This window comes from Arvicanthis niloticus, chromosome 7 (genome assembly GCF_011762505.2).
Source record: "Arvicanthis niloticus isolate mArvNil1 chromosome 7, mArvNil1.pat.X, whole genome shotgun sequence".
Taxonomy (NCBI): Eukaryota; Metazoa; Chordata; class Mammalia; order Rodentia; family Muridae; genus Arvicanthis; species Arvicanthis niloticus.
The window spans coordinates 53,078,048-53,222,226 of NC_047664.1; the positions used below are offsets into that span (position 1 = coordinate 53,078,048).

Here is a 144,179-nt window from a genome sequence, read left to right on the forward strand (position 1 = left end):
AAAATTTTATTACTTAAGACTCCTTACACTGTTGAAGGACCTGCCTAAAGAGCTGAAGAATCCTCTAAAAATACTCTATGACTTTTAAAGATACCTCGGATCTCTGATAAAGGTCTTTAGCATCTTCCCAGACCAGATGGCAGCAGCAGATAATGGATTAACCCAGATGGCAGAGGCAGATGATGGATAAAATGCACACATACACATTCTCTATCACTTTATAAATAGGACACAGCCAGAAGGTCAATCTGTGTCTTGATTCACATGAAGCAAAGTTTTCTTCAATGATGCTGAAGTAATAAGTGGAATTAATGCTAAGCACTCAGCCTTAAGAGAGGGGAGTGGATGGTCACTGGCTATAGAAATGAAAGCTACTTAATACTACTGAGTCCTGTACATTCACGGTCTCTTCCATCTGCAGTGAAAGGAGACCTCATCAAAGCTGCTTAGTCCACTTAGCTGGGACTTAACCTGACTAGATAAAGAATATAGGACAAACAAACAGACACAGAAAAGATAGAATCATAGAGTAGGCCATTCCCTTAGTCTGTTCATATCCTTGAACACAAGAATTCAGCTCCATTTCACTTCCTGGTGCTTTTTTATTACTTGAATCATACATTTTATGTTTTTCCTTTCTAAGCTTGGTATGTTGGATCAAAACACTATTCAAGAGAGTAAATCAGAGGGCAAAGTCTAGGCTGGACTTTTCTGAGACTTCCTTTGTCAATCAAAATCTCTTTACCTTAGCCTCAGGTAGACTCTTCAGACAAGGGCAAAAAGAGAAAAATCTCCAGAGTTCAAATCACCCTCAGTACCAATGTCTTACATATACCTACTAAAATGGCCCATTAAGTCCCACTTAAAGCATTCCATGGCTTCCTGAATCCGAAGTCCCCAAATCCATATTCCTCCAAGCAAAAACATAGTCAGGCCTATCACAGCAATATCCCAGTTCCTGGTACAACTTCTGTCTTAGTTAGGGTTTTACTGCTGTGAACAGACTCCAGGAGCAAGGCAAATTTTATAAAGGACATTTAATTGAAGCATACTTACAAGTTCATAGGTTCAGCCCATTATCATCAAGGAAGGAGCATGGCAGCATCCAGACAGGCATGGCACTGGAGGAGCTAAGAGTTCTACATCTTGTTCCAAAGGCAAACAGGAGAAGACTGACTTCCAGCAGCTAGAAGAAAGGTCTCAAAGACCACTCCTACAGTGGCACATCTCCTCCAACAAGGCCACAGATTAAAAGTGCCACTCCCTGGGCCAAGCACATTCAAAGAACCACATATGCTGTTTCCTTCCTTCTTCCATTTTTTATGTTCTCAACCAACTTCAGTTGGGGCACTATAAGTTCCATTCATGAAACAAAGAAGTCATACTTAACATGCTGTCTCCAGAATGAACCCATCAGCATGAAGACATATCTTGCCTTTTCCATCCACCATTTATATAAACTGAGTATGATTTGCTGTTATGTATATGCAAAATAACATAAATTTGGAAATCAGTTAATCACTAATAACCATCTGAAATATTAAAACATTTACTTCAGTATTTAATTCTAGTGCTCGTATGCAAAAGTACTTATACACAGATCATGTTTCTAGGTACAATGGGTTTACCATTAGGAAAGAGCCACTCATCCGAGAAATGGCGCAACTCAAATCCAAAACCTCAAAAATTTGTAAATCTTGGCTGTCAAATCTTTTTCATGGGAAAACTGAAGTGCTGATCTCTAAGACAGAAATATCTGTTAATAGGTTATAATTCCATGAGAAATACAGAAATCTCGGGCAGCAACAGGCCATTAATTATGAATGAGAAAGGTTGGGATAAAAGAAATGCATTTTTCATACACTGTACGCAAACATCAAATTTTAATTCCATCAAATACAAAAGATGGAGAAAGCCATTACTCATTGAGTTCCATGTCGAAATAACCCTCCCCACTTAGGCTGCCCAGGCTTCACTTAATACTGAAATCTTCCCCAGTAGTTGAGGGAAAGGAGGCAGGAACAGGTTTCCCAGGGTTATCCTTAGCTACATGTAGAATTCAGGGTGAGTCTGAACTGCATGACACCCTGGGTCAAGAAAAAAATAAAAGCAAATCTTTAAAAAGTAGATGCCTCATTTGCCCCAATTGTATGACTTCTTTCATAACCTCTCCTCGGTGTCCTGTACTTCTGGTTGTTTAAATTAGGAACACCGACCAAACAGAACATTTTTGGAAAGTGAGTTTCCTCATGGTTTTTATCAAGTGCTGGGGAAGGACCAACAGTGATGCTCTCTTCAGAAGCAGAGCTAAGCAGCAGCACAGCGAAACAGCCTGAACACTAAACTAATAGACCAAGCTGTATCAGAAAAACAAGACTAGTAATAAGAAAGATGCATTCACTCGGCTCTTTGGCTCCTTCCCTTAGTTTCCAACACTTGGCTGAAAAGTAGACAGAGTGTACCAACGGTGATCTACTGGCTGCTTGCCTTGTTTTTTCCCAAAAAAAAAAAAAAAAAAAAAAAAACCCACCTGTCTCAAAAGCTGGCATCACATGCAATAAAGACTGAAACATAAGTGTCAGGTTTATTATTGCAAACCAAAAACCAGTCGTTTTTCTCTGGAATCACCCCAATGACTGTGATGAATACTGTGGCTCTGAGGAGTTGGTCCAGAATGAGGCTGAATATGTCCACAGGAGTGAGCACTTCACTCTGAGTCTGCCATTTAAGGTAAGCTGCTGACATCTTATATGTACTCTTGAGTCTGACTTGGTTCAAACTTTTCTAAAGCTGTATGGTATTGTTTCCCATAGCACTGTATCTTACAGGAGAGAGACCTTGTAAGACTAGGGATCGGAATGGTTAAGGACTACTGAGCTCTAACTGATGAGGCCTGCTGTATCAGAATTGTTTCCCACTGAGATGGAATATAAAGAAAGGCCAGTGCTATAGAATAAAGTCAAGAACAGTTTCAGTTCAACACAAAGTATAAGGCAACTAACATCAAAACCAATCTAGGAGACTCGGAGTGAATGAGAACTTCATATGTGAACTTCTCTGCTCTGTGTATTAAAAAAAAAAACAAAAAAACAAAAAAAAAAAACCCCAGTACCTGTGCAGGACACCAAGAACAACCACTAAAAAAAGTTAAACTCAAGGCCATGGATGTGACTCGGTTGGTAGAATACCTGACCAGCATGAACAAAGTCCTGAGTTTGAGTCTCAGCACTATATAAAGTGAACCTGATGGTATACATCTGTCATTTCAGCAATGGGGCAGATAAAGAAAGAATGGGAGTTCAAGGTCATCCTCAGGAATACAGAAAGTGGGGGGAGGGGCGGCAGTCTGAGATATATGAGACCGTGTGGAAGAAAGGAAGAAAAGGAGAAACGGGGTAGGAAGGGATAATAAAGAAACTTTAACTCAAATATAAACAATTGAAAAACCATGAAAATATGGAAAATAACATCAATATGATCAAAGTGATGTGGCAAAAATATGCAATTTACACAGCAGGCTCCAATGGTATTTTCATTTTTAAAAATTATTCTATGAGATATTTTAAACCCTTGTAACAATGTACTTATGAAAACATCAACTCGGAAATCCCTTTGACACAAATGTTATAATCAGTACAGTTAAGCCAACAGTACATCTGATAATTTATGTATGCCTGATTCACTTTGAAAAATCCCATTATACAAACTTTATTAAAATGCAGCTAAAATGCTCTCAAAATGCATTTATGTCTGTTTGTCTGTATGTATGTATGTGGAAGCCATATGCAGGCTAGAGAACCACTTATGAGAGGTGTCTCTTTCTATCCTGAGGATGCTAGGTTCACAACGCACAAACCAGGACACTTGGCAGTCAGGACCTTCATCCCATGGAGCCGTCTCACCAGCTCCCAACATGCTTTGCACAGTGTAAACATAAACCACCAGCAAAATGACAAACTTCTATTTATTTTATTAAATACAAGCCTCAAATGTTAAGTAGATATAACAGATTCTAAGAAATTATATTCTCAACTTCCAAAATATCTTATTGGTTCTTTGACAAGTAAAACAATGTTTTAAAACTTTTTTTTTTAACTCTGGGGGGAACAATTTAGGAATATAAAATTAGTAAGTCCCAAAGCTCAGAAGAATATTCAGAACTGTTTTGTATCCCTAAGGTGGCTGTAAACAGTTTGTCTCTAAGAGTTCATAGCTTAAAGGAATGTGAGTATCACAGTTTCGCCTTCTGTCTTGGAAGCCCCTGCAATGCTACACAGTTGTTTCATGTTTCCATAACCCAGTCCTAACATTACCAGTAACATCGGTAGCTAGCAAGGGTCCTTCCTGCCCACTGCTTTTAACCGGTCCATTCTGAACAGCTAAGTTCAGGCCATAAGATTTCTGTTGACTTTCAAGATCGGCTGCAGCTGGCTTCCTTGGTGCATCTTTCTTACTACTTGTTGAAACAGGCTTTTCAACATTTCGGCTACTTTTGGGAAGTGTGCTACAAGCATCACTGCTGTCTTGTTGGGGTGGGTTATACTGTCTCTCTCGATAGGCTAAATAAGCTCTCCTACTCCTCGAATGTCCTTCATTGCAGCCTGGCCGGCTCTTAGGTAGGCCATTCTGTACGCTCCCTTCCACGCTCGTTGGGACATCATAGGCGTACTCTCGCAGTACTGTGAGTCTGCTGGCCCGGTGTCCTTTGCTTCGGTTTTTGTGATGGCGGCTTGGGTGCACGTTTGTTCGAAACTGCACATCTAAAGGAGCCACATGCATTTTAATATCGTTGTCCATTGAGTGTTCTGTCAGACTGTTATCAAGCTGCGGGGTGGCATTCACAGGTAGGGCATTGCTGTGGTACTGTGCCGCAGCAGCCTGCAAGTTTGTTAGCTTGCAGCCCTGGGAAGAGTTTTTGAAGCTCGATGCGCTTTTGTTTGTGCATGAAGATTCTGCGCTGCTATTGGTGCACTTTGGGGCCTCTCCATTAGTTGCACTTGAGTTGGGAGGCTGGACGTTGACTTGCACTGAGTACGAGCTTCGTCCTGGGCAGCACAGCATGATCCATGCCAGTCTCACATCCTCCCTGTTGATGCAATGGTGCACCATGATGAAAGCACTGAAGCTTAAACAAGTGGCTCCAAAGAAGAAGCTAAAAACCAAGTCCAAAGGGTAATACAGAGAAACAGCCATGGCCCCAAACATCCACAAGGTGACATACAAAAGCAAAGTAAGGCTGGCGCCCAAAAGCTGAGACTGAAAACTGTGCTCATTTTCCAATGTGGATGTAGAGATGAGAGACAAAGACATGGAGTCCTGGTGATTTATTTCACCATTTTCATTGGCTGCCAATCTCTGCTGCTCTTCTGTCGGCTCCTTGAGCTCATATTTGCGCTCAGGGTGTCTTTTCAACTGAATAAATATGCTTAGAAAATACATACAGTTTACAAAAGTGATGAAGCTGGCCGGTCCGTAGAAGGCTCCCAAGGACGGTTCCCAGGCCATCCAGCAACTAGGAAAGAACATGGGGAACCAGCTTAGACACTCTGTATTTCAATAAAGCACTTAGGAGATTGCCATCAACTGTGCCCACAAACTGCCCAAGAAGTAGTAGAGTCAGGTGCACAGAGAACATGGGGTACTCACTAGGGTGCACTGGGCCGGCTGCCATAGTTCTTGATGTTTGCTGCTGCAGTGATACCACACACTATGATGGGGATCCCACCACCAATCAGGTAGAACCTAGGAGGGACAAAGGCTCATTATACTGTGTCTACACGACAGGAATACTTATTGCAACATCTCAACACTTTACACATCAGTCTTTGAAGATCAATTACTCTCATCCCAATAACACACTGCTTTTATAAATGACCTGTATGATTTTATAAATGACCTGCATTGTTTTGGTTTGGTTCTTTGGTATGTTTTGTTCTGCTTTGCTTTTCTATTTGTTTCTTTTTCAAAGGATCAGCTCTGAGCTGGGGAAAGCTGGTCAGCTGCTGCCACCCTGTGGTCAGGTGGAAGAACATTTGGGTCTACCAAAGCTTTTAGTGGGTTGTGTTTTCAGGGAAAGTAGTTTCCATTTAATTCAGCTGGTGAGCCAAAAAATGTCAGTCTATTGTTACACAGCAACTTTTGAGATTCACACACATAAAAAGCGGTAGGAGGAACTGTGAAGGATGAGATTTCGCAGACTGCAGCTAGCCAATATTCTTCAGTTCTTTCACACAAGGCACCGGAGCCAATCCTACAGTTTGCCTCTCCAGGCTGGGTGAGCAAACCTATTGAGCATTGGAGATATCCAGTCTATCTGGTGTTCTTTTCATTTCATCCATAGCTCATGTCCTAGAAAGAGATGCTGCCCCAGGATCACTACACTCCTAACTTCTTCCTAGATCTTGCTCAGTAGAAGCACTGCAGTGACAGCAATATGTGGAAATGAATTAGGCTGAGCACTAGTGACCCCCCTGGTGCTTACTATGCATGCTTTTTTCCTGTAGCATTTTTAGCTGATGGAAACAGCAACTGCAGGTGGCCAGCTTACTGTCACCCTGCAGACTTCTTTACCTTTCTGACGCTCACTCTCCAATCCAGCCAATCCCACACACCCTCCTCACACATCCAGCATAGCTCTCCGGATCCAGTCCTCAGGGAAAACCTCACTGGCATTGCTTATTTTCAGGCCTCCCCACTTATCCTCCACACTAAAGCCACACTATCCTAACAAGACACTCTCGAGCCACTCGCTTCCGGAGTTAAAGAGCTTCAGCAGCTATATACAGTTTAACATGGCTATCTGTTGTGCAACTCTGGAAGAGGCGGGCATGAAATGCATAAAACTCTCAAGAAATTTTCAAAACTCATGAAGCTTATGAAACTTAAGAGGCCCTTCCCTGAGACACTGCAGGCAGTAAGTGGAACCAGTTGATGACATTTGTCTGTCTGAGTCACCCACGTTCCTGCAAGTCAATCTAACAAATGTACGAGTTCTCCAAGATGGACTAAAATGGGCTGAATCATTTACTTCATCTGGCACTGACTTTTATCTGGTATGAATAAAAATACACTCCCCAGGAAAATTAACCTCAAAGCCTCTCCACCCCAGCCCCTGGGACCCAGCTCCTTCGGGCCACATACCTGAGGTCAGCAACCTGCACTTCTTAGCTAGCTCTGCTCCTCCTTTATTTGGGGTACATTTCTACCATTCCCCTAACCCAGTGCTCTCCTCTCATGAATGCCTGTTCTTTGTACGTGCAGTTCTGCACTTTCTAGAGGCCTGAACAATAGGTATTCCACAGCCAGTTCTGCAAACTCTGGGGTAGGGGGCCTTTCTGCAAGGCTTCAGTGAACCTACTCACTATTGATAATTTTGCTCATCCACCGCAATCAATCCAATCACAATTCTTTTTATTGTAATGGGCAGGAAGAAGATATAATTCCAAACTCATTTTGTCTTTTGTAGAGAGAAGAAATTAATTCTTGAGATTAAGATCAATGACATGTGACCTCAAAAAACTTCAAGAAGCTGGTATTTCATAGAGAGCTGATTCCTCCTTCTTACTCTGCACATAACCATGAGAGAGACCCTCCCATTCCTTCTGAGCTCTAGGCGCACAGTGGAGATGCTGATGCTCATAACACAGAATCAGTCAGCTTAGAAGTCGTTCCTGTTACCTCTCAACGTCCACACCAATGTTTCTTGTAAGTTACAACTGTGGTTCAACTAAAGCAATCACAATACTTAATGAACACCTACAATACAACAAAGACTCGGGGTACCTCAGCATAGGCCGTGGTGGAGCAGGTGGCTCATCAGGATCCTGGCATCTCTTGGCTTTCTTAGTGACTTGTTTATAGATATTTCTAGCAGTGACTCCAACCCACAATACCGTGGCAAGGGTAGAATAATGAAGAATAATCCCAACCTACAAGGAAGATTGAACAATGTATGACAATTAAAAGAACAAATGTTTCCTCGAGTCTGATTACAATACAGTAGGAAGGCATATTGTGATAACTCCCTCATGTGCTCATGAAGAAATCAAGGTTCTTAACAGAAGACCAACTTATGAGTTAGTTCACCTTCCAACTGCCACTGCAAGGAGTAACGGAGACGGCAAAGAAACAGGACACACCTGGGCTCTGCCTGAGAGTCAACACATTCCAGCAAGAAAGTGATATAACGAGGCAAGGATTAAGCAGGTAAACCCAGAAGTAAAACTTTCCTCAGTTTAAGACTGTACTGGTTTTCTTATCTGACTGTGATTTCAGCAAAATCATGTACCATGTCAAGCACTTAGCTATGGTATGTTACTTCCTAAGAGTACTTATTGTGATTATTGTAAGTGCCATGTTGAAGAAAGCGTGTGAATCCTGAATTTTAGTCTCTTCAATTTAATAGTGGAGACTTTACCAACAGACAGCACTGGGGTTGTGCGGGAACTGAATGGCACAAACTCAGGGGCACACTAGGCACTTGACAGTGTTAACTGCGGTGCAGCACATAACACAGACTGGACTTATTTGCCTCATTTGTCATTTGTGATGACAGGAAGTATGTTGATCACATGACCCCTCTGGCTGAGGTGGCAATTCTGTATGATGATGAAAGGGAACACAAAAGGCTTGGAACTTTAACTTTTTTTTTTTCCCCCATAAGAAAATAAACAGGATTCATCAGCAGAGCAAGGACACAATCTAGAATCCTGTTTTCTTTTATGGGATGGGGGCAGAAGGTCAGACTAAGATGGAATCTATAGCTTAGGGTAACCTGTAATTCCCTCTGTAACCCAGATTGGCTTTGAACTTGCAGCAATCCTCCTGCATCAGCTTCCAAAGTGCTGGATTTATAAGCATGACAGACATCATGGCCAGCTTTCTAAACAAATGACTTGCCACCTTTCCCAACAGTTGTTGTTCTTATCTCTTTGCTTATTTTGGAAACATAATGTCAAGGTCTCCAGGCCGACTTTAATGTCACTATGTAGTGGATGAAGACTGTACTCCTTCTACAAGACCCTCTACCTCCTGGGTACTGAGATACCCAGGGTGCTCCACTGCACATGACTTTACATGGTGCTGGGGACTGAATCGCAGATCAGTACCTTTTCCTCTCACAATTATTACAGGCAAAATTCTAGAAATGAAAAGCACCAAGAACATCTTCTCAGTAAAGGGGTAGCTCTGCATCCTTCAGAAAACTCCTGGCAGAAAACTGCCAAACCAAGGTTGATAACAAAAGAACAAAAGCCAACCTGCAGCTAAAGCCTAGAGCCACAAAAGCCAAGTGGCTCTTAGCCAGGACAGTAACTACCCAGAATAAACCTTGCAGACTGTGGAAGTGCCAGGACAGTGGATCCCACTTATATCAACTAGAAAAGTCAGAAGTCACCATCTCCTAGGGACAGCAGTGGCTCCTTGGTTCACAGCAGTTTTACTGACTTGCTCAGAAAGAAAGGTTCATAGAGGAAAAACATCACAACCCTTTGGCCATCTGAATCATCCTCACCGCCTTACACAAAAGGAGCACATGCAAATTTGTTACACAGACACCAGTAAATTTAAGAGAATCACTACAGGCTCTATTGCTGGCGAATTAGAACCACTAAATATTTTAAGTTATAAATATTTCAAAACAGAGGGGCAAGAGAGGCACTTTTCTAAGGTAAAAAATCCAATAGTTGGCCTCCGACATGTTTTCTATGGCATTTCTAAATTTCTAGAAAAGTGTTCATTCTTCAAAATTTTTCATGAAAAATGGTCATGAAAATAGAAATTTTCAGAGTCAAATAACAAATAACAATCCACAAAACCCAGGAAAATGAAGCTGAGGTCCAGGAGAAAGACTCCTGTAGTGTGGTACTTTCCACCCTACACTTGGATGGTGCATAAACTACAATCAGGTGGCCATACTTCCAAGCTAGTTAGATGGAGTAGCCATGTCAGAGTCTGAAGCTTGCTACCTCGATAAATGAAGTGGAAAGTGATCCAGGAAGACAATCAATGTCATCTTTGGGTCTCAATACATAGGGAGACACATGCCAAATACGTGGACACACACACACACACACACACACACACACACACACACCTCTCAAGAGAGGAGAAGGAAAGGAAGCACAATTACTTCCACACTATATAAAAGGTATAAAAGAAGGAGCCTCAGGGCTGGAAGATGGTGCTAAGGTTACGAGGGTGTACTGTTCCTGCAGAGGAACCAGGTTCTGTTCCCGATATTCATGCTGGAGTAAGCCTCACTTACTTATATGTTACTTACATAGTAATATAAACTCTGATATATTTACATTGCCTTTTTCCAACTAAGCCACCACAGTATGTATACACTGTAGTAGACCTAACAGCTATACCCAAACCAAACCAACCCAACAACAAAACACACCTGTATGATGAATATCATCACATGTGAAAAGGCAACGATTGTGAGAAACAGCTTCCAGAAGTGAGTGATAGTCACATACCCACAAATATATTTCTGTAAGCTACTGACTTAATGCTTTTGGCATCTCCATGAGGTCAGCAGTACTAATCCAGGGCCACAAGACAGAGGCTCCTTGACTCTTCCCACTCAAGTGTGATGGTCGACAAGGCCCCAACCCGCAGCAGTGCACAATAATGGAAGTGGGAGGACCAGATCAAACTCCAGCATTTTAATCATGTCTCTGCTGTGTAACACCACTAGTAACTTGGGGTGCTTTCCTCTACATGATTCAGTTTACATACTTATATAATAGACCAAGTGCCTTCTAGGGTTAATATAAAAGTCAAAGACTCAGCTACAAGTAGATAGCCCTTCCTGTTTACTGATTAGATTTTCCCCACTGGCTCTCCGTGCCAACATAGTAATTCTCTAGATAACAGATACAAAAGGACACCGAGAAGGGCATCTGGCACTCTATTTGTAGATTAAATCACGGGACAGTAGAGCCACAAGCAGAGTTAAATAAGGTGCAGCCGAATCCCTTTATGCACAGCAAAGAAAACCAAGGGCAGAAAATGAACCACTAAGCAATTACTCAGTGGAACGTGATAGAACAGAAACTGCCAGCCCTGGGCCAGGCCTCTTCAACCTCCCAACTCTTCCTCTTTGCTTCCTCCAGCTCCTTCCACAGAAAAACCTGGAACTGATTTAGGAACCTGGCAGCTGACACTTGTAACACTCTCGACCGATCACGATCACCGTGGGGCAGAATGTTTAGTACCACCCTCTGTTGGGAAGTATGAGATTCCTGAAAGAAGGGAGAGACAGCTACATAAATTACACGCACCATGGTAGCTGAAAGTGTGCACATTAGGGCTCAGTGATTACATGACTGGTCTACTTTGAGACTGTCAGGTTCAAAAGAAAATAGCTAAGGGTGGTGCCTACAGCATACCAAGGCAACCTGGCCTGTTGGCTTTCTCAGTACTACAACTACCTGTGGCCCTCCTCACCCCACCTCTACCCTAAACTTCCCCAGCTCACAGGCCTCCCTTCCCCCAGTTTCTCATTTCTACATAAGCCTGCCATTTCTCTCTTTGGCTCCTTTGGTGACACTCTTTCTCTCACTTTCTCTGCCTCACCTTCTTTCCCTCCTCTCTCTCATGTCCAAGTTCAGTCTGGTGGCCATGTTCAGTGTACTACTATCTCCCTGCTCTGGACTCTTCCAGATGCCTCTCGCTATTCTCTACCTCATATCTACAATAAAAACCTTTCTCTCAACCATGACTTAGAATGCTCATGTTCTCAGTTTTATACATCTGGTGTCAAACTCTTCAGTTTACAGAGGTCTCACTGCTAGCCGGGAACTCTCAATGTAGACCAGGCTAGACTTGAACTTATAAAGATCCATACCCTCTACCTCACAAGTGCTTCAACTAAAGGGATACCTTTTACAGCTCAGTTTTAGAGACAGAAGAACATAAAGATCATTCTATTCAACCAGGCTGACAAATATTTTACAGAAGAAATACAGAAGCCTTAACCAGGTAGAATCGTAGAACAAGTGGATGAGGCAGGTACAGAATGACTACTAACCACCAAGACCCGGAATCCTCACCAGATTTCTCCACACACCCCTCCCAGCCCCACCAACTGAATCCTCTTACAATGTGAGATCAGAGCAAGGAGCCTGAGTCATGAACATAAGAACAATGCTGCTATGTCTGTTACATCCTCAAAGAGTCCTTTATAAACCATTAACTGGGGCATTGGTTCTGAGTTCCTGAGGAGCCCATGCAATCCCTCTCCCTTTCATTGTAGAGAGGCTATAACATGTCTGCTTCAGGAAACCAAGGAGCACTTTGGGATAAAAGTGAGGATAGTTGTACCAAAGTGTACTGTAGGCTCTACTAACAGGAACCATGCTCGACAAGGTCTGGGCTTGATATCTATTGACAAATACAGGCTTCTTTTTCTCAGTAACTGCAGAGCACCTATCATAAGTCAGATCTTATGTTGGTTCCTTGATAAATGTGGACAAACCAAACTATACAGTTCTCACCTTGAATTCAATGATACCTTAGAGCCCAGAGACAAGGAAGAGTAATCAGGTATTATGACATTATAGCAAGCCCTGACAGAGGTACATGAGGGACAGGATCTCTAAAACTGTGACTGATAGTACCTTCCACACAAGCCAGAAGCAGAGACATGAACATGAGGGACCAAGAACAAAGCAGCTGCCTTCTGTCTGTGTTGTCTGAAAGTATGGTTTCAAGGGCAGAGGGAAGGCTGATACAACACACCACACAGCTGAGATGTAACTGTCAATTCAGGCGGTACTAGAAAATACTTACTGAGAAGTTAGTATAAGCCAGCTATCACTGAAACTCAGATGCTAAAGCCTCTTGGCAGCTGTTACAAACACACAACTATTTTACGTTAGTTCTTAAGAATACAATGATGACTTTATCACAAATCACAATACAACATGACTGGGCCCAGCATGTCCTATTGTCTGTGATAATAAATTATTATTCATCCACCAGCAAGATAAAATTCCTACCTTGACAATAACCTGTATCTAACTATGTAACCCTGATTCTTACTCTTCAGTTTTGTTGAAACTACCTTTGTTGAAAGTAGGTTACATTACTCATTTTTAACTCAGTAAAAAGATTTCTCAGTGTAAATATAGTTTCTCAGCCTTTTTCTACCTAAGCTTCACTGGTTTTGTTCTTCACTATTCACTATATGCCCAAGTTTTTCATTGTTTGTTTGTGACAGGCATTCCTTTGGTTGCTTCCAGGTTTCTGCTACTGCACATAAGACTACATGAATATTCATACCCACATGCATACGCACACCCACAAGAGCAAGGGCACTAAACCGAAGAGTGAGACTGCAGGCTCCATGGTTTGCAAACCTTTTGCTTTGAGGGAAGCCTCACAGGCTGTCCACTCACATTCCCACCCAGCAGAGGACATGGAAGCCACATGTTCATCAGCACACTTGCGGATCAGATGTGAGCTCTCTATGTGAGGTGCACAGTAAAGAGACCACTAAAACAGAGGCTCCATGATTGGCGGGAGGTTTTTCTTGTGAATAAGAGAGAGAGCATCCAGAGGCATCTGAAAGAGTTCTGAGCAGAGAGAGAAACAACAGACTGGATATGGCCACAGCTATCTGTCTGAGACAGAGAGGAGCAGGAACGGGGGGGAGGGGGGGTGCCATTATAAAGGGAGGAAAGGGATTAAAATAGTCTGGGGGAGATGGGCAGTGCCAGTAGGCTAGAATGGGGGCTTTGAAATGTATAGGGGCACTTATGAAAAGAGCCTGGAGGCCAGCATGGGCTTGGATATGCCACCACAGATATATGTTATTAAAGACTCATAAGTCCTTTCTGCTGGAGGCAAGGGAAAGGACAACTTTTGGTAACCAGGAACCTGTTTCACAAGTTCCTGAAGTATGCTGGCTTTAATATAGCAACCAGAAATCCTTCTAGTCCAGCTTGAGCTGATTTCTGGACATATGCACTTCCTGGGACCTAGCCCACTCATCTCCAGCACCATGCCTGCATACCTGCCTGTTCCCTGCCATGGACCTACCTTCTAAAACAGTGAGTCTTATAGTAAATGCTTTCTATTATAAGTTGTCTTGATCATGGCTTCCTTCCTTCCTTCCTTCCTTCCTTCCTTCCTTCCTTCCTTCCTTCCATTTTGAAGGCTGGCCTTGAACTCATAGATATCTGGCAGTCTCTGCCTCCCATTAGAGAAAGGTGTGAGCTGCTATGTCCAGCTTATCATGCTGTCTTATCATAGTAATCAGAAAATAACTAAGACACCATGTCTGCATACTAGCAGGGGACTGCTGTACATTAAAGTCATATTTAGTCTTTTCTAAACTTTCCTGTCTTTTCTAGTAATATATGTGTGAATTAGTTTCTTAATATATACAATCATATCACCCAACAATTCAATTATCACTTCAATTTGCAGGTCAGAAACTGAGACAGACACCCTGACTATAGGACTCGGGATTTCAAACTGATATTTAGATTTTATTTTCACTGTAGCTTTACTAAAGCCAAGGGGTGGAGATAATTCCTGTTTATAATGAATACACAAAGGCACTAAAATGAAATGGTATTCAATCATTATAAAGAAGGAAATCATGTCATATTCAACAACACAGATAAACTTCAAGGATATTACACAATGGTAGAATGTTACATTGTCCCAGAAGTCCAAGGCAGACAAGCAAGAGAAGGAGGAGATACCACTAAGTGTTAGAGGGCTGGGAACATGGGAGGGGCTGTTTGGTGGGTACAGAGTGGACATTCCCAGAGCTTCATGAACAGGAAGTCTCTGGGATACGATGCATGCAGAGCATCGAACTACAGCTCACCTGTGTACTACCAGCTGAAGGCAGATCTCACCTGCTAGGTTTTAGGTCACAACTACAAAAGAGTTCAACAAATTGCCTCTCAGCCCACTCAGCAAGTGGCAGAACTGAGATGCCAACTCCTCCTTACCGTGTTATACCTCTTATTCCTGGGTAAGCAATGCACAAGTAAGAAAAGAAAACTACGTATCCCCCATTCTTCTACAGAGGAAAATAAGGTATAACAACACTATGCCTGAAGAGTAAAAGTCATAATTTAAAAACAAGAGGTAAATATTTAATTCTCTACACTTAGCAAACCTAAAAGTTTTTTAGTTTCCTCCAATTCCTCTTTTCCATCAGTGGATTAAGTCTTCCTTTATATATAAAAAGAAAATGACATTTCTTTTTCATTCATAGTTGGGATTTTATAAACATTTAAATGAACTGTTAAACACCGTAAAGGGCTTGACAGATAACAGGCAACTGCTAAGGACAGAGACAAGCTTTTAGATCATTAGGCTGGGAATAAATATTCAAACCTTCAAGAACACTGCCAGGCTGCTTGGTGGACAGGCATCAGTCCGGGCTGCAGGCAAAGGGAAGACTCAAGAGAAACAGGTGTTTTTGTTTTACAGTTAAAGAAACACAGAGTTACTTTCTAGTATCATAATTTTTTCCACCCTAAAACCTTTCAAGTTTGACTTACTGCTTGACAGACGCTGGCATTTCTGGTCTGGGTTATTCCTCCTATGAACACCACGCAGGTCAGGAAAATATGAAAGCACAAGTTCACAAGCATGTGCCAGCTCTTGAGACTGATTCGAATCAAGCTGTTGGGGGAAAGAAGAACATGAACAGTCAGTCTGGAACACTGGCAGGGGGCTGCGGTGAGCAGCTCCAGGTTAATTCCAGCTGCACAGAAGATCACACTTATATGCTTAAAGTTTAATCTTATTTAAAGAAGTACTTACTTAAAATGTGGTCTTACTAACTTACCATAAACCACACACACAACTTTACAGTCCATTTAACCTAACATTGTTCCGTGACACTTAGCGTCATATATTCAAAAAACATTATTCACGGACCCACAGCATGCACAAACGCTGCACCCATTCTCCATTGTCAGAACATGGACAACTGTCACCGATGAGGCTGAAGAAGCCGGAATCGCATGCTTGGTTATGTAGAAATGTCTGTAGTGTACCAATGAGCTTCTGTCCTGCCCAAACTAGACAGGACACACGGCCTAAATGCCCAACACATTTCCTCCTGGTCTTTTATAACAAAATGTTGAAGTCTTTCTTTTTCTTTTCCTTTTTTTTTTTTTTTAAATCATCAAAATCACCTTTTGTTTCCGAAGCAAATGTCAAGAAATGCCATACATGTCCGACTTAAATAGGAAAATACGTTCTAGCAGAACCTTTTGTAAGGTAAGTTTCCTGCTTAGCAAATCCTTTTAGTTCATTACTTCCAATCAGAAAATAAAAGTTTTGATAGCTGTGTCTCCAATTAACAGAAACCAAATCTTCTATGGAAATGTCACCAACTTTCTTAAACGTGCTATCTTTAAAGATACTGCAACAGTGAGAAAGCTGTAAGATTCAAACATGGACAGTCTACTACATAGAAATAGCTCTGCAGGGACCCCTACACATGACAACCCCCCCCCTTCAGACCCCTGCTCCTGTGCCCACTACCCCAGCCTCCAGTTCACACTCCCACAGTCTCTTCCAGGCACAACTCCAGCAAACTGGAAATGGAAACATGTCTTCAACAGAGCAGAGAAAGAACAAGAAAATTCCTCAGGGCTGAAATTAGCTCTGGAGTCTCAGATCTTCATATCCCAGGTGGCATGGAATGAAGACTGTGGGCAGTCAACAGTAAGCATCTTTATTTTGTAAGGGTACCACCAGTATCACATTGAAGTTTATCATAACCAATCTCTTACCTGTGGTGGTACATGTAACTGATGATAACGGCCAAGAGACATAAGAGGAGAGTGATGGCGGTGGTATAAACCACAGGATGCAGGAGACTGGCTGTTGGGGTGTACAACTCTGACCCAGTCAGATCCTGAGGGGACAAAACAATGGTCGTGGGCTATTACAAACATTTAGCTACTGGGCATTTGCTGAATGTTTGACATGCTGTTGACCAAAACCGCTGGCCCCAAATGACATCTCTGTGTTCGACATGAACTAATGTCTTCCTACCTTATGTTGTGTTAACTATTGTACAGTTTTGTTTGCTTGCTTAAGAAAGGAAGAGATTACTTTGTCTCACAGTTTCAGAGAAGAGTTCATCACTGCATGCAGTGGTTACAGGAGTGGGTAACCGTCTGACCTCACTTCCTACACACACAGGAAACAGACAGACAGTAGAAAGTGAGATGAGGCTATGAATGCTTAATGCCTCCCCCAGAGATGCAGGTTCTCCACGAAGGCTCTACTGCCTAAAGATTCCATAACTTCCACACCCCACCATCAACAATGAATAAAAGACGACTTAAAAACTGTGGTAATGCCCTTCATACAACACTCTAAATTAGTGTTGGTTGAACAGTGAAACTAAATGTGTTAGAAAAATCATACTGGGATGTCTTGAAGAAAACAAAAATAAAAAAAATAATTTACAAAAAAGGAAAAATTTAAAAGGGAAAAGAGGTAACTAAAAAAACCCTCGTGAACTTGAGATAGACTGGGGTTTCATAAACAGGATATGAAGATCATTGACTGTAAACAACCCTAAGAAGCCAGACACAAAACCTTGAAGGGATCCTGTTCACAACACGGGCAGGAGGAGAAAAGGAGAGGCTGAAAAGACTCTGCAAAACCTATGTGCACAAACAGCTTGTATTCATTCACAGCACACCAGGAAAACAAGCCAGGCACACTTGGGCTAGCCTTTGCCCTCTTACTACACTCTTGTAACACAAGAAACAGACAGTAAAATCACTCTCATCAAACTGATGATTCCAAAGATCCATGAGAATGACAAGCAACTAAGAAACGTCCTAAGAACCAAGACTAAGCTGGTACTAAGTGCAGAGTGTGAGCACAATCACAACTTACCTATAGCACACAGTGCCAGAAAAGAGGTGAAAAAGCATGGGGCTTCTAAGTGCTTCACCAGCAACCATGGTGGTTAGTGGTGGGTATAACATGAAAATAACACTGATCCAAACACCCAGCGTTTATGTACTTTGCCCAGTAATGAAAGTTAATGAAAAAGCAAAGAGCTGGTCCCTCTGATCCTTAGTTTCATCGGCACAAGTTTATCCTGCATGGACATGAAATGTATAATGTGGCACTGTACAAGCAAACTGCTGGAAACAGACCCAATGGAGAAAATCTTAAGGCCATTAAGACAGGGCTAGAAGCCACTCCTCAGAGGGAAGAAGGGAGGAAGGCACGAAGGGAGGGAAGGAGAAAGGAAGGGGGAAAGAGGGAGACAGACACAGAGACAGACAGAGAGACAGACCGACAGTTTGTTTTTCTCCCTGTGACATGTGAGATATGAGATTGAGGTACTGCAGCACAGTTAGAACAGCAATGCTGGATCACACTGCTTGGATTCTAGTCATTGGTCCAAGGCTAAACCTCAGTTCCAGACCTATGGACAAGAGACTGTGACAACTGTCTGTACCATAAAAACCACAGAGTGCACGACACTTGAGTGCCTATTGCAGATCAGCTTCCTCCACCACCCCATCGCCACTGCCTTAGCATCTGCAGCCCCATAGTGTGTCCAGCAGTAGGCAGCAGATGTCTTCTTAAATCACTTTCTATCTTACATTTTGCTTTTAGGTTGTTGTTGTTGTTGTTGTTGAGACAGGGTTTCCCTATGTAACTTAGCTGTCCAAAAACTCACTCTGTAGACCAGGGTGCTCTTGAACTCACAGAGAGCCATCTTACATTTTGAGATGGGTTCTCTCACTGAACTTGGGAGTTCACCAATTTGAATGGACTGGTTGGCCAGGACACTGTGGGTCCTCCTGTGTCTACCTCACAGTGGTACTCCTCCTTAATAGTATCCACAATGACATCTGACTTTTACTCCAGGTCCTTGATTTTCACAGAAAGCACTTTACTAAGCCATCTCTCCATCCTGGAAGCATGAATTAGGACAATGTATACAGCAAGCAAGAATGTGTGAAAAATAGGTGGAAACATATTCATGTTGTCTGAATATAGAAATCTCTTCAATAAGCAAGGAGCTGTAGTTATGTAAAACTGAGAACTGAGGGGTTCCCACTGTGTCTTCACATACAGACATAATTAAAAAACATCTGACGTAAATGAGTGCGCTGTTTACAAGTTTAGGCAGAAACCTTGCTGGCACTCTGGTCAACCATGTACTAACTAGAACTGGCCTGCTCTCACTCAGCACGCTCAGTCTGCATGATTACAGGAATACGGAAGTAGCCACTGGTCTTCACATCTAGACAATTCGAGCAGCAAAGGCAAAGCAGACAGTGAGCACTTCGGCCTTACTGCTGCTGCTGAGTGAGGTATGAAGATCCTATACAGTGTCGACTCCTATTTGCTTCCCTTGCCCAGAGCTCCTTTGATTCTTCTGACCCCCACTGGGTACTTCTGATATCAATGCAGCAATTCCAACTTCTGCTGGTATTTCCCCCTCAGGCACTGGACAACCTCTCTGTACTGACTATAAGGATGAGCAGAACCAACCAGGATATCATCTACTGTAGACACAGCAGCAAAAAGTCGTTGTTTCTCATTCTCAACTAGATCATAAAAGGGACGCACATGTCTTATATTCCTAGACACGGGCATTTAGACTTTGCATAAAGACCTAAGAAGACAGCATGTAAGAAAAGCAGTATTACATTTATAAGTCAATAAAAGGTTAGAAGAAAACAAAGCAACAGTTTCCAATTTTAAAATGACATTACTCCTATCTTAACCTGATATGAGTACTGCAGGATAGATGGAATTTTCTCTTGTAGTCCTGATGATAGACCCCAGGGATCCATGCATGCTACATGGGCACTCAGAGATATGCCTACAATCTTAAGTGGGTTTAATTCTACAAGTCTGTATAAGGAAGAAGCAACTCTAAATTTTCCACACACTCTGGTAACTTTACAACTTTGTCACCAATCCCAGATGTGTTTCAAGCTTCTGCCTCTAGGTGGCAGTTACATCTCAGAAAACAAGATTCTCTGAAAACAGGGGGAAAGATCTTAGCAGTCTTCCAGCTTTGAAAAACTGTGTTTCACATTTTTTAAAAGATTAAAAATCTGAAAGATAAAAGAATAGCTTATTCCTTCTAGAAAAGGATTATACTAATTTAAATAGTTTAGAAGAACTGTTATGAAGTTCAAAAATAGAAGCTTTCAACTAGTATTAAACAAAACCAAGTTTCACATGGTGGGGTATCACAGTGAAGCTGAAAGTGCAGTATTTCTGTGTTTCCTTTATTTTGCTCAACTTCTGATTGGTACTGTATTTATTTCAGACAATCTTGTATTTCCTATTGTTTCTCCTTCAAATGCTACATGGTTTCCAAATATTTTATTCTCAAAATGTGAATGAGAAACATTTTAACCAAAAACCAATCAAAATGCAGAATTGTGGAACCAAGTCTCTACTGAGACATCTACCACATAACTCTTGCTACTAGGGCTTGGGGATCAATGAGGAAGAGGAGGTGGGAAGATCTCAAACTCCCAGAGGAACATGGAATTTCCTGTGGGATCCTGTCTCTTAGGTATGTCAGAAGCTACAAGTCTCACATCATGACTGCCCAGACATGAGCTGGACCAGAACATCATACAAATGTGGAAGGCTGAACTAACTCACAAGGCCTCAACCTTACACACAAAAATCTGCAGGCAACTAATGAAAGCAGAGAGCTGGAGAAACCGTCTTCTCTAGGGAAGACACACCCAATACCCAACGGTCAGCCCTGAAAACATACACAGTAATGACATCATAGACTGAGCAGGTTGTATTTATATATTTAGCAGCTCACACTACCACTACCACCATCATCACCAATAATAGTTAAGGGGGACAAAGTCATGAATTTAAAAGAGAGCAAGGGAAAAGAAGAAATAATGTAACTGTATTAAAAGCTCAAAGGGGGGGGGCTAAAAGAAACGGTTTCAAACTTTAATGCCAACTCAGGGGAAAAAAATCACATTTTACTTATGTATCGTGTGTGTGTGTGTGTGTGTGTGTGTGTGTGTGTGTGTGTGTGTATGTGTGTGTGTGTGTTTGGGGGAAGGAATTGAATGCCATGTGGTCTGGATAGAAGTCAGAGGGTAACTTAAGAAGTCAGTTCTCTTCCTCCACCACGCATGTGGGACCTAGAGATGGAACTCAGACCTTCAGGCTTGAAAAAGAGCACTTGACCTACTCAGCCTGGTCACAGGCCCATCAATGCTTGAATTCAAAGACAGTGTCAAACAGTGAAATGTGAATTTACAGAAACCAGACACCTCAATTAGCTATGAACACTTGTTTAAAGTACAAGACGTAAATAACAGTAGTAGTAATAATAATAATAATAATGTATATGATAATAAAAGTTGGTTCTAGTGGTATGTAGTCCTCCAGCCATCAAAGATCCCAGGAGTGTGCATGCTGAAGTATAGGCTGTTGAATATGGTTCAATGGCACTGCTTACAGCTGTGTGCAAAGATTCATGGTGTTCCTGTCATGACAATCTGATCACCTGCAAAATATCCATTCTCAAGCCTCATCTGCCAAAAGCATTAAAAGACAGAAGCAAAGAAAATGAAGCAAACACTGGGGAAATTATTATAATCCTGGCTTGCCTCAAGATCATTTCTATTGGCAAATGCTATCATATTTAAAAAAAAAAAAACAAGTATGACAATGTTTCAAGATTATTTATACAAGTATAAAGTAAGCATACTTGTATACAATTATATAAGTATAAAGATAAGTATATTTATCCAAATATGAGTATATGCAATAAACATAAGTAATACTGTCTAGATATCAGAGTCACAATTGAAATTAAATAAACAGGGAAGTCTTGGCTATTTCTGGGCAATGTCTCTATACCTCTAGTGCTCTCTCTGTGCTCTATACACACAACCAAGATGGTGGCACCATGTAACAACTGCAAAACAACTGCAAAGTAGCTACAACAGTAAGTAAGGTGGGTAATTTCACTGTGATGTGCTCAGGACAGAAAAGACTGAAACAAGTATCTCAAGACTCAGGCAAGTATTTTAGGAGACCTGACCACATGTATTAATGGAACAGCAATGGTGAGCAAGAGTAGGCAGTGGGGCTGACTGACAACCAAGTGACAATCAAACCATCCATTCCTATGGTCATTGTCAAATCAAAAGGCTAGTATGGGTAGGTGGTCAGAAACCTTTTGTCAACTGCTGTGCATCCTTCAGCAAACAAACACCCCCACACTGAAGGAGTCAAACTGCAGAAACCTAAGCATGTTTTAAGAAACCTCTTCATGTTTTAAGAAGGTCAGAGCCTAGCTGATCTGATTCCCTTAAGGTTCACTGAGCATCCTCTACAAAATACAATTTCATTCATTTTACTTGGTAGTAACTCAATTTCCCTTGAAATCCAGAATCACCTCTTACATAATTAAATGGAGGCAGTTATGTTAAGTTAAAAAGTAAATCCTTCATTTGGGCTTAATTATGCAAAGAGAACCATTAGAATATATAGTATTTATACACCAAGCTAACAACGGCCACACCATTAGCACAGCATAGTTGCCCAGGGAGCCGCACTGAATGGTGGTGATGTTCTCATCCGAGTAGAGTATACAGCACCCATCTGACTTCCAGCCTCCCTGTCCGTTCAGCAAGTCAAAGTCCCACTGCGCAGCGACGGCATCTGCTCCGTGGGCGATCCGTCGCAGCGTCACATTAACAGGGATGTGGTGGGTATCTACGGTCACACCATCTGGAGAAAATGGGAAAGAATGGTATTTCTCAAACAAACTTCATAAACAATTAAATGCCAACTTATACACTGATGGGCACTCTGCAAGATCTTTTTTCACTAGTGACTCATTAAAGCAAACAACAAAAATAAGCATATTTTAGGAAGAGCAACCAATAAAGCCACAGTGCCCAGCAACTGTTGGGTAACATCTGCCACACAAACCTATTTTTGTGAGGATCACAGGAGTCACTACTGTCCGCCGCTTGCCATCATCTGCCAACTTTGTTGAATTTCCAGTGGCTGGAAAAAGCTTTCCGTTACGGAAGGCAATGAGTTGAAGCTTATAGAGGGAGTCATCAGGGGCTCGGACTTCTCGCTTTTGTTTTGGTGAGAAAAGGGAGGAAGGAAGCTGAATAGAGGCCTCCATGATGGTGTTCTGAAAAAAAAAATACATATATATACATACATACATACACACTCACATAAACATATATATATATATATGTATATATATATAATAAAATTCACACTAGTATAAAAAAACTTGAACAATGTCAGAGAGTCATGGAAATGTTCAAATTTTATGCTAAATATGTTTCCAAAAAGTTTATACAAAAAACTTACATTTCAAACAACTGACAAGATCAGAAAAAAAATCTGAGCAGCACAGAATGGCATAGGTCAAAAGTATAAAACAGAAAGAAATGCAAGTTCTTTTTCCAAGAGTTTAAAAATAAAGGAATTGTTAATTTTCCCATGACAACACACACAGCTACAACAGACAGATCAAGAGTCTCATTTATCAGTTTTACAGTTAACAAGAATAAATGGGAGGGGCGAACAGAGTCAGGTTCACACAATAAAAGAGCAGAATTTTAGAGAAAACAGAAGTTTAAACACAGCACACTGCTACTTCGGCATTCATTTCCTCGAGACGATGAAACGGTGGTTGGAAAACTGTAACAAACAGAAGAGAAAGTACTTGATGACCACAGAATGTGTCCTCAGTTCCTCACACTTGACCTCGGCCAAAAGGTCAAGCAGAAATATTTTCTGTATTTACTGTAAATTTTAAGTTACACATTCAACTTTAATAAAACACATTAACAATGTTAAGCATTCGACTTCAATATAAAAACAACTATATGCTCAGGAGATACATATTTCAACTCACCTGAAAATATTCACTAAGGAAAGTCATTTTCCTGGCCACCAACCCCTTTCTCCCCCCTCAGGGAACCAAAAGAATTTCCTCTTGAAAGACAAAGGTGACTATTATTTTACTTTAATAATACTTTGCTTGTGAGACTTTCAGAATACTGCCCCACATCATAAGGCACTATATATATTTTGACTAAAGACTCCTGCTTACATCTACGTCCGAGCTCAGACGTGGCGACAAGAGCTCCACAGCAGGAGCCTCTGCTCTCCGGGCCTCGCCTGGAGAGGGCCCTAGACAGGGCCCTGACAGCAATGCGCCAGCCACTCTTCGGCTGTCCCACAACTCTTGAACCCATCTATTGGACTTGCTATTTAACAAGGTAATTCTGTTTACAACAGAAGAGACAGATCAGAATACATGGCTGTCAGCCGAGAGAAAGACTTTACACAAGTCTGAACACCATGCCCTTCAGTGGAAGTCATTCCAGTGGCTTTCTAGGTGGCTGTCCCCTCTTCTGGACTCTAAACAGTGTGCACATCTGTGTTACACAACCAAGGGCTGCAGCTTCAGCACATGTCTCTCTCTGCTTATTAACTAGACAGGAAGGAATCTGGGCTACAGATAACATTATTCATTTTTTTCTATCTCCTATGCACTACTTCCTGTCATTTATATTTACTAAAAATAGCTCACTGTTAATAAATTTAACCAAGTCAACATGCTTACTGAAAGGAAAAATTAAAAGGTTCTACTGAAGCAAATGATTGACTTTGTAATTATTTAAGTGCTCTGCTTACAATGCAGGCTCAGCAAATAGCTGGCAATAATCTGTTGGGTGTTATTTGAGATATTTACATATTACTTTTAAATTAAAGATGTCATGAAAATATGTGTCAGAATTACTGTCTAAGGAAAACCATGCAAAGGCTCCTATTATTCTTACAAAGATGATGGAAATCCCTCCTCTCAGAGTCATGGAGAGGAGGAAGAAAGTAGAAGAGCCAGATGGGATGGAGAACACTCGGAGACCAAGGGCCTGGAATTAAATGAACAAAGCGTGCATGAATCTGGAGACTGAAGCAGCAAGCACAGGGCCTGATGGGTCTGCTGCAGGTCTTTTGAGTATTCATCATAGCTATTAGATTAGTGGTTTTGTGGCCTCCTGTGAGAACGAGTGGGTCTCTGACTCCTCTGCCTGTTTTTAGGGCTGTTTTCTTTGATATGAAAATATATACATTTCTTTTAAATATATAAGAAGTTACCTAAAGATAAAAACCAAACCATCACTCAATTAATAGTTCATAGTCCTACATAATAGACATCTACTCAAGCCTAAGAACTACAAAATTCATAAAATAGTCTCATCAAAAAACTCAAAATTCTCTAGAGGAGTATCAGTGACAAGAAGCCAAACTGATGTTTGTGATTGAAGAGCGCACAGCAGCCTGATGCAGGCCTGGACTTTCAGGCATACTGGGAGTCCGAGAAAAAAAGAAGAGAGCCTCCAGCCATCCTAACTCAGGCTTAGATGCCAAATGAATTACTAAATGTCAGAACTAAAATTCAACATGCTAAAAAAGGAAATGTAATACTCTGAAATTTAAAAAAAAAAAACAAAAAACCTAATCTTAAGCTTACAAAACTAATCAAAAACAATAAAGAAAAAGCTCATAGCAAGAGCTACAGACTCACAGCCTTTACATAGTCAAAAGCTTCTAAACTTCCTTCAGAGCCCAATAAAGAATATTACCAAATAATAATTACAGGTTCCATGGGATGAGAGAAGGAGCCCCGGGTGCTGAAGAGATGAATTACAGCTGCATCAATAATGTCCACAACTCACAGAAAGAATGCAAAATGTACGTTTCCTTCCTTTAAAAGAAGTGGGCTCACCTTTGATGGGATGGTTATAAATCTAATTTTAGAAATCACTGAAGAACACATAATTTGTTAACATTCCTCATGACTATATCTTTGTCTGCTGGCCTGAAGGCAGGAAACAGTTTATAATTTCAATTAATCACATGTGGGTTTTAAGGCTGTGTGGATTACAGCGATGAGCAAGATACATACACATAGGAATCACAGCTAATAGATGGGGAACTTCTCTTAAGGAGCCTTGAGAAGTGCACCACTGTGGCTTCTCATAATCATTGTTGGAAGATGGCAGACAAACATGTTTTAAGGCTGTGTGGATTACAGCGATGAGCAAGATACATACACATAGGAATCACAGCTAATAGATGGGGAACTTCTCTTAAGGAGCCTTGAGAAGTGCACCACTGTGGCTTCTCATAATCATTGTTGGAAGATGGCAGACAAACATGTTTTGAGTGGCTGTGGCTCCCTCATGCTTGAGAGACAGGGTAACACTGCTCAGTTTCTTTAATGCGTGTCTCTTCCACTGACCTCTGTAACAAAGGATGGAGGGAAGCATGGCCAGGAGAGGCACAGAAGCTGCAGAGCTGTGAAGCCTACGATCACTCGTGCTCTGGCAGTAGGAGGACAGTAGTCGGGGCCCAGGAAGAAAAGAGAGCTGACTTAACAATAAGCCAGAACAGCATGTTCTAACATAGGGAGTTGTGTTTTACTATTAATTTTAATACAAACAGGTAAATCATGAACACATATGAAAGGTATGTTATTATCAGTTCTTCGGTATCATCCATGGCAAATTACTAAAAAGAAGCATGATACATGTTAACTCAAGCCTGAAAGAACTTTGGATAGACGTTAGCATCTTATGAAATAATGTGGTCTTCCTCCATAAGAAATATTCAAATTTTAAACAATACTTTTTAACTTTTATAGAATTCTAACAGTAAAGACAGGATGAGTTAAAAAAAAAAAAAAAAACACTGAATTCAAAACAACAAGATAACAATTTATTCACTCATGCAATTGTAAAAAGATGGCATGTCCTAAGGCATTTTCTTGTCTGTAACTAGACATTTAACTACCTCTTGCTTATCTTCTTGCTATAGCTAATGAGGGTGGGGAGAGTTTAGAATTCATTTTCAACTGATTTTCTTTGTTAAGAACATTTAACTGTTAATTTTATTCAATAGTTTTTAAAGATTAGGTTATTTTGTGTTTGGCCCTGTGTGGTCCCCAAAGACACGATCAAGTCCTTGCTATCAAATATTCATAATGTAGACAAGAGAGAGGTGATGCCCATTGCCACAAAGAATAAAGCTAACCCTGAGGAAACATTGTTGTCAACGTCAACATAGCTTCCTTCTTTCATCTTTTCACAACTGTCTAAGTTTGGTACCATTTCATGAGACCCTGCCAATAGCATGGAACTGAGAGTCTGAGAGGCAGAGACCTTGGTCTCTGCATACACAGCTGGGTAACAGGGAAGGAGAAGACAAGGAATGCAGGCTATGTAGCTGCAGAGACCACAGTCAGTCACATCACATGACCTTGGGGAACCAATGCACCATCAGAAGACTTGCAAGTGTTCTAGCAAATGCACAAAGCACCTTGGGATTAAGAGGGACTAATTCTGTGAAAAAGGAAAAGAAGCGGCAGTTTGCACAGAGCAAGAGTGTCTTACAAGCAGGGAAGAGCTGTGCACTTGAGAAAGGGCAGAAATCAAGGTAGGAAGAGTGAAGGCACTTAATGACTGGCCTGGAAATGATGAGGGCTTCAGCTGGGATAGAGCCCCAGGTGTCGGGGACGAGAGACACGTGGAATGTTCAAGGATAACTCTGCTGTATCATACAACATCAGCAACAGCAAAAGGAATCGTTGGAGAAATAAATATTAGAACAGCTTTGCATGCTGCATACTCATGCACCTGGAACTCTTAACGTGGAGTCTACTGAAGCCAGGCTTCATTCAGTCTGCAGAAGCTGACCTGCTTTAGCCCATAAACATAACCATTGACAACAAACAGTGGGCACTGTCAGCAGAGCATATGAGAAGAAACCAAGGACCGAAGAGCAGGGTATGAGAAGACTGGCCAGACAGTATTAGCTAAGACTTATTGGAAGTGACATTTGCACTGGGTCTTATCACATAATTAAGGAGCTGGGAAAGTGAGGAAAGGTATAGATTCCAGTTAAAGAACTAGCATGTGCTTGGTTTCACAGTGTAGGAGACAAACGAAGGGAAGTTTGTTATCATTAGACAAAGAGGAGAAGCAGTAACAAGGGATGTGGGACAGGAGAGCTGAGGGAAGTTGCCCAAGTCAATGGCAGACTCCTCCAAGAGACTTGCTTCATAAGAGATGTGTAAGGTCAACTTTGCCCCAGGGGATGACACTATGTAGACATCACAGGCATCAACAGTAGTCACTCACCCACCATGGAAAGATCGCATGGTGCTCCCAACAGAAACCCCATAGGGCCAGTTAGCACTCAAGGGCTGAAGCAGCAGCTACATGGCTGGAAGGGATTTCAACAGGCATTCACTAAGAGGTCAATGATAGTTAATGACATGTGTTCAGCAGTCAACAGCCCAGGTAAAAGAAGGACATCATCAAGACACAGAAGCTGAACAGGAATGTACAATGGTTTGGCAAATGCGGGCAGCTCCTAAAACATAGCATGACTTCTTCACTTACAAATTTTGACAATGAGATATACTCAGAAAAAAACAAACAAACAAACAAACATTCTTTGACCTTTGGTCTTCCTAATAATAACTGGTAGCGTCATGCCCTCTTGTAATACTGTGCGGCGGCAGCAAGCACAGGTCCCTACTGGCCTATATCAGGCCACAGAGTGGATGTTAAGACTCCACAGCATCATGAGTTGTTCAGCCAGAGAACACAGGATCTCAAGTACATTCCCTGTATTCTCAACAGCATTACTTTCGACCAAAAATTGTTTTATAAGGATAAGTCTGTACTATAAGCCAGGAAAATCTGCATGGCAAAGTATAAATATAGCTAGGTTGTGAGTATGTAGAGATGCAAAAAAACAAACCCAAATACACAAGAAGCAAACAAGCCAGACGCCTTCTGCTACGTAAAGGCATCCTTTATGAACCTTTATTAAGGTTCAACTCAGGTGTTAATGTGTGTCCACACTGAAGGGGGACACATTAGTTCAAGTACTCCAGTTAGCATATTTTTGAAGCACTTTTGAAAGTGTGCACCAGTTGCCCACCTTCAATTTTTAGGGGTGAGGAAAGTCCTGTTAGACTGACACATCTGAAGTGCATTTTCTACAACTGACATCCAACCATCTAATTCTGCATCATGAAGAACATGTTCCTCCCTTGCCTGTCTCACCATAACCAGCCATGACACAGAGTGTCTTGTTCTCTTGCCACAGGGTGATCTTAAAAGGAGAATAGTCAGTATGATGCAGATCCCCGAGTGTTCACGTGATACCCTCACTGTTAGCTGGAAGTGTTCTCCTGACACAGGGGCAGGCTGTGGAACCCATGAAGTATAGGGTGGCATCACTTCTGTTCCTTTCTATTAACTGTAAGCCTTCAGATCTCAAGTCCTCCTCAGAAACACGTGCTTATCTTGAATGTGCTCTGCATGCTGCTGTCAGGTGCAGGAAGGTAAGTGAGTTGGACTACAGGTGGTGGCCTGTGGTATTGTGTACTCGCACCAGGCCAAGAGTACCAGATCAATCTGGCCAATTTGCCTCTGAGCACAAAGTACTGAGTAAAGGCATCATCAAATGTACTCGGCCACTTCAGACTGTCTTAGTGGCTACAGGAGTTCTACATGCTTAGCTGTCCTTATAAAGGGCATCGGGGTAAACTATGAGGAAACACGTGGTTATTCATTTTCTGTGTGGACACATTAGATACCTTCAGCATATCAGAGCATCTCTGTGAGCAAGTATTTGGCAGGCTCCTTATAGCTAAAAGCCACTGAGACCATGACAGAGCTAAGTGAAATGCAGACAAGTGGATCCATCAAGGGGCTGCCATTCTGTTTCCACTCCTTCACTGTGGCTGAGGCAAACTCTCAAAGTATGCAAATCAGCTTTAAGCTTTTTTTTTCTTTTTTTTTTTAATTGCTCAAAAGACAATAACAACATTGATACTTTAAAAAATACACACTGCAAATTTTGCATTTTTTAAAAAAATACATGTCACATATTGACATCTCTTTTCCAAAAATGTGACATATATCAAGGATGATTTCTCTAGACACTATAGGCACACTGCCAAGAGCCCACAATAATTTTAAGGCTCATGAAAATGCTTTAGTGTCTAAAAGCCAAAAAAAAAAAAAAAAAACACCTTTTATATGAAAGGAAATATTTTGATAAATAATATTAATACATCTGCCTTTATACCATGGCAATGAGAAAACCGGTAGTTTTGGGTATTTTCAAATAGAGAAAGGCAGTATGAAGGCAAACCTGAGTGGTTGTGAAGTCTCCATGTTCTACCTCTGTCAGAGTTTCCTTTAAAACAGTAGTACAATATTCCAAAGCTTCTCCCCAATGACTTTAAAAAGACATACATGTAAAAACAACAGAAGACCCACCCTTTCATGGCACTGTCGAGGAAGAGATCCCCTTCCCTCCCTTTTGCCAGCTGCAGTTGGGAGAGCTGTTCCTGATGAGGTCATAAGAGCAGGAAAGTGGGTCCTGAATATGGGGGTTATAGGTGAGCTGGCCGCAAGCGAATGAGTGTTAGAACCGGTGGGCTGACCAGCTCAGATACCTCTCAGGCCCAGATCCAGGGCTTTGAAATGGCCCACAACAACACCACCTACCCAATTGATTAACTGCTGAAATGCATGAAGGTGCCTATCGTACAGATCCAAAACTACAGGATCTTCATGACACTGGACAACAGCAAGATATCCGAGAGGAGACCCAGTGAGTTTCCAGTATTGATAGAATGGCAGAAGCCAGAGGCTTCAAACCAGACCAGTCACTGCAATGAACATTTGCAAGCAAAGAAGTGTGGACAAAAGGGTGTAAGGGACACACTGTGACACACTTTAGCTTCCACAATGAGTTTTTTTTTTTTTTTTTTTTCCTCTGCTAAGGGGGAGGTTACAGGATATGAGGGAGGAGAGTGAGTACATGGTGAAGGAAGAGAAGTAGGATTGGGGTGCATGATATGACATTCACAAAAAAGCAATATTAAGAGTTTAACAAGATTTCTGTGTAAAGCCACACTGAGTATTCAAATTTAAGCAAAGGTAATTTTAAATGACCAGAGAAGATAGCACACACACCTTCAGGGCCAGGCTTGAGAAGGTGCTGGAAACATTGCATTTGAAGCTCAGCTGCTTGTCCAGGTTTCCATCCGGGTCCCTGCGCCCATAGTCAGAAAGACCTGCGCGGTCGGAGGCAGCCACTTTCTGGAACACGGAGCAGGTCATCCCTGTGAAGCCAGCAGCCTTGATGACATAAGCTTCCAGAGCAATATTGGGCGAATACTGCAAATCAGAAACAGGAGTTAGAATGTGGGGTGAGTGGGGTGTTCCAGGACTTCACACACACACACATACACACACCTTAAAGAAGTGAAGAGGGTTGTGAACATGAAAGGTTTGAGGAGGCAGGCATGGAAGGGGCAGGTGGGAAAGGGGAGGAATGATGTGACAATTACATAAAGAAAGTAAAAGTAATAGGAAGCTGAGGGCAGGCACCATAGCTCAGAATAGAGTGTTTGCTTAGCACACATGAGGCCCCGGGTTTGAACCTTAGCATTACAGATAAAAAGAAATAATAAAAATAATTTGAAAGATACCTTACAGCTAATAAACTAAAATTTGAAGTGTTTTGCTCACACAGTGAGCTGTGAAAAAAAAAATCTGTAGTAACCCCCACAAGCATGGAATGACTACAGAAAGAAGAGGAGGGAATCCTGGTCATGCTCAGAGAGCCCTCGTTGTCTCTTTATGTGGAGAACAAGCAGGCTGCTTGCACTGAATTCACAGGAAGAAAAACAATCTGCAGACTCACTCTAACGCTTATTTTTTCCCCCTAAAAAAAGTAAGGCAGATGCTGATCCAAATGGCAGAAATTAAACCAAGTTAAGTAGTAAATTAGGTCAAGATAATTGCCTAAAACAGATGGCACCTGGCGACCCCCCAGCTTTAAAGGAATTCAAAGGTGAGCTGAACTTAGGGGATCACTAAGATGTACAAGCTGTCAATCCACAAACCATCGTGTCTGTACCCTGGAGGATACCCAGCATGTCTCCTACTCACCACCCACGCCAGGGAAGGCACAGGAAGAAAAAAAGTGACAGTTTCACTTTCAAAGCTGCTAAAGTGGCAGGAGTAACTGTATATCTAGGGGGGCCGTGGTGACCCACCTTGCTATGAGGATGATTACGTATGCATTAGTGTTTGCTTCATGCATTAACCCTGTGAGATCAGTATTAATTACCCACATAAACTAATAACATACAATCTCAATAATTGCTGGATAACAATGCACAAAAATCCAGTAGTTTCTGAAACATCACATCAAGCACAGCTGAATGCATGAAGCTTCCCTGGGGAATTAGAAAGCCATCCTTCCGGAGAAGCCCTCATCTTCATGTTTTTCTTCATAAACCATCTTGACTTACTATACCAACCCCCACCCCTGCCCCTTTCCTGGTTTACTTTCTCCAGGCTCAGATAGCTATGGTCAACCATCATCTTAAAGGACTAAATGGAAATCTCCAGTTATAATACTCATAAATAACGTTCTTCACTGTTATAATCGTTCCATGTTACCATTAGGTGTTATTATCAATCTCTTATTGTGCCTGATTTATAAGCTGAGCTTGGCAGGTGTGAACACAGTGGATGAAATGGCATATGTAGAGTTCTTGACTACCCATGGCTTCTGGCATGCACTGGGGCCTTAGGATATTTTCCCAGGAATAAGGGAGGCAGCTGTGTAAGCAGCTGTGTAAGTCTTGGAGCATGTTTTGCATGCCGAAATGGCCTTCACTCAGGCACCATCACTTTTATTATGCCCTTCTATGGCAGAAGGACCTGGGAGGGCAGCTAAGTAAGGAAGCCGTAAGACAGGAGCAGGTGTGGACAGTTGGGGAGGCTATTGAAAGACAAGTGCGTCTCAAGCCAGGCCATGCATCTAAGAGCGAAACTGCCATGAACTTAGTGGTGAGACAACAGCTACATAATGCCTCTAATTACATAATTATTTGGGGACAGAATTCTAATCTTAATTGAGCTAAAGGTACAAGCACAGGATGATCAAAATGGCCTCAGAAACTGTAGAACACTCAACCTCCTTGTAATAGTCAGGGGCTTAAAACCATCAATCAGATCAGACTATGCTAGCTAAGGGAGGAAGCCATTTATTCATCACAATTTTAGAACCCAAGTAAGCAATACACAAAAAATTTATGAGTTCAACTTAGCATGAACATAATTTAATACTGTTTAACTGAGAGATTATTATATTGTACTAAATGCTTTCCAAATGGTGCGGGGCAGCCCAGTCCTTTAAGATCGAACCCGAGGCGAGCTATCGGACACTTTCCTGAAACATCCTTTAGGGCTCAGAACTGAGAATTACCTTGGATGGACAGTGGGGGGCATGCCGGTAGAGCCATACAAATATTTCTTATTTTTGTTGTAGAATTCATTTCAGTGGATTAGACAGCCATTCAAATTACATAATACAAAAGCATTTTCCAGTTCCTGAGAAAACAGATTACTCAGAAGCAAAATTAACTCCTCAAATGGTTTCAGAGAAAGACATTCTGTGCTATAGCAGGAGACAGCGACACCATGACAGGGTAGAGGTGAGGCCCTCCTAGGTTGGAGTGGCCATACTCAAATCCTCCTGCGGGCCAATGACAACATTGTACTTACTGTGGAGTACACATGCGCCCCACTGGCCAGGCGATGTGTGGCAATGCGCTGCAGGCACTGGACAATCCGACTGCAGGCCTTTGCTTCCCTCTGTGCCAGCCACAGGACCCGCTCATCAGCCAACATGATGTTGCTTGCCACATCAACCATCACATCGCCAAGCTGTGGAGCAGACCAGAGAGAAGAGAGAGATGTTAAAAAAAACAGGGCGAGCTGCTGAACAAATACAAAATAAAAACTTAAAATTAAAAAAACACTGTTTTAAAGGATGAGATTGGCTTCTGTATAAATCTGATGTGAGAAAACTGTACCTGTTTCTCATTAAAGCCCAGAGATAGGAACAGCATGCTCAATTATGGCCATTTGGTAATATTTAGCTCCAAACAGTACTTAAGTAGCCACTACATCACTAGTGACAAGACTGCTGTGCGTCTTCTCAGAGGAAAAGAAAGGCAATTAGATTAATTAAGGAGGAGACTGTGACACGCTGTCAGGACAGACTTCAGCTCATCATCTAGAAAACCATTATGAACACTTTGTGTGTATCAGCTTAAATGTCTATCAATTATACACACTACCTACAGTATCTCTTCCATCTCCTGGCATATTCAAAATACCAATCACCTTCACCACCTCACCCCGAGTACCCAGAGTGTGCCATGTACACATGTGATTTCCCCACTGTGAATGAACTCTCTCCATTCATCTCAAGTCAAAAAACACCAGAGAGCCCAGAGCCATGGAACACTGACCCTAGGAGGCACTCCCCCTGCTGTTCCTTCTACTCACAGCACCTGCACCCACTTGCTCTTATTAGCACAAGTGCACTTTCCAGGCACCAGCAGAAGGCACTAGCAGGAACAGGTCACTTACTTCCTGGGTTACTGCAGTCAAGTTACCCCAGGAAAATGCACTGGGCAGCCTATTTGCTAAGGAGACCCACCCAAGTCAAGGGAATTCTGAACAGCATCTTGAAAGGAGATCTTGGCAGGGGATACGGAAAAGAAACATTCCGGAGGCTGGAGCAGAGCTTTGCAAGCCGGCTGGTCCTCATACCACAAAGCAAGCATCAAAGGAGTTAAGCTGCAATGCCAAGCCAGAAAGCCAGGGCTGCTTTAGCAAAGGGCTTTTGATCATCCCAGAAGATCCCAGCTAAGGCCCTCAACCCTGCTCTGCACCCAATACGCTTCATAAGAAGTATGAATATGATGGCTGTGGAGGTTTAAGAAGAAGTCCAGTCCACCCTAACAGGTCAATGGAAAGCCACCAGATCCTCCTTCTATGACCATGGGCAGAGCAATCTCAGTGCATGTGTGAATACTAGCACTTTGGATGCCTGGCCAGACAGGTACCTCTTCGGCCAAGAAAAGAGGGTACTACAGTCCAGTGCCTTCTAGATGATGAGCACATTTAAGTGCCAGCAAAAAAATATCAGGTTCCTGAAACCAGGCCTCACACATGCTCACATGCACATAGCAAGCACAAAACTGTGTTGGCTTCTTTCATTATTGTATTACTCCTTTTGGGGGAAAAGGTAAAGATAAATCTCAATCTTCAAAGCAGGCCTGCTTTCTTAAAAAAAGCTTTGTGCTAGATAGAGGCATAAGAGGGCACCTTGTTCAAATTTCCTCTCTACAGATTTAACTGGCAGAGTAAATGAATCTGATGAGGACCCCCTAGACAGTATCATTTTGGAGACTCATCTCGAATTTCTTTCAAGGACCACCAACTCTGTAAGATGCTACTACACATATGAGTTCCCCAAACATACACAATCAGCAAATGGCTGTCTGATGGTCTGCATCGCCAAAAATCCATATTGGTAAAGTTTTATGCTGGCCCCTTAATAGACTTTCCTCTGAGGCACTTGACTACTGCCCCTTGACCTTTGCCCCTTTGCCAACTTGAAGCAGCTAAGAGCTGCCTTCACCCCCAAATGTATGAGCAGCAGTGAGGGTGATCTCTGAGATGGGGACTGAGAGACTGGGGGTTAGACAGACTCCCTGTTAGGTAGACAGACAGGGGGAGGGGCCACAGCTAGGTAATAAAGGGGGGTGAATTTCCAAGATGGCCGGCTTCTTCCTCAACCTCCTGACTGATGACAAAAGTCTGGCAACTTAAAGTCCTTGTCTGCTTTTGTGTTCCATCAGCACGCTTCCTGCTGAAGGCCTGGCTCAGCAAGTTCAAGGACTACTCAGGATCTGTCATAAAATAGTTCTGGGTCAATCAGGGTTAACTTTCTTCAAATCCTAAGTTAGGGAAAAACAAACAAACAACCTCTCCAGAGGCTATAAAGCTCCAGCCCTCCAGAAAAGAATGAATTTTTCAGCTTCTGAGTCTGAGCTTTTTCTGTGGGTGCCTGTTACATGTGTGCTTCCTCAACACAATGAAAGACTTCCTTCAAATCGTAAGAAATAAAGTGGGGCCACTTTGGATATCTGTTTTCAGATATCAAGGCTTAATGCCTCAACAGTCAGGGGACTAAAATGTGTTATTTCCACATATACCTTAGTACCTGGGCAAGACTCAGTCGAACTGCCAGTGGTCATTTCATTCACGGTTCAATGTTCATTAGTGGTGCTCACTCACATTATCACTGAATAAACACTGACTGACTGTGACTCACTATCCCGAGCAGGGGAATGGAGCATTGGAGGAAGCACACATGCTTCATGTTCCAGCTTATAGCACAGAAAGAAAATAAGCATAGAATTCTCATTTTAAAATGTGATTCCCACTGAGATCACTGCCATGGCAGACTCGGCAGGGTAAAAATGTGACAGAGAATGATGACATATAATCAAAACATTCCATTTCAACGGACTCCCACATTCTCAAGGAATGTTTCTCCCAAGTATGAAGCGGTACCAGGGTCAACTGACAGAATAGCTTAGAGGAACTGTCAAGCAGTTGTGGTGGTGTCGTTACACGTGGAAAGCAAAGGTGGAGGGTTGTGTCCAAGAGGTGGGAAGACCAACTTGGGCAGCAATGAGGCCTCCTGTCAAAATGAAAAGAAAGAGTAAGAAGAGGAAGTAGAGGAGGGGAGGAAAGAGGAAAAAAAGAACGGGAGGGGAGGATCATGAGGAAGAGGAGTAAGAACAAGAGGAAGATGAGGAACAGGAGAAAAAGAAGGGAGAGGGAAACAGGAAGGAAGAAAGAAAGGAGGGAGGGGAGGGAGAGGCAAAGGACAGAGGGGAAAGGGTAGAGCAGCAGCAGCCACCACCAATCTGCACAATTTCACTCATTTAACGTCGTAGGCAACATGGGAATTCCCACACCCTACCTTTTCCTACTGACAACAGATAGTGCTGGTGAGGACCCTTATTTCTGAGTATATAAGATGGCTACTAACTCCTAGACCATTTTCTGCACCTGCCAATCAAATCAATCAGACATTGACACAAATGAATGCCATCCTTAAATGCAAATTGAGAATGGCTGGAATAATGCTTTTTATTGTCTACTACACTGGTTTGCTTTTACTTCAGGATTTTATCCAAAAATGTAACAGGCACTGTGATGAAGTCCTCAGACATGCTCAGTGACCATCAGAATTGAATAGCTTTTGGCTATGAAAACTTCAGAGGTAAAACACACAAAAGCACTGATTGCACTTAAGGCAAAGCCACAAGTATGAGCTACTACAGAATGGCATGATTTTAATGAAATGTGCTTTGTATTTTTTACAGAATTAAGCACATGAACTTTCTGAGGATCTGCCCGTGAAGCCTGACAGGCCAGACACCCCTCCTGAAGCCCTATGGTTATAAAGTGAACCAATAGCTCTGACTTCCAGGTCATGCCAGGGTCAGAAAGGAGCTTGTGCCAATCACTGTAAAGCAAAGAATGACCCACACAGAAGTCACACACACACACACACTCTTACTCTTTCTCTTTCTCTCTCTCTCTCTCTTTCTCTCTCTCTCTCTCTCTCTCTCTCTCTCTCTCTCTCTCTCTCTCTCCCTCCCTCCCTCTCCTCCCCTCTCTTCCCCTCTCTCTCCCTCCCTCCCTCCCTCCCTCCCTCCCTCCCAGATTCTTCTGATCTTTTCATGACTGGAGTGGCCTACAAGGAACAACCCAAGAAGAAACCCATGCTTAACACAGGCTGTAGTTCCATCCTGCTTTTGTTTCTTATACCTCTATGTGTGCCTTCAGGAATATTTTCTGATCTGCTGGAACTTTCCTTACCACTGTGACAGATTCTGAACTCTTTCCATAACTTTCCACAGAAGCATGGGGTATTTTGTGACTCTCTGCTCTAGGGAATATTCTGGTGACAAATCCTTTACTGAGTTCTTAGCCATTTGGCATGGAATAATAAGAAAAATGGCTCATTCTCAGCTAAAGCTGTCAGTCTTGTGTCTATATCTCCTTGTAGATAGTGTGGTTACAGTATCCAACTTGGGTTTCCAGGCTTAACAACAGGCTCCATCACCCACTGAACCAGCCCTAAAAGTCTTTTTGTTGTAGAAAACTTATGTATAAAACACAGCAAGTAGTCAGCTCTTAGATACTCCATCACTGAGGGAGGGGAGGAGGCTGGAAGGAAAGAACTCAGAGATAAAACCAAATGCACAGGCTATAGAAATAAGATTGATGACTGAAAATCGTCCCAGTTAGGTGAGAAGGCGAGACAGGAGTTAACAATAACATTTTCAACACTCCTGAAAATTTCCAATAAAATGTTCACAGGAGGCTAATCCCAAAGGGGGAAAAATTCAAATGAACAATATAACGTAAAAAATGAAAACTGGGCAGCAGGTCTCTGAGCCTCTGCCGAAGAAGTGCTGCAACAGACTCTCAGAGCCCATCCTAGGATAACAGACTGGAGCACAGGCAGGAACAAGGAGAGCAGTCTGTGTTAGGAGCCCAGCAGGTGACTTCTCCAGGAGGCTCACACTGGCAAGCACTGGGTCTTTGAAAAGCTTAGTGAGCAAAGTCTAACAAGTATGACTAAGCAAAAGAGCTGGGAAATACTGGAAATAAAGATAACCAGAAGCATCAGAATGGAATGGTTATATTAATATATGTGCACAAACACGAATTTGTAAATAGAATGCATAAAAATGTGTTGGGAGCCAACTTGTAGCAGAAAGCAGCTATCAGCTTTGCAGCCATCTCGAGCGCCATATACCCTGACATGAGACTTGTTTTTCAACAGCCTACAACAGCTGAAGCACACTCTGATATCCCACATATCTTGTTTTGCTGTTTAGTGCCCCCAGCTGCAAGGTGCATGTGGTATCCACGCCTGCAAGGCATGAGGTGCACGTGCTATCCATGTCATATATGCCTGTAAGACGCACGTGGTATCCATGCCTGCAAGGCACACGGTGCACGTGCTATCCATGCTATAGACACCTGTAAGGCTTACGTCATATCCACACCTGCAAGGCTCGTGGCAAAAGTGTATAAATACCCCAGATTTCCCTTCAATAAAAGAGACTTGAGACTTGCTCAGAACCTCTGTCTTGTCTCCATTCTTTGCGTCTCTTTCCTTTTATCCCCTCTCTGCACCTACCCCCCCTCCATCTCCCCCTCCCCCCTCCGCTCTCCCCTCTCCCCCCCCCCCCCCCTCTCTCGACCCTGACCCGCAGACTGAAGCAGCAGAGTGGTCCGGGACATTTTGGCCCACAAAGCCAGGCAGTACGGGCCTCAACATTTTTGACCCCCAATGTGGGGCAGAGTGGTCCTCAACATTTTTGGCGCCCAATGTGGGGCAGAGCGGAGCAGGACGCAACAAAAATGTGCTGAGTGAACTCACTGAGGTCTTTTGTTCATAGTCAACTGGAGCACAGGAAAAGACTCTAAGGCAAAACCAATCATGAACCTCCTCGTCATCACACACATAAGTATTGACTTCATAAGAAAAACTCCTCTAGTGAATACAGAGGACACATTTACACCCAGACAGAGAACTTGGGCTGCCTTTTTATGGCCAATAAATACACTATTTTAGGTCTGTTAGAGTGGTATCTTTCAGTAGCTACCCTGACACAATTTGGCTCCTGGCTTAAACTAGCTGAAATCAACCAGTTTTAAGAGCAATGGCATCAAAATATGTTAGCTATATACAGAAGCATGGGCCATACCCACTGCAAAGACCCTGCTGAACATACTTGAGAAATTCATTTAACGACTATCATATCTTATGTATGTGCATCTCAGGGTATCTTAGCATAATTTAATGCAGTGGTAATTAACTTAAAGCACACTCCTTAAATCCCACGATTTCTATTTATTACCCTAATAACCAGTGAAAGGCAAAGCCTGCAGTTCCCAAAGGACTGCACAGGATGGCAGTCACCAAATCACAGGAAATATGTGGATACTTCCAGGATTCAATCATGAAGCCTATTTTTCCTTTGATTTTTGATAGGTTGACATCACTTCTTTTTGATGAAAACTGTAAACTTTACTGTACTAACCAGAGAGTGACAAAAATACTCTCCAATCAAATGTTCAGAGAACTACCTGAAGCCCTGAGTAGTTCTTAGATGAGCACAGAGATCAGAAGGCACAGGGCCATGGGGTCAGATCCACAATGCTGTACAATAAATAAATACCTTCTGAGATTGGAAAGTTTTAGAATCCCATAAAACCAGACCCAGGCTTGGAAACTACCTTGCAACATTGTTTCCCCTCAACTCTTTATTTGTGTATAGAAGCTCTGTAATCTAAACAGAGCCAATATCATCCTAATTTTAGAGAAGACAAAAGCCCATGGTAACTATTAGGTCTTAACCCAACAAGATGCTGAGACAAAGAAGCAAGGCATCACAAGCACCAGGCACCAGGTATTCAACCCACAGTGCCACACTGCTCCTTCCGTTTTAACTTAAAAAAAAAGTTGCATTTATTGTCACTGCACTGCTGTTTGTGTCCACTGTCCATGTGTGAGTACAGGTGAGCGCATCTGGTGTGTGTGTGTGTGTGTGTGTGTGTGTGTGTGTGTGTGTGTATAGGCAAAAGACAGTTTCCAGGAGTTGTTCTTCTCTCCTTCCACCTCTATAAGGCTCTCTTATCAATCGGCCTTGCACTGCCAACATTTTTACCTGCTGAGCCATCTCACCAGCCTCTATATTGCTCTTTATAAGCCAAGATCTGAAAAGCCGTTCTTCACATCCAACTGCAGCACAGGAGGAACAGACATTACGATGTTTCAGAGCTCACATTCCAAATGTCACTGTAATTATTCCGCTAACTCGAAGCACTCCACTTTCAGGAAGCAACAGCAATCATGTGGGCAGCTACCCTGTGATTATCAGCAACAACGGAGGGGTAACAGCACCAGTCAAATCCAAACAGTTTCTCCCAGGGCTAACAAAGCTTCCCCGGGGAAGTGGCTGCTGCCAAAAGCACAGCACAGTTTATCTGAAAACCAGGGTCCGTGAGTTCAGAGCACAGCACTGAAACAGTCTCACTGCCCAATGAGCGAAGTTGCCAACTGCCCAAGCTCCACTTATACACACACCATTTTCCCTCCTCCATCAACTACGCCCTATCAAGTAAATGGCAACAACAGTAGGGCTGCAGTCACCAAGTCACTACCAACGTGCAAGACTGGAATGTTCTAAAAACGGAAAGAAAATCCTTGGTTAAATGACGTAGCAAAGGAGCGTATATTATTTACCTAAAACACTACCAGCAATGAACCTGTGCTAGTTAAGTTTCCTATCGTACAAGATACGACGAGGCTGAAAGCAAATGGCGCACTGCAGAACAGACTTCCAGGTCTTTCGAGAGGACGCCCACACTCTGTGTTCCGCTCAGTTCTAGCCTAATTGTGTACGCTGATATGTCAACTTCATTTTTTAACAGGCTTCAGCTCATACTTGACCTAAGTTCTTTCTGCCTGCCTTTAAATCCATCTCCTGGTTATATCACAGGAGAAACAGTACACAAAGGGTTCAAAAACCACAGCGTAAGTCAACATTACCTTTGCCTCAAAACTTAAACAGTTTTTCTTTTATTTTTTCTTTTAAATGCCTAAGAAATGCCATGTTGACATACATCATAGTTTTAACATCCCTATTTAAATAATACCTTCTCGAAAATCAGTATTTCCTTTAGATTGTGCTTTAGATTGTGACATTTCATCAACATATACAGAAGTTCCTCAGGAGACTGTCATTTCTGTTATATAATGAAAGTGACAGGGCGGTTTGAAACATGGTCCAGGTGACCACAACAATGAGAAGGGTACAGAGCTGTGTAGACAAATGACTCCCAGAGGCTACAAGAAGCAGCCAGCTAACACACAAGATGGTAGAAGCTGCTTTCTCCCTGTATCTCCCTCTGCCCTATAGGGCTCCTAAGTTTTGAGGAACTGACAGCTCACCGCCATCTCCCAGATACCAGGTCCCCATCACTGGTGCATAAGCTTCTCAACAGCAAGTTTGGAAATCAAAAAGTGTATGAAGTTCAAATATAGAAAACATAAACCAGCTTTAAAAATAAGTGTTCCACTCTATCCTATTAGAGGTCACCATTGGCTGACATTTACACTGCAAGTCTGAATTTAGGAACTTACTTCTTTTGATTTTTCCTCTTTGGTAAATCTTCCAAACTTTTCTATCATTTCAGCCACAAATATAACATCCATTTTGTCAGAGAAGTTGGCGGCCTCCACAGTGTAAGCCAGCAGCTGCCGGGCTGTAGCTACCGCATTTGTGAGATTGAGGGGCATCTACAGAGAAAGGCAGACAAGCACTTCACAAAAGGACCAGTGATGTTGACACTGCTAACTGACTTACAAAATCTACTGAGGAGTTAAAACCAATATATTCATCAAATGGGCTTCCAAATTCAAGAAAGTTAGATTTTTATAGAAAATATACTGAGAAAAGAGAAGATGAAGTAGACTGAGAAATAAAGGGATGCTTAGAGACACATGGGAAAACACACAGCTCTATCTACTCTTTGCTTAACCAAATTCTATGCAGACTTCTGTCCCAGTTGCTGAGAAAAAGCAGTCCCCAGTCCTCCAGTTCATCATCCAGGGAGTGATGAACACATCCCTTACTGCCCAAAGGCAGGAAGCACATACATAGTTAGTACTGATCTCTATGGCCATGTTTGTTAATTTACTGACTGACACTGTGACCGCAACAACTGCTGCAGAATGGTTAATTAAGCTGGTAGTGAGGACTAGAGAAAACACCTAAAACAGACCCCACGTCGGGCGAGGGAAGGTTAATAATGGTGCACGGGAGCAGCAACAGTGAGAGTCAGCTGAGAATCCCCAGGGATCACCTCTGATAAAGGCGTTATGCAGATATACAGTCAGAATCCAAGATAAGTGGGACTCTGCCAGGTCAAGCAGTAACAGAAAAAGATAGGGCCTCACAAAGCACAAAGATATAAAGGAATTTTCATCCAACACTCACCCTTATCTGACATGTAAAAATACCATATTTTGCGCATTTCGTGCATAACTCAAATGAATCAGAATGTCCTATAGTTACCTGATTAAACATATACAGAACTCTAGTGACATCATTTGCATACTGGCACCGAGAATAATCATCGTCTGCCCAGAAGCCACCTCTGTCGCATCTGCGCCATGCCTTCCTTTCATCCTGTGTGTTTCCAGGATAGATCCCACTGCTGTGGGTGTTCCGGGTACACTGGAGATACGCTGTGATGCCCGCCAGTGTTCTGGGCCATCTATACAGGCAGAAACAAAACAGAATAGGACAACCTAGAATGGCAGAGGCTAGTACGGTCAGGGATGGCACAGAAAAAAGTAAGGATTGAGACACAAATATGATCTCAGAGAAGAAATATCACACACACACACAAATCTGAGACATTAAACTTCCTATGGATCTATAGGTGCATTTATCCAGTCTATCACCTGAGAATATTTTGATAGCATAATGCAATAAAATAATTTTTTGAAAGTAAGAGTCTAGCTTGCTATGAATGTTCAAGGAAATTATATCAAATCCAAGAAAAATGAAAATTGGTGTTATGAATCAGCTTATGTTTCTGTTTAATAAGTGTTATTGTAACTTTGGCATTATATAACAAGTATGACATGAGAAAAGATTCTTGCTCAATAAAGACAGAAATTGGTCTCTTGTACAAGTATGGCTAGGAAATCTGACAAGTAAAAATGCCACAACAGGTCCTTCAGTGACATCCTGAAAAAATCCTGTTTGTACAACTGACCCTCTCAGTGGCTTTGTGAGTTGATTGTCTGCGACAAGTGCTGGCTATGCCTATGCTGCAGGATTAGCTGAAGACCTGCTTCCCTCCTGCAGTCTGGGGGGTCTGGTTGAGCTGAACAGAGAGAACCTAAAAGACCAGCGCTCAACAGCCACCGAGGGTACTGAGTCTCTGAGGCATGCTCCTTGGCAGAAACCCTGCATGAAGGCTGCTGTCTACCTGTTCTATTCTACTGGAGGAGTGACGTGTGAAGCCTACTCATGGATTCTTCCAGAACCTGCCTATGTCATTCACCTTTAAACTCCAACTATGTCTACTCAGAGATCCCACAGTAAGTTTCCCACATGAGACCTTGCAGTGAATCTCTGAGCAGCACCATCAGTGTTCAGCATAATTTATCAGTGAGGAGTTACTGGACCAGGAGTCACTCAAACCTGCTGATGTAGCATGTCACCCCTCAGAGCTGGGAGAAACCTTTGGTATTTGAACTCTATTTCTCTAAAATCGGAAATGAAGTTGTGCATACTTAATACAAATCATAACTGATGCAGAGCAGTGGAACTGCTGAGATAGATCAGTCATACCAAAACAAAACCTACATAAACAAGCAACACTATACCAAACGTCATTAACGCATCAGTGCTTTAATACTATAATACCTTAAGGAGTGTCAGAAGATAAATAATTCATTTCAATCAATTAAACACATAAAACACTCCAAAAACTGAACAAAAGACACAAATCCAACATAAATGGAAAACATTAAGATCACCTCACAAACGATGTTGAATGTCACAGAATTAACAAATGCTGCATACTATGCTTCAAAGTACTCAATATAAGCATAGTATTCAACGTACATGAAGGTCGCAGTGGCAATGATGGGTCTCTCTCTCTCTCTCTCTCTCTCACACACACACACACACACACACACACAATTATTTTAAGAAGGCAGTAAAAAACAGAAATGCAGAATATAGTGATGGAAAGACATATCCACTGCAGTGTTCCACAGATTGGAAAGATAGACACAGTCTCTCTTACTCTAAAACTACTGGCTACAGCCAAGTGGTTAAATAATAGCCCCCTACCAGAAACAATGCTAACTTAGTATTAAATAATCTTATACTGCATTTAAAAAGAAATGGGTTTTGTTGTTGTTTACACTAAAATCTCATTATTAAAGAGCTCAAAACAGATAGGATAGTGTATCTGGAAAAAGAAGTAACAACAACTTCTTTTTTTTGGGGGGGGGGGTGTCAAGACAGGGTTTCTCTGTGTAGTCCTGGCTGTCCTGGAACTCACTCTGTAGACCAAGCTGACCTCGAACTCAGAAATCCGCCTGCCTCTGCCTCCCAAGTGCTGGGATTAAAGGCGTGAGCCACCACCACCTGGTGTAACAATAACTTCTAAAGTAAGAAAGCCTAAGGGAAAGCTGTCAATGCTGCAGGCCCTAATCCTTCCAGACGGATCTTAACTGCTTCAGCAGCTTTTCCAAGAGGCCTGGAACCCAGAGTCCAACAACTGTTTTGGGTTAGGAAACCATGTTCCTTCCCAAATTTCTCTGACTCAATTGTAATAACTATTGAATGGGGGAAGAAAAGTAGGTCTGTGTTTCCCCTGATGATGGGGTATATGACTAAATGACTTAAGACCAAAACCTAGCCAGGTGGTGGTGGCACATGCCTTTAATCCCAGCACTCAGAAGGCAGAGGCAGGTAGATCCCTGTGAGTTCAAGGCCATCCAGAGCTACATACCCCTTTCAGGGTTCATCATAAAGGTCATTAGAAAAAAAATATGACAGCCTCATCAACCTGCCAGCACTGTTTCCCAAAAGCAGGGGTTTGTACCACCTGTAGCAAACCATCTGATAAGATAACAGGGGAGAACGAAAGTGGGTATGATCAAGATACACAGCATGCGTGTAGGAAAATTTTAAAGAGGACATTTTTTTATAAAATGACTATCATTCCAAAGGCTCCTAAATCAACAGGTAGCAAAAATGTTCAAGTACCATTGGTTTTTTCCATGAATGATTCTATAATTATTACTACAAAGAATATTTCATATATATATACATATATATGAAATATTCTTTCAAATATATATATGTGTGTGTGTGTGTGTGTGTGTGTGTGTATGTGAGAATATCCATATATTTATATGTATGATCTATATGTACACACACACACACACACACACGGAGTTTTGTTATTGAGGATGAAAGACCAATTATGTGTCTTTGAAAATACAAAGCTTTATGAAAAATAGGCTTTCTAGTATTTCCATGTCACCAACCTGAAATCACCTTTGTTGTTCACGACCCTCTCCGGTGGACAGTATTGAGCAGAGCTTTCTAATACCACAATATCAACAGTTCTTGTATTATTCCCACGTTTGGTCTGAACATGACAGCCCCAATTTCCAGTAGATCCAGCTTGAATATTAGAAATAGTTAGGGCACTGCACATAAAAAAAAAAGAAAGAAAAGAAAGAAAGAAAGAAAAAAAAGAGAAAAATAAGATTTTAGAGAGTGAGAAATACAATTGGAATCCTGAAAATAAAAAGACAGCCGAGAGAGTTTGTAACACACAGGAATTCCTGAAGCGTGGTGAAGCACAGAACCGCCAATGTTGAAGTGGAAACATTTCTGTAAGTCACACCATCTGAACAAAATAGTCATGAGAAAAGGTCAATTATGAAGTGATTAAAAAACCACTTAAGAAGACAAGGCTGGAGAAGTGGCTCAGGTTAAGAGCAGTTGCTTCTCTTATAGTAGAACAAGGTTTCTCAGCAGCCTGCGGCCCATGGCCCACATAGTTCACAAAGCATCTGTAACTCCCAGTTTCAGGGGATCTAATGACCTCTTCTGGCCTCTACAGGTACTGCATGCACGTGATGACCATACATACACTCATATGTAGGCAGAGCACTCACACACATAAAAACAAAGAAAGTACTTAATGGAAAACACTTGTGGTGAAAGATTATAATAAAAACTAAAAACGGGGTGGGGGAAGGTCAGTAGGCAAAGGTGCTTGCCAGGCAGGATAACTTTGATTCCAAGAACTCAACATGTGGCAAGAAAGAATCAACTCCTGCCTTAAAGTCCTTCAAACCCTACATGTACAGTGTGACATGCATGTAAAAATACACGCATACATACTGAATAAATGTAAATCTCAAGAATGATTAGTAAATGACCAGTTAATGATTCCTAAAGAAGTTTCTATGTGAAACTATGTTTCCCCTTAGAGCCGTATCTCTACGTAATGGTCAATAAATCTTTCTCAAAATGAAATCATAATTTCCTAATATAAAACTTATTAATTAAAGAACAAGTGTCAAAACCTTCACTTAACCTCTATTCCTCTATATGATTCACTGTGCTTTGTTGACATGTAGACAAAAATGATAAGAAATAATTAGACATAAAGCATGCATCATCTTAATTAATTTATCAAGGTATGTCTGGAAGTGAACACACATTTGTCAGCTCTCCCACATCACCAAGGGCTAAGTATCCGAATAGAGGCTCTGTGGCACTGTCACATTCTGAATCAAAGAATACGAACATTAGCTTGCTAAGAAATAAGTCAACAGCCATAATAAATACTTTAATGAGAAGGTACATAAAAACCGAAACTCTTTATTAAATAACCATTAAGCCTGCAGACTTCTATGTTGTGCGGCTGTACAGGGCTAGAATGAAGTGCACAGAGATTACGGTGATGAAAACCATATGTAATCCAGGCTGCAAGCTCAGCTCTATCACTATGTGCCTCAAAAAAAAAAAAAAAAAAAAAAAGGTAGCTCCAGGAGTAAGATAAGTGCCAAAACCACGGCAGTCATTGTGGTACACACTAAGATCCCAGCATGGGGAAGGCTGAGGCAAGACCACAAGGTCAGCCTAAGCTCAAAAACAAGAACATAAATACCATGGGTCTACATTCTAATAAATTACTAGCCTAGTCATTTGAAAGACACAATTAAAACAAAATAGGGTTAAAAATTACGAAACAATAAATTTTAACCCTATTTTAAAATAAATACAGTGATTTCATATGGGAGGTAACTGCCTGCTGGCTACTATAAAAATAATCATAGCTCAGAATCTAATCAGACAAATGATACTCTCTTCTTCCATAATACTCTGGCACAGTACTTGGCCACCACAAACTGCCTAAAGTCCCACATTTCAAAGCACGGTGCCATCAAGAGATGTGACATGTGTTCATGGGGACACTGTACTAGTAGCTGGCAGTCACATGGTGTCTAACCAATGTCAGTGCCTCTGAGGATTATTCTATGTGAACCCCAGTATAGGATGCACCTTCTGAAAACCATGGCTCTTCATACACTAGGCCAACTGTTTTTGTGGATAACTTTTAACAATATTTTCAATGTCTAAAAACATCCTCTGGAATAAAAGTCCCAGGAATCACCCAGACAGCAGGTCTCGAGACTTAAGGAGATTCAAGAAGAAAGAAACAGCCTGAATTTCATCTTCTAAGAAAACTACAAGCACAGAGTCTTACAGATGAAGAATGACTGACATCAGGAGACCTATCGGGAATCAATAAACTTCAACCTCACCCACATCAACAGCCATGTGCTTCCTCTCTGTACATATTCTGGAGTGAACTCTGGGGACTAGACTTTCCATCTTCATATGAAAGACTGTCATGTCAGTCAAGTGTTTCTAACAAGAAAAAAGTTAGGCTAAGTTGTTTTTCTTAGGATTTTTTTTTTTGTGCTGTAAAAAATTATATATACTTTAAGCATGACTTCTAAAACAGATTTATAATGTAAATCCACTTTAGTCAGACATCTTTAGAGTTTTAAATTAACCAAAGTTCTTTGTATATAGAAGAGTCTACTATTTATAAAGTTTTCTTATTGTGTTGGGTTGATTATTGCCTATTTATACAATAAACTCCTTAAGAGTATATAATTTGATGCATTTTGACATATGTATATGCCTGTGTAATTATCACCACAGTAAAGATGGTGTAACAATGAATACATCATTCTTTACAATGAACATCAACCCTAACAAAAAGTTCAGCTGCTGAGGCCAAGCCCACATTAAACCATCCTTCCTGCAATGAGCAGTCAGTAGCTCTGAGCACATTAATAAAGTGTAAGTATGTAGAGACTGGGATACCGAGAAAGGGATCAAAAGCAGACAGAAACTACAGAAGATTTGATATAGGAAGAAGTGATTGGCACTGGGAAGTAAATCGGACACTTTTAAATGGCTTTGGCCCAAGGCTCCTCTAACACCAGAAATATTCAATCTTTCTAGCCTGAAAAGTTAGAAGACCAGAGGGAGCAAAGGAAAAGCCCCGGCATCTTACACAGGGAATCCATTCAGGAATATGGATACAGCTCAGTGCAGAGCATATCCCTAGCATGTGTGAAGTCATGTGTTTAATCTCCAGTGAAGCTCTCACTAAACACAGACATATTTCAGCTGCCACTTACCAGAGACACAGAGCTACAAGTAGAAGGTTAGCCAAGCTAACTGCCCAGTCAAATAAAACTTAGTTCTCCTAAGAGGAATACAACAGAACCTAAAAGAATCAAGTCATAAACTATTTCCATGGTGAGACTGTAAATATTTTTGATTCTGTAAGCTAAAAAAGCAACATGAAAGATATTCTATAACTGTGTATATAACCATTTGTACAGCGACTGCTTGGAAATGTAAGTTCTCAGTGGGACAGAGCTGGCCCACAATGCTTCATCAGTATTTCTCTCGTTGTACATTTATAATAAAGTAAGGGATTTAACTCAACAGTATTACTGTAGAAATATTTTTTAAAAACCATATTCAAAGCAAATGTAGTCAGGAGTCACGACTCTCCTGAGATGACTCAGATACCGGAGTAAGAGCTCAGGTTAAAAGCATCTCTCTAGACACTGGAAGACACTAAATGGAAATATGCTTCCAGGGGAAAAAAAAAAAAAACAAAAAACTAAAACTAAAAAACAAACAAACAAAAAAAAAAAAACTGTAAACCAGAGAATTTGATGCTGAAGTTCCAGAGATGACTTTTGGTTTTAAGAATCCTTACTTTCTTACAGCATCCCTGCATTGGTGATGTGGAAGCTGATGTTTTACTTTAGAAAACTCCCAGCCGCACTCTAGGCAGGCAAGTAGGCAAGAGAGAGAAAATCAAGAAGACAATCATTACTATATCCCAAAAAAAGGGGCAGGCATATGTTTTTATACGTTATAGCGTTCATTCTGAGCAGCCAGCCACAGGATGGACAGCTCGGAGTCATACGTTTACACTAGCAGTGAGTGGGCGAGGATACCAATGGGAAATAACGTTTCTTAAAACACAGCATTATTCAGAAGACAAAATAGTGAAAGGGTGGTGATTCCTAAAAGAGAAATAAAAGTTTAGTGGCAGAAATGGCTAGCAATTAGGTTTAACACTAAAAGTTTACATTTTCCTCTTAAAACTTTAAAGAAAAAGACTTCAACTTTTAGTGTTTCCCTTTTATATTCAGCTTTTTCTTCCAAAACTAGATGAGGAGATAGTTAACTAATTTAAAAGGGTGACAATAATAATCAGGAGAAAGGAATGGCCTGTTTAGGGCATTTTTAAATGAAGGAAAAAAAGCAATCACAGATTCCAGCTAGGCACTGTAATCCCAGAGGGCAGCAAACCCAGGAGCACGGTACCTCGCAATCAAGGAGCAGTTGTGAATCATGCTTTTCTCCACAAAGATCCCTTGAGACTCATCGGTCTCAACAATGCGCCCATCCTGATACCACAGCACCTGCATGTCCTGGTCTATATAGGAAGCCATGCACTGGAAGGGAAGGCTGTCTCCTTCAAACACAACCTGGCGGTGCGACGGAGTCATGTAGAAAGATGGCAGTTCAAGGGGAGGATCTAGACAGAAAACAAAGAACGGAGTGAACGGAAGCCCAAGCAGTCCATGCACTAGACTTAGAGGCTACAGATATCCTGTGGGACTTGATAGCAGAAGCACAACACACCTCAGTTACCTGCCTTCTACTGCTAGTCCCAATGTCCCTGTTGAGTCCAGTCGGAGCTATGGCTCCCAACCTCCCTTGGTCATGTTCTAGAAACTTGGTGCCCAGTGTGGCAATGTACAAGGCCATGAAATTTTTAAGAGGATGGGTCTCCTGGGAGATTCTTAAGTTATGGGAGGTGCTGCCCTCAGAAACTCATCTCCTGGAATGAGTCTACCAGAGTAAGTTGGTACAGCAGAAAGAGCCTGAGTCCTAGCATGTGGCTTCCTGTCTTGAGATGTCATCTCCTACTTCCACACATACGCCTATCGTGACGCTCTTACCACAAGGCCTTGATAAGAGGCCAAAACAATGCCACATATGCCTATTGTGACGCTCTTACCACGAGGCCTTGATCAGAGGCCAAAACAATGCAGAAGCATGATCCTGAGCCACGGTTCAAATCTCTCTCATCTCTGATGTTACTTGGCTTTGCGTATTTTGTATATAACAGAAACAGGCTAAAGCAAATAGGTCATAGTTTATAACAACATTGAAACTGAAAGCATCTGACATTCATTCCTGGTATGCAGACTCTTCCTTTCCAGCAATGCCCTAACAACATACCAACACCAACAGAAGCAAAGAAAACGGCCAAAAACAAAGTGCTGAGACCTAGAGCCTGGAGCTACAGAAGAATAAATGATGGTTACAATTTAAAGAACCATTCTGGTGATCATATTCCTTGGATTAAAATGCTTTCTTCTGGTTACAAAATTATGTATATAATGGAAATTTTAAAACAATTAAAGAAGAAAGTTTAAAAAAAAAAAAAAAAAAACCTTTTCTTGCAATCACTCTTTAAAACATAATTCCTTCCTGTGTCAGAAAGGGTAAGATTTTACATATAAATACAAAAAAAAAAAGTATACAAATACCACTGGTTCGTCAAAAAGACTTTAAAATCTTTAGTTCATTTATCTCACACAACAATTCTGTTTGCAGCAATAGTATATAAAAATCAAAACCAAAAATATGCAAAAATATATGCAAGGAAATTAACCATTGTTATTTATGGAGTGAGAAATTATTAACAAGCTGAAAATGCAGGAAGAAGAAAGCTATTCCATTACATCTACATATGGGACTCTATTTTATAGTAATCAGGACGCTTACATTATCTCAACTTTCAGAAAGTTACCTTCAGGAGTAAGATGGCAGGGTTTTTTCGAGCAAATACAGGAAAAACTGTAGAAGTTAAGCATTAAGCTCTCAATATTAGCAATCCCTGAATACCAATCCCTGAATACCATGAACTAAGTATGCACACAGCTTGCTCTCTTTGAGTTTCTTATTTCAATTAAGTCTTAATTTTCATTCAGAGACCATACCTTGCTTGTAAAATAACAATGTTACTGATAATAAAAAGAAAGGGGAGAAAGACAAGATCATTTATTTTGTGTCTGTCACATGTCTCTTTTATTCCTATGGTGCATTTCTATCATTTTACACAGTTACTGTACTATTTCTCTCACATCTGCAGAAATTTCTCAAACTCGTGATTTTCAATAATTGCATGCTACATTGTTGAATAGAAATGTCAAATATCATTCAACTATTTCTCTATAATCATGAACTTCAGCATATGTTTATATACAAACTGATCAATTCCTTTAAATTAACTCTCAGATATAGAATCCTTAGATCTAACTATATCAATCTTTATGAACTGACATATACTGCTGAACCATAGTTCAAAGGTCATATTATGTGGCTAGGGGTGTGACTTAGTGGCAGGATACTTGCCTTGCTTGTGTAAGGCTGAATTTGGTTCCCAACACAGCAAAACCCAAATTACAAGCAAAAACCAGAGACTATTTATAGAGTCCTACTCCTACAAATAAATAGTGAGAGCGCCCTGAGACCGTCTTACTCTCAGTAAGTTCCCCATTTGCCTACTGGAAGAAACATGAGTACTCTGCTAGTCTCGGAAACTGGCTTTCAATCTGCTCAGCACCAAGAAGAGCCACACTAAATGCCAAGGAAAGACTGTTTTCTAATCTGGCTACCTTAACCACTGGTTTACACTGCATATTATTAAATTCTTCAGGATTAATTGTTGTGCTGAGAGTCTGTCAAAAGAACTTCAGAGTCTGTCAAGAAAAACATGATAGCATATCGAAACAGGATAAACACTTCTCAGGTTGATTTCTCCCTTACCGCAAGTCAAGAGCTCCTGCTTCACCCCCGTGACTGGCTGGGCCTGCAGTGACTTAGGATAAACACACCTGGTGTCCCGCACGGTGATATTTCTCTCCTTTACCCAGCGATGCATCCACAGTATGTTACAGTCACACAGAAGGTACTCAGTCTGAAACTCTCTGCAACACACAGGTTAGAATGGCCGTGAAAGCATCATGTAGCTGTGAGCTCTGGACTGGTCCCTTTCTTTTATAACTGTTGGCCTTTTTGTTGTAAAGCACAAGGTGTGGATCATAAACTGGTTAGTCCTTTCCTTATACCGTCTTTCAGAGTGCCAGATCCCACCAATACCTCCCATGATCCTGGGACTGCTTCTAATCAAAGTTGACATAAATAATAAAATAAAACACTCAGTTTCTCAGACATCTTTCTTACCCCTCTCTTCTATGCAAATCTCCAACCTCTGGTGTTTTGGAAGATCAAGTCCTAACCCCCCCTAGCAAGCCTGTACTTTTTACTGTAAAGCACAGGATAATAATATGGGATCTTGAAGCCTTCCCAATTTTTACAGCATCATGGCCATGTTCTTGGATCAAATGCTGCCACCTCTATTGTTGATTTTGGCAATGAAATAACAAAATAAATGAGTACAGGCCTATTCTGTGGTCATATTCTGGACAGCTGGCTGGATTGTAAGTTTTTCAAAGGTGGGGACCATTTTATGACACTCTTCACAGACTGTAAGAATACTTTAAAGTCACTACGAACAAAAACAGACTGTGCATTGAACAGAACAGTTGACTTTGTAGTCTTATAGGAAAGGAATATTAGGTTTTATCAGCCCATTAATGTGAGCCCTCCTTTCACTAACCAATGACCATCCCTATGACGCCCAATGTGGTAGATCTAGCTAATGAAACTAACTGTGGAGGCTGCCCTGCCAGCATGGAATATCTAAGAGTAGGAACAAAGCATCAGTATTAACTCATCACGATGGCACTGGAGCCTTAAGATAAGTCAACCAAGTGCAGAGGTGGGCATGCTTCTAATTCATAGTTGGTTAGCACATGGGGTCATCTCATAGATTAGCCAAAAAAGTAGGCGAGAGGAAGGATAAAATGCAGCAAAGAGATAATAAAGTTTAAAATATTACTAAAAGAATGGTTTGGTGCATCTCTAATTCATGACTAAAATTACTGCCAATGTCTCCCATTTCTTGGATGAAATAATTTCTGAGATGCCTGTAACTGAGGCTCAAAGACAAGGTGTGGCTTGGTGACAAAACACTTACCTGGCATGTACAACAGCCAGCATTGAGAGTAGGGGACTGGGGGGGGGGGGGGAGCAGTATCTACTAACAAAGGCATCTAGTAAAGGAAGAGCTCCCTGGAAAATGACTCAACCCAATAAATTCTACACAATGAAAATGTGATAGACAATCTGTGGTTCTAATGACAATCAGTGCAACTTATAGGTTAAAATAGAGTAATGATTATCTTGAAATATAATTAATTTTCAAACATGACTCCTTTGTAACCTCTGTTTGAGAGGAACAAAACAATATCCAGAACTACAGAAAACGATGACTATAATCGTCCACTGAGGGACTCTATAAACACTCCTCAGAACAGCAGAAACGAGCTGGGGGTTAAAAGTGGAGCAGAAACTACAGGACAGAATTCAATCCTTAAATATAAAATAGTCCCAGAAAGGGTTGTTTAGAAGGAGTAATGGCCTATACCCTGGGCATTAATTAAACAACATCAAAACATTTGGAGTCATGAGGACCAAGACCGCAGGTTTATTCTTTCTGACCATAGGTAGGAAGAACACATTCAGAGGAGATGGCCATCTCAGTCTGAAATATCTCCTGAGATTTACTTCATGGGCTTCAGGCCAGAAGGTGGATCCTGAAAAAGTCTAACTTTAGCAAATCTGCAAGGCATTTCTCATAAAACCTCTTAAGCTACACAGCCACTGTTTGCTTTTTAATTTTCAAAACTGGATATAAATTAAATACAAAAAGAAATTCTTACTTACAAAGACCGCAAGGAGCCAAGATAATCAAAAGTTCCTTGAGACAGTGACGTAAACAGATTCCCTGAAAGGTTTCTAAGGGGGAAGAAGCAACAGGTTCATTTCATAAAATAATCAGCTCCACATCATTTTTACTTATCATATATCAGCTTAAATGTCTTATGATCAGAACAAAATGCAATGAAAGATTAACTCATGAAAGCTGCTTGAATTCTTAAAACAAGAAGGAATGCGCAAACACCTCCACGCAGCTAGAGGGCAGCAGTCTCTGCCTCACACAATGGACTAGGTAGAAGCTAAAAGCACCTAATGCAAGAAGATCCTTCTGCCCTCATTAGGAAGACTTAACAGATTCCTTAGGCCTGATCACATGTCCACTCAGGATCATTCAGAAAAGGAACAAATAAATAGTTGAAGAAAGAATGGCCTTCATGACTAAGAGAAAAAGCAAACTAGTATGCCCTGGGGTGGGAAGGGCTCGGGGTATGTACAAGGCAACTCTGTAAGCTCTCCTGCCCTTCTCCCATGCAAATGCTGGACTGTGTAAACCCTTCGGTAAGTTGTATGCTTAAACTCAACATTCACCAAGGTGACTGGACCAAAGCATCTTCCACACCTCATTACATGCCCAGGAGCTAGAGTGAAGAAAGCACAGTGTATCTTCTTTGTGGGAGTGCTTCTCAAAGGTAGGGGGATAGAAAATAGGTATCCCACGTTTTATGGTTCTTTAACCTTTGTTATATATACATGTACATATACAGGGAGAAATTATGCATGTACACACATATACAGAGGAGAAAGAATTTCCATATATAGAAAAATATCTTATTTAAAACTTTGACAAGTTAAGAATATGACTCACATGTAAAAAGAACAGTATATTAACTTGTGCTGTAGCCTTCAACACTAAGTATCATTTTATCATTATAAAAATATAGAAAACAGGTACTTAATATATTATGGTGGTGAGTTCAGGAGAGACAGCACACCCTTCTGGGGTTTCTAACATTAAAGTAGTATGGCAGTCTCTGGAGAAAAATGACAGCACCATCCAAACACAAGGACAGATAACGTTGTAGGTTTCAAGAAGGGGAGGTGGGGGCAGAACAGGACACAGGAAGGCACAGGACAAAAACTTAGGGATTGTGAATAGGTCAAACTCTCCTCTGAGGTATGGGCTGAATCTTTCAATATGACAGTGTCAACAGTGGAGAGAGGGTAGAGAATGACAGGGTTGAGGCAGGTGACCCTGCTTCCTGTCACATCTGCAACAATGGGTTCTTAGACTGGAATGCCAGCCCTGCTACCACACAAGCACCAACACTCAGAATCAGTACACGATGACCTCCAGTGAGACCACAGGCCTGCTGTGCTGACATGGTGTATTAGAAGTCCTTAATCTAAAAATCTGAAATCCAAAATGCTCCAAAATATTTGAACTCCATGACAACAGCATGGAAAATTGTATACCATGAAACTTGTGTTTTATGCAATAGAGTGTTTAAAATATTGTGTAAGGTCATCTCCAAGCTCTGATTGTGGGGTGATGATAAAAGAGAAATGAATTTCACGTTTACATTTGGGTCTCACCTGCAAAGCATCTCCCTGTGCATATGATAGCATCGCAATTCTGAAACGCTCCTTTAGTAAGGGATGCTTAACCCATCTTCTATTCTGAGGACACTACATCTCCTGACCCAGTTGTAAGCTTCCTGTCCCTGTGGCTTCTGCAAGTCCTACAGTTACTACTTGAATATTAAATATGCCACTGATGTTCAGAACCTCTTGAGTGTCTACTGGTTCAAATACCTTACATTTTAATAGGGTAGAAATGGTACTTACAGCCGAACCAGATTGGTGAGTCCTCGAAATACGTCTGCATTCAGACAACCTATCCGGTTGTTTGTCAGGTCCCTAAGGGGAGGGGGAAGGGTATGTCTTTAATTAGTTCTCTTAATTAATACAGGCCCGATTACACTCAGTAGTCAAGGACATTAAGACCTTTCTTTTCTGCATCCTCCCTCAAGTGAGCTACAAAGGGCACTCCAGAACACTGGTTTTGGTTTATCTTCCTTCTGGCACACAGAGACAAGAGGCTATTTAATTATATTCCAACCACTGACTCTACAAAATTATTCAAAATAAAACTAGAGCAGTAAAACGAGACCCACTCCATCTTACTATGAACTCCTGAGATGTCCTGCAAGTCAGCCAAGGCGGGGGCTAGAGAACTCAGCCCCATTCTCCAACCGCATTAACAACGTGACTTCTGTACTCCATCCTTTAGTTACTCAGACGTTCTGACTAGAATGAAGCCGGCCTAAATTAGCCTTTACCTCACAAAACTGTCATTTACTCCCAAGCCAAATGATTTTCAACAACATCTAGATAGCAGCCCAATTATTCTGCCAGTCAACCCTAACAATTCGTAGCACGCATTACCTTCTAAATATTTTCCTCTCATTACTCTATAAACTGCCCTCCTTTTATGTATTCACAATTAACTATTATTACTATTTAATATTTGGAGGAACATGCCTGAGCACAAGAGTATGCAAGTGCCACAGTATGTACATGGAGGTTGGAGGGACAAATTCTTAAATTTCTCTTCTTTCACCCTGCCCTCCACAGACTGAACTCGGTAAGACTCAAGAGACAACTGCTTTTGCCTGTGGAGCCCTCCTAACCTGTCCCGTGGTGAAATGCTAACTGACATACTTTTGCATCTTTCCTCTCTTATTTTACTTCACACCTGGAGCAAGGGATGCAGTGAAGTTTACATTTAACCCAGGTTTCAGGAAAACCGTGAGTAGGACAGCAACTTCAAACATCTACTTGGAATGGCATGCCTTGCATCTTTTTTCATTAGTGGACTTGACTAACTTTGGTTATTAGTTGTTACATTCAATTTCACCTGGAATGTTAATAGAGAAATCAGAAATTTATATAAACTAAAATCTCAAAAATATTTATCCATTTCTTTTAATGTCCACAACGTTTTCTGTCATCGAGAAAGATATTCCTTGTTACACTCTGAGCTACACTATAAAAAGGAAGAGAGTAATTAAAGTGCCTATTTCCAAACAAAAGCCTCTACATTCCACACTGTGCACTTGCTCACAGCAGAAAATGCATGGTTTTCACTATAAACTCGAAGAACAGAGCATTTGACCTGGGTATCTTATCTCCTCAATGAGTTTTTCCCTTTGTATTTCAAAAGCCGCCCGCCCTAAGTTATCTGGGCAGAACAGGATGCCTTAGCTCTGGTTTCTGTATGGCTAATGTAACCTTAAGCCACACAAAGCCTGCTCTTAGGCTCGTATTACTCGAGCTCCTTAGGATATTAAAGCCAAGCACTTAATTGTGCCAGATTTTTGTAAGTGGATTTTTCTTTTATTTCTAGGTTTTACTGTTTAAGAAAATGAGGTATCATCTTGTGGGCTGTTGCTTGAACAAGTGTGCCTTGGTCCTATTCATTACCCTAGCTCACTTCTGAGCTTTCAGTGATGTAATTACCATTGACTCTTTGGGAAACAATTTCATTATAGCTATGCCTACTTAAATGGAACTTAGGTATTGATAATGAGTTTCATTTGGATTGAGAATCAGCTTAAATTCGTTGATAAAGCAAAGAAGAAAGTGAATGGGTTTGAGTTTCAACTACTCCTGGTAGTTAATCTTTCACAAGCTACTTAATCTTCCTGACTCTAATTATCTATGAGTACAGACAAAACCACGGACACTGACAAAACACTTTGTGTGGCCATTGAAATGAATGACTTAAAGCCTTGCAAGAAAGCGAGTCTGGGTCTATAAAAGCTAGCAACCACTGACTAAATGGCTATCTTTATATCCCACTGAGTCTACACGTAGGAATCCTTCAGCTTGCAAGCTGTATGCTATAAGCTCAATTACAAGTCAGCTGTTTGGAATTCAGAATGTATTTTCTGGCAGGAAGAACACTGTAAATGGCAATTACCTTACAAGGCAGGAACACCAGAAGAGCACTTACTGTGCGATGCGATGCAAACAGGCTATGGCAAAGCCTAGCACAATTACCAGTAATTAAGTTAAATGCTACTGAACAGGATTATTAAACTTTTAGACAGCAGTACTTGAGACATTATTTAGGATAAGGAACTAGCAAGAGCCTAAAGTTTTCTGAGGTACCTTCAAAACACTGTCAGGGACTGTCTTTAACTGACAGTTAAGCTCCTTTGGCCTATATCTCGGCATGGAGGTGTTATAAATATTAACCTTTCTGCTACCCAAGACACTGTGAAGACAGTGGTGACCCACACAGGGAAGAGATAATGTGTAATGATAAAAGAAGGAAGAGGTCAGAGGGGAAAAAATCATGAAACGTAAGTATCAGTGACTGGGAGGGATAATGAGAACTTGGCCCAGCTCCTGAATTTCGGGCAGGGTAGCACTTAAGCGTTAATTCTTCATTTACCTACACTATGAGTCCTTTTCCTTCATCCTGATATTTCTCTCTAAAACTATTTTCATGCCCTCTTAAAGAGGCTCAGTAAGGTAGAGTCCTAGGTCCTTGTCTGACAGCCATTCACTCCTGACTCTGCCCACATTGTATAGCACATGTGTGTTAACAAATCAGATTTTCTCTCTTTAGTCTGTCTTTTTTCATACACGTTCAGACCAAGAACTTGAGAGGTTACTTCTCCCCCTCTACAGCTTTGTGCACCAAGAGCCTAAGTTCTTCCACTGAAGCGGAGTGTGTAAGCGGTTGGAACTCAGCAAGTGTCTTTACAAAGAACATTGTGTGGTGTGGTCTACACAGCTTTAGTTCGTTCACTTCCCAAACGTGAGAAACTGTGGCAAGAGGTTAGTTTTCAGAGTAATAAAACCAACTCTTTAGGCTTTGAAGTAAAAGTTCACAAGGAAATGGCAAGCCATTACATCATTAACAGAGCTGGAATTTCTGTAATTCAAAAGAAGTAGAGTTTGACTGGAGTCATAGCTTGAGGACTGTCTCTACAGGAGTTATGGCTACAGAGCTGACATGATGATAAGTTTGTTAGTACGAAAGAGACACCCAAAGCATACTGACAGACCACTTAACGACTCCGCTCTGGCAGGGCCCTGCCCAGCCGAGCCTCTTTTGTCAAGTTGGACTTCACTGCTAACTATAGAAGGAAAGGTTCAGACTCACAAGCAAGCAATTCAAAACTCACAATCTCTTCAGTGAAGACAGTCCCCAAAAGGCACCAGGGGCTATCCTACTAATAAGGTTGTTCCGGAGGTCCCTGTGACAGGAAAAGTAAGAGTTAGTTGAACGGTCACCATGTCATCAAATATTTCAGCATACTACACTTACCTGCCAGACAGAACCACCAGTATGGGAAAAAAACCAAAGCAAAGAAAGTTACACCAAGATCTCCCAAGCACTGAGTAACAAACTGTGAGTTCAAATTTAAGAAATCTGACCTCAAAGCTTTTTTGTTTCAAACAAAAGCAGATGTCATAAAAGGTTACAGGGTCCTCATCATCCTGAAAATTCAACCAGTTTAAAACAGATGCATTATTTCTTTTGTTTTAATTCCTTTTGCCATTTTTATGTATGTGTGATATGCATTGTTTGCAAGCATGTTTGCATACAGGGAGAGTGCATGTGCATGTGGCTGCATGTACAAATGCCATGTGTGTGCATGTGTGAACCCAAGGTTGGTGTCAGGAATCATGCTCATTCCCCCTTACTCATTAAGAAAGGGTCTCTCAATCAAACCCAGAGCTTGACAACAGTCTTGCTAGTCAGACTACTCTGGAGATCTCCTATGTCATCCTCCCTAGACTGGAATCATGGGTAGGTTGCCGTGCCTACCAGGCATTTTATAGATTTTTATTCTAAGTGATACAATCTATGGTTCTCACTCTTGCAAAGCTGGCACTTTAACCACTAAGCCAGCTTTCCAGGACCACACACTCCTTATGTCTATAATTTCCTCCTTAGCATGTTATACTTTTATAATATGTGTGTATCACATATATTGTGATACATATTATATATGTGAGATATACAGTATATATCACAATGGTTGTGCTTAACACAAGTATCATTGAATTGAATTCTTCCAAACAAATATCTTTAAAATATGTACTCTAAAAGTCATGTGATTTGTTTTTTATATTTTTCCCTCCCTGAGATTCTATGGTAATGTTCTCCATAAAGTGAGCTTATAAATAAACACATTATACCGCACAATATATACCCAAAAGCAAACCAGGAAGCCTGTATCCCCTCTCATTTTACTCTCTTTCCCAAGCAGCCGGATATTTCCGTGCCAGTATTCGAGCACAGCAAGGCATCAGTGAGTGTCACAGTCATGTCTCCCCACCCAGTTACCAGAGGCCTCCTACCCAGGCCTCCAGAGACAATCCATTCAAACATGAGCTAGACCTCTGCAAAGGCCAGCACTTCCACCAATCGTACAATAGCACATTCCTTCCAGTAGGCGGCCTACCCAGATGCCCTAAGTAAGCCTGTGTGCCAGGACCAACTTGAAAATCTTGTCCACTGAGTCAATGTCCTCTGGTCCTCTGTCTGCAGGATGGATGCCCACAAACAAACACAAAGTCCTTAAGCCTCTCTTCTCCCCATGTTTATCTCTAATGGTGGCAACCTTGACCTACACAGCCACTCGAGTCTCCTGTGCCACGTCTCTTCACATGTGGGCTGGTGACATATACAATAATAGCCAAACAACATAAACGGAGAGAGGACTCTTCACCGAGCCAGAGCAGCAGGTAACTCGGAATTCCAGAGTCCCTCCCATTTATTTCATCTGGGATTTGAGAGGCCATCCCAGAAGCAGATCCTGGACTTTAACAATACTTGTTCTACAATATGGAGGTGGCCTGCATCATGGTCATCTAAAATCTATGCTTCTACCAAGGACCCTCAAGCCCATGCTCATGGAGTCTCGAAGACTCAGACACAGTCCCCAGGCAGCACTCTCAAACCCACTGCAGCTCGGATTTATCAGAATCTCTGTCTACTTGTGTTCAAGAAAAGACTCCAAAGAACAAGTCTTACAAAGTTGAACAAAGATCCTGGGGTTTCTTGCATCTCGTCTGAGAGGCACACTCCACATTACTGCCCTCCCAGCTAAAGAAAACTAACTGTGCAGTGGGAGCTTTTCTATCTTTTTCGTTTTCTTTTAAAAGCTTATTCTAATTGTCAAAGCAGGGGCTGCTTTCTGGAAACATCGCCTGGGAAAATTCACATACACATTCTGGTGAAGTTGGTCTCTGCTCATCTGCTCATCTGTTGGCTTACTTACTTACTTACTGTAAGCCAACATTCCTGATGTGTCATTTCCTACTCAGTCCACGAAGCTGACTAGAAATGCTCCAAATTATTCCAATTTCACTTTTATGAATCCTGTCTGTCATGGCCTCCACTGAGTTCTGGTACACTTCATTGAGTGTTATGGTTTGAAAATGAAATGTCCCTCATAGGCTCATGTATTAAACACTTGGTCTCCATAGTTGGTGGTGCTACTTTTTACAGGTGGTAGAAATTCTGGGAGCTGAAACCTCCCTGGTGGAAGGGGCTTGCTAAGAGTAAGACTTTGAAGGTAAACAGCTAGGCACCAGCCCTTCCTTTCTCTACTTCCTGTCTGTCATGATGTGAGCTACTTTTGCCTATCTACCCAACTTTCATTTGGATTAAAATGGAGCAAAAAAAAAAAATTCAATCTTTCCTTCTTATAAACCCTCATGCACAAAAATGAAGAAAATGTGGTAAAGTTCTTGATGTCAGGATTTAAGCACATTTTTCATGCAGTAGGAATTCATTAAAGGAGCTAAATAAATTTATACCTAGAGCAATTGAAAAATTGATAACCAAACACGCCATGAAGTTGGTCATCATTAAATCAAGGTGCTGGAGGTAATATTCTTTCAGCCTCACTGGATGTTTGAAAATGAAGTTGAAAAATAAATTATTGTATATGATAATAATGTCGCAAGTCACACAGGTCCTGTTCAACCCCCATGGCATTATCTGAACGCAGATTTGAAGACAGTTTTCACGTGTATCCTATCTCCTCAGCTAGTCTCCATTGCTAGTGATCTTCCTGAGCAGAATTTTGATCATGTCTTTCTGTTAAAACCTCCAAAAGTTCCCATCAGTTGAGGGGGGGGAAAGAAGGCAAAGTCCTTAGAGCAACTGGCAAAAATCCCAGAGACCCTGACCCCGTCTATCACTCCCACACTCACTTTCATCTACTGTGGCCATATTTTGTCGTGAGTCTAGAAAGGACCATTTCCATGCCAGGCAGGTAGTCACTGGCAGAAAGCTTCTCTGGCACAAGAGAGGCACTGGTTTCCATCCCCAACATCGAGTCCTGCAAGAGCATATTCTACTGTGCCTTAGGGAAATGGGATAATCTACAGGGTGACGTGCATAGACGGAAGGATGGATAAAACAGTAAAGCAAAGCTGAGAGACACAGTTACATTAACAACCTCTCTCTGCCTATACAAATACCAGTCAACAACAGAAAGCCACAAAAATCACCCAGCTACTCACCAAGCTACACTGTAAAGAACATGGATCTCACTCAATGTTATTAACACTTCTCAGAGACGACAGTGTCTTGCTGTCTGTCACACTGACTTCAAATGTGTACATGATGTAACGACATATTCCAATGAGGAGAGGTAGTAAACTGCTAATCGTTATTAAATTGCTGAGTGGGAGTAAACTGTTGATTTGAAAGATAACTTGGTCTTTTCAATTGTCCTATGCAAGCTTTCATAATAAGACTTTCCCTTTGTTCTAACTTGCTTAAGTTTGTAAGATCTTAACAGAAGGCACATACATCAGCAGCCTTAACTTTTCTATATCCTATCTCTCCACTCTCCAGGTGACCATCACTGTCTAGCTCTAAGAGGTGTATGCATTTGAGTGTAAACAATCCCTATTTTTCATTTATTTTCAATAAGCTAAAAAAAAATCTCTGCAAATAGAAATATATAATGTCAGCCCTATTTTTTAAAGCATAAGTTTTCCTTCTCAGATTCTAAACAGCTTCAACAAGAGAAACTGATTTCACTAAGGCAGTTCATAAATCTGTGGTCAGTGATAAACTGTGTGTGATTCTACAAAATACCTCTCATGAATAACTGAGCAGTGTAATATGATTTAAAGATATACTTTTTCTTTAATAATAAAGAATTCTTGACATATTATATAATATTTAATAATAGCCATATTAATCAGACACTGCCAAAAAATATTTATAGTCAAACTCCCTCATTTAATATCTCTCCCCAACAATGCAAAGTGTGTCTAGTACACAGCAGCCTAACTTCAGAATGTACTGATAAATCAGAATGCATTCGGTCATAAAAATCTACCTGAAAAGAGGCACAAGATCTGTTTTTACAAACTGAAGGCCTGTTTTGCCTGGTCTCACTGCACAATTTCACCCCTCAGGCTTAGGTGTGGCAACACTGGTCCCAAGCAGGTGGCACTGTTTTGCGAGGATGAGAAATATCTAAGTTGGGAGGCGTCGCTACTTGAGATGTGAGACTATGGGTGCAGGGGCTGGCCTTCAGAGTTACAGCCAGCCAGCTTCAGATGGAACACTGCACTTCCTGTCTGTCATCACCATGGGACTATGGCATCATTGTATATTGTTATCACCTCACACAGCCCCAAACAGCTGCTCCAGCCTCCTAGGCTATCCTGGCTTCCATGACCTCTCTGCCTCGGTGAACAGTAAGCCAACACAAATCTCTCCACAACCTTCTAGGTAGCAACAGAAAAGTACCTGTGGTGGTCAGAATTAGAAATGTCCTCCATAGTCCCAGACATTTGTATACTTGGCTCCCAGTTGGTGGTACTGTTTGGGGACATCTAAGTGGTGTGTGGTCCTGCTGAGGAAGCATAGCACCAAAGGAGTGTGTTGAAAGCAAAAAGTCCCACCTACTTCCAGGTTGTTCTCTCTGCTTCAAGCTATGGTTGACATGTAAGCTGTCAAGTTTCCTGCTTCCGTTACTAGCCCAGCCTCTTGCTGTCAATCTTCTAAGCCATGATGGACTCTTAACCATATGCAACCCTAAACCTAAATAAACTCTTCTCAAAATTGCTTTGGTCATAGGGTTTTATTGTGACAACAGAAAAATTACCAAGACACTTGGTAAAAGCACTGACTTCTTTAGGAAAAAGTACGTGATCTATGGGGTAATATGCCTTAAAATATAAACATCCCAACCTTGCCTCGGCTGGGTGTGGCAGCCCACACCTGCCATCCCAGCACTTAGGAGGCAGGATGCACTTTGCAAGTTCAAGGCCAGGACTACATTATGCATCCATGTCTCAAATAAGAACAAATGAGGTAATAAATGTAATAGTAATAATAAAACTATCATGTCACATTAAAAGACATGGAGAAGCAGAGCAGATGTGGCTGGCTCCATACACCTTTCAGAGCCACCATCCTCCACAATGGAAGTGCATAATCCTTATTCATAAGGCAGTATCCCAGGTGCCCAAATCCCTCTCAGCATAACCATGAAAGAAAGAACAAAAGAATAGACACTGTGCTCTAGTATCTCCTTAGAAACTAAGAAGCCCTTCAGCTGTTAGGACCTAAAGACACTGTCAAAAGCTGAAATAAGACGTTGAGTTAGTTATTCAAGTGGCCCCAGCATAAAACATGAGATTGATTTAACAATTGGGAATGAACCACACTAGTCAGCAAGAAACCTTAAACTCGGTCTTGTGTATAAGCATATTTTTTTTTCCTCACAAAAGCCTGGTGGTATTTTGGAATTCAGGTATTTAAAAGGCTAAAAACCATTTAATGTATTTTAATATACCCACAATGGCAACTTAATTTATTTTGGCAATTTTAGAGATTTATTATCAACAAAAGGCAGAAAATATGGTTAAAGACAAAGTAAGTTAAAAGCTATTGGAAAAAAGGCCTAATTCCCAGTGCCGCACTGAGTACTAGCCATGCTACCACAGTGTTTATGGTGTACATGAGCAACCACATGAAGCCAAGCAGAGTGTCTCTATACAACAGACACCACTGATAAACCACAGGTGCCTGTACCCTTCCTCTGACCATGGGAATCCCCTCAACTGCCTGCTCGGCATATACTAAATGTCCAGCATTGTGCTGCATGCTGGGATATCTGCTAACAGTTTTTCAGGAAGAATGCCTGATGGGAAGATGTTGCCTTCTCCATTCTAATGCCCAGTGATGTGGGTCCAGCAGTGTCTCCCCACTGCTTAGAGTCACTCCTCACGCCACTCTGGTGAACTGCACCCAGCAGACAAAAAACAGGCTCCTTCTTTTCACCTGACATCTAGGGAATTCGTTCCCTCAAGCCTCAGGCATATCTCCACTCAACCATACTGATCCAAATCTCCATTCCTGAAGCAACCCACAGAACATGCACAAAGGATTAGTTTCAGCACAGTCTGGCCTAGAGTTGAGAATGTAGGTAACATCCTCTAGACTCATGGACTGTGAGGACCATGACAGGAATAAGTCAATACAAACAAACATACAAAATGTGCATACTAAGTCCTGAAGTGCCAAGAAAGCTTTTGTGCATCTATACATGTTTGTACGTATTCTTTCTGCATGTTCACACACTTTGTACATGTATGCATAAAGTATGTAAATGTACTATTATAAAATTATCTGGATATCAATAATATACACACATAACTTACAGTCATGTAGTAACATGAAAAGAACAGGGCCATGCAGAAAAGGACACCGATCTCTAGGTGGTATATGCCTAAGCTACACTTCAGCAACCTAAGCAATCAGATGCTGGGGGAGTTTGATTGCAGAAGCCCCTGGATGAATGGTGAGGAGAATGCTGAGTACAGAAAAGTCAGAATTTTGAGAAGAACAGAGAATCAATAAAACTACATTAGACTGTAACTTTACAGAAATGTTCACATACAATGTGGCTCCCTAATGTACTTCCATGTTTTACAGTAAATGTACACCTACCAGTACAATTTTAAACATGATCCATGATACAGCATTCAGAACACAAGTAAATAGCATATCCATTCCCTAAAATCCACCCAAAACAACTATTAGTAACCCATCAGCTCATGAGAAAACTTTTAAGTAAAAAATACTATTATATTCCAAGATACTGAAGACAATACCAGTTTACCTAAGTGATACTTGTTGATAAAGTTGCATTCTATTTTATGACAAGACACGTATCATTTTAGGATACAGATTTAAAACATCTGTGCAAAGCTAATAAGTGGTCAGCTAAGTCCACAGCTTGTTTAGTATACAGCTTTACTGGACTCGATCTGTACAGATTCCTCCATTATCAATGTGCTGTCATGTATAATACATCAGTAAGTACTGGCTCATTACTGTCGGGATCTCGTGATCACTTCAGGTCAGGGCAAAGACACTGTGACCAAACATGAAGCCCATATGAACTGGAATTAGTATCTGGCTCTTCCCAGGAAGTGTACTGACCTCTGAATCCATAACTGTTTCTCTTTTAAACATCACTTCCTGAACTTTTGCATAATAAAATATTAAGGAAAACTAATTTTAATTAAAATTGTTGGCAGTTCCATTGGCAGGTTTACAATAAAAACATATTATCTAAATCAGGAGAAATGACCATGAGAGAATACTCACAGTCTTTCAAGGAGACTTAACCCAGAAAATGAACCATTCTTCAGCTCGGATATCTTGTTGTTGCTCAAAATCCTAAAAATGACAAGAAAAAAAATATATATATATAACTTTTCTAGCACATACCATCAATATCAAAGTAACTGAGCTCATGTTGTTTAAACACAGAAAGAATTCTCAGAAATTATTAACCAGAGTTTTTAGGCACTTCAGAATAATGGAGTTTCTTTCCCAAAACAGCTTCTACTTCTTGTCCCATCTTAAATCATTCTGGTCATATTTAGATGACAACATTAAAAAGGAGAAAATGAAGTGACAATAGCTATCGGTTCAATACAAGGTAAAGCTGGGCACCATGTACCGATTCACTCAGTCAGCTCAGGAACTTAAATACCTAAGTTATAACTAGAAACTTAATAGAAAACATGACATGTGACCCAAAAAGTACCAACCTAACAAAGAAATACATTTTAGATACTGTATGGATACCGCTGGCTTTTCTCTGCAGTTTAACAATCTGCAAATGCACTAGCTCTGTGTGTGTGTGGGGGGGGGGGGGGCCTGTTTTGCCTTAGCTCTGTGTGTGTGTGTGTGTGTGTGTGTGTGTGTGTGTGTGTCTATGTGTGTCTGTGTGGCCTGCTTTGCCTTAGCCCACAGTGACAGACAGGGTGGCTCTATTATCATGGCTTATCTCACATTGGAAGACAGTGCTCACTAAAAAAACAAACTAAAACCGTGGGGGGTGGGGGGGTGGGTACCCTAATAGGATTCCCCACCAAAAAAAAAAAAAAACTGAATAAATTTTCTATTCTTTCCTTTCTACAGTCTAGAATTTTCTACAGTGTTAAGCACCTGACTATCAAAACAAGGTGAAAAAAACCTACTTCAAGAGGGTGGTAACATGAAGAGGAGAAAAACCAAGAAGTAAGAAGTAAGCCAACAGCCAGATGATATTAGCAAACAGCAGCCAGACTTCAAATACTTTATTCTTACTTATATGCATGTCTGTGTGCTTGTGGTCATGCACGACATACATGAAGGTGCCCTCGGGGACCAGCAGAGGGAGTTAGCTATGATGGGGCTCTGGTTCACAGGCAGTTGTAAGCCGCCTGACAGTGGTGCTGGGAATTGAACTCAGGTCCTCTGCAATAGAGTGAAGCTCCATCAGTCAGATTTTGAACCCAAACAGTGTCTGTTCTGCCCACATTTCTCAATATTCAACAAGGTTGGCCAAGAGCCACACAACTGTCATTTGGGACAGAAAACTATCACACATGATGTTGCCGCTCAGAAGCAGCCTTTTCAACAGGTAGGACAGTCATTACATGAAGACACAAATACTCACGGCACCTCTGCAAGGCAAGATTGTAGGTGTGCGTCTCTGACTTCTTCATTAATATATCAAGTAAACAGAAAAGCCAGCTGTCATTGAGCTTGCTTTGCTCTAAGTCAGATTTGTAAAAGAAAGAGCACAGGGAGAACAGGGCGGAGGGAGAGAGAAATGGGATCCCTGCCAGTGATAAATGTGGCAGAGGAGCTACTGTGATGTGCTTGAGAGCTCTGAGTCAAGCTTGCTCCACTCAGGGCCCAGCTCGACCACTTTCACGTTATCTTGTTCTCCAGCAGGTCTCACCGGCTCTCTGAAAGATGTCTCTGACTCATAAGATGTGAAGAACAAGAACTGCCTCATAAACACTAACAGAAAAATTTAAAAGGTATGGCACACTCAGTGAGCAGCCATTAGGATACAGGATTTGTTTTCCTTATTCTGATGTATATGTCCTTCCTCAGTTCAGTGTCTATGGGGCCAACCAAAGTATACCTTGCAACCAAAAGATCTCATTAGGTAGCGTTCTATCCTGCTCCATGGCATCAGTGAAGCAAAAGCAACACCAAAAACAGTAAGAATGAGAAAAACAGTAAAAGAAAAAAAAAAAAAAGCATATTCACTAAAATACATCAGCATTTTCTTCATTGAAAATGACAATGATCTTTAAAAGAAAGAAAAAAAAGTAGTTGGTTCAGGCCAGGAGAAACTGAGACATGCACAGGGCGCCTAGCGTCTGTGCCAACAGGCTTCTACAGCAGCCAGGAAGTACAGGGCAAGAGTCCCAGCCCTCACTGCCCTCATCAGGCAGAGCCTGCTCTCACAGTCCCCAAATACTGCATAATACCAAGTGTATCCTGACCCTGACGGCACGATTTCAACATAATACACAACAGACAAATGCTCGAGGATGCTAAAAGGCCAAGGTCAGAGGAAAAATATAATCCAACAGGGCAGGGTTACACAATACACATCCTGTAAAGCTGCTACCTAGGGGGAAGGATATGATCACATCAATTAAAGAACAAACAACAAACTTAATACCACCAAACAGAAAGGAATCTATATGTAGCAACAAGTAACAGAAACAGGGGAGACCCAGAAGGCTTTCAATGTTATTGTGGTGATAAGGCTGACATTCACTTCTCTTTGACTGTTTATAATTCATGTTTTAAGTCCCGAAATATCTTACTTTCAGGATATACCCCGCCCGGGTAGTAAACATATGAATCTTAGGAATTTTTGCTTTGAGTCAGGTTTGAGTATATGTATATTCCCAGAGGTAAAAGCTAAAAGAAATCCACAGTGATTTGAGATTCCAGAGCACATCTGTTTATTTACTTATTTTGTTTGGTTGGTTTTTAATCAAACAATGCTCATAGAGCAACTGCTGAATGAAGTAGAGAGAACAGTCATATTTGGAGACCAGATTAACAGAGATTACAAAGTGACTGTGTCAGTCACTTTATTTTTAAGTGGCCTTCAGCATCCTTAAGACTAAAAAGGAGGCTATTACGTCAGAATGATTACCACGATCCCTCCCATACTCTCTTCATTTTCTACACTGCTACATCTATTTGACAATAGATGTAAGCATTAACGCAAAAATCTGGGGGAAAATATACACTCTATCCATCTCAGTGACTTAAGATGCCATTTTTGAGTAAAGAATGGAACTCAGCTATGGAAGAAACTTGCAAAGGACTGGTGGGCACTGCCTGAATGGCTCTGCCTGTGATTTGGTATAGCTTCAGCAATGGGACTGTCATTTCCTCGGTCATAAAGGCTTTACTGCAATAAATGATAGGTTTTATTGAGGAAAGTAAAAAGGAAGACATTTCATCACACTTAAAAAGTTATAACTGTAACCTTAAAATATAGTTTACAACCTCAAGTTAATATATTCCATCTACACATTACTGGATGTGTTTAAGGATTTTGTGCAGGAAAACAGGATTGGAAGGAATAAATCTACGCTGCAGACAGCTTTTATACTCAATTTTGAAATGGGGGGCTGTGGAACCAGCAGGTGCTAATATCATATATCACGATGAACCTAAAACCCATTCATAATCAATATTTTTGCTGACACCTTTGAAATTTCAAACTCAGCCGGAGTTATAGAGCTTATATAGACCCCTTTCTGTCCTTTATTAATGATGTGTACAAGACACGATCTACAGACAACGAGCAGCATGTTATGCAGGCTCTCAGCTCTTCAATTCAGAAATTGTATGGGAGAGTCTGAAACCCACTATCATTTCACACAGGACCAAGTTAGTGTGTTGTGCCATCTCCACAAAGATGAAAAAGGAAGAAGACTTAAATGCAGACGGATCTTTTTAAAAATCACAAGCAAATGAAATGCTATGAATTAGAAGTCCTCAGCTGCTTGCTGCTATTTGAGCCAAAATGTATCAGAAACCTTAGAGCTGTCACTAGAAACCACTCCCTGGGTGTCAGGAGTCACTAAAAGACTTTCTTTTTGAAAGGAACTTGAAAATATACTTCAAGAGCACAAACTACTCAGCTCACCTTCAGGAACGTAATTTGGGATGTTGACTGCTGGAGACAAAATCCAGGTAAGCAATCCGTGGGTTAGGGAAGCGGATCGAGTGGCAGGTGTGATGCTTAGTTTTAACTGTCAACTTGACCTACGATCATCTGAGCAGGTAGCTACAGAGGAGGAGTGCCACAGCTAGGGTTTCCATTGCTGTGAAGAGACACCATGACCAGGCAACACTTATTAAGGAAAATATTTCACTGGAGCTGGCTTTCAATTTCAAAGGCTTAGTTCTTTATCGTCATGGCAGGAAGCATGGCAGCATGCAGACAGAGATGGAGCTGGAGAAGAAACTTAGAATTCTACATCTGGACTTGCAGACAGCAGAAAGTGAACTAACACGCTTTCTCCAACAATGCCACATCCACTCCAACAAGGCCACACTTCCTGAGTGCCACTTCCTATGAGTCTACGGGGTAGGGGGCTGGCATTTTCTTTCACCCCACGACAGGGATATTCTACATTAGGCTGGTCTATGGAGATGTCTGGGGGTATGGGAGAGCACTGTCCTAAGTTGATTGATTTTGGAAGACCCAGTCCAGTGTGAGCTATACCATTCCCTAGGCTGTGTATCCTGACCTGGGTGAGAGTAAAGAAATGAAGTTGAACACAAGCGAGCATAAACAAACACACTTTTCTCTGTCCTTGACTATGTATTGCCATAGTTAGCTGTGTGAGGTTCCTGCCTCGATCCCTGTGATGCTGACTGTAACCTGAAAGGGTACACAGTGAGCCCCTTTCTCCTCTACCTGATTTTTGCCAAAGTGTTACACAGTGCTAGATATGTGTGAAACTAGAACAGGTGGGATGGGATGGAAGATGTCTACCCGTAACTAAGAAAAGGCCTCACTTGGAGCAATGGAAAGGTGGACATATGCAGAACACGCAGAGAGGGCCACAGGAAGATGAAATTAGACTGTCAGAGAAAAGCTAGCAAAGATGGAAGTGACAGCTCAGTGCCCATAAAAACAAGGCAGACATCACACAAAAGGGCCTGTGGCCTCAGTAACAAGGGCAGCTGAGACAGGATGATTCATCATTTGAGGCCAGGAGCTCAAGGACAAACTGAGACCCATGTCTCCTTAAAAATAAATAAGAAGAGAAACAAAGGATCATGATTTTATGAATGACTGTGCATCCCCAATCAGAAGAGAATACAGACTTCATCAAGGCACCGTAAGGCACTTACCACAGTAGGAAAATATAATCTGTTCTGAGGGAAACGACCACTCACATTTTTATCATGAGTGAGCACGACCCCTTTGGCAGGAACACATACCAATGAAAACACTTTGACTGTATCTTTGAAAAACCATCCAACAGATACATGCACTTAGGTAAAATATATTACATGCTACATGTCACATAATTATATGGATATACCAAATTATCATCATACAACTAGTAAAAGCTAATTACTAAATATACTATGGGTTCCAATAATTTTTTTCCTGTCTACCAGATGCATATTAAGATGATCAAGTATTGCAGTTTCAAGAAGATAGAGCTTCTGAAATAGTCACATGAATCAAAGCACAGGATCTAGGGTGTAGTTTGCTTGATAGAGTGCTTGCCTATCATCCACAAAGCTCTAGCTACAAAACCTGATACCACATAAACTAGATATAGTAGTGCATGACTGTAATCCAAGCATTGGGGGGTATATAGGCAGGAGGAGCATACATGCATGGTTTGAACGAGTTTGAAGATAGCAGGGATTATATGCGACCTAGCCTCAAAAACAAAGGGGGAGGGTGTGAAGACAAGGCATATATCCACATAGTAAGTCTCTATGTGTTGACAGGTCTAGTTTGCGCTTGTAATACAAACTACAGTACAAATTGATACACATTAGGTTTACTGTGTAGACTAATGTATGCCCTTCCCACAACCTTCTCTACAGAGGAAAAAAAGGAAGGCAGGCCAGGTTTAGAGCCAGGTGAATCATTAGTCTCTCTTGGCATACACCCTAAACCTTTACGGCCACCTGCCCTCGGCTAAAGTCAGAAATGGAACTCCTTTAAGTGGATGTAGTGCTTTGGCTTTGTTGTCGTTATTTGGTTTTTGTTTTCCAGCTAATAAAACTCTGTGCCGACCAGTTCTCGATGTTGTAATGCTGAGCCTATTACGTGCATCTGAGCACGGGGCTCACCAATGCTTCCATTCTTGATTAGATGAACCCATTCACTCACTTCTGCAGAAAATCATTCCAGGCGGCATGTTTTAGTTTATATGTTTCAAAATGTTCTGCCACACACAACTAAAAAAGTGCAGACATGTAAGATACATAAAGTGCATGTATCTTTTCTTGTTTGCATATTGCTGACAAATCTCACAGACAGACAGACAACCATGCTGAAGAACTTCTGAGACCCATGCTGAGCAGCCTCTCGTCACCCTTCCCAAGAACCTCAAGACAAGGGTCATACCACGTCCTCCAAAACAGAAATAAAAAAATCTGTATTACTACTTAGGCAGTTTGGTCAGATTAACAGTCACATTTACCAGCTGAGTTCTGATCTAACCATACAAGCATAGAATATGCCATCTGCAACCACTGAGGTGGTACTCAGGTGTCTTCCCAAAGTCATGCAGTAGGACAGCAGCTGGCTGAAAGGCCCCAGCTGCAGGTGTGGAGAGAATCTTTCTCCCTTTCAGTTTTCTATAAGCAGTACAGTCAGTGGGCTGGGAACCACAGTATAAATTCCAGCTGTCTGACCACCACAGGCTGCCCCTTGGGCAACATCCACACTGTCACTTCCTGCTGGGCCAGCCAATCCAGACTAGCTCAGAGCTGCAAGGAAGACAAAGGCCTCTCCCAGCCCATGCCCATATATCCTCAGCTTTCGTAGATGCTCAACCTGGACCCTTCCTGCCACCTCCTTCCCTTCATTTTCTTCACTAAATTATCTTGTACTTCAACCTCCATCCTGACCTGGTCCCCAGCGGCCTTGAATGACAAGGTGCTCACATCTGTTAAATAAATGAATGAAATAAAAAAAAAAATATGGCTGGGTTTAAGTTTCTCTGTTCAAGGATCCTTCCCTGAGGAGTATGAGATGCAGAGTAGGTAGTTTACTGACCTCTAGTGGTATACAGAAGTATAAATCTAGACCACTCTCCTTTCTCTCTGAGGCTCCAGGGATTTTTCTGAAAATCTACCAGATAATGTCTAGTTGTCTTTCTTCTACTATCCCAAAATCCTAAGAAGTATGTCCATGTTACTGTCCTTATATTGTTAGGACCATCTTAAAACCCATATGGAAAAAAATCTCCAACTGCTAGGGAAGGAAGAAGCCAGGGATTATCAGTAACTGCTGTTGTTGGCTCACATACAATCTGTGGTTGAATTTTAAGTCTGGATCTTTAATTGTAGCTTAGTGTTTATACAGCAAGGTCCCACTACAACGCAACACTGAAATTAAAGGTTGAATAATAGAAGACAGGACAGTCAGTGTGAGTGAGGACAAGCGACGCCACTGTCAGAATTGAACATTTCAGAGGGTAGGGTGACTGCATTCTGGTGCCACAGAAAACTTGGAAGCCACATCTCTCTTAAATTCTCATCTCATCTACCCATGAAAGAAACACTGAAGCGTTGGAAACTGCTGTTCAGTTGAGGGTTAGGGAAGAATGAGAAGAAGCAAGATTAGGAAGTTAAACAAGGTTTAAAAATGCTTCAGAGCCTTCCAAATTATATTTTCATGACTGAAGATACTCTTTTAAAAAATTTGTTTTTATTAAAAACACCTTACTGCCAAGCACGCACGCGCACACACACAGAGAGAGAGACAGAGAGAGAGAGAGAGACGGGGAGAGAGAGAGAGAGACGGGGAGAGAGAGAGAGAGAGAGAGAGAGAGAGAGAGAGAGAAGAGAAGAGAAGAGAAGAGAAGAGAAGAGAAGAGAAGAGAAGAGAAGAGAAGAGAAGGGTTGTCTTTTGACCTCTGGTACACAATTATACACCACTGCATATACACAAGCACACTCAAAAAGCAAAGCAAATTATTATTTTAAAATCCTCGCAATTAATGGCACGTGCAGCACCCAACATATGCTAAATAAAGTATCAGACACATATAAAAAAGGAAAGCCTGGTAAAAATAGAAAATTCTGCGTAATACAGCGGCAGGTATGCTGGGTCACAATGTTAAGTAGTCTCTACCCCTCCTCTGCTCCTTAACTTCACCTAAGGTATTTTCAAATCACAGCTGGAAAGGCATTGTGTTAAAAAGATCCCATGCAGACCAGGAATGGTTAAGTGACTTGGAATTCTGGTTGAGAGGACTGAGAATTGGCAGAGATTCTAAAGACGTGGCTCACTGTGGTGTGGGGAAAGAAACCTCCATGTTTAGAGAAGCCAGCTCTTGAGAGAAATAAATCATCTATTTCTCCAGCCCCAACAGCATCTGAGATTCTGACTATGACTTAGCCAATACTCATCTCTTAGGCCGCCCTCCACAGTTCTTAATACTGCTTCACAACTTCCATCTTAATCCTTCTGCTTTGAATTTGCAAATAAATCCTCTGCTCAATTTTCCAGACCACTAACTTTCTGTATCCTGAGTCACTTCCCTTCTGCCCTTCAGCCCAACCACTGACCCCAGGCCAGGCTCCGCACATCTCAGCTAACTCCACAGAACTCCCCTCTCACCCTTTCCCACGCTATTCCTGCCCTATGGATCTGCTGTTCTTTTGGATCTGAAATACAAACTAGAACTCTCCTGTGTTAACATTTCACCAATGCTTCCAAAACACTGGCTCCTTGTCGGCTCACAGTGTTGATTTCTCAAACGTCTAATGACCCTTTCTGCTTGTTCACTGGACTGATCAATACTGAGGCACAGCAGAGGATTTCATTAGCATATATGAAAATGAGGATGGACAGATATAACACAACCCCCTTTATGCCAAGTTTGGGAAGTCTTGTAACCTTAGAGAGTGAAGTTACAAACGCTCCAAGGTCTTAATAACTTCCTGCTACCAGTTCCAGATCTGTTTAGCCTCTGCAGATCACAAATTCGTCAGGAACCAAACAAAGTGGTTTTGCAGCTGAGGCAACCCCAGATCAGCAGCTCCTCCTCTGGGCCCAGCTAACAGAGCATCTGTCTCAAGGTCATCAGTTGCTAGCTGGGCACTCTCATTACCCACTTCTGCTGCCACTCCCCACATTTTCGGTTCTTGGGAGTCTTCCAGAGCACTGTTCAGAACATCATTTTTCTAGTGCGTTGGCACTTTCTCTCCTGGGCTGTAAGTTCCTGGCTGTGGGGCCTCACCACCAATCCCATCCATCTGCCGTATTTACTCCCCGGTCCCCAGTGCTCTGGGGCCAGGGGAGCAGCTCTCTCATTTTTCAGCCCTGTTTGGGTTTCTGCTACAATTTTCAACACGATCTTGAACGGGACATAAGTGAGAAAGATAGGGGAAGGGGAGAAAATTTCAAATATCTTATCCTTAACAGACTTTTTACTTTAATCACAAGAGTGCCCTGTGGACAAAGCTAAGGTTCAGACCCCATATGAAACAATAGGATGTCCTGAGCATAGGCATTCATTTGCCCTATGCCCTGGCCACACTACTGGGGGCTACTCCATCACCAAAGTGGGGCATAGGACTGACTGGGCAAACAAATCTGTTGTTTGGGGTCACTATTCCAGTCCCTACCTTTGCTCCAGTAGTTACTGAGAAGGTAACACCACGACGGAGGGTAAACTCTGGCACACAAACTACCTGTGTTTAAACATTGATACCAAGATCTGGCTTCATCATTTTGCACAAGGTTCTTAACCTCTGTTACTCAATATCTCGTCTATAAAGTACTCTAGGTACTTAGAAAATGAAAGCTTTCAGTAGACACAGAAGCCAACATGTGGCGAGTTACTTAAAGTAGGCCTTTAACACCACTTAATAAGATCCAAGCAAACCACAACAACCAGACAACAGCTACTCAGGTAGGAGTTTCCACTCAGCACTGCCAATGGTAACTGACGACTTGGCGAGGCTACCATACATACTGCCTTCCACAAGGCCTGGAGCACCTGCTCGGCTACATCAGCCTTCACTAGCTGTTACACTCGTGAGTCCATGTGCATCTTTCCCAGTTTTACAGCTAGCAGAATGGGTGGTACCCTGTAGCAACTAAGGATGCTGGGGTGTACACACAGACCCAAAGGGATAGGAACACTACCACTGACAAGATGCCCACACGTAGAACAAAGCGAAGCAGCAGCCTAGTAAGGAGCCCTCTCAGCAAACACACTCAGAAATCCCTAATATCCCGAACAGAAGACGCCTGAATTTCTTTGTAGGATATCTCAGATTTATTCATCCAAGAAATCTTTTCTACAGAATTCAGCCTCTCAAAGCTGTACACAACGTGGAACTTCAATTCCCACAAAGTGAACAATTATATAAAATGAGACAGCAAGTCAAAACCATCAACATGTAACACATGATTAGAGTCTTAAGATTAAAAGGTGCCGTTAATAACCAAAGACAACAAACATTGCCTGGGTACATGGTCAATCTTGACTCTGCAAGTGGCTCGTTAAATAACCATCCAAGTTCCCAGGCACTTTTCTCAAAGATCGGACACTTGAAATAATACTACATAAAGGCCTGGTGTTTTCCCTCATTTGCTTTCAATGCTTTACTTAGCAGTTTCATAAATAAAAAGTAAATAACCTATTTTTCAGCATTAACATTAAACACAGTGAGTTTACATAAAGTTAAACAGCATTTAGTTGAGTAAGAAAATCTAAAAGGTTTTTAACACCATACTAGATATCTTTCAACAATGTCTAAAAATGAAAAACAGTTTATTAAACAACACTCCATCATGTCTTACAAACATATTAGCTCCTTGAGAAAAGGAAGCCCATTCTTCAAGGTGCCTGTACATCACAGAGAATGTTGGACACTTAGTATTTATGAATACAATAAAAGTTAGTTTATTTGGCATTTTAATCAAACAGAATGCTTTCTATTGGGACTACACTGAGGTTCTTGAGGATTCAGAGTTTTGATTTTTCAGCTGAAATTTTTGATGATGTATCAATTACTCATTAACTCAGAATATATTTGAGCAACTACTCTGCTCTGCTCTGGGAGAGACGCAATGGATAGAGAAACAGACCTCAAGGACTAAATTACACACAGTCCAGGTACTCCGTGCTATGAGAAGGACGTATAAGTGCTCCAAAGAGAATACAGACTTTCAGGGTGGCTGAAAGTGAGTTGATGAGGAGAACACATTTCTGAACTATATATACCATATGTCATCCCCTCCCCGACTCCATCGGGTGGGAAGTTAAGGACAGACAAACAGTGAAAATTCTTGTAATCTTGCCAAGGTTTCCACACAACAGTTCACAACTATGCAGGTCAGAAGTCCTGGCAGGGAGTGGATGGGGTCCTCTACCAGGTAGAACTGGCCAGAGAAGACTCTGGGTTCTCAGGAAGGGTGGAGAGAAGAGGTGGCCACTGAAATGTCAGAGGCAACTGTACTCAACAGGGCACAGCTGCAAATGTTCAGGAAGTGGGGATCTTCCGAGGCTGAGGGAGACAAGTGTGCTTTCCTAAAGCCCACGTTCTCAGCACAATATACACAAGAGCCACACTTAACCTCGCACTTCCTGCTCACTATAATGCTGTTCGGACCCACAAGAGCAGCCCTGAAACCGTAGACAATAACTGTCAGGAGTGCCAGGCCTCTACAGTTAACAGGCAAAGTTATGCACGATCCAAGGTAACAAGTGGGTTCTGTAACAAGATGGAGAACAAATTTGTACAGTATATATTTTTTAATTTCACAACTTTTGAATGACAAAGCTCAAAATATAACAAGAGAGCAAGATTTCTTTCTAAAACCCCTTCACAAATGTTCTCCTTGACCAAATTTTAGTCAGGTGACTCAGGACCCTCCTCTCTAATGTCTCCCTCCTGCATCCGTAGCATGGAGTCTAGTTTAACAAGGATCCTGTTCAATTAGGGAAGGGGGAAAAAAAACCCTTCTCTTGATAGTTGATCAAATTCCTCATTTCCCTGACATCCTCGAAGACAGCAGATCCTGGCTACCTTCAACAAGAACCTGATTAGGCCAGTTTTGCTGTCTCCACTTAGTAATTTTCAATCCAATGATCCTCTGCCCCAACCTCCTTGGCAATCCACCCCCATTTGCTAGGATTATATTTGGACTTGAGTCCAGTGTCTCTGGCCCAACTAGCATCCATCAAAATGATCATGAATAAAGTTGTTGCTCTCACTTAACAGGGGTCCTAATTACTTTCTCTTTAACACACTATTGAATGAAAAGAAGAATGCATTCCTTTTTTGGAGGAGATAAAATTTCACTAACTGAGGTTCTGGTCACCAAATCCATTTCAAGTGTAAAAGCCCTTTCTTCGCTCCCAGGCAGAACAGGAGTGTTTACCCTTACTCTTGAAAATGTATAGCTTGAAGGAAATAAAAGGTGCCAAGAAACCTTACTAACACAAATTCCCTCCAAGGCAAGTCCCACACCACAGCTTTACAGTACCCAGGAATAGGCAGTGGTGTGTGGGGAGAAAATACAGGAACCAAAAATTAGCTTCCTGTAAAATGGCATATTAGAAAGAAAACACTATATGCACCCAGCCCTGTGTCCTCTTGTTTTCTTGAGCCTAGCTCTATTTAAAAAAAGAGGGGGGGAGGGAAAAGGAGAGAGTAAAGGTGGGGGATGAATGAATTAATGCGAATGAGTAATTGATACAAGCAGGTCTTAAGCCACAGAATCAGAGGCAGGCGTGTTCCCTGAGCACAGATAGGACTTTTATGAAAGAAGATGTTATATTAGATCATTTCTCTACTACAGTGTTAATGTTAGTCCCCAAACAACCTTGGTACATACTGAACCTACCTTGATCTGAAAAGTAGCTCACTTAAAAGTATACCACTGACCAAGTGACTGTGTGTCTGGCCAATCACAGCAAGGCGGCTGAAAGCTGCAAACACATGAGACAAACTCCACTAGAAGCCCACGTGCTGTCTCCATGGTCACTTCCTCACCACAGCTTATGAAGAGAACCTATACACATGCCGGAGGGGTATATACTAAACCTTTCCAGACCTCAGTGGTGACCATCCAGTTCTAGAAACTTTCCTACAGAAATAACTTTACAGAAGTAAACTTCATTTAAGCTAAGGGCTTTTTTGGTTTGGTTTTAAAATACAGTTTAACACAATAGTTTTAAACTTGAGTGAAACCTGCAGTTCCCTCGGAGAGCTCAACGTGCACACACACCGATTTTTACTCATCAGGTACCTGGTGATGGAGATTTATTGAGTGTGGACTGCAGGCTTGAGAGCATTAGAGATGCCAGGGGAAACAGACCAAAAGAAAACTCCAGTCTTCACAAATTCATATACTAGTAGGCAGCAGGACACAATCAAAACAGCAAAATATGTAGTGTGTTGGCTTGGTGAAAAAAAAAAATCTCTTGAGAAAAATAATAAGAAGCAGATATGAAGGTCTAGCTAAGGCAAAGAGACCATCCTGAGTGATAAATGACAATCCTCAGTAAAAAGGTGACTTGCTTTTAAGTAATTTTTATTACAGTAGCAGTGACCAAGTACTTAAGAAATTAGAAAACAAAGATGAACAAGAATAGGTAAACTACAATTCTTCTGTCCAGACAACTATGCTCACATGTTCAGAGCTCCGACTCCTGACACTGTCAACCACATACATAGACAGGCATAGAGTTTGTAAACACAGACCCTATCACAAACACCAGGGATGCCAGCTTCTTCAGCTACTGCCTCAACCTTTCCAGTTCAGTCTATTTTCATATCCAGGTCACAATCAAATTCCTAAGTATCTCAGAAATATCTTTTACAGATCTTTGTCTAAACCAGTCTCTAAGACCACACCTATATTTTGAATATGTCACTAGCAACATAACACAGCCTAACCCTACTGTCTGATGAACAATAAATAAATAACAAGTAAAGGAGTGACAGCCCATAGTTGAGAAGGTAAGACTGTGAGGCCAGCCTAAAGTACACAGTAGGTTCCAGACTGACTGTCCTTCAGAGTAGAGCCTTGTCTCAAAAGCAATCATCACCATCAACATAGACACTGTGGGAGACCCTCTGTGGTGATGTTTTGACAGTCCCAAATACTACATCCAGTTCATGCAGACTGCCTCTGTCAAGAATAGAGGTCCCAGATCCTTATGTACCCTGAGCTACTTGGGCAGTGTGATGAAACATCAGGACCTAAAAAGCAAAGACGTGCAATCTGTTGAACTAGCCTCCCCCAGGATTTTAGTCTGTGCCGAAGTCTGGGAACTTGCCAAAAAGCACATGCTCCATCCTGTTGCAAAGGATGGAGTTGCAAAGTACAGTACTTACACATACTGTATGAAAGCAAACTACCATAAATTACCAGCTATAAGCAGAGCTCCACATTATTTGACTTGTTCTGTTAGAAGACTAAAGACAGGTCTGGGGAAAGACTTGGTAGGTAAAGCACAAAATACTCAGCCTGGCATAAAGTCAGGCAAGGAGACATAGATCTGTAATCCCGGCTGTCATATAGCACAACTGAAGGAAGAGACAAGAGACTCCCTGGAAGCTCACAGTCCAGCTAGCTTGGCATATGCAGAGGTGAACAACAAGCAAACAGAAAGACCCAAACCCAAAACTGCTCTCTGACCTCCCTGTGTATGCCATGACACGGTTGTCTCCTGCATACACACACACACACACACACACACACACACACAGAGGCATGGGGGGGGGGGCTGGTCATATAGTCAGAATACTAATTTCTAAGCAAATAATAATTCAATTTTCAATTTAAAAGATTATTTTTAATTATTAACTTGTAAGACAATTATATGAGTAAAAGATTAAAAACTGTAAATGGATCCAATTCTTATTGGGTAAGAAAGTGATAAATATCCGTCTTGTTTGTCCTGGTTAAAGTTACTTCAAGGAGGGAAAGGTGGCTCAGCAGTCAGCACTGAAGAGTGCAGATACCTGTGGTTCTTAGAGGGGAGAACACAGTTCTAGCACCAACGTCACTCAGCCCACAACAGCCTGAGTCCAGCTCTAGAGGACATACAATCCATGGGCATGACCCCACATTCCAGACACACACCTACACATGTAATTAAAAATAATGAAAATACATTTTAAAGTAACTTTAAGGAAATCAACTGACAGACCAGGGAGAAGCTTCTTTGATAAATATAGCTGAGATAAGAAATTAATAGGGATGATAAAAAAAAAAGAGGCTACAGGCATTTTCCAAGTACTAAATATGATTGATTTAGGGATGATAAGACCAAAAACTGCTAACCAGCATTAAAATAGAATTAAAGCTATTATGGACTCATCAATGTAGGTACATGGATCATTGCTTACCAGACTCAAGCTGGATTCTGAGAGCTGAAGGGTCACCTCAGAATCTCAGCTTACACTGCCGTCAATCTATCCTTGGATTAAGATGGGCTCTGGATGCAAACTGCCTGAGCTCAAACCTGGTTCCATCTCTTAGTAGTCCAGTGACCTCGGAACCTTATGGGCTGCTTTCTCCGTCAGACTTCCCAAAGCATGAGGCAGGGTCCATCAGAGTACTGACCTCTGAGGGAAGTATGAAGGGAACTCCCACACTCCCAAACATACCACAGAACCTGGCACAGTTCACACATTATGCTCTGATTGGCCTTATCTTTAATGGCTGCTCAGTCTTTTGTTCTCATGTAGTTCTCCAGTACAGTCCCCAAGGATCTGTGGTTGCTGATGAGAGCCATTCTGTCAGATCTCATCATAGATAGCTGTGAGCCACCATGTGGTTGCTGGGAATTGAACTCAGGACCTCTGGAAGAGCAGTCAATTCTCTCAACCTCTGAGCCATCTCTCCAGCCTCTCACCTTGTTTTTTGTTTGTTTGTTTGGTTGGTTGGTTGGTTTTTTTTTTTTTGGAGGGGGTTGGTTTTTTTTTTTTGTTTTTTTTTTTTTGTTTTGAGATAAACTTTCATGCACCCTAGGCTGGTAGAGAACTCAGTACTATGAAGCTGAGGATGACCTTGAATTTCTGACCTCCTTTCTCTATTTCCCAAATGCTGAGATTACCAGGCAGACACCACTGTGAATGTATCTAACACATGTACCATTGGAGACTACACCCAGGAAGTCTACAGGCTGGGCAAGCACGCCACCAACTGAACTACCCAGCCTGGAATCAACATGTAGACACTGGAGAGCTCTCTATATAGAACCTAAATAACTACAGCCATATTAAAAGAAATTACCAAAGATGAGGGAGGGGGAAGGGAGGAAGGGGGAGGGAGGGAGAAAGGAAGAGGGGAAGAGAGGGAGGGAAGAAAAAAAGAAAAAACCATCTTTTGAGGGTTTTGAGAGATCACTCAATTGGTAAAATATTTGCAAGGGTGAAAGGTATAGTGGAGCATAGTTAATCTGTCTCTCTCTCTCTCTCTCTCTGTGTGTGTGTGTGTGTGTGAGAGAGAGAGAGAGAGAGAGAGAGAGAGACAGAGAGACAGAGAGAGAGAATGAGAATATATTCCACTGAGGAAATATTTACTAACTGAAAATGCCGAGAGAGAGAGAGAGAGAGAGAGAATGAGAATATATTCCACTGAGGAAATTTTTACTAACTGAAAATGCCTGTAATTCCTATATAATGGATATCCAAACATTCACTCAGCTCAGAAATTCAGACAAGCAGCCTGGGCTACTAAAAAAATCCGTGTTCCTGTGCTGAAGGAGAAACAGGGCTAAAACAGGGCTCACATGCTTAATGGGTTGCTCAAGTGCTCAAATCTTAAAGACAGGAACTGAGACAAGAAAGAAATCGGTCAACACAAGAGAGCTCAAGGTCCCGATGTTGGGGTTAGCCCCAGGGAAGGAAGGCAGGTCTCAACGGGCAATGAGGGGCAATTAGAGCAGCTAAGAGCAGTGAATAAAGACAGGGAAGGAACCAGGCTGGGCAGATGCTAATCCTAGTAGCCCCCACCCTCTCCAGCCCTCCTTGGCTGCTTCTGCCAAGAAGACAGCCCCTGTACTTACTGTGTGAATGCCATATAATGATGCAATGAATCCCTCTAATAAAACTACTGGGGCTTCATTAACGTCTGTGCCTTTTAAAAAACACCTCAGTGATCTTGTCAGGTTTGATTTGGTTTTGTGAGCTATGTAAATTCACAGAATTCAGGCATTTAAAGAGCCCTTAAGGACGGCCCAGCTCAAAACCTCACTTCGTGAAGGCCAGAGTACCTGTGATGAGCTAAGAGCTACACTCTGGTTACACTTAGCAAAGCCAGTGTGGATTCCCTGAAACCATTCAGTCTGGTGTTATTCCCTCTGCTTCCTCCTTTTAAACCGGGATCTTGAAGCTCAGAAGCACAGGGAACGTGAACCTTCCCTAAACATTAGGAAGAGTGGCAAATGCTGACTTCATCTTCTGATGAAGACACTGGGCAGCTACCATGCCCTCCCACTCCATGATGGTCTTAGTCCTCCCAGGTATGCAGGGCAGCTGTGTCTGAAGTGAGGTCATTTGTGATTCTAGGATGAAACAGTCAATCTCAAGAATGCAGATGAGCAAGACAGACCTAATTAATAGCCAACACTACATCACAAACCTAAGCAGGACTGTCCCAGTCACTCCCCCAACTACTGCAAGGAGAGCAAATGGGACAATAAACATCGTCCCTTCAGCAACGGGACCCTGGAACCTCAAGCGCTACGTCCAATTTCTCATCTCCGTTTCTCCATCAGCCCGCCATCTCTAAGGAAGCGGTTCAGTGTGCACCAATCTCCTGTGTCAACCACTTTACAAAGGTTGTCCCAGGACCAGAGAAATAGTGTGTAGCAGCTACCCAGGCACCCCTAGCCCTGTCAGAAGGACACACTAGGCTGTACTTGCACCAGTACTGCAGGCTCTGGATCCTAGAGCCTTGACTCCAGGGTGAATCGCACTACAGGCTCCCCTGCTTTTCCAGGTTACACACTGGGCTACTCCTTAGACTCTACAACCAAAAGAGCCAATTCCTATAACATCATTTCCGTCCTTGCCAATCTTTCTGGTGACCCATCTATATCCCCTCATCATTGCGGTTGTTCTAAAAAACCTTGTGTACCTGTGGATGAGGACACTCAGCTGGAGTCACTTCAACAATGAAAGCTACAGATCTCAAAATGAACTCATTCAAAGGTGGGAGGATGTTTTCTGAAATCCTATACTTCTCACCCTTCCTACTACACTCTAGCATATCCAGAGACCACCATGGGCAATTAGGACAGAACTGTACACAAACAGCAGGGAGGTGCAGGATGGAGCTGTCAAAATCTCAGGTGGGAGGGCAAGGACCCTCTCCCTCCAGCCCTTCATTCTGAGTGCGTGCCAACAATGAAAAGACTGCTTGGCCGGGGCTACAGCTGCTCTAATGAAGGTGATGGGGGTTAGGCCAAAGAATAGAGCTGCACAGCACACAGCCTCACAGACCAGTGTGAAATAGACATTCAAGAGCAGGAAAACCTCTGAGCCACCCTTGTTATCCCACCTCCAGGCCAGGAAGAGAAGAACCTCTTTTTCACTCAGTGCTGGACCTCAGGATACCCCACACCCTCCTCTGCCACTACCTGATAGAAGAGTTAACTAGGTTGTTCACTAGTTAGTTAAATAGAAGAGTTAACTAGGATTGCTGAAGTAATTTAAAAGAATCTAAACAGTTTGTATTTCTCAGAGGTTCACACTTATGACACCTACCCCTTTGCCCCAGGGGCCACTGTCCTTCATTGGTCTAGATTGTTCCTAAGAGCTTTCTAGCCCAAACCACATGAGATGAAAGGACAGATTCAGTGGCTCAAATACCATGATCTGGAAGTGTGATATCAAATGCAGTCATAAAACTAAAGAACAAAATAAGAAAAATGCAGAGGGGCTGCCAGAAACTCTACCCTCGGCAGCAGAGTGTGTGCAAGGGGCAAAAACTACAGAGCAGCTGAGTAAGATGGAACCAGAGCATGAACTCAAGAAGCTGAGCCACGGAGCAGAGTGGACCTGCAGCACATGCTACAGGGGATCCTGGGGAGCTTTGAACAGAGGAGAAAGGCCATGCCAGAGCATGGCAAGGACACCTTCAGAAACTATGTGAGAAGCAGGCAGGAAGCAACTGGAAGAAGAACAGATAGATCCATGTGGCTAAGTCAGGCACTGCAGTCAGATGAATACAGTGGGAGGTAAAGTTGGATTCTCACATGTAAGTAGTTTTGAGTATTTTAGGGCTTAGCTACCACACTTTCATCCTATCTCAGTTAAAAATGAGAAGAAATGCCTCCCTAGCCCAACTTGAGAAAACAGAGAAATGAAATACGACCTCCGTGTACAGAGAAATATTAAATGTTCCAGTGCCTGAAGCTCATACAGAGATTAATGTGGCCATCAGGAACCCACAGCCTGATACATTCTGGTCAGAAAGTGGGGCACCAAATTGGGTCACCCCACAAAATCACAAGCAAACATCAGGTAGGAAGTGGGCACTGGGCAAGATGAGCTAACCTTTTCCAAGCAGGGTACAAGGCAGATTCCAGGTTCTCATTGCAACCATATTAGAATTCTTAGCCTGGGCATGAGGGAAAGTTTACTCTTGTGCTTGGAGAATGACAAACCAGAAACCAATATTGAAAAGGAAACATTCTGTGTAAGCCTCATGGTATACTTGACTAAAAGATTTTAGGATAAATATGGAAGAGACATAGCTAGATAGTTATGCATTCACATGCATACACACACATATCACTAGCAAGAGGTTGCTGAATAATAATACATGCATGCTATAGATATATATCATGTTATATAATAACGAAAATAAATTATGGGATATGTGGGCATTAACAATGAATTGGCTCATAAACATAATGGTTATTATTTTTAGGACTATAAAGAGCATCATCCTATCAATCACACAGAACACTGGCACATGATTTCAGACTGCAAATGGAAGACAAGGTTACAAGAGCTAGAACAAGAAGCATCCAAACCTCACGGTGCCTGGCAGTGAAGAGAATACAGGATGACTGGGGAGGGCCTCAAAGCTCTGTTTCCTAATGCCAAGGGCAGGCCCATCTGTGCTTACTGAGGCACTATTTAATATACTTATCACTGTATTTTTCTATTCCATACTTAATAAAAGTCATTAAAAAAAAAAAAAAGAAAGAAAACCTGATAAGACTAACCGAAAGGACATCTTAGACACCACCCAGCGATCTATCTTCACCTTTCCCACAAGAAGTTGGGAGAAACTGCACAGTCAAGAAGGCTTTTTAAGTCTTATCTTGATGAGAAAGGAATCAATTTAATTAGACTCAGAATCAAGCAGGCCTAAAGAAAGAAAACATTACCATCGGGTGTTAAAGGACCTTCATTACCATTCCACATAAGGGCTGCTCAGAGTTTCCTTCAATTAAATCCAAGGGGGATTTAGACAGAAATGCCAGGCCAGCACAGGAGTCCATGTTAACTGTCTCTACAGCAAGCGCTCCTGACAGAGGGAGTGAAACTGCCCTGGACACAGTTTGGCTGGGGTCAGTCAGACAAGAGAGATCCGCAGCCCAGTTTCAGTCAATGCTTGCCCTGGGGAGGGGAAGACACTGAGATCTGGGAGAAATGATCCCCAGGAGCCCAGTATTACCTCCAGCCCCAGAAGAGAGCCCCTCTGGAGAAACAGCATAGTCTGCAAGTAAAACCTTCAACAGGTGGGCAGGGCAGCACGTTCACATACAGGGCTAACAAGCCATATAAAGGTTTTTCTCTTGCTGTGATAACACTGTCATTGGGCGAGATCCGAAATGGGATCAATAAAAGTTCTTAACAGACTGCCAGAGTAGCCTTCTTTGTGTAGAATACACAATTCTACAGACCTGTGGTCAGTCCCCATACCCGCAGTGACCATTCTGGAAAAATGACAAATATACAAAGCTTACTTTTAAATTTAAGAAGGTAAAATATGGGAAGAAATACAAAGAGCAGCAGATAGAAGATTTGGGTTTTATTTAAACTCAGAACCAAGAATGCAGGACAAGTGAGCTGATAAGAAGCTGACAGTAACTGGCATGTGCCTGATGGCTGAGCTGACTCAGAGTCTGGCAAGGAGCTGTGTGCTCTGCAATCTCCAGCCATGTCCCCAGCACACCTGCCAACTGTGAAGTCAACATCACAAGGTCTACAGGCCTGCCTCCTTCAGGCCCAGCCCAAACAGCAAGAAAAGAATAAAGTATCAGATGGTGACTTATTGCATAGAAACCTTGTGCCAATAGGAACCAAAAAAAAAAAAAAAAAAAAAGCGAAACTGTAAATGTTCAGAAGTTTGGCCAAACACAAATGACCCTTCCATAGGTTAAGTTATATATTAAAGCACACTGAGAACTAAATTATCTCCTTTTCTTTCATCTGACCAGTCATTCAACTTTTTTGTTTCTCTTTCAGAACCTGAGGAAAATACAAGTGCAAGACCAGAGCTCAGCCCCGTGCAGAAGCCGTGTCTCCGCCACCCTCAGCTTCTTCATTTTCCTTCTCCTACCTGCCTGCAAGCTGCGAACTGCAGTCCACCTGCATATATGTGTGGCCCTTCACACTGAGAAGCCAGCGGAAGCCGGCCCAAAGCCCAGAACTGGTGTTGGAGGTTCATTCTTTGCTTGTGGCATTCTTCACAGTGGGGATCCTACTTTTTAAACTGCTTGAATGCATTCAGCAACTAGCAGTTCAGACTGTGGTAGTTTTAGAAGATTTGGGTGACTCAGCATCTCAACTTGACAGCTCTGCTCTCTGAGAGAGTTCATGCGCAGAAACTGGACCTTGAGTTTTAAATCTAACAAAGAGCATTAAAGGGTGGAACCCTGAGCAGGGAGGAACCTTTTCCGTTTTGTTGCCCATCCCAAATCAAACACACAGCAGCAGGCCCTCAAATACCAGTGGGACAAATGGTGGCAGTTGTCAGGCCCTTTCAGGTCCAGTTGTTTATCTCCACAGCCTATCTTTAACACCATCCCGCCCTCACCCACCGACCTAACATTAAATCCGGTGTTAGATTGCACACCTGAGTCTCCCAGCTGTTCATTTAGTCTCCTGTCAACAAGGCCCCAGCCCACAGCTCTCAGCTAACTGAGCCAGGAACCTCTCTTAATTTCACCCCTCCAGTCTACACTTAGAACAGCCTCTCCCCACCTCCCAGAGCCAGCTGCCCTCAGTTTGTTTCTGGATTCTTTCTTCCAGCTTCCTTTGTTGGAGCAGAGGACAGCTGGTAGCCACAATTAACCCTGAACTGGGATATCTTACAATGGTTGCTTTGCTTGTTTTGTTGTTTTGTTTTTAAGATTTTATCTATGTAAGTACAATGTCACTGTCTTCAGACACACCAAAAGAGGGCATCGGATCCCATAACAGATGATTCTGAGCCACCACGTGGTTGCTGGGACTTGAACTCAGGACCTCTGGAAGAGCAGTCAGTCAGTTCTCTTAATCGATGGGCCATCTCTCCAGCCCCCATAATGGGTTTCTTTAATCCGAGGTGTCATTGGACTCAGTGAAAAATCATCAATGTCTGGGATCCCATCCCTGAACAACTGCATGTGGATACAGGTCTACTCTCCAGATATGGGAATATTTAATGTTCCTAGGTGATGCAAATGAAATTTTCAACAGCACATTATCAATCAGGCTTCAGGAAAGAAGACAACCAGTCCCTTCTTCCCCAGGGATGGGATAGAGAAAGGCCAGGAGCATCCTTCATCTCCCTACCTCTGGACACAGCCTGAGGAGTATCATTAACTACCTTCCTTCACCACCATCTGCACACATCATGTCCTGACGTGAAAACCTTGGAGAAACCTCCGTGAATAACAATGTGACTGTGTGCTGCAAGTCGGAAACATGGGGCTGCAGAGAGGCTTTGTGCCCAGGAGATGATGAGAAGGAGAAAACAACACGACCATGGTCAATGGAACAAAAGATTCACTACTGGGCCCCTTTGGCAAAGTCCTGCCTAACTAAACCTGCCTTCCAAACCTCCCTTTAGAGAGCATCACTGCCTCTAAAATAGCAAAAGGTGCACAAACCATCTCTGTGCTCTGCTATCTCAGCAGACTGTGGCAGTGTGGGAGAGCATGGGTTCCTGAGGAGCTGGACTGACGGCCATATCCACTCTAGGAGAGAAGAGGCATGTCACATACTGTCTGGCTAGGAGGACGAGGCAGAGCACCAGAATGGCACTGTCAGACTGGGATAGAGTAGATCTAACAGGCAAAAAACAAAACCAAAAACAAAACAAAACAAACAAACAAGAAACCCTTGAATTAATTAAATATTAAAAGAGTCTTAAGACTTGAAACTACCACAAATCTGAATAGCTAGTAGTTAAGTGGATTCAAGCAGTTGCATACTCAGATATTTACCACAAAGAAAAGAAAGAGGAGTAAACATTAAAAGTGACTTCTCGTCTGTCAGTCTTCACTGTATGGAGGAAGCACAGGTTCAAACCCAGGCCAGCAGTCTGTGGGCTAGAGGGAAGAGGCTGTGGCTAGAAAGACAGCATGGGTGGGTCTGACCTACTTGATCCCCTCAGGCCCTAAACAGGAAGAGTCACAGGACAAGGAACACTTTGCTGAACAAAGTGCAAGAGCAAAGCCAGGGTCTGCTCTGCGCTCAGCACAGCAGCGAAGAGCCAAGAGGAGTGACGGCACAGGAGAGCATGTGGAGGCCACCCTGGCTTGAAGGGATCCCCTAACTGGACACGCAAAATTGATGCAAAGTCAGTCAAAAGGAAACCTTGGGAGGACTGCTTGCTGTTTAAACTGCCTCCTGCATTAAGCTGAATTTGAACATGCATGCAAGATAAACCATACAAGGAATATTAAAATCAAACTTGAGTTGCTGGCCAACATTAAAACCTTAAAGACCAAGTTTGTATGTGCAGCTTTTTAATCTTAAAGACTGATTTAACATGCCACTTAAACTCACAGTTTAAGTGTAAATGTAAATTTTTTTTTATTTACAGAAAAATGTTAATAGTGCATTCCTTGTAGTCTCTGGACATAACATTTCCAGAGTCAAGGCAGAACAGCATCCCTAGGAGCAGATAAATTAAAGTCACCATAAGAAACTAACCCACCATGCATGGTGCTACAATGCTTGTCATTGAAGCTCAGCACTCTCCACTGAAAAGACAGAGGCAGGAGGCTTGCCAGGAATAGGGGCCAGTAAGAAAACAGAATAAATAAGTAAAAAGAAAGTCTATATCCTAGATCACTTCCTGATTTACTTTCAAGTTGTTGTTGTTGCTGCTGTTGTTGTTGTTATAATATTATTTTGCTTCTCTTTACTTGCTTTTTAAAGCCATCTTTACCGGACTCTTGGAAACAGAAGGAGGGACAGCAATGGAACAAACATCTCCAAACTTTCCAAGGTTTCTTTGTATCTTGACCTGGCATACTGCCAAACCCTGCAACTGCTCTCCTGTATTCCAGATGCTAAAGGACTTTAAACAGGCAAGAAGCAACAGGATTTAGGAGCAGAGTTATGCAAAACCTTGACATCATATCATAAAAACTTAAGATAGGAGATACGTATTCAAGGATCAAAAATGCCTAATTCTATCCAACAACCTGGACTGTTTCTATGAAATATTCCTTGTAGAAATCTAAGTTGCTACAGAACATCAAGTAGGTCAAGTGTAACTGTAGATGCACCTACTACACCCATTTCTGAATTATGGGTCCCAGAGCTATGTATTACTGAACCAGACTAAAATAAATAAATGTCCTCATTGGCTGTACCAGTGTGAAATTCACACCCTTCATTCGCCCTCCACTCTTCTTCATTTTCTATCATCTGCTCTTGAATCTTTGCTGACAATATGCTTGCCAATAAAGAATACTTGCTATCAGATAGGTCTCCTCCAAACTATTCCCTTCAAGGCTATATGCATGGCTATCCAGTATCATGGGAAGTGACGCAGGAGTATGGGACAGATGCTCCTCATGTTGTTAGCCCACAGGAGGCCTTAGGAGTAGAGAGACATGACAGGAGGAGGAGAAAAAGGAGGAAAGAGAAGAGAAATACAAAATAACTTAAGACCAAGCTATGAGGACAGTCAGTGAAGAATTCACAGAAGTTGAGCCAGACTGTGAAGGATGCAGAATTCACCAGAACACAGATTCCAAGTTCTATAGAAGCCTGAGTACAAACTGTGCTCAGGGGACAAGGAGAGGCACCTCTGCTAGAGGGAAACAACCCACAGAGGAAAAATGGGTTAAGACTCCCTTCTGAGGACCCTGATCTCTGGGACAGACTCTGTAGAAAAAGCTGCATACCTTAGTGGATCGGAGCCACCAGCACTCAGCACCGTAAACTACAATAAGATGCCTTCAGAAAGAAAAACTAACCTGTTTGATGTAGAACAATAAGGCTACAGAGGCAAGATCTTGAATTCAAACCTTACCCATTAGCTACCGGGGATCACCACCGGTTAACTAAAAGGGTGTTTTATAAAAGTCACTCTGTTCTCTCTGTGTGACTACACTTGTGGCTAGGGAGACGCCTGCTACCAACAAGGAGCTGTGGGTACAGGCTGAACACAATGGGAGAAAGCAGCCTGCTGGCTATTTCCTTCTCAATTTGAGTCCCATCATAGGACCAAACTGGACAGGACTCCACCCTGCTAACATTATGCAACCCCATGCCGTGACTCTCCAAAAGGAACCTCCTTCCCCTCCTCTTCCCACCATCCTCCCTCAATATTCTTCCTTCATCTATAATCTTAGGGAACACAGAAGCCCCTCTCCCTCCCACCTACAGCTGCCTGCACACTTGTTCCTTCATGCCTGGTTATACCTTGTCTCCTCTCACTCTGGCAGAGATGGAAAGTCCCTGCTGGCAACAAAAGCCACACATTCTACGTATGCTCAGCCCCGTCTATCGTTCCTTCCACTGCCATTTCTCCTCCTGGCAACTCTCTCCAATCCCACTCAATAGACTCCCATATGCCCCAGGAAACCCAAACCCTTTAAGAACACCTGCTTTCCTTCATCCACAACTCCTGTCTCATCCATATTCTGACTATACCTTTCCCAATTCCCTTCTCCCTTCAACCACATAGCCTGGCATCTTTAACTTGCAGTGTATGGACATGGTTCTTGACAGGCTGTCAAACCGTCAGCTGTCGAAGACCAGGCCTGGTCTCTCTGCACATGATCTCTGGGCACCTTGCCACCAGGCACCTTCTCCCACTTTGAAATCTCATGATTAGTCTTCTCTTTGCTCCAACTGCCTCAGTGGCTCCTCCAGGAAAGTAGTCTCATTTACGATCTCTTCGAGTTCCACCATCCCCTGGTTTCTGCCTGGGACCCCTACGCCCCCACCTTCTCAAGACCAACAAGGCAGGTATGTGAAATACCAAGCGTGTAAAGGCAATGTCCATAAGCTATCTCTACACTAGTGGCCCCACACAAGATCCCCAGTCCAGCTGGGGTGCTAATCAGCCAGCCCCCTCACGCCTCGAATGATCTCTATCCTCCAATCGAATCTTTCCCTTCTCTGAGGCCCTACTCAAGTCTTTATTTCTCCCAGGAAAGAAAGAAATACTTCCCAGGGACTCTGTACCTCCCTAGAATTCTCCCCCTTTCAAGTCTCCTAAAACATAGGAAAGCAGTGCATGACTTCTGTATAATTACTGCAATTCTTTAATTGTACCTGAATGGTGCCCACTCTTAATCTCCTGTCCTTTCTCTCCAACAATGTTTAAGTTCCAGAACACTCCAAGAGTTCCCTTCCTTGTACCTGATACTGGGCCACACCAGAGGTTTCTCAACAGTTATCAACCGACAGAAAACAAACTTAACATTTTATATAACCAAAACCCAAGCTCACATACACTGTTTTCATTTTCAAACAGTCTAAGAGAAAACTAGACTTCATTCCTGAGTGACAATTCCTGACTTAATTCTTTTCCTACAATTACTGTGAAGACAATACACGTGGACACATATGGCCAAACCTGTAAAGCTTTGAGCCAATCAAGTTCTCAGAACTTTTAAAGTAACATAGTGAATAATATTTCGTATAAAATACAGGAATGTAGTAAATACTTTGTTCCCTGTAAAACTATTAAATGCAGGCTTTTTTTGTTCAATATATCTGTAAAATTCATAAATACAACTTAATTCCTTAACAAAATCTACAAGCCAACCTAGGACCACACCTGCTCAAGCCAAAGACGTTTGCTCAGCTTCTTTTGATAAACAGCTTCAGAAGTAAGAACTGTTCACACTCACGGTTGAAAAGTGTCTCGGTGTCCAGCTCTAGCAATGTCCTCGACAGACGGAAAACTAGCCTGTCCTTGTCATCCTCACAATCCAAACCAATTAAATTTTCTTCTCTGCAGCAACATGACAGCTCACTGAAAACCCTTGGCCACACACACTTGAGGCCTAAAAACTAAACCAGGCAGCCAGCTATCTTCTAATGTCTCTCTCGTGAGCATCCAGGCAAGAGGCATTTGACCCTAACATTCCAATGCCACCCTAACTGAGTACTGCCCTCCGGGAGCCTTAGCATGCTGGAGCACCCCACCTTCAACTTCCTCTTTGCCTCTCTCTGTCAACTATTTTCTTCAGTTGTCTTCATTTTCCCAAAATTGGCTCAGGATTTTCAGACTGTGGATCAAACCAAGTGCCAAGGTTTGCTGTCTTCCTCTGGGTGAGTCCTTTTCTGCTCAATGTGCATCCCAGTAATAAAACATTTACCATACCACTCTAAGATTTACTCAGAAATGGTTCCCCAAATACCTGTGTATCGCTCAAGAAGAACAGTCGTTTGTTTTTGCAGTGATGAGAATCAAACTCAAAACGTTGTAAGGACTAGGACCATTGTGTTCATCCAATGAGCTATTCCCCACCCCAGATCTTGATTTTATTTCTGTGCTATAATGAGATATATGGCAATTAACATGCAAAAAGATATTTGTCCAAGTCCTATGCAACTGTCTCTACTTTTGTAACTTTATTTGGAAAATTGGTCTTCACAGGAATAACAAAGTAAGAGATGATCCTGAACTTAAAGTAGACCCTATCCCAATCCAAGACTGTTCCTTTTTGAAAGTGGGTGAGAGGGGGAAAGGGAGGGGAAAGGGGAGAGGGGAGAGGGGAGAGGGGAGAGGGGAGAGGGGAGGGAGGGGAGGAGGGGAGGAGGGGAGGAGGGGAGGAGGGAGGGAGGGGAGGAGGGGAGGAGGGAGGGAGGGGAGGAGGGGAGGAGGGGAGAGGGCAGGGTGGGGAGGAGGGGAAGAGGGGAGGAGGGGAGAGGGCAGGGTGGGGGAGCCACCTAAGGCACTAAGACACAAGGAAAGAGAGGCAGGTAACTCAGATGTGGAGGCTAAAGTATACCAATCATAACTGAAGGGCATCTGATGCTAATAGAGTCAAGGAAGGAGTCTATCCTAGTTTCTGAAGCTAACATCTTAGATTCTGTCTGGTCTCCTGAACGGAGGAAGAATAAATTTATTATTTCAAAGAGCCAAGTCTGTAGCAATCTACAGCAGCCTTAGGAAACTAGCAGGCAACCCAAACTTCCCACACAGAAGCTTCTACCAAGAAGCCTCTCAAAGGCAAAGGACATTGAACTAACAATGAAGGCAGGCGTGTGCGTGTCTGATGAGAAGCACCTCAGCTGCAGGGCAAGAACCTGGGCCCAGGACCCGACACACCATCACTATGGGAACCTGAATCTGCCCTTACCCACAGTTCCTTTGAAAGCTTTTGTAGCAATATGAAGTGAGTAGCCTGTGAGGCCTTCCAACAGGCTTGGAATACTCTGACCATGCTTTATCAGCAACCTAACTGAGCCTTTACGGACTTCTTAGTCACTTCATTTTATTATTTTTATTATTTTTTTTTAATCTAAACAGCTTTCAGACATTAAAAAAAAAAAAAAAAAAGATCAAAATGACATCTCAAAGGCCTTAAACGGCTACACTCACGCAAAGTCTGGTGTAATAATTGGTGATAAGCCAAAAGGTGATTTTATACAATATCACCAATTGTGTCAATAATTTACACGTAATTGATCCAGTTCAGGAAAAGTAAACGTAAACAGGAATCAAGTTGAGTGCCACTCACTGACCCAGCATTTACTGGAGTGTTACTACTTAAGTCAAGTCACTGTGTGACTAATGTTTTCAGTCACAAGGGACTTCTCCAACACTGGGCCTTTCTCCACCATACTCAGACTGTAATTAAGGAACCACATTTTTCACTTCAAAGCATCTGACCAAAAACTAAATAAATAGAACTCCTGACTCCACACTGCCAAATGGCAAAGACAACACCAAAGCGTTGTGTTTGTAAGAGCCCACGAAAACAAAAACTACTTTACCCATCTTCAACCTATGTGAGCAGAAAACAGTTTCTTGTGTTAAAGGTCTCATCAAAAGAGAAAGAAGCAAAGAGGAAAGAGAGGGAGGGGGTGGAAATGAGTCAATAAAGGTGTTGACAATGGTATGTGTATCCATCCCACCAATTATCCTTCTGTCTAGTGGGGCAAAACTGAAAATCCGACTTTAAATCGTTTCATAGATCACACGTCTTTGCCTTTATGTGTGTACAGTGGCAGCCCTGATTCTTTTTTAAGAAACCTATCAAAACAACATAGGGGAACATGAAGCCCAGGGACTCAGATTTCAGCCCGACAAAATATCCGCTAGAAACACTCTGACTCAAACTTTTCCAGACCAATTCATCTTTCACAGAAAACGAGTCTAAAGTCACTGGGCCAACAGTTCAGTCCAATTGGCACAAAGAGCCTCGTTTCCAAGACTGAACCCTGGATCCTATAGCACAGTTCAGTTACCAAACTTTTCCTTCCAGGTGGAAGCCCACATGAAAAGCCCGAAGTCCCTCCACCCTCTGGAGGGCTCACTCAACGACACACAGTTTTCAATCCCATCCCGAAGTTCTGGCTTTCCACTGAGAGCTTTCAGACTTCAGTATGGGGCTGAAATGGATTTGAACAACTTTATCTTACATTTCTCCGAATTAGTTCACGAAGTTGTTCTGAAAGAGCACTAAAGCTAAGACAGAAAACGGCAAGGGCTTCGTAGAGGTTTGGGGACCACACAGAGCCATCCTAAGCTACGGCGGCGTCCGGCAAATTGGGTCTATCTCAGGTGCAACTTCATTTCCACAGTTAGGATGAACACTTAGAAGCACGCAGGGTGTTTCCTAGGAAGCCCCGAGCCAGGATGAATGAGCTTTGACTGCACCGACTGAGTATTTATTAGCATCTTCACGTGGTACTCGGCGGCCGGAGCAGAGCAAGAGCAGGGATGGCATGCGACGCGCCCGGGAACCCCGAAAACTTTTCTTTGCAAACTAGCAGACGAGGAGCAGAGTGGTTGCGAGGGCGATCGGCCACCCAGGTCCCACAGTAAGCCGCAAGGCTTCTCCAGCACCACCCCCAGCCCGCCGCCGCGCGCACACAAAGGAGCGTGTATACCCGGGAGACCCCCGCGCCCATTCGGCGCACCCGGGAGCGAGGGAACCCCCGGAAAGGGCAGCGGGGCGTCTTGGGTTACTCACAGGGTGACCGTGCGGTTGGGCAGGGTGTCCGGAGGCAGAACCTGAGCGAGCTCCAGGCTGCTGCACACCACCTTCCCCTCGGCGCCGGCCGCCCTGCCGGTACCCCGGGCCCGACCGTCGTGCTTGCAGCCCGCGGGCAGCGCCACGGCGCCGCGCTCTCCTCCCCACAACAGGGCGAGCAGCGCCAGCGGCAGCAGCAGCGGCGGCGGCTCCATGCCGCTGACCGGGCCTGCGGGGCCGAGAGGCGGCACCGGCCTAGCGGGCGGCGGCGGGGCGGGGCGGGCTTGGCGGTGGCCCGAGCCTCCCGGCGGCCGGAGGATCGGTCGTGCTTCCCAACGACATGCTCCTTTGTCCGCGGCCGCGCTCGCCCTCCGCGGAGCCGCGGGGTCAGGGCCGCTGGGTCGTAGCTCGCCGCTCGGACCGCGGGAGCACCGCCTCCTCCCGCCGGCTCCTCCCCACGCGACCGCTCCTCCCACCCCAGCCCCGCGCGCGCCCGGGGCCGCCGTCCGACCCGACCCCGACCCGGGCACGCCCCCAGGTCCTGGCCGGAACTCGGCTGCTCCTGGACCAGGCGGAAGAAAGTTCTAGACTAGTCCCAACTCCAGCAGCCCTGCGCCTCTGCTCCAGGTTTCCTGGCGCCGCCGCCTGGCAGACAAAGCCGCCCTACACACCCCTAAGAGCCCTGGCCAGAGAGGGTGAAGTTCCTTTCTCCAACCTGAGGAGGGAAAAGAGCCTGAAGCCAATTTTTCCAAAGAAAGACAAAGTCGGAAAGTTTCATCTGCCCCATTATCCGCCAGAGCAGGAAACAGGTTTCTTCCCACTACACTGAACTCGGAAGCTGCTCCTGGCCTGCAGCAGCAACAGTTGTGGGCGGGCTGAGCATGCTTGGGGACCATTAGACCGAAATTTCTGAGTCCACAGGTAGCTCAGATGTTAACCAGTTGGAGCAACAGTGAGGAAGCAGCCAAGAAGCTCCAGCTGAATTTTATTATTCATCCTAAGACCGCAGACCCCACCCTCACATTTGTAAGACCAGGGTTCGCCTACCCTATGTTTAAAGTTTATAGAGACTATACAAGCCAACAAAATGAGTTTTATTCTCCCTTGAGAAACAGACTTCCTTAACATCCAGGAAGGGAAGCTTGGTACACAGAAACCTCACGTACTTGTACTTTGGAGTTCAACCCTGTAATAGAGCAGGTAAGAAGCAGGTGATCACAGCCCATGGCTTGTCCGTCCCCTGCTGGCTTTACTTCCCCTGCTGCCTCCACTCAACCACAGGTAGGGCGTGGCACCTGTGTGCACACCTGTGCCCAATCAGTCTGTCCCTTTGAACACAGCCACTCTGTCACAAAGACAGGAGTGGATATTCCATCTGCTTGGTCTTACATCGAAAGAACCGGAAGAGAGGCAGGGTCCATGGCAGGCATGTTTTACTTGGGTCTAAGAGACCTCTGAAAAAAAATTATTTCTAACTTCTCGATAATAAATAAATTACCATAACACTTAGATAAGCCCAAACAGTATATATCATTTGACACTTCTTGTGATTGAACTAATATCTAAGCCCAGTAGTGCACAGCATCTACTAATACACTCAATGCCGATAGAATTATTCTGGCTCTGGAACTTGGCAAGTGACAAGGAAAAGAGGGAACCTTAGACCTATAGTATCCAAGTTAGCCAAGTGTGGCTATATAGAGCTTAAAATTTACCTACAATTCTGTAGGAAATGGGGTTTTTATTCTATTTCATTTGTATTAGATTTAGCTTTAAATGCTACTACCTATGTGTTGAACAGCACAAGTCCGTACCTACAAGACTAAGAAGAGTAAGAAATTATAGCACTATTAAGTCATTTTAAATTTACAACTAACTATAGACTGCAAACTTGTATTTTCTGTTACGGTGAGGTTGGTCACGGTTCTGTAGAACTTATTTGAAGATGATTATCCCTCCTCCCCAAATAAAATCAATAGTGTCATCCTTCCTTACCTGTTCTCCCCATAAAAATAATATCTTACCATAATAATTTGCAAGTTTTTATTTACCGTGTCACTGTTGATACAGCAATAAACTGGCCTGGGAACTTAGACTATATGAAAATGTTGACGCCTATCATGGAGGTAAATGCCCTTGGCTGTTCTGAGAGGTACTTAGCATACACTTTAAGTTTGGCGTCAGATTTGTACCTCACTACGGCTGAGAACATTAAAGTATGAAATCACCAGAAAAGAAGACGTCCCAAATGAGACCATGAATCTAGAGATAAATACAGAGAAAATGATCATATACGGTAAGCTCAGCTTTCTTCCAAGGAAGTCATTCAGATGAATCCCAGCACTTGGGAGGCAGAGGCAGGCGGATTTCTGAGTTCGAGGCCAGCCTGGTCTGCAGAGTGAGTTCCAGGACAGCCCCAGCTACACAGAGAAACTCTGTCTCGAAAAACAAAAACGAAAAGAAAAGAAAAGAAAAAGAAAAAAAGATCGTTCAAAATAAGTCATTAAAAAACAAATCACGCAGTGGAGCAGGCTTTAGAAATTCCCAACACCGTAGACCTCAAAGTGTGCAGAGCACTGAGTCTATACAAGCACTAGGACATGAGAGACGTTCCTTAGAACTGCATAGATCTCAGAGGACAGTGGAGTTTACAGCTTCACCAAAACCTAAGCTGGAATTAAGCTACTCTCACCCTGACATCTTCTCACCAGACAGGTCCAGTGACTGCTACTCCTCCCTCAGGCCTGGAGCACATGACAACATTTGAAATTGTAGGGTTTCCTAGATCCTGAGTTCTCACTGTGTTTGTGACTGTCTCATTGTAGAAAGTCCTATAGAAACTAAGATGTTGCTTCTTAACCATACACAAACAGGGCAGTATCACATCAGCTGTTGCTTTAAGGATGGGATATGGACCACATTCAGCATTTTATCAAGAATAGCTCAGCCTTCCTAATGCTGTGACCCTTTCACACAGTTCCTCAGGTTGTGAGGACATGTTTTGTTGCTACATTATAACTGTAATTTTGCTACTATTATGAATAGTAATGTAAATATCTGATATCCAGGATATCTGATTTGCAGCCCCTAAAGGGATTGAGACCCCCAAGTTGAGATTTGCTGGTCTAGAGAGACCAGCTGAGACCCACTGATCTTGTAAGGTTTGTAAGAAATATGGAACATGTGTTGTTTCTCTTGATTTAAAAAAAAAATACTGTATATGTCTGCATGAATATCTGTAATGAAAATATATTTTAATATATGTGTTCACAGATAATAAGTGTGTCTATCCAAATTTACTGCTAACAATTCCTTTTATGTATCTTGTCTCCAGACAATGAGCTTCTAGAAGCTTTTTTTGTTTGGTTTGGTTTGGTTTTGGTTTTGGTTTTGGTTTTGGTTTTGGTTTTGGTTTTGGTTTTGGTTTTGGTTTTTTAAGACAGGGTTTCTCTGTGTAGCTCTGGCTGTCCTGGAACTCACTCTGTAGACCAGTCTGGCCTTGAACTCAGAAATCTGCCTGCCTCTGCCTCCCAAGTGCTGGAATTAAAGGTGTGCACCACCACTGCCCGCACTAGAGGCTTTCCTTCATCCCCCTTTCAAATCATTCTCTCTTTCCTCAATTTTGTCCCTTTAGAATCTGAATTGTTTAGATCCAGGGTCTAGATGATTATCTAAACTTGGAACATTGCTTTCTTTTTGTGAATTTTACATCTGTGTGTGTTAGCTGTTCCCAGCACAGTTTCAGCTCCCTGATGTTCCCTGTTTCCTATGGCTTTCACTGCAGGTTACTGCCAAAAATCCATTCTTAAGCTTTTCTCAGGCCAGTCACTTATCCAGCCAGCCTTGGTGGCATGTGACCTCAAAAAGGGAATCAACAATTTTGCTGTTCAGTAGTGTATATAAATTTAAGTTTGTATGAATTTAACATAAAGGCTTGAGAAGATTGTAACCAAAAATTCTATTTCTTAGTCGCCCAGGTCAGTGCTTCCTAGCTAGATTGCAGAGACTTTACAGTAGTTGTAGAAACCTCTATGTGTGATCTGGTTTCAGAAGAAGCTAGAGTCTAGAGAGGTGATCAGGGATTTCAAGCACTGAATGCTGTTTCAGAGGACTATGGTTGGGTTCCCAGCACCCATCTGTAATTCCAATCACTGGAGATCTAATCCCTCTTCTGACTGTCACAGGCACTGCATGCATGAAAACAAACAGGCAAAACACCCAAATAAACAAACAAACCAACAAACCAACAAGCAAACAATGCCTACTGTCTACTGTGTGATTCTGTTAAGTGATGGGTGAGGAGAAAAGAGAAGTGGATGCTAATAATCCACCCCTTTTCCCACCACTTCTATTTTCCACCTAGAGATGAAATATGTGTTTTTGTAATCAGATGGCAAAAAGCCTCAAGGAAAACTTTAAATCGTAGAAGGGTGTTTATGAACAGAAAGCATTCAGCTTCTGTCATTCAGCATTCAGCTTACTAAGACCATGGTTGAACTGTCAACCAAGCCTTCTTTTTCTCAGTGGTGAGTATCCTTGCATTTATGTCACCATTTGTTACAACTTTCTATCACCTAGGGCAGTCCTGGCACACAGAAGGAACTCGAAGGCATTTGATAATTCACATCATTTTACATTTACCCATTTATAAGTTTTACACATCTGCTGCTATCCCTCGGCCATGTTGGCTAAAGATGAGTTTTGTTGAATTAAGCAATTTGGGTGGCCAGGTATAAATTCTCAGCTAATGTCAACTAATGTGAAATGATGGAAGTTCATTCTTCTAGGATCAGGTAGAAATGTGTAATGTCGTGATTAAATTTACAGCAGGAAAGAACAGCAATTGTTAGCACTTGAAAGGTCTCTGTGACACCTTTAGGAAGCCTGATTGATAAACACGTATTCTCAGTTCATTTTTGTGTTCTTGGATGGTAAACTATTCATTGTGACAGCTGTGGTTTGTATTTTTAGTATTTTTGTAGCATGTGCTAGAATTTGTGCTTGGTCATTACCCAAGACCCAGATGGATCTACAGAGCTATTTCAGATGTCGGGCCAGCCTCCTAGACAGCTTTGGCCCCATGTCTGGCTCACTGGTTATGAGATACAGTCCCCTTCAGCAAGTCACTGTACGTCATCTTTTTAAATGAGGGCTTAAACCAGCACAGGGTTTAAAGTGCGATTTTTGTCCTGATGAACCATGAATTCATTGTTTGTGTGCGGCAGCTGGACTATTATTGGAATGTATCTTCATGACAGCAAATACTCTCTTTAGGTGACCAAATATTTTTCTGAGATAATATTTTCCTTCTCCACTTCAGTGTAATTATTATTGGTTAAAATACAAAGCAGAAATATGAGGCAAAATCCAACAAGCCCTCCGATGTGATGAATTACCTTGATAAAACAGCAGGCGTCAAGTGTTTTTAATGGCCAGATATGTTAGCACAGAGTCATGGAACAAAAAGGCTTAGTCTATGCTCATATCATATGGTTTGCTTCGTGCACAGAGAGACAGTGTTGGAGAGATGGTTCAACATGGAAGAATACTTGCTGCTCTTCCAAAGGACTGGAGTTCAACTCTGAGCACTGATATCAGGCAGCACAGGACTGCCTATACTCTAATTCAGAGGATGTGACATCCTCTCCTCAATTCTGGAAGCATCTGAATGCACATGCATGGGCATATAGTCAAAGTACATACATGCACATACACACAGATAAAAGTTAATATTTAAAAAAAAAAACAGGATTGGGAAAAAACCATGACACAAACTGAATCAATCCCCAGTTCTCGTTCACAATACCATGGGCACTGTCTGGATTAACTTGTGTGTTTGTACTTCTGTCTTTGATCTCAGATACATCATTGTCCCTTAATGATGGGGCTTTAAAGGCTTAGCTCTGAGGTCAGAAAGCAAGGTGAGCTGGCAGGAGACGGTAGGGACCATTTATTCTACTGGACCCATGGAAACAATGCTTGCTGACCATACTTAAAACCAGCCAAACAGCCCAGTAAAGGGCTGAGACTGTGCATGCGCCTTCTGGACACAGCACATGTGAGGCCAGGTTAGAAGTCAGTGATCAGGCTGATTTTCAACCCAATAAGTAGAGTTCTTCAGATGTCCCGTGTGTATTCAGGGAACCATGAATAGTGGGCGGCTCCTGGGCCTAGCCACTCTTTTTTGTGTATAAATACTTCTCTCATACATTCCAACGCTTTTATCTGCTTACCACATCTACTCTGTTTGCTTTCCCTTGTCTGCCAAGTCTCACATCTCTTTGCTCATAGACTTAACATTGTTTCCGTCTCTCATCTCTCCCACATTTTTTCCCTTAGAACATGATTAAATCTTCTCAACTGATACTTAAAATACATAACAGAGAGTGTAACAGCTTTGGAAAAATCTAGAACTATAATCTACTACAGAAGTATAGTGTCTTTTCCAAAACAGTATTTCCTGAGTGTCTGCGTCGCATGTATATCACAACCCGTCCTGTCCTGACTATGTATATTGTCTATATGGAGCTTCAGTCCCACATACAAAATCATACACATCTATTACCAGACTAACGACTGGTGATGACAGGCTCAGCAGCAGATTTACCAATCATGAACCATCATCCACCTAAATCTTTCTTTTCAATAATAGCTTCCTCAGGGTCAGTTGATAGGAGCCAAATTCATTTTTTGAGCCTAGCAAAACGAGACAGTATGTTTGAAACTATTCCTTTGTCAACAAAGTAATTACTTGTCTGATTTGGCCTGCGATCCAGAATAGTAACCACTATGCATCCTGTCTTTTGATACACACACACACACACACACACACACACACACACACACACACCAATTTGCTCTTAAGTTTGATTATTGATTTGGCAGTCCTGGAGATGAAGCCCGGCGCTTGCTTTGCGCACGCCACACAAGTGGTCATCAATGAACTATAGCCATGTCCGGTTTGTTTGTTTGTTTGTTTGTTTGTTTGTTTTTCAAATTCTTTCATCACTTAGAGACCTCAAACAAATGTTGCCAGGTCACAAAACAAATGCTGTAAATTAGAGACTCTTTAAAACATTAAATTTAGGTGTATTATTTCAAACATGGCACAAAGCATTTTTTATATCCTAAGTTGCTTCAATCTATATGTTAATATTATACTAGCCTATATGTTAATAAATTTAAATGAATGCATGTTTTAAGTAAATACAAAACTGTTAAAGTATACACAAAATGCAAAAGTACACAGACCATTGATCTTGAAGATGGGACTCGGATTACTGCATTGACTACATCCTTACCTAGGATACCATGCTGTGAGGATTGGTTTAAACTTAAGCTAATCGAACATTGGAAGCACGCAACGCATGACTTGCCCACAAAGGATCACTCAGAACACAAGTAGAATTGGAATCTAGCCCTTTCCTCGTATTTCAGATGATGAGGCTGAAGCCTACAGAAATTAAATAAATGTGTCCAAGCCTCTTGATTCTTGAAAAGCCTGAAGCAGATAGCTGGGGAAACTTTGCAGGTGTGATTCCTCTCCCTTATAGACCTATAATCAGACATTCTTATACACCTGGTCAAACACTGACTTACAGAGATTGCTTGCTCAAAGTCAGCAGCCCTGAAGATTAGTGATAACACCTTTCCCTCAGGTCACATTAGAAAGGTTAGGTAATGCATGGGTGAAATCACTGGGAAAAACTTCTATGCAATGATAGTATTTCATCACTACGAATTATGAAAATATTTTATCTTTAATAACACTATAATTAGAGATATATCAGCTCCTTTCATCACCCACTCTCTTAACTCCTGGGAGATAATTACCTTGAAGAGTATTAGACTGTCCTTCCACTAACAAACCAAAACAGCCAACTGAGGCAATCAAAAGGAAGATTTCATGGAAATCAAACCCATGTTCTCCACATTTACTCCTTTTGTGCATTTCATTGCCTTGGTTGCCCTCCTCACTTTGGAAGGAAATACCCATCCCTGCACAGATTAGGACACATGCACTCTAAATTGGGTCCCATGTACCTGAGATACTTTGCATATACAATGGATAAAGGAAGGTTGTGTCATTTGTTAATTTATTAGTGGTTCTGAATGGTGGGTAGTCACTCTAAAAGTGGATTTATTATTTTCCTGTTGCTATGGTAAAATACCCTGACAAAAACCACCTAAGGAAGAAATGATTTATTCTGACTCACCGTTCCAGAGGAACAGGGTCCATCAGGGTAGAAAAGGAATGGCAATGGTCAGGGGAAGCATGGCAACAATAGCAGGAGCTGGCTCATCACAGCTTTATCACAAAGAGGAAGCAGAATGAGATAACAGGAGTGAGGGAAGGCTAGAGTCTCTCAAAGCCCACCACCTATGATGTCCTGCCCCCAACAAGGCTTCATCTCCTTGATGTTCCATAACCTGACCAAACAGCTCTACCATCTGGAGACCAAGTTTTTAAACCAATGAGCCTCTCCAGGATATTTCTCAGTCAACCCACAGCAGTGGGCCATAATGAATAAATGAACAGTTAGTAGATTAATGAATACACAAAAGAACAAATAATATTTCCCAATTTTTTAACATGTCATTTCATGACCACCCAATATCCACAATTAAATACCTACCTGAGAACTTACACAAAACTTGTGTTTAATGAACTGGACTCTCAGCTCAGTTGAGTGTGCATTGAAACTTGTCACGGTTTTTTAATGCTTTGGCTAGCTGATGCCGTCGCTGCTAGATGAGATGATAAAAATCCCTGTAGTCTGACTTGGTAGCCAGCCCCAGTCAGGAAAATTACTCATGTATTTGAAAGCTGTTTGGCAGTAAAAGCCCTGTATATTAAATTCTAAATCCACTTAATTAACTTCTCTAATCTTCATTAAATAAAGCTCAGTCCACTTTGATGGAAATATGTAATAAAAACAACCTCTCTGGCAGCTCATCTGGTAATGTGTTAAGTCTTGAGCAGAAGATTCTGCCCTAGGGCCCTGTCCAGCACACTGACTCATCTATCTATACCTTAGTCTGGTCCTTTCATCAGCTAGGAATAACGTCTGCGCTTATTGTTGTTTTCTCTGCATATCCAAAATCCTTCCTTCTCCACTGGAACAGAACGCTGAAAACAAGTGAGGTCAGAGTCGTCATTGTAACAGCTCCAAATACTATCAGAACTCTTCCAATATCAACCAAAGCAACTTCAATTGAAGCAACACAAACATAACTCCAACTAGTTTAAACTTGAAAAGGAAGATATTGGTCCGTGTCAATAGAATATTGCTTAATAGCTGAATGCAGAGTAGTTGGACCAATGCTTTCTTCTATTTCTTAGTTCAGTGTTACCTTTGTTCTCAAGCAAGTATTACTCACCTGCAAAGGGGCAGCTAGTCTCCCAGACAGTGTCCTCAACTGTAAAGTCTCGCAGGGTAAAATAAAAACAAACTAATGGTACCACATTTCATCCCTCTGCTAAGGCTTGTGATTTCTGTCTTGAGGCGTATATGCCTGAAGACAGGAGGTGGCGAATGTGTTGAACATACCAGGGCAGGCTGGAAGGGAAAATTTCTCCAAATAGATCTCTGATGTTAAAAGAAAACAAACCAATGCAGTCTGCCATCCTTGTCTCTCTCCTGTTAGCATATGATATAAACAAAATAATAGAAAGAAGACCCAAAATGGTTAAAATGGATGACAAAGAAATAGATGAATTTTGATTTATGTTTTTTAAATTGCTTTTTAACAATTTATACAATTTAATTGTATATAAACTATGAGTATTATTTTAAATATTATGACTACTTTCATTTCTTTTATTGGATTAATGAACAAGTATGTTCAGTGTCTAGCATGAGCAAATCAGCCTTCCCAAGAGTTCTAAGAGAGCTGGAATATAGCTCAGGGGTAGTGCATTTGCCTGGCATGTGCAAGGCCGTCAGTTCAGTCCTCGGTATCAGAAAAACAGAGTGTTGAGAACAAATGAAATGAAGAAAGAGCTTAGGTGCTACTTTGTGATATGATGTCCCATGGGGAGAATAAAGAAGCAGCAACTTAAATGCTGCCACAAGAGTTATAAATTCCTTCAGCCACGGATCATGGTCACTTAAAAATCACCAGTTAAAATTGCTCATATCTTTCCTCCTAGTTCCTCTCCTCCAAAGAAGAGACCAAACCTTTGAAATATAAAATTATAACTTTAACAGGCTAAAGAACACATCTACATATGAATATATAATCATTTACATTTATGTTTTATACCACTGTAAGATACAAACTGATAAATGTAATCATTTGAAAATTTAAAATCAGCCACAGGAAATCAACAGGTAAGTTTATTTTTAAAATTTCAATATATATTATAATTCTTTTTTAATATGTAAGAAAATACACCAGGAGCTAGAAAGATGATTCATGGATTAAGAATACTGGCTGCTGTCCCAGAAAACCAGGGTCCAATTCCCAGCACCCACATCACAGCTCACAACCGTCTATAATTCCAGTTCCAGGGAATCCAGTGCTGTCTTCTGGATGTGGAAGGCACCTGGCATAGGGACAGTGCCCAGATACACATGCACGTGACATACCCGTATACATTAAGGGAAAAAACAAAGCAAGTTTTGTTTTATTGATCAGCATGAAACATTAAAAGGCAGCTCAGAGAGCAATAGAGATAGGTTTTATAATATGAAAAATCCTTAGCCCCACCAAATAATTAAATAAATATAAGCAAACATTTCAATGCCTAGTCAAAAACTCAAACAACCATTTTTACCCAGCAAACTGGAAAGAAGTGGACCAGACAATGCTCAGTAGCCTCCAGTTATAGGAAAGTAGGCATCCCCCGGCAGGGCTAGAGGCCACACAAAGAACTGAAACTATTTCTCTAGGAGAGCTTGGTACTACCTTCCAAAAAGATAGAGAAATTCTGTCTTTGAAACAGAAATGCTGTTACAAGGAATTTTTCCTTCAGAACCATACCTACCTGTGGATAGAGAACAGATAGATGAACATTAACTGACTTTTTGTTATAACAAAATCTTGAAAGAGCATTCATGATCATTATCTTAGTTACTCTTCTGTTGCTAGGAAGAGACACCATGACCAAGAAAACTAATAGAGTTTATTTCACGGCTTGCTTACAGTTTCAAAGGATGAGTAGGGTCCAGTAACAATCATGGTGGGAACATGGCAGCAGACAGAACGCTGGAGCAGTAGCTGAGAGCTTACATGGTGAGACAACAGCCACAAGGCAGAAAAACAGAGAGTTAACTGGAGATGGGGTGAGCTTTTGACTCTCAAAGCCCATCCCCCAGTGACACACCTCTTCCAACAAGGCCACACCTCCTAACCCTTCCCAAACAGTTCACCAATGGTGGAGTAAGTATTCAAACATGTGACCTATGGGAGCCAGTCTCATCCAAATCACCACTGTCGTCAATAATTAAAGACATCAAATGAACTTAATAAGTTATGATGGAGCATACATGGAGACCTGAAGGAAAGATCTATGTGCATCTGTGATGATTCCATTCCTATAAATGACACCTATGCATCTGTATGCATTTGTACTGTTTGTGTATGGAGTATTCATGGAAGGATATAAAACACAATGTGAATAATGAATTCTTTATGTCATGGAAAAGGGTCAAAGACCTGGGAATGACTTACATTATATTGTGCACATTTGTATTAAATTATTTGATTCTTTAACAATAAAACTATGTACTTACTTTTAAAGAGAAAGATAGATTGATTTACTTTTTAATCAAAAGACATATTGATTGTAAAATAGATAAAGCACAAAGTATTATGAGCACATTTTTCAGCTTTCTGGCATCAATAGACAGCAAATGATCACAGAATATGTTGTGTTTCGGAGGCCCCTTTGAAGGAGTCTTTTCATTGTGCAGACGTTATAAATATAAATGACAAGGAAGGAAACCATGGCCTTACAGGAGACTTTAATATTTTTTTTAATGGGTTGACTGAAACTGCTTGTTGTTGTTGTTGTCATTTCATTTCTTCGCAGGTAGATCAATCAGGACAGTGGAAAATACAAGTTTTCATTGGAGTTCTAGAAGATTCTCAGAAGTAAAAAGCCACTCTGAAAGCCAAGACCCACCTGAGGCTCAGTGGCTTTATCTCTCTGATAGACTTCATTAGTCTTCAGTCTATTGGAAATAAGAGACATTTTAAATGAAACCCAAGGAGAGGGAACAGCTTGTAGAAGGTTCCTGAAGCTGAAAAGAACAGGAGGACATTGGAGAAGACCAGAACACTGACACAAACATGGAAAGAGAGCCATTGGCTGAGATCTGTGATATGGGCACGGGGAGACCCTGCAGGGACAGCATCCTAGTTTGTTGTTTTTATGTTTGTTTGTTTGTTTAATTATTATCATCATCATCATCATCAAGAATGTTGTTTTGGGTGCTTGCTTCGTCAGCACATATACTAAATGATACAGAGAAGGTTAGCATCACCCCTGCACAAGGATGACATGCAAATTCGTGAAGCGTTTCATATTTTTTACATCTGAAATGTAAATAAAATATTCAATAAAAAATAAAAAAAATAAAGAATGTTGTTTTAGAAAACAAAAGAATGCCATACAGAAGGCCCTGGATTCCTTTGCCAACACACACCCACCCACCCACCTGCACATAGAAATACATACATGCACACACATACCCTACATATACACATGTACCACATACACATATGCACATATACACTAACAATGTGCACATATGGAAGCACACACTACACACATGTGCACATGTACACATGAGTACACACATGCACATGAATATACTATATACACATGTGTACCATGTAAGCATATGGACACATACACTAACACTTGAACATATGAATGCACACACTAAACACACATGTACATGTGTACATATGAATATACATGCACATGAATATACTATATATACACCTATTTATTTACATATGCATACACTATATGTACACATGCACATACTAATACATGCATGTACATACGTACAGTACATATACATAAGTACAATATACACATATGCACGCATTCCACATACATGGGCATACACATATCTTAATTCTTAGAAGTCTTTGAAGGCTGGAATGGAATAAAAGTTACACGTTGTATGTTTCTTTGGATTCAGGAGTGGGAATATAGAGGGAAAGGGAACTGTATAGGGATGGGTTCGAGGAGTGATTAGGAGCTTGTAGCTACACTCCAGACAATCTAAAAAAGGACGGTGGGGATGGCGGTGAGAAAAGGTGCATATAGATGAATCCTGTAGTATTTCAGAAAACCACAAGGCTCATTTTTGTGGTTAAGTGGAGGGAGTGAGGGAGAAGACATTTAGTGTCTTGATTTGCCTTAGTGATTAATGACACCATTCTCTTAGGAAAAGACCCCTGGAGGAAGACCAGTTTTCATAGGAGGGTTGTGTTGGGGCATGCTGAACCTCCAATTCATTTTCAAGTCAGTGGCTATATTTGCAAGGCAGCAGTTTTCGGCTCTAGCTGGGGAATTATTTGTTCTTTTAAATCAGAGTACAAAACTTTTATTTGAAGTCGCAGGTGTAGATGAGATTTCTATGCAGAAAAAACAAAAGAGAAAGCAAAATGGAGTGTTTGGTTTCCAGCCTGGACCTTTAAGTAATGCAAGAGGAGAAAGGAGAAACAGAGAAGGATTTGGCAGCAAAGAAAGAAGGGGAAAAATTGAGAATAAAACCCAAATGCAGCATTTTACAGGTGATGGTGTGACAAGGCTTGAGGATTAATCCTTATACTCCTCTGATTTTTGCTCGCTTTTACAGAGTTAATGAGATCCCTTAATGACAAATAAGATGCAAAAAGAAAAAGAAAACCCTTTGTTTATCAAAAACAAGAAAATATGTTTTAATTTAACCATTCTTAAGTTGCCTTTAGGAGGAGCCAAACACCAGTTTAAACTGCAAAGGGCCTGTTGTGATCAGCTGTTCTCTACTCTGGGTTACTCCCGAAGCCTGTAAAGTAAAGTGGGCTTCAGGCTGTGCACTGCCCTAGGAGACCTCACTGACAAGCAGATTACAGCTCCAATTTGAGAGGAAACAATGACAGTAGGCCCTGGGTGGTCCCTGAGTCTTCACCATCTGTCAGGCACCACCTATCCACCACAGGCTGATAAATGACTTATTCCTGGGCACAAAACAGGAGCCACCCTATGAGTTTATTGACTTTGGGCAAACATGGCCAAATTATAGTCATATCATGGAAAACAGTCCAAGGACTCAACAGACACACCAGGTAGAGCAGTGGTTCTCAAGTGTCCTAATGCTGCAACCCTTTAATACAGTGATCCCCCTCAACCATAAAATTACTTCATTGCTACTTTAAAACTAATTTTGCTACTGTCACGACTCATAATGTAAATATCTGATACACAGGATATCTAATACACGACATCCAAAGGGGTCATGCCCCACAGGTTGAGAACCGCTGAGGTAGAAGAAAGGGTGTATGTAGCTCCTTCATGTAGACCCCATAAGTGATGAACACCTAAAACTTCCAAAAGCATGGTCTCACGCCAACTTATCATTTGATACCCACTGTGGGCCTCAAGGACCAAGCAAGACTCTCCTACCCATTTTGGTCCTCTGCCATTAAAGCAGCCTACTTAACCACCTGCCCTTCCAGACTTGGACCTGACCTGACCCGTTTCTTGTTCTAGCCTTCATCTGACTGCTGAACTTCACTCCCAACCCTGACTCCAGCTGCTCCAGTATCTCATCAATCCAGACCTTTTGTCTCTCCACTTCTGAGACCTCTTAAACTCCACTGCTGCCTCCTTTTAAATTGTATCCATTATGTAACCTATATTTATGTATACATGTGCACACACACACATTCACCATGTTCTAGGTGGTGTGTGATATGAATTAATATTAGTAATTAAGACTGAAATGAAGTACTTGGATTCTCCTTAGCCAGGCAACCAAGCCAGGTGAATTTTAAGACAAATCATCATTACTGAAATGGCCAGTACCATGAATTTATTGTTATTAAATAAATTCTGACACTGTAGAAAGACACAAATGAGTTCCTCTATGTTTATGGCATTGCGTTTTGAGTATAGGACCATGCAATGAGAACATCACATATCTCTGTCCTAGTTCATGTCACACACAGGTATGCTCCCTCCTTCCCAGACTTTCCTGCACCTCCCCACTCAGATGTTAACATACCTGTCTTCAAATGGTGGTACAGCCTTTTGTCAGCTTGCCTCTGAGTTACCTAAAAATATGAGACTTTGATGATTCCCTTTCAACTCTTTTCACATTCAATTGAGTTCTTGAGAGGAAAAGCTAAAAGTTCACCTGGAAATGTGCTTCTCAAAATTCTAGAGCCTTCACATTACAATGAAAGACTACCTTCTTCACCAGTCATGGAACTGGAGCCAACTTTTGACCCTTTGTGCATCTTAAACATCTAAGATAGTCTTTTTAATAAACATTCCCTGAAGCAAAATTTTATTATTTGGGGGGAAACACGCAAACAAACACAGGTAAAAGGATTAGGGGAGTCATCTTTATCTGTAGATGTCACAGCGGGAATCGGCAAACATTTTATTCGGAGAACAGATGGTAAGCAGGTGAGCCTTTGTGGTTCTATGGTCTCAGTTGCAACGACTATAGTAAAACCACTGGGGGTGGGGTGGGCGGGTGTGCATGAACGAATCAGCACATCTCAGGTCCCATTAGACTTTGGTTTACAGACATTGAAATTGGGCTCCCGTATAATTCTGACATGAAATTGTATTGTTAATTTATTTTTAAATTTTGTTTATTATTGTTACTTGTGATGGTGGTGGTGGTGGTGGTGGTGGTAGTAGAAGTAGCAGATGTAGAAAATGTAAATGTACTAGTCAGGGCAGCACACATATTACTACCTGAATTAAGAAATCAAGGAACGACCGTCAGGAGTCAGTCTTCTCCTTCCACTGAGAGATCCAGGAAGGAAACTCAAGTCCTTTCGGTTTGTAAGAGAAGTGGTTTGATCCCAGTGAACCCAGTGTTGTTCTTATTTTGGTTCCCTCCATCCATGTAAAAGAGTGCAGGGCTAGTGAGTTCCACATAAATACAGTAGGGTGACCATTAAGGCAGGGTTTCGCCTGAGCTGTATCACTCTCTTCTATACTATCCCCAAAACTAATTTGAAAAATTACATTCCAGTTGTTCAAAATGAAAAATTTAAACTTTATAGGGCAAAACTACTGGGAAATAGTAGTTGAGTCCCGCCAACAGCCTACCTTAAGGCAGGCCTAGTGGTGAGTACCACTCAGGAATGGCTATTTGCTTGAGGATGATAAGACCGAATGGTGACAGTTCAGATAAGGCTCCCAACTGCAGATTCTCACAACTCAAGCTGAAGCTGAATCAGAACTGTTGTCAGGAAAGATGCTGTCAGTCAATCTGTGTTGCAAAAACTAGCACAGAGCTGTGATTGTTGCAGCAGATGTTTGAAATGTAATTATAAGCACTTAGAGCCATTTTGAGAGGGAATTTAACACATGAAGTTCTTCTTTTGGTATCAGCCTGCAAAATCAATATGAATTTTTGAATTGCATATTGAATGCTCAGGAGCCTTTAGCCTGAAATGACCTTGGACCAATATTATCTAGCAGCCATATTCTGCTGCAACATTTTTATTTTTACAGTGTTTTCACTGTTTGGCTTTGTCCCAGGATACCTGCTATATATTTAAATAAAGAGAAGAACATGCAAATTTCTTCTGCCTAGTTTATACGCAAGATGGGCTGATGCCTGCCTTTTAAAAAATCAACATTATTTCTCTACATCATGCATTCTTATATAAAACCAATTTGTTCTGATGACCTGGGACCAATTTTTTCCCTATTTCATATTTTCATTATTTTCTTGCTTTGAAATATGGGTCAAAGGGTGATCTTCTACAGGGGTAATTGTGCCATATCACCGACCAGAAAACAAATATTTAAAGTCCCCAAGACTTTGATAATAATATACTATACTAATCAGCTCAAGCAAGCATAACAAAATAAATACATAAACTAGGTGACTTAAACAATAAAAAATAAGTGTTTTGTTTTGTTTTGTTTCAGTAATGAATTTAAGATCAAATACTAGTACATTGGTGTCTTCCTGTGGCTCCAACAGCTGGCTTCTGCCTTCTCAGTGTGTTCTCACATGGAAGAAAGAAAGGAATAGGTGAGGAGGAGAAATGGAAAGAGGGAGGCATGAAAAGAATGAGAGAGAGGGAGAGACAAAGGGAAGGAGGGAGAAAGGAAGGGAGACAAGGTGGGAGAGAAAGAGGGAGAGAAACAAAGGGAGGGAGGGAGAGAGGGTGAGAGAGAAAAGGAGGAAGGGAGATGGTGGGAGAGAGAAGGAGGGAGGGGAGGGTGGGAGAGAGAAAAGAAAGGAAAGTGGGAGGGGGGAAAGGAAGAAGGAAGAGAGAGGAGGCAGGGAGAGAGAGAGAGTGGGAGAGGGAGGGAAGAAAGGAGGGAGGAGAGAGGGACAGAAAGGGAGGAAGAGAGGAAGAAAAAGGGAGAGAGGGAGGGAGATGGAGGAAGAAAGAGGGAGAGAAGGAGGGGAGGAGGGAGAGAGAGAGAGAACTACCTTTTCTCATGTGCACATTGAGTCCATTGGGTCAGAGGTCTACTCTTAGAGTTCCATTTAACCTAAGTTACCTCTTAAAGGTCATGTCTCCATGTACATACACTTGGAAGTAAAGTGCATCATATGAATTTTAGGAAAACCTAATTTAGTTCATAATAGCTACCATAAAAATCTACACTTTCTAGGCCTACCAAGAAAACCTCTCAGAATCAAACCTCAGTCTTGTAGACTTCTGAAACTCAAGAAAATTCTCTGGCTGACAAAATCATAGCCACAGCCCAAGGAGACTCTTTCTCAGCCAACCCATTGTTTACCTTGCTCAGCCTCTTGTAGAGAGGACTTCAGTGTGGAATGTATGTGATATAATTAATGTGGTGTTTCATAGTAACCTGTATTTCTCCCTTTATACTGTGTTCAGGTGAGATCAGTCACAGTGGATCAAATTACTGCCCTCCCCAGGGTAGCAGAAGCTAGGTGAGTTGCCATTCACACAGAGAGCAGAGAAGTCTGGGAGATGTGTGCATGGTTTTAATTTGAAACTGAGAGTACCTATCAGAGTTGGAACAGCCATCAGCAACAGCACCAGGTATGGTAGGTGGCACATGACTGTAACCCTGGCACGCTGAATGCTGAAGCAGGTGGATTCTCACAAATATGAGGCCAGCCACAGCCCCTCAATGAGTCCCACACCAGCCTGGGCTACAATAGCAAGACACTTTCTTAAGTGGCATGGCAGAGAGGGGTGCCTATTAGAGACCTATTGCTAACCAAGGTATTAGTTATTTTCAAAAATGACCGTAAGGGCTGATGAAATGGCTTAATAAGAGAAGTCATCTGTCACCAAACTTAGTAACATGAGTTCAGTACTCTGGGACAAACATGAGAGAACCAACTCATGTAAGTTGTTCCCTATGGCACTCAACAATGAATAAACCTGAAATCCTGTAGGCCGAACAAGTTGTATTTAGGAATATATATGCATATACAATATGCATGTATGTATGCATGTAACAACAATTAATTAAAAAGGCTATGCATTTAACAGAAAACATGGGGGGTATATGGCAGGGTTTGGAGGGAAAAAACAGGAGGGATGAAATTACGTGATTTAATTATAATCTCAAAAATAAAATAAAATGAATGTAAAGTTAAAGAGAAAGGACCTCAAGCTAATGGGAAGACCCTTGAAAGTCAAGCAAATTCCTTAGGTGACAAATATGCTTAGCTAGCTGTAATCTCTTCCTTAATGACATCCTCTACAGATACACACACACACACACACACACACGCACACGCACACGCACACCACACACACACACACACACACACACCTTCTTCCTTTATGAGAAATTCTATTCAAGGAATCTGAGACACAGCAACTGCCAGGCACCTGAGGCTGTGAAGCTAATTGGAAACAGACTGAGTTTTATTCGCTCAAATGGGCTCTGGAGATATGCAGATGGCTGAGTGTCCTCTCCTCATCTTTTGCCAAGAATCCAGTGCACTGCATCTGTATAACATGCAGCATATACAGCAGCAAAAAAAAAAAAAAAAAAAAAAAAAAAAGGCAGGGTGGGGGGCGAAGATCTTCCCCATAACTCTTGGTAAGGACACCTCAAGCCTCATATGGAGGGCTATCTCCCAGAAAGATAATTCTGGTAGGCTCTGAGAGTTTAAAGACTCAAGCCATTTCTACTTTGCTCTCTCTGCCTTGTGCTTGCAGCTTGAGGATATAAGCTCTCTCTCAGCTTCCAGTTCCAGCCTCTGCGCCTCCACTAGACCAACTTGGACTCTTATCCTTCTGTAAGATAATTATCATGATTTTACGTTTGTTCGTGCTTACACCTTGTTAGGGCATGTTTTATTCCTTGGTGTTAAGGTCAAATTTATGGATGAAAGGTTATGATATCTACTACTAGTATTGAATTGTCTCATGGGGGTTTGAGATAGGGCTGGCTCATAAATAGGATTAACCTCAATGTAGGTCATTGTGAATTGGGCAAATGGATGCATGCCATTATAGCATAAATGTACTGTCTAATTTCATATAAGTTTGAAAAAGTTAATATAAAGTTGAAAATAAATCTCTATACATTTAACTTAGACACTGCTCCTAATGGTCATATTCATTTGCCATTACACTGGTTTATTCGAAAGGTCAAAGCTGGTATAGTCGAGCAACAGTGTTTAAAGAATTTTAAATAATTTGAAATCAATTCTGAAGCTCTAGGAAGATGTATGTGGTGTGTGTGTGTGTGTGTGTGTGTGGTGTGTGTGTGTGTGTGTGTGTGTGTGTATGTGTGTATGTGGTATGTGTATTAATTAGACGTTTATGTCACTGTGACCAAACTCCCAGGAAAAAAAAATTAAAGATAGAAATGAAATGATTTTGTATCCTGATTTTTTTAACCTGTTAATCTTGTGTAGCCTTGTGACCTTAAGCAACTAAATCACATAGCCACCTCATCTGTGAAGTGAGGCACTCAGATAACTGTTTTGTGTGCTGTTGAAAAGAACACACAAGCTGGTACCTCTGCAAAACATAGGTCTCCATGGCTGCAGCATCAATGATCAATAGGACACATATTCCTTAGCCAATAACATGCATCCTACTATTTTCCTTATTAGAACACAGTAGAGAATTAAGACATTTAAGGAACTGAGATTCAACCCTAAATTGACCCTAAGGTGAGAGAAACATAGGTATCAGACTGTGGTAGAATTAGAATATCAAGTACTTTGTTGATTAAACTGTTTGGTTTAATCTACTGCCCGAGACCTTTCAGAAACCATCCTACAGTGGTTTCCCCTATACAATCATAGGCAATGTGCTGGATAGTTTTTGTCAACTTGACACAGCTGAAGTCATCTGAGATGACAGAACCTTAAGAAAATGCCTCTAGAAGACTGGGCTATAGGTAAGCGTGTAGGGCATTTTCAAAATTGGTGATTGATGGGGGCCGGCCCAGCCTACTGTGAATTATGCCGTCCCTTAGATAGTGGTCCTGGGTTCTGTGAGAAAGCAGGCTAAGCAAGCCATGAGGAAAAATCCGGTGAGCAGCACTCCTGCCTCCAGGTTCCTGCCCTGCTTGAGTTCCTGTCCTGACTTCCTTAGATGATTGTATTACTTAGGGTTTCTATTGCTGTGAAGAGACACATGACCACAGTAGCTCTTATAAAGGAGCAAAGGTAGGGACACAGGATATGCAGGCCTGGGGCAGGGTGGGTGTTGGGGGAGCAATCCTACTCCTGACACTCTCAGGAGTAGACTTCTGGAGTTTGGATATATCTCAATTCCACTCTTAATCCAGGCTGGCTCCCCATGGCTTCCAAAGTTACCTAGCCCCACAAACCCCCAAGTTGCTTTGGTCATAGTGTTCTATCATAGCAATAGCAACCCAAACGAAGACAGGCAGTATTGGATAACCACATATCTTCTCCTAGCATGAGTCAAGCCTGTCCTGAGAATTACAAGAATAATTGTGTTCTTGCAATAAATGGCTAGGAAATAGTCAAGAAGAAGGTCTGAGATGGACCAGTAAGACTAATGGGTGGAATCAGAAGACAGGCCAAGAATGAAGTCTTTCTGCAAGAGATTACTGGGTTACAGACATGGAGTGTTTCCACTGACTCATGTCACAGAGCCAGCTGTGTGTTGGAAATGGTACAAGGGGCTTTGCTTTGCTGTTTGTCTTTGATTAGTCCATAGATCTTTAGAAAAAACTTTGAGGACCAGGAGAGTTAAATAGCTCAGCTATTAACAGCATTTGCTTTTCTTGCAGAGGACAGAGTGTGACTCCAGTTCTAGGGAACCAGATGCTGCATAGATTTCCATGGACACTCTAATACCCACACACATGTAGGCTCTCTCTCTCTCTCTCTCTCTCTCTCTCTCTCTCTCTCTCTCTTTCTGACACACACATAGAGGGGGGAGGGAGGAGAAAATAAGATATATTTTTTTAAAAAAGCCTTTTGAGGCATTTATGAGTATATAATGCAGAGAGAAGGAAAAGCTTGGCATGTTATGGCATGCCTTTAATCCCAAGCCGAGACAGGTGGATATCTAAGTTCAAGGCCAGCCTGATCTACAGAGCCTGTTCTGGGACTCAGAGAAACTATCTGAATAAAAACAAACAAAGACAGAGAGAGAGAGAGAGAGAGAGAGAGAGAGAGAGAGAGAGAGAGAGAGAGAGAGAGAGGAATATGTTTTCTACAATGTCAGTCAGAAAGAAGCCCAAATTTCAATCTGTGTTTAGTTTTCTGACTTTAATGTTCAGAGGCTCCTTCTTTCACATCTGCGTCTTCTGCATTTAAGAAACAAAAAGAACAATTTCAAAGCAATGAGTTCTTCTCTGACCTGGGGTTATAAGCAGTTCCCTGACATGTATTAATTATATCATGCATTGCTATGACAAAATACCCAATAGGGACATCTTAAAACAGGAGGCGAATGCTCTGGCTGAGGTGAGCATGCCCTCTCTCACGGAGGGAATCATACATGCAGGAATATGACACAGCCTGGCACACCACAGCCATATCGAAAAGCACAGGGGGACAAATGCTAATGTTCAGTTCAAGTTCTCTTTTTCATTAAGTCTAGGATCTTGGGTCAGGGATAGAAGCTACTTAGGGTGAGTTGTCCTGAATCTGCAGTTCATCTACTCAAGATGATCCCTCACAGACTTGCTGAGCAATTCGTCTCCAGTGAGACTGTTGAGCCTGTCACATTGACAATCAGCATAAACCATCAATCACACTCAGAAGCATTGCTTCATTTCATATGTATTTAAAATGTGTTTGCAAATCCCAGCCTTAAATGTGGCTTATGTCTAACCCTGAAAAACATTATATATTTCATACTATGTAAAAAGCAGCAGCATAAGGCTACTTCAAGTTTCTGGCTTCTACACCATTCCTCATCCTAAATAACGGTGCTGAGATTCCATCTACAAATTCCCTCAGCTTCCGAGAATGTAATTTGCTTGGTCTTGGAGAGTTAAATTCACTTAAAGTGGTTCTGTGCCTTTTTTATTATCTTTTCCACTATCTTGAGCCAGAATCCTTTAAAAAAAAAAAATTGAGGCTCTTTTTAACTTCAAGGAGACCAAATAGAAATATTGTAGTGTGCTATCACCTTACAGCATTATAGTACACATGCACACACACACACACACACACACTCACACACACACTCACACACACACAGGGGGGAGAATGTGTGAATCACATGGATATGGATATGCGTGCACACATACAGCACTCTTTCTCTTGACAGATGAAAAACAGACATTCTATCTTCTTTCATGTGTTTGGATACCCTTACTTATTTTTGCATTCCTGATAAATCTTGGTTCCTGCTACATTTTTGCATTCCATTTCTGAGAGGGTGCCTCCCACAGATTTGTAACCTGAAAACACTGCATTACAGAATTGAAGCAACAATGATTCCACACGTGGCAATATTCCTCACCTTCCTACCTGGTTTCAAGTCATAGTACTTGTACTGTAGAAAAAAATTCCAACAAATTATTAGGTTCCATAAAGCAATGAGTAAGGTTTCATAACATTTTGATAAAACACTATCCCCTTAAACAGATAGAACTACATAGTCAGGATTTTTTTTTTTAACCACCAAGATTGTATTGCACCATTTGTTTTTATGCTTTTAATTCTGTTGCTCTCCCAACTGCTACAAATTGTCTTAATGCTAAATCTGTTGTTTTGCTAGATAACGCTACTTTTAGCAGAGAGGAGTTATTCAAATTTTGGTGCACTTTAGGGAATTTGGTTTGGATTGCCCTTCAAATACAGAATTGATGCTACTGACCCACCATTAGTGGGGCACAAATTTTGAGTTATTTCCCCTGTGTGGGTGATGGATTGTGCCTCCCCAGCTCCTGGCACTCCTTTTCCCATTACCCACTGTGACTAATCGCATGCATTTGCAAGATGATTAGCCAAGGTTAGGGGTACAGTCTGTGATTATGGAAGAGATTTTTTTCTTTATGTGAAAAATTACTAGTTTATAATAGCACTGAATTATAATTTTGCTCTGTCTCCTAACCAATGGTGGGTTGTTAATGGTAATTCATAGTCCTATGGTTGTTTGCATGTTATGTGCTGCATGGTTTCTGGGTAAAATCCTGCACCATCCTCAGTCCCCCCATAAAATGTTTGCAGTTGGCATATGTACCAGTTCTACTGCTCAAGGACCACAAGTACATCCGTGGATTTTGCAAGTCTTTACCATATGTTTATTGTAAGCTGAGCTCTGTTCTGGTGCTGGAATACAGCAGCAAATCCACCAGCCCTTCCTTTCTTGGAGTGTTCACTTTGCTAGAGAAGAAAGGACAAACAGAAATGTGCAAGTGAAGGTACTGGTCAGATGTGCTACGTGAGAATGAAACCAAGGAGGAAGGGAAGATAAATAGTGCCATGGCCAAATAATTACTTCTTTCTCTAAGGTGACCAGTGAAGCCCTGATTGATAAGGAGACCTCTGAGCAGAGACTTAACATAGAAAAGCAAACCACATGTGCATTACTTAATTTTCTATTGCTGTGATAAAGCACTGTGACCAAGACAACACAATGTACAAAGAGTTTATTTGGGGTTATGGCTCCAGAATCATAAGAACCCATGATGGTGGAACAAAGGCACTGGGGCCTTCCTGAAGACTCATCACTACGACCTCAATAATGAAGCAGAGAAAACTGGGTTTGGTAGGAACCCTTTATATTTCAAAGCCAGTCCCCAGTGACATACTTCCTCCAGTAAGGCCACACTTCCCAAGCCCACCAACTTGGAACCACACATTTCAAATGCCCAAGACTATTGGGAGTATCTTATTTAGTCCCTACATTATCAGTGTCTGGAGAAAACCTCAAGGGAAGGTGCAAGGCAGAGACTCTGAATGGTAGTGCATATGCTCATGTTGCAGACTGATTAAGAGGCTGTTTGAAACGAAGACACGAGAGACTCACAGAAGATCGAGTCAGAGAACCAACAGGAGTGGTGATCATATAGGACCACACTAGCACTTGAGTTTAGTATTTTAGCTTTTACTGCAAGTGAAATTGCACAGTATTCCATGATCTTTGGCGGCAGAGTGGGGTAGTCTGTCCTTGTGAGCCTTCACTTGGGCAGAGATCTAAGATTAGACTTTAACAATCGATCAGGCATCTATTTATGGATAACAAGTGGTCAAAATGCAAGGTATTGGTTAGCGACTCAGCAGCATGTACTCTCAGGTTGCCCTGGGGCAATGCCATCTCTAAATAAAGCAAAACCCAATGAAAGTGTCTACAGTAGCAGCTTTATGCCTTCTACCATATGAAGAGAATCCAAGATGATGCTGTCTATGAGAAAGTGAGCCTCCAGCGGTCACCAAATCTGAAAACACATGACCGTTGAATCCTCATGCTGCCGGTCACTAAAAACAATATTGGTCATTTGTAAACTACCTCATATATCATGTTTTCCTATAGCAGCCAAAACGGACTGACCAAGGCATCACTTGTAATTTTGTCTTTATCAAGGACAACTCTTTGCCTCATGTAAATAGGTTCATTGCCTCTTAGACTAAAGCTGACAGAGGCAGAGTGAGACTTTGGAGCAGGAATTTGCAAGACGAAAGCCCCTAGGATTACTTTGATCTAGCATATATATATGTTGGGTGATGTATATACATACATTTTCTGGTTTGCTTGCTGGTCCTGGGGAGAATAAATCAGGAATGCAATATCCTGACAAAAGGGAAGGGACTGTCTGAAACAGTTTATGATATGTTCTAATTATTTTCAGAGAAGGTTGCTCAGTGATAACAGTGATGTCTAGGGTACAACACCCAGGACAGAGTGCCCTCAGCAATCATGAGAAGCAAAGCATGCACAGAAAAGTATCCATCTATCCTGGGCATCTTGCCTTGGCCTTGGGCTGCTATCTGGATGTGTTGTGGTCCTAAGCATCTGGTTATTCTTGTTGCTGCTGCATGTCTGTGAGTTAATTATGCTTTGCCTGATGTGTTGTATGTCTGTCTCAATGGACTTATACTCTGGCAGCTGAGTTTATATTTAACCTCCATTTAAACTTAGGATATTGTGAAGCATCTGCCAATTTTCTCCAGTCAGTATTGCCCGAGAATCGTCATCACCAAAAGACAAAAGCAGGCCTGTATTAACACATGGTGAATACATTGGAATTACAGAGCACTCTTAAAATATTTCCAAGACAATTCTTTTTCAAAGAAAACTTCTCCTCCTTCTCCCCAGTCTCACTAATTTCACCGTCAAACGTGATTTTGATATGATATATGTGTGTGACATATATATGCAATGTGATGTGTATGCATGCATGTGCATACATTCTTCCATTTGCTTACAGTTATTGGGCAGAATAAATTAGGAATGCAATATTCTGACAAAATGAGGGAATGTCTAGATTATATATATATACATATATATGTATGTATATATCTCAGAAATGTTTGGTGTGTGTGTGTGTGTGTGTGTGTGTGTGTGTTTGTGTGTTATAGCCCAGGATGGTCTCAAATCTGCAATCAAACTGTCTTATCCATTCGAGTTCTGAAATTACAGACATGCACAACTATATCTGGTGAAATTCATGTAATAAACTTTTGATACCCTCTCCAAGGTTTCTGCACCATATTTTAAATGTTCTTGGAGAGTCTTGACTTGGAGTCACACAGTGATGGGAATGAATTCTTGCTCATGTCCAAGAACTTATTCACTTGATTTTAATTCATGACTTCATCATGTTCCCAGCTGACGGCCTGGACCCCTTACTGCTTGATGGCCAATATTTCCAGAAGTAGACTTGGTAGGAATCATGTTTATTCAAGAACTGGTATATGGGAAGGCGGAAGCATGTTGAACACATACTCCATTGTAGGGAACTTCCACAAAAGGCTTATATTTATAGAAAGGAAAAAGACATGCAGTGCCTGCATTGGTCTCTTTCTCCTTGGGGCAATAAAACACCTGACAAAAGCCATTTAAGGAAAGGGAAGTTTAACTTGACTCATAGTTGGAGGTATAGTACATCATGGTGGGAAGTCATGGCAGCAAAAGCATAAGCAAGCTGGTCATACTGCATCCACAGACAGGAAGCCAACTCACTTTCTGATATCAAAAGTATAGGATGCTTCTTTGTAGGACTGTGGCTTAAGCATGGGTGTGGATCCTGTTGGGCTGAGTTGTCGGTCCTGTGTGCTGCCCCAGGGAATTTGACTGAGTTCACTCCACGAGGCACCGGGTAGACACTGGGCTAAGGGAAGCCACTGAGCTTCACTCTGGCAGTGGGGAAATCGTAGTCTGCGGTCCCGTGGAGGTGGAGCTCTTGGGTCGGAAGTCTCCAGCTGAGGCAGCCCTTAGGCACCCAGACTATGCTGGGAGAGCGCAGAAGGTCTGAGATAGGGCATATGGGCTGGATCAGCCCACAGCTGAGAAGGACGGGGAGAGAAGCTCCAGTGGTACCTCAAGGGGTAGATGAGACTCTTGGTTGAGGTGACTCGCTTGGCTAGGTCATGGCTGGCTAGGCTAGCTTGCTTGAGTTGACAGGCCTCCGTTACTGGAACACAGAGAGGTCCTCAGCGGGAGGAAGCTCCTTAGTTGAAGGCCCCCTCTACGGCTCTCCACGATGGGCCCCAAAGACAAGAGGAAGTCTATGGTTTTAAAAGAAAGGTTTATTGTCGTGGCAGAAAGTGGATGAAGCTATACCCTATGTTCTCAGGGCAGGCCTGAGGTTAAATATTGTTTGCAAAGAGGAGGGTCAGGGAAGGAATGCTTAATTCGCTATGCCCTCTGGCCTTTAGGTATCTCATGAATATGGAGATCTCTTGAGGCTCTGAGGTCTATAGTCATGCCCTCTACCTGTGCTACCTACGCTTCTTGACCTAAGGCCACAAACCTTTCTTTGGAAGGGGCTGTGGATAACTGAAAGGAACCAGGGCCAGGAGCAAGGCCGAACACCTACCGTCTCATTAGGGTGTTATCTGGGGTTCGAGGCCTGTGCTTGACCAGGTACCCAGCTGCCTCTCACAGCCCACCACCCCACACTTCTTATGATTTTCTGTTCTCTGGTACGCTAGATATAGTAATAATGATAGTGACAAAAACTTTCAAAGGTTTAAAAATATTCTGACACTACAATAACCCCAACATGGTTGCCTTTACACTCACTAGCAAGAAGAACAATGTTATTGGGTTATTATAACATGTTAGATAATAGAAAAAAATCACTTTGAGTAATAGAAAAATAAGTGTGTGTGCTTGGTTTGGAAAAGTAACAGTGAGTATACAAGAATCAGTTTTTTTTTTTTTTTCTGCAAATTCAACTCTGTGGTTCTGTACTAAGAAGTGTCTTTAGAACCAGTGAGATAGAGGGCTCAGTGGATAGAAGTGTTTGCACTGCAAACTTGGTGACTTGAGTTTGATCCCTGGAACCTACAGTGGAGGGAGAGAGCCAACTCCTGCAAGTTGTCCTCTGTCCTCTCTCCCTCCATCACACACACACACGTTTATGCACTTTCTTTACAACTGCAAATTATTTCCCTTCTGAAAGATGCATACATTCTTCTCTCAAAGCCTCTCCTTAGTATGCTGTTTCTTAAAATAATCAGCTCAAAATAATATTCAGGCAAAAAGCAGATATGGAGTTCAGATTATGGTCCCTACAGTTATATTTCAGGATATTCTATTCTGGTTCCTCCCAGTCCTGTTTTTGGATATTCTTTTTTGGTCCCTGATACTAACCACTTTGTCTCTTTCATTTCTGTTTGTGTTTGCTTTTCCAGGTCTGCAAAGGGGCTGGCCAAGACCGTATGGGCTAGATTTGCCCTGGTGGCCTCCGTGGATGGAAATACAGAATTCTTCTGTAGGAGATTAGACAGTGGCTCTATAGACGAAGGCCTGCCCCACTGTTCTCCACAGCAGATTTCAAAGAAGAGAAGTAGTCCATGGTTTTAAGATATTTGGTGGCGAACGTCTTTAATCCCAGCACTTGGGAGGCAGAGGCAGGCAGATTTCTGAGTTCAAGGTCAGCCTGGTCTACAGAGTGAGTTCTAGGACAGCCAGGACTACACAGAGAAACCATGCCTCAAAAAAAAAAAAAAAAAAAAAAAAAACAAAAAAAAAAAAAAACAAAAAGAAAGAAAGAAAGAAAGAAAGAAAAAAGATGTTTATTGTCGTGATGGAAAATAGATAAAAACTATACCCCAGTATTTTCAGGGCAGGCCTGAGGTTAAATACCTTTTGTAAGGAGGAGGGTCTGGAAATGAATGTTTAATTGGCTATGCCCCTCTGGCCTTTAAGTATCTCATTAATATGGAGATCTGTCTTGAGGCTCTGTGGCCTGTAGTCACGCCCCCTACCTGTGGAGGGGTTAGTGGTAGTGGGCATTGTCCTGTGTGACGGGAAGGTTCGGATCAATGGAGGTCTGCAGCCTCGTGTCAGGAGCTTGGAGCCTGGGAGCGTGGCGAAATGCATGCCATCCCTTAGGATCACGTGGGGTCTCTGGTGATTTCTAGCCAGTGCTCGACCAGCAACCATGATCTCCTTTCACAGTTCTACATTTTCTCTCCCCACAGAGGGTTGGTTGGTTTTGTCATTTGACTATTGTGAGCAATGCTACATTAAACGCAGTAGGAAAGAATTCCCTTGCTCATCTTGATTTTCTTTCCATTGAACATATACTACCTAGTAGTTGCTGGGTCCTATAGCAGTTCTACTTCAAGTGGCTTAAGAAATATCCATGCTATTGTCAGAATGGGTGACTGATTTATGCTTTCACCTACAGAGTAAAAATTATCTCCATATTCTAGCACCACAATCTTTGGCTTATTCATAGTAGCCATTTGAACAAGTGGGGATGGCTGTGTTACACACCTGTTCCTGTGCTCATCGGCTCTTTCTCATCTTCGCAGACATGCTTATGCAGGTGCTTTGCCCTTTTCTTAATTAGGTGGACTCTTTCTCTTACTACTGAGCTTGAGTTCTTACATATTTTAGATATTAATTCTCCTGACCTACAGTTTGCAAATTTTTCCTTTTTTCTACAGATTGATTTTTGGGTTTCTTGATTCTTGATTCTTTTTTCTTAATCTTTTTGGATTTTTCTATTTCTTCATAATCCGATATTAGTAAGTTGTATTTGCTTAGGTATTTCATGTGTTTTTTTTAAGATACCCAGTTTATTGATATCTAACTACTGATAACAGGCCCTCATGGTCTTGCATCTCTATCTATTTCTTTCCTCTTACTGATTTTTTATTAATTTTATTCTATTTTTCTGGTTATTTAACATACAGCAGTGTGCTGTTTAATGGGGTTTTTTTGTCCTTCTCATGTAGGAATTTATTTCTATAAATTTCCGCTTCCTAAGAACTATTTTTTCTATGTCTTATAGCTTCTGGTATACTATGATTCAATTTTTATTTGTTTATAGAAAAATTTTAAGTGTCTTTTTAAATTTCTTTATCTACTAGGCTCCTGGTGTTTCTACAGTGTGTTGGTTAATTTTCATGTATTTAACAGATTGTCTAAAGAATCTCAACTTAATGGTTTGTACCTCATTGTGGTGAATGAGCATACTTAACAGGCTTCTAGTCATCTTTAGTTTGAAGAATCTCCTATGGAGTGTTGGGGGCCGACTTTTAGCAGAAAGCGGCTATCAGCTTTGCAGCCATCTTGAGCCATATACCCTGACATGAGACTTGAATTACAATAGCCTACAACAGCTGAGAACACTCCAATAATCTTGGTTTAGATACCTTGAGATTAAAGGTGTGTGAGATTATAGAGATCAGAGTTAGAGACAAGATCTAAGGGCATGATTAAAGGTGTAACTTAGAGGCGTGGCTTAGAAGTGAGACATATAAAAGGCAGAGACAGAACAGATCAGAATTGAGACGATAGAAGACATTAATCAGACTATAGAAGACAGAACCAGACATCAGACCAGAGAGAGAGATTCATACACATCAGACATTTGGTAGAATCTGTCCTCACCCTCGCGCTTGCTGAGCCCCGACCGGCGGACCAGAGCAGCAGTTTGGGCCGGGATACAGTGGCCGCCCAAACGTGGGTTGGCCCGGGCCTCAACATTTTGCCTGGGCTGCAACATTTATTTTGGCCGCCCCAACTTGGGGCTAGTGCGGTCCCCAACAATGGAGCTGATAACAATCTATATTCTTAACTTTTAGTTGTATGTTAGGGGCCATTGAGTCTAGAGTGTAGTTTAAACCTAAGAGATTTTCATTAATCTTCTATCCAGATGATCTATTCATTGTTAAATATGAAGTGTTGATGTTCTCTGCTATGACAACATTTTGCTCCTTCTTGTCATAGTCATTAATACTTGATTGGTATATTTAAGTTCTTCAATGCTAAGTGTGTACATGTGGATACATAGCCTATCTTCTTACTGGATTGGCTCGTACTTCATTGCTACACAATGACTCCTAGGTCATTTTCTCAAAACTTTTACTTCAAAATATCTATTTTTTTTCTGCTACAAATATAACTATTCCTGTACTTTTTTTTCACTTTCACATAATATCCTTTTTCTCCTGTTTATGTACTTTCTTAGAAACAAGGAGTCTCTAATGGGTAGCATGTAGCTGAGTCTTTTAAAACAACTTCAAGCCATTAAGTCAGTATATAACTTTAGGTTGTAATTTTTAATCTATTTATATTCAAGTGATTATACATAGATACATAGTTAATACTTATATCAATTAATATTTTTCTATAGTATTTAAATGTTCTTTGTTTCTTTCTCGGATGTGTGTGTGTGGGGGGGGGGGGAATCAAGTGATTCTCTCTAATGGCATGCTATTTGTTTGTTTATTTATTATTACTTACTGTTATTTTTAGTGTTAGGTTTGTTTGTTTGCTTGCTTGTTTTGCTTTGTTTGTTTCTGGAGACAGAAGTCCACAATGTGGCCAAGCTAACCTTGAACTCATATATATCTCAGGTCAGCCCCAAACACATGGCAATTCTCTGGCATCAGCTTCCCACATGCAAGGATTAGAGGTGTATACCATCCAGCCCAGCTTTGGTTTTTATTTCTTATGTATCCACTACAGTATTTTGGCCACCTTGTGGTTTTCAAACAACATTTTTCAGTGAAGCAGGTTATTTTAGTCTAGTAACTTAACATTGGCCATATACACCTCTACTACACTCACTCCCACCATTGACATTCTTGCCGTGTTTCTTGTGTCTGCCACTATGGTAGTAAGGGTAATAGGAAAATATTCTGCCTAATCTCTCCAATCCATTTTCTCCTTGCTATTGTACATATATGTTCATGTGTGCTGAGTCCTTTGAACTGACACCTTTGTGGGAAGGTAACCAACAAGAGAGGACTATTCTCCTTTTCACTACAAGACATTGATTTCAAGGACAACTGAAAGGCACAGTTGATTCTTTGTTGTCCCCATTTACTTGATATTTTAGGTTGCCACCACAGTCTTCATTTACTTCTCAATAGCCTCTGACTTCTACTCTGCTTTTCACATGTTTTCTGGGATAATAATGACTCTACTCATTAGCTCCGAGAAACAAACAAAAAACAAACAGGTATAACCTACCACAAGGGAATCGGAACAATACACTCTTTAGCCAAAGAGATTGATTCAGGGATTGTTGTATGAGCAAATCTAGAATAATCAGACAGATGAAAGGCTGGGAGAGCCAACCACTTTTGTTTCCCATGGGCTGGCCCACAAGTATGAAATTGATTTGTATATTAATAATGTGTGCCTACAGATGAGAAGAGCACAAAGAAAAAGAGACAGCCTGAAGGATCACAGCAGGACTGACATGTTGACTGATTATATTTTATTCATGCCTAGAGTATCTTCTACTTTATGGTCTGTCATTTAAATGAACCACATTCTCTTCGTTACTTTGTTCACTGTGCTGAGTTTGCTGTTACTTGAAACCAACAACTTTCTTATGAAGTCATATTAATGAATGGCTGGTGGATAAAATTGATTGTGAAAAGTATATTCTGTTTCTTTTATATTTAAATACAAATACACTTGATGTATTGTACTGAAATATGAAGTCATATAAAGAGTCTTTGCTCCATAGATTACACCATAATGCTTGCCAGTAATACTCTCTTGATCAGAGTCAATTCAGTTTTCTTTGTTATATCATTCCTGACAAACTGGAATAGGGAATTTCAGATTTGATTTACTTAGATTGCTTGAGGTGTAGCAACTGGAATATTCCAATAGGATGACAGAAAGCTCAGCAGAGCTTGGAAAGCTGAATTGCCAGGTATCACCAAATTACTGGATTCAAGCATCAAGCACAAAATAAAAGTAGACCTGGGTCTAAAGTCAAGAAGATAGAATAGACAAGGCTAAAACTAGAGAAAGCAGCAACTCTTCCTGTTCCATTTTTAGCCTTTTGAAGCACATACCCTGGTAAAATTTGAATATGAAATCTTCTCCAGCCAACCATCAATTAAATCATTGGTTTCCAGCTGGTGGTGCAATTTCAAAATGTTCTAGGAACTAGCTTTAGGTAGTAGGTCATTGTGAATGACAGCTGCCTCCTGCCTTTATAGAGGAAGAAGGTGCCTCTCCATCACCTACCATATACTGCTGCCACTCTGTGCTCTGTCCAGGTGCACAGAACCAAGAAAACATGGACTGAACATTCTGGAACTACAAGCTACAGTCATCATATACATTGTCATGTCCTAGCTTCTTAACTATCACTTGTAACCCTCATATAGAGTCACATAACTAAACTTCAAGGCCATGGACAACAGGAGAATAATCAAAGTTCTCTGAGTATGGAATGAACAGAATTTAATTTTAAAACAGTCAAATGCATTTTGAATCTAAGATGCTGCTGGTAGCTCTCATCCATGTTGTGTCATCTGATGTCACTGTAGCCTCTACTCTGAACACACAAGCATGCATTTTTGTGCTACACATGTCATGATACCACAAAGCAACAACACTGTGTGAAACACCTGGACTCAGATTTGAGTTTGTCAGTGGCACAGTGATTTTTATCTTTATATACTAAGTTCTCCATTCTAGTAGAAATACAGTCATTTAATACAGAAAACAAAAATTGTTAATATTTTTCTACATCATTTCTGAGCATGTAGGTATCAAGGTAGTATATGTTAGAAATTTATTATGCTAGAAAGTTTGATTTTTAAAAGTTGTTGCTTTAACTGCTCATTTGATTTTTATTTTTAATCCTTAAATGAATTTTGGCTTGGGATTATGGCAGAGTTGCCAAAAATTTATGAAATGATCTTGAATATACTTTGTCTGCTTTGTTCTGTGTATTTATATAAAGTGTCACTCTGAATGTTAACAATTATAATACCAAGCAGGGATGCTCCATTTCCTACATTATCAAATAGAAAGAAGAGATTTAATTCTTTGTGTAAAATCAACAAGCACATCCACCTCATTAGCATGCAAATTGGATTTTGTCTTTAATAAATGCTAAAATTAAGAATGGTTGCATTTATCAGTAAAGGCTTCATATATATCTATATATACATATATTTGTGAAGGTGATTTGTTTATATTTATATAAAATTTGAGGTCACACAAACTTTTTGGGGCTAATTGGGCTAAAAGGCTTGAGAGTCGAAAAAGTTTGAGAAGCACTGGCTTAGATCAGATATTTAATCGAAGTAGCAAGAACCTGCCCAATATGTAAGCCCAAGGCCCTGTGAATTGAATCACCACAGATATGAGATTTGCTTCCTGCCAAGGAGGGAGTATTAAGCAAAGGGTTCTGGAGTTTTTATGGATCTTAGTGTTAGAGTCAAAGTGCGGAGGAAGGAAAGAGAAAGCTCCAAGGATGATGACTTGTACAGGCTCAAGGAAAGGTGCTGACACAGCGATTACCATTTCAATGAACTTTAATAGGAGATAGAACCCTGGACCAGAAGAGCAGGGCTTCACATCTAAGGAGGTGCTTCATCAGGCAAGAGAGCCACCATGTAGAGCACGATGGGGTTCCCAAGCAGATGTATCAGTTTCTAAAACACCAGTTATAGCCAGCCATGATGGTACTATTAAAAGAGAAAGAGATAGATCTTTCCCTTCAAATCCCCCTCGACCCCCCAAAAAGAGTTTCTGACTCAGATGTTTGTGAGGGGATGAGAAGTGGGCAAGCTTTCTAGTATATGACCTGGCCTACATACCTGGAGTCACACATGCATGTACTAGTTAGGAGCATAATTTAAAGCTGTCTTGGCCCTAACATATCCCACCTAGGCGGAGTGCTGTCCTCCTCACAACAATGTCCTCTGTCATTCCTTTGTATGAAGGGGACAGAAAGCAGGGGAGTGTGGCCTAATGAGAGAGACAAATACAGAGAGATAGAGAAAGACAGAGACAGAGACAGAGACTGACAGGCACAGAGGGACAGACAGAGACACATAATGAAGCCTTCTGGTCTTAAATAAAGTACTCAGGCAGTGAAGGAAGAAGCACTTCCGCCATTCTTTTCTCCCTTACATGGAGGCCTTGGCAGAGGCATCTGGAACTACTTTTGCACAAGGCCCCAGATGAGGAGACCTAAAGAGTGAGTGAGCAGGGGATAGAAATACACTATGCACAGAGCACGAACCTGAGTTCTTGTCAGCAACTCCCTTCCAGAGAGTTACCATTCATTCTGGATGGCACAGGAAATTTTGAGGTGTCATATAATACTTGGGAAATTAAGGGCTACCCTCTAAGGATTCTTAGTCTTTGTTGTTTTTTGAAAAAATACAGGGAGAGGAAATATATTTTGGTGGAGGTGTAGTCAGGTGTGAACTAAGGGGGCACCTCTACGGGCCCATGCTGAGGCATCCCTTCCCCCTGAGGGACCAGCCATATGAGGTATAGTATAGAATAGAGTTTATTCAGAATGTGGGGAGACTTAAGAGGGTAGAGACAAAGAAAGGCAGAGAAAGGCAGAGGGAGAGGGAGATCGAGAGGGGGGGGAGAGACAGATAGAGACAGAGAGACAGAAAGACAGAGAGAGACAGACAGAGAGAAAGAGAGACAGAGAGAAAGAGAGACAGAGAGAAAGAGAGACAAACAGAGAAGGAATGGAGTAATACAGGCCGGCCAAGAGCATGTGGAGAGAGAGCAGGGAGGGGAATGGGGAGAAAAGGAGGAAGGGGCAAGAGGACAGAGCAGGAGGAAGACGACAAGAGCAAAAAGAAAGAGGAGGGGCAAGCAGCCCCTTTTATAGTAAGTCAGGCATACCTGGCCATTGCCAGGTAACTGTGGGGTGGAGCTTAGACAAAATGCTAACAATCTTGTTAATAAAAGAATTTAAGAGTGGAATCCAAAGGAAACAAGAAGACAATTTTATTAGTGATTAGAATAAACACAGGGCAGGCAGTCTTTAAATCCTGACAGCTTCCTGGAGGAGGGAGCTGGAGAAGTGGAAGAGAGAAACCTCAGTGCTCTGAGTTAGTCTTAGATTTAGTAAGCAGCCACCTGACAAAAGGAAGTGAGGTGACTCCAGAGAACAAGTATTAAAAGCCCAACGTGCCAGAAAAAGAAAAAAAAGAAAAAAGAAAAAAAAAAAAGCATACCTGGACCCTGGCCAGCATCTGAAAGAAAGAGACATGGGAAAGTCAAGAGAGGAAAAGTCACACCTTTCTAAGTTAGATCTCCAAAAGGCAGGTGAATTTAATTGCATCTTATGACACCCTTGTAGTTAGTCTACTAGAGGCAAGGCTTTCTGGACTGGAAATTACATTATCTTATTAAAGGATAATCATTCCCCTTGTTTCTTTAGTTTGGCTTAAGGCCTTCCTGAGGGGTGGTTCCTTAGCCATGTAATTGACTAGCCCAAGGGGATTAACTCTGTTTCCTGCAATTCTGAATGTCAAGTCTCCACCCAGATTAGAAGTAGATTCCTTTCTCTAGTCCAAGAGGAAATAGCTTTCTCTTAATGGGCCCTCCCGAGTCACTGTAACCAGCAGGGCAGTTTTCTCCACGTGTGGTCTGCTAGCCTTTGGTCAAGCCTGCAAAAATACAGCTTTAGTTTGACTCCCTCAGAGGGAAAGAAAGCCACATGTATTTTATGTTTTAAAACTTTGAGAATTTTTCTGAATGTTTTCCCACCATTGTATTGCTAGTGCAAAAATCTGGATTAGATTACCCATTAGTTGAGCAGGCTCCCATTTGAGGAATTCACTCTTCGCAGTAGAAACTCCTTGAAGTCAAAGACTTTTTAAATAGGATTCAATTTACATGACAAAGGGAAACTCCACAGAGAATGTTCAAAAGAAAACCAACTATTCTTGTGCAATAAAACTTTAAAATCAAAGTTTTCAGAGAATCAGGAACTACAATGCTGTGCTGTCCAGACAACCATGTAACTCCTTTATAGATGATGCATTTGTTGGTACAAACCATAACATCTTGAGTGTTTACTTAATATTATTACCTGATTCTCAAATTTGATGTGACACCCTTAATACTTTCAACTGTCTTGCTGAAGTCTGTCAACTCATGATGATAAGGTACACTTTCCCCCCATATTTTAAATGTATGCTACATTTTCTCAGCTTTCCGTTGTGTCTAGACCTAAGCTTCACTAAGCAAAAAAATTACACACACACACACACACACACACACACACACATCTTTTCATTTGAGACAAGGGTCTCACTATGTAGCCCTGGCTAGCTTGCTGGCTTGGAAATTGAGAGGATGATATGAACTCCATTTTAGGACCAAGCCAGACTTCAAAAGGAAAGTCATCTATTCCAGGAATTGGCTATAAAACCCCTCTATGTTGTCAATCTCAAGAACTAGGTCATAAGTCACCAGCTCCAGGAATAGACCATGCATTCTAGGAACAAGATCATAAAATTCCCTATCCAAAGAACAGCTTGGAGATAACCACCAGGATGGGCAAATATCTTCTCTCAGGATGGGCCATTTGTGCTGGGCAGCCTTACATGGTTTGAGTGTCTCATCCTGTGCTTAAACATTCATCACACTGGAATGCAGTCCATTGACTACCTGGACACAAGCCAATCAGAAACTGATTCATGTAACATGCCCAGCACCCACCAATGAAATTTTAGATTAAAATTCCCCTAGTTCCCTATAAAAAGGCCTATGAGATTTTTGGCTGGGGTAACCAATTTTTGTAATCAGTTGACCCTTGCATGCAGGTTTCTTGTTTTCCAGAAATAAAACACCTTTGCCAATTGCATATGTGAGTGGTGGTCTCCATGTGCCACTTTTGGACTTAACAAGATATGTGCTACCACACCCAGCTTACTACACAAATCTTAAAGGGAATGAGATTCCTTGAACATGCTGAACAGTGATCTTACCATTTTAGTGACAGTTAAAAAATAGCCTTGTCTCCACTCAGGGCCAGAGACACAGCTCAGATACCAATCTTTCAACCAAAAATAAATAAGTAGCATGGAAGAGCAGATGATTAATAAGAATGAAAGAAAAAAAAATGGTTTTGATGATTTAAACTAGGATTCCAGGAGAACTTGGCACTCTCTAACCTTTGTCTTGTTAAAATGTTTTGTTTTCTTTCGCTTGCACTACAGTTCTTATTGACTACTTTTAAGTAACAGTTACTAGGGTCATTGACAATGAACTGAGCTCCTACTCTTGGGCCAATATACTAAGACAAAATGTCACTCATACTGAAGCCCCACTTCAATCACTATGCCAAAACTGTGTTGTTTTCCTGATCTCAGAAATCAAGAGAGAGCCGCTAGACCAGAACAGGTCAGTTAGCTTTACCAGTACACTCAGGATGTTTCTCTGCTCTAGGTTCGTAGGAAAGAGAGCTTTGAGAGGTCCAATCTGATTTATTATTATTATTTCTTTGCTTCTGCTTACCTCGGCCCCTTCAGCTGTCGAAACCAGCCTCTTTTACTCAGATCATCCTCACCGATGATGTAGAGCAAGCTCTTGATGATTCTAATGCCCTAAACCAACTGGGTTAACATTTTAGTCCATGTATTGTTTAGAAACTACCTACTGTCCATGAATAAACACAGCTCTAGTTTATGTATGAGTCAAATATATGTGACTACTAATAACATGTTTTGGGGCCAATGGAGCTTTTTTTTTTTTTATTCCCCACTATGTTGAAGGTACAGAAGACTTTTCTGCTGGCAGAGAGACCACACATTCACTGCACCCCCTCCTCAAGCTTTAACCTTGAAAAATGTATAGGTTTGGGGTGCCACCTTACATTCCAGGAGGATTTGGTCATTTGCAGATGTAGAGGACACTCTGCATAACTGGACATTGACCCTTGTTTGTACCTTGATCCTCAGCTTTGACATGAGTTCCAAAATTTTTGTACCAAAAGACACTTTTTTGGCCTTTTTGAGGGCTAACTTAAGGGAGCTACAATTAGGAAAATTGAAACTGGAAACTCTCCTTCCCCTTTCAGTGCAAAACTAGCTTAAATATACACTGGACAAATGGCCATTGCTGGCCCAAATTTAGAACTCTCAATTTCTAATACCCAAACCGATTTAGGCAACTTCATAAGATGGAATGGCAGTGAGACCATTGTATAGGGAAAAATTTTGAGGGGTGAGTGTAGACAATGCCTAAAGGGACCATTATATCATTCATTGTCCATGTTATAGTGCTTCAAAAGTTCCTAGAAGACTAGAAGAGATAGCTTGACTAAGGGGCAGTTTCCTGTTCCAGTGATTGACAGGACCATTTGGATTAGCTCCTAAGGGAAAATGATGGTGTGTCTTTGTTCTTTACCACAGAGCTTTTCCACTACACAGTAATCTTATAATCTTCCCAGCAGTTTAGAATGTCACGTCTCCATGCAGGGCCAGAGATTCAGTTCAGACCTTATTCTTTTCACCAGAAATTGTTTAACAAGAGAGTAGATTAGAATTGAAGAAGAAGAAGAAGAAGAAGAAGAAGAAGAAGAAGAAGAAGAAGAAGAAGAAGAAGAAGAAGAAGAAGAAGAAGAAGAAAACTATAAAAAGAGCCAGTTTTACCAGGAGGAAGTAGCTGTCCCTTAATTGGCATAAAAGCCCCACCACCTAATTCATTCCTTTTGTCTAATCTGTGGCTATCTTTTCATACTTTAAATCTTAAGGAGCCTGAGGCCGGAGAGATGACCTTGGTCAGTAAGAGTGCTTGGGTAAGCACCAAGACCTGAGTTCATACTCTTGGTTTTTATATGAAAACCAAACAGGGTTCTGTTTGGACCCCAGCACTGGGGAGAAGGGAGCAGATATAGGCAGATCCTGGGAGCTCCCTAGGCATCCATCCTAACCAAGAAGGCAACTTCCTATCTAGTGAGTGACCTTGTTTCAAGAACATAAAGAAGAGGGCAAACTAGTTCAACTCCCAGGATCGTCCTTTGACTTCTGGATTCCCCCACCCCCACCCCCACCCAACACTCACACATACAATTAGAAGTAACATCAGGCAGACGTGACTGGGAGGCTGGGATGCTTCCTCTGTTGTCTCTCATTAGAATGCTGCATTGACGTTTGCAGCATCATTGTGTTAACACACAGAGTATGCAGGGACCTGCATACTATTCTATTTCTAGGGACCTGCATGTCTCTTAATTTTTAACCAGTTGCCTAACACAATGAAAGTCATAAAGAGAAAAGAAATTCAGCACCTTTTAAAAAATTATTTATTTATTTATTTATTTTATTTTTTTATTTTTTTTGGTTTTTCGAGACAGGGTTTCTCTGTGTAGTCCTGGCTGTCCTGGAACTCACTTTGTAGACCAGGCTGGCCTCGAACTCAGAAATCCGCCTCACTCTGCCTCCCAAGTGCTGGGATTAAAGGCGTGCACCACCACCGCCCGGCCTTTTTTTTTTTTTTTTTTTTTTTTTGAGATCATAATTACATCTTTTCCCAGTTCCCTTTTCTCCCTATAAGCACTTCCACATATTCCTCTTTTCTCCTCTTCAAAATTATGGCCTATTTTTACATTAATTATTGTTATATGGATACATACATACACACACACACACACACACACTCCTAAATATGTTCTGCTCAGTCATAATGTTGCTCATGTATGTTTGTAGGGCTGACCATTTGATACTGGATAACCAATTGTTTCTCTCTCTCTCCCTCCCTCCCTCCCTCCCTCCCTCCCTACCTCCCTCCCTCCCTACCTCCCTCCCTCTCTCCTCCCCCCTCCCCCCATATCCAGAACCTTAAACATGCTAAATAAGTGCTCAATCACTGAGGTATATCTCCATACAACTGTTATACTTCACATCCTTTACATCCTTGCCTGATAGTGAGAATTCAGTATAAGAGAATGTGGATGGAGAAAGAGGAGGTATGTCTCAAACTAGCATCCCCTCTGCTCTTGTATCTGTGATGATAATGAGGATGATGGAGATGATGACGATGATGATTGTCAGTAGTGGTAGAGATTGGACCAGCCAAACAAACAAACAAACAAACAAAAACAAAGCTTGCTGGGAAAAGGAAGAGTCTTGGTGAGTTGCCTGGAAGAGGCAGAGTCTAGGTGAGCTGACTAAAAAGAAACTCATTAACCTGTTGAGCTATTTGTAAGTTGTATAGTAAGCTTAGGGGTCCAGTTTTCATGAGCTGTGACTCATGCTGGAATGGGCTTTGATGATGTAGCTGCCTTAGACTCCTTTATGCTTCTATAAGTAACCCCTCCTCCATATTCCTGTATGTACCCCAGTAAAACTCGTTGTCTCACCAAGCTGGACGATATTGGTATCCTTATTTTGATCTGTTGTCAGTTTCATATTGGGGTGAGTAGACATTTGTTTACGTCTCCCTCATACATGCTACTATCAAATCTGCCTCTGGCAGCTGTCTCCCAGTCCTTGTTGGGTTCATTATCTTATCAATACAGACCCTCAGCTCACTTCTGAAGCCACTTGAATTTTACAGCAGCCTTCCAAACACATTCATTCTGTAGCCCATGTATGTGTATAGATTTATATAGATGTATGTCCCATGTGCTATGTAATGTGGATATGAAAGTTAATATTAGTAATGAAGACTTGAACAAAAAGCTTGCACATCTTTGGGCCAGGATACCAAGACAAGCAGATTTTATGACACAATGCTATCATAGAGACCATTAAACATTGTGAATTTATTGTTACTTAATAAAATATGACTTTGTGGAAAGATGAAAGCATATTTTTCTATGTTTCTGACATAACACACACATGACACTTATTTTATACTGTGACAGCAGATTCTAGCTATGTCCTCCAGATGGAGCCTATTGAAAGCCATCACAACAAGCCTGTTACCATCCCTTTGAGCAAGATAGCCAAGATAGAGTAAACTAGAGGCACAATGCCTTTTATGGTTTGGTCTTAGAAATCACACAGTATAATTTTGTGCATATTACATGTTTGCTAGAAATGAGTCACTAAATTCAATTCACTCAGTAAGAAGGGAATTAAACCCTAACTTTTAGGGACAAAGAACCAAAGATACATCTATGCATGACATATTTAAACTACTTTATTATCATAGGGCTGAGATGACACTAATTGGGCAACCCATGCTAGTCATTTGGGGTGAGTATAACAAAATACTGTTAACAAATGAATGTGCAGGCAAAAGACATTCATTCTCACAGTTCTGCAGGCTGGAAAATCCAAGGTCAAGTAGTCAGCAGATGTGTTGTCTGTTTGGTGACAGCATGTTTCCTGGTTCTTGGATGAAATCTTTCCTTACTGCCCTCACTTTGTAGAAAGGCCAAAAATGCCTCTCAGAAATCTTTTAAAAGGACACTAATCCCATCACAAATGCTCTACCTTGGCAACTAATCACGCCTCTAAAACTCACTTTTAAATAACATCACTTGGGAGTTAAAAATCTTAAGATACTAATCTTGTGGTTAATAGGAATTTTGAGACCATGGCAGATGATTTATACACTGAAAACCTCTGTATGGCAAACTAGACTTAATAACATGAAATAATAACGGATAAGTGTATTCGTTACTTTCATAAACAACGTCCGATCAGAGAAAAAGAAATTATTTGTCTAGGCAGGTTTCTCAATGGAACAGCTTATTCTTGTACCTGATACCCAGTTTGTTGCTTGGAATTTAGAGCAACCAAACTAAACATTGAGCATAATCCATTGAGAAGGAATGATTCCTTGTTTATCTGCAAATTGACTTAATGGGTTTCTTTAATAATGTAGGTTTTTTTTTTTTAATGTTATAATGTCAATATACCTCTTCTCCAGAATGTTCTAGGCCTTTTCTGGCACAAAACAAATACCTTATCCTCACTGGTAGGAGGAGAAGGAGGAAGAGAGGGAAGAAAAACAGGGTTTTCAAGAACACTGGGAATTCTTCAGATGTCATATAAGATCAAGTTCTCATTTTATGAAAAACTTTTCTCTAACTTTAGATAAACCTGCACCATAAATTTCCATTGTGTATCGCATGCCATACTCAGTACTCTGGTAAAAACAGTATTGAAAAGCTACATTATTAAGAGAAGTCAATGTGTTATTATAAATGGTTGTCTCGACCACAAGAAAACTCACAGAATCAACTAACCTGGGCTCACAGGAGCTCAGAGACAATCAGGGAGCCCTCATGGGTCTGAACTAGGTCTTCTGCATGTACGTTATAGTTGTATAGTTTAGTCTTCTTGTGGGAAGATGGGAATAGGGGCTATCTCTTTCTCTTTTGCCTGCTGTTTGGAACCTTTTCCTCCTGCTGGGTTGCCTTACGAGGGTTTCTGCCTAGGCTTATTGTAACTTGTTATGACATGTTTGGTTGATATCCCTGGAGGGAGGGGCGATACCCTTTTCTGAAGGGAAACAGAGGAGAAGTGTGTGTGTGGGGGGGTGGATGTGGGGGTGGGGAGGACCTTGAGGACAGCATGGAGGGAAAACTGCAGTCAGGATGTAGTATATGAGAGAATTAAAAAAAAAAGATATGTTTGTCCCAAAGGTATATGATCTAATATGACACAGTTGTTGTAGCTGTGAATGCAGGGGGGAATGTTGATACACAGAGTCTTTGGATTGTACAGATGGATCTAAATCACAATACTATGTATATTCTTATAGAAAGGTAAGAGAAGGAGATTTTTCTACATATGAAGGAGAAGGCTTCCTGGAGATACAACATAAATGTTAATGCCTTCAAAGATACTGGCCTTGAAGATAAGAGGGAAAGGCCAGACTCCTAGGCACGCTGTATGTTCTCAAACTATAAGAGGGAAGAGATGTGTCCTGTATAATCTTCCTTATGATGTCATGAGTTCTTGGCTTCAGCCTAGAGGAGATGATTTTTTTGTATCCCTAGGACTGTGAATGAAGTTGCTGTTTGGAGCCAGTGTTTCAAATTTGTTATAGCAACCAGAGAAAAGGAAGACGGCACCTTTGTGTGAAAACAGACTTGAAACATTACCAATTATCACGGTGATCATGTGTATGTGAAATTGTCAACACGTGTCAGAACAGTTCCAGTTTGTCTGCCTACTCTTTTCTCCCAGCACCTGGTATACAGATTGCTGTCACCCTCCAGGACGTACTAGAATTTCTAGCTCATTTTCAGCATGACTGTGACTTGGCTGGCACTGGGCTTCTTATGAACACATCTCAGTAGCCAAGGTCTATGTACAGAAATTCCAGAGAAATAGTCATCTTGTACTCAGCTTGCTGGGTCTACCAATTACCATACTCATGTGGTTCAAATGACCATGCCCTTAACGACACACACACACACACACACACACACACACACACACACACACACACCCCTCTTGGAATGTCTTCTGTGTGTAATGAGCCAGAGATCCTAGGCAAAGAGGCACATTAGATAGAGCCACCTGCAAATCAAGGTACAAACAAATGTGATTCAGATTTACATTCTTTGTAAAATGACAGACAGTTGTCTCCTGGAAGAAGCAGATGATGTGATGTGGTAACCGAGACTCGAAGACCTGCATGTTGACACAGAATAGGCTCAGAGCTACTGTACAAAGTAAATGCCACAGCAGGACTCACAGATGTCTTTTCCCTGCCTGCAATTATATTTTATGGTACTTGGAAACGTGTTCTCTTCTGCCTCTCACCATGCCCATCTCTCTCAAGGGTCATTTAAATGAAGGTGAGAAATTAGAGTCTTTTGAAAAGTTGTCTGTAGAAAATGTGAAGTATATGGATCTGTACATTTCCAGATAGGAAGCTGGGAGGAACACCTCCTTCACCCCAGTATAGGAGAGGGGGAATGTTTTAAAAGTTTAAAGTCTCAAATAACAAGTTCTTAATATTTTACTTACCTGGGCCCAAACTCTGTCTTCTCTGAAATGTATGTCTAAGTATGCTTCTTGGAGTTTAATATTTTTAGTGTTTATAACCATGTGGAGTTTATTTAAAAAGCAGTGGAATTCCCTCTATTAGCCAAACAAAATATAAAAATCATGCTATTATTTCAGTGGATGTAAACTGATCAGGCTCAGAACCAAGTCAGGAAAAAAAACTCCTGGCAAAGCAGAAGGGAAAGAGAAAAACAAACATTTATTACCTCATAATTCTGGGGGTAGGAATCTGGGTGTGGCTTAATTGTATGGTTTAGTTCAAGGTAGCTCCTGGGAGAAGAGGCATGGCTCCTCCGGAGCTAACAATGTTGTATGAGCAAACCCAACTATGCCGTCAGCTGGGGCTGCAAGGAGTTCCTTCCCAAGATGTGGCAGGCAGCCTGTGCTTCTCATGTTCACACCCACAGGTCTTGAAGGAGTGATATTTTTTGCTAAGGTGGCTTAGTTTCCCCCTTCTTTGCTGAACATCAAAATGTGTCATTTTTTTTTTCTTTCAGTGTCGCAGGCAAATCTGGAAGAAGTGATTGTTATTTGCAATGTATTAGTTTCGTTTCATATCTCTGTGATAAAATCCACAGACTGGAAACAACTTAGAGTAAGGTAGAGTTTGTTTTAGTTCACAATTCCGAGTTACAGTCTATCATATTGGGGAAGTCAAGGCAGGAACATGAAGTAGCTACCTATACCACTACAGACTGCTACCTAGAATTGTGAGCTAAAAACAGATGTCTTCTTCTCTAGGATTGATATAGCTTGATTTTTTTTTGTGTGTGTGATTTTCTTGGTTGTGGTGGTGGTCGTAGAGGCAGCAGCAGCACTTCACTCTTTTATTTTCTATAAAGAGAAGAAATAGAATATTTAGCTAGATCAACAGGTCCCTCTGGCCTTCCTGTCTTGTTTTTATTTAATCTTCC

General features: G+C 41.7%; 1 protein-coding gene and 1 pseudogene across 1 annotated transcript; one reads left to right on the top strand and one right to left on the bottom strand.

Annotated features, from left to right (window-relative positions):
• Positions 1-3,950: 3,950 nt before the first annotated feature.
• On the bottom strand, positions 3,951-98,736 carry Adgra3 (adhesion G protein-coupled receptor A3). Its single transcript, XM_034508936.2, has 19 exons — positions 98,276-98,736; positions 67,761-67,832; positions 60,286-60,357; positions 56,933-57,004; positions 55,094-55,165; positions 53,072-53,232; positions 50,555-50,768; positions 46,156-46,320; positions 43,151-43,352; positions 42,217-42,372; positions 33,684-33,845; positions 31,077-31,280; positions 22,969-23,182; positions 22,556-22,764; positions 16,779-16,903; positions 15,534-15,657; positions 7,783-7,928; positions 5,647-5,742; positions 3,951-5,512 (listed from the first exon to the last, which is right to left on the bottom strand). The coding sequence occupies exons 1-19, from the start codon at positions 98,488-98,490 to the stop codon at positions 4,270-4,272; spliced, it is 3,924 nt and encodes a 1,307-aa protein (XP_034364827.1). The 5' UTR covers positions 98,491-98,736; the 3' UTR covers positions 3,951-4,269.
• Positions 98,737-110,713: 11,977 nt separating this feature from the next.
• Positions 110,714-110,813, top strand: LOC117713255 (U6 spliceosomal RNA; annotated as a pseudogene).
• Positions 110,814-144,179: the final 33,366 nt, after the last annotated feature.

Coding starts and splice junctions, on each gene's coding strand:
- Adgra3 (XM_034508936.2), bottom strand. CDS start 98,490: ATGGAGCCGCCGCCGCTGCTGCTGCCGCTGGCGCTGCTCGCCCTGTTG. Junction 60,358..67,760: donor TTAAGTCTCCTTGAAAGACT/GTGAGTATTCTC, acceptor TTCCTGTCACAG/GGACCTCCGGAACAACCTTA. Junction 7,929..15,533: donor ATGCCAGCGTCTGTCAAGCA/GTAAGTCAAACT, acceptor TCTTCCTTGTAG/GTTGGGATTATTCTTCATTA.